The following is a 144,179-nucleotide window of genomic DNA, read 5'->3' on the forward strand; positions in this document are numbered from 1 at the left end:
TGACAACCCACCCATCATTTTCTAGACTCAACCTATCATGTTTTTGCTAAAATTAAGTTTTTACAGCTGTTGTGTTCTCTTCTTCTCCTAATTTTGTTATTCTATTCAAAAGCAGTTTGCCAAATGACATGGATTTTAACAAACAACAGTGCAGGCCTCTTTTTTAACAGTTAGTTATTCATATAAGTTAGGTGTTAAACTGCCATTCTTGAAATACTCCGTGATTTTATTTATATCAAATGCTTGATATAATCTTATCTGCCTACATCATCATCAGAAACCAAAGCGAACTTTCAGTCAAGATATCTTGTACTCCGGATACTGTTTAGATTACTATGTCTCTTTACTGTGTGTTTCTACAGCATCTAACGCAATGGAGCCCTGACTCCTAATTAGGTCTCTCTTAGTCAATGCCTCATGCACAAATTACCGCTATTAGCTTTCCAGCAGGTCCTCTGGGATTTCAGATTCCAAGAAAGCAGCTCTCAGGGTCCAGTGCACATCAAGTTAGTTGCAAACCCAAGGGATGAGGGCTCAGAAGGAAGTCAACTGTGTATCAGTTTCAAACCACCATTGCAACAGCATCTAAGGAATTGCACTGCCTATGACACCATCAAGGTAGGGAGACACACTCCAAGCTGAATATAAGTGCAAGACTAGAGCAGTAAGGTGTGACAATGCGGTTCTGGTGGAACCCAACTGAGAGCGCCAACTCAGGACAAATTGCTAAAACAGGGCAGTTACAGCCCAAGGCTGGGGTTTTTCCACCTCCAAGGCAAACCAAACCAGCCAGTCTAGGAGAACTTCGGTCTCACCCCACTGGCTAACCGCAAGTCTCACAAGCAATCTCCTTAGACACTCCAGTTTCCCAGTATCACCACCAGGGCCACACGTTATGGGGACAAATGGTTATGAAAACCAATACCCCAGTAAAAGAAAAAGGTTCTCCTGATCCCAAAGGACCAAGCCCCAGACCCAGGTCAATATACAAATCAGATCTTACCCACAAATCACGCTGTTGCCAATCCTTTAGAATCTAAAATCTAAAGGTTTATTCATAAAAGGAAAAAGATAGAGATGAGAGTTAGAATTGGTTAAATGGAATCAATTATATACAGTAATGGCAAAGTTCTTGGTTCAGGCTTGCAGCAGCGATGGAATAAACTGCAGGTTCAAATCAAGTCTCTGGAATACATCCCCCGCTGGGATGGGTCCTCAGTCCTTTGTTCAAAGCTTCAGCTTGTAGCAAAGTTCCTCCAGAGGTATGAAGCAGGATTGAAGACAAGATGGAGATGAGGCATCAGCCTTATATAGTCTTTTCCAGGTGTAAGAACACCTCTTTGTTCTTACTGTGGAAAATTACAGCAAAATGGAGTCTGGAGTCACACGGGCCAGTCCCTGCATACTTTGCTGAGTTACAAGGCGTATCTGCCTTCTCTCAATGGGTCCATTGTATAGCTGATGGTCCTTAATGGGCCATCAATCAGGCTAGGCAGAGATAATCTCAGCTTGTCTGGGATGTTACCCAGAAGCATAGCATAAGTTTGCCATACAGACAGTATAGAGCCAATATTCATAACTTCAACTACAAAACTGATACACACATATAGACCGCATAATCATAACCAGTAAACCATAACCTTGTCCTAGACACCCCATTTGACCCCCTTTATACAAGATTTGGGTGCCACTACAGGACATTGGTTGCAACAATGATCTATACGGTCCCAGTTTATGTCAATAACGTCACATAAGGGTTTCAGTTAAATTCTTTGCAGGCATACACCGAGTGCAGCTAAAATCAAGAATAAGAAGGAGTCTTGTCTGGAAGGTACAAAATTGCTCCTGGGGGTAGCAGCAGAGGAAGGAGATAGAACGTAAACAGAAGCTCTTCTACTGGGTCTCAGTAGTAAGAGGAAGAAGTGAAGACTTAAGGGAGCAGGTGACTGCCAGATTGAGGGCTCCTCATTGGCCCGATCCACATCTTTTCCAAACAGCTTAACACCCTTGGGAGGAAGATCGGCTAGTTTAGACTTTGCACCTACATCTGCACCAGAGCTTTGTATCCAGATACAACAGCACTTGAAAGCAGCGTCCAAGGGGTCTTACAAGAGCCCAGGCGTGATCCAAAGTGCATTGCGCAGGTAGGAGGCTGTCAGAGTAGGTTCTGCTAAAATGCCCACAGCTGCTTAGTTTGGATCTAGATAAGCAGGCTGGGAGGACTGCAACAGGCTTGACACTCATTCAGTCCTTTCCAAAGAGACTTCAATGCAGAGGCCAAAAGACAGCCATGGTAACAAACTCATAAACAAAAGCAGGAGTGAATAGGGGAGCAAGACAACTGAGGTGAGGTCTCTCCCCTAAGCTCCAGAATACTGGTACAAGTCCTGCCTGTAACTGACTCTGCCTCGGAGACAGTAGATGGAATCACAGAGTCACTGCTGTTGCTGGATAGGATGGGAGAAAAGCAACATTCAACAAGCATGTGAAATGACCACATAGTCATCAGCGAGGAGTTATTTCTTCCTGAAACAGTATTACCCAATTGGGCAGTATATACTGCTGAGGCCCAAAAGAAAGCAGCAATTGTCTGATTCATTAACATGAGGTGCCAATGGGTTCTTCACGTTTATTTTAACATAGCCCCTAGTGTTTGGACCCTCTAAGAAGTTCAATAAACAACTCTCAATGAGGAAGGCCTTACTACCTCCTAGATGCTTCAGGCAGCGATACACAGGATGGAACTTTTGAGGTCTCCAGAGAGTACTTTGTTAAATCTTAGCTACCAGACTGTATGAAGCTGGGCTGTTTTCCCTGTTCCTGATGGAGTTCCCCTCCTTGCTGAATATCGCTAGAGAGTGTTCTTGAATTATCCCTGAGCTCATCAAACTACTTCTGAAGATATCAGAGGGGTAGCCGTGTTAGTCTGAATCTGTAAAAAGCAACAGAGGGTCCTGTGGCACCTTTAAGACTAACAGAAGTATTGGGAGCATAAGCTTCCGTGGGTAAGAACCTCACTTCTTCAGATGCAAGAAGTGAGGTTCTTACCCATGAAAGCTTATGCTCCAATACTTCTGTTAGTCTTAAAGGTGCCACAGGTCCCTCTGTTGCTTTTTACTTCTGAAGAGCAAATCAATAAAGAGCCTTAGGGCAGGATTATATTGCCCCAAATAGATAGTGCTTCCAAAATATTTGGGGGGAGGGGGGAAAGAATACTCATACTCTTCCCCTTATTGACAAATGTGTTATTCCTGCTACCCTATTTCAATTTATTTCATTCCATCCCTGGCCTATCAGTGCACACACTGGATTTTTCAGGAAAAAACATAAGCCCTCAGATACTCAGCTGATAGTCCAAATGATACTGTCTCCCTTCCTTTGGTGTGGTGTTTGAAGACATTTGGTTAAATGGGAAACTAAGTATGACACCTGCCCCATTAGATTACATTATTTGCAAGCTCACACAACACACACTACCATGGATATATTGTGTGGCAGCTCATTACTGAAGGATTGGCAGCATATCACTGAAGTACTGGTATCACCTTAGATGCACTAGGGCAGGGGTTCTCAATGCCTGGGGGTACGCAGAGATCTTCCAGGGGGTACATCAACTCATCTAGATATTTGCCTAGTTTTATAACACGCTACACAAAAAGCACTAGCAAAGTCAGTACAAACTAACATTTCATACAATGACTTGTTTATACTGCTCTGTATACTATACACTGAAATGTAAGTACAATATTTATAGTCCAATTGATTTATTTTATAATTATATGGTAAAAATGAGAAAGTCAGCAATTTTTCAGTGATCGCGTGATGTGACACTTTCGTATTTTTAGGTCTGATTTTGTAATCAAGTAATTTTTATGTGAGGTGAAACTTGGGGCTACACAAGGCAAATCAGACTCTTGAAAGGGGTACAGGAATCTGGAAAGGTTGAGAGCCACTGCACTAGGGCATCACTCACTAAGGTAATGGGGACCCTTTCCTGTTGATGAAATACGCAGCAATTCTTCCAAGAGACAGGGACCCTTATGTCAAAATAGTGCAAGTATCATTGAAATCTCACTTAAAACTTTGCTCCTCTTCTGCTCATGAAGAAACAATGGTAATAGCGATCTCATGGTCATGGGGTTAGCCACAGCTCTGGCCTCAGAGCATCCCATCAGGTAGTAGGACTCTAATGCTTACCTGTCTTGCGGTGCAATCTCCGTTCTCCCATTCTTAGACCAGCATATGCTTACAACACCCCACTGATGCCAACTGCTTATTACTGGTCAGTCCCCAGGAGATTTAGGTGCTTGCCTGATCCTCCGTTCGGGAGCCAGCTACCATGGTAGTGACCAACCACCTTCTTAAAACAATTACATTTATTAGCAAACGGATCAAAGCATTAGAGAAAATGATTTTGAAACAAAAGGCTTACGCGCCTCTTTAGTCTCATCTAATCTTATGCTTCACGACAAGCTATATTAGATGGGCTTTCCGTGAAAGCTACAGGAAACTCTGAGGAATTCCAGGAACTTTTGGGATCCAGGCTGGTCACAGTTTGTGTCTAAAGGTCTGTCCCAGTCTGTTTTCCCTCTTTAAGAGAAGCTGGGATTTTCTTCAACTCCACACTCCATGTGAGAGTCACTGGCCCCCAATTACCACACTGCTTATGGGTCTGTCACAGGCCACGGTGTGAAGTCTTCCTTTGCTTGGAACTGTTTTTTCATGATTGGCCAGCACGGGCACCTCGGAGAATAACCCCATCATGGTGACTCCATTGTTGGGCAGGTAGGCCCATTCAGCCTCCCTGGCTTGCAATCCCAGGTCTTTCGACTGTACCCACCTGTGTGTGGAAGGAAGTGTGTTGAAACGGTGTAATCCCCAGATATTTGAAAACGTCTCTGAAATCCTAAACGCAAGCTCCATTACAAGGTACGGATTCATTACTGAGCAGCATCCCCACATTCGTCACAACTGGAAATAACAGAACCAAAGAAGAAAGCTTGCTACTTCCCCCACGTTAGCGGTTTGTCGACCACCCTATCGTCTCAATCCTCTCTCTCTCCCAGAGATACTGAAAGTAACTTCAATTGCACAAAATGCACCAATAAGTCTTTTTCTTTCCCCCTCAAGCATGACATATAAACAACTTTCATACAAGCATAGACCACAAAATATATCCAAGAAACATCACCAGGTGAAAAACTCCTGTTTAGAACAGTCTCCAAATGTGAAATGCCACTCAAACTCATCGGCAGGCATCTCTGAAGCCTATTATATATTCACAGAGACCTCATCAGCACTGTTGACAGCATGTCAAAGAACACATTTAACTTCAAAGCATGCAAAACAGCTCACTTCAAAGTCAAAATCAAGCGAACTGTTCTTCCTCTAAGCCCAAATATACTGCGGCTGGGGATTTCTCAGATAAAGGAAAATCAAGTTTTTAGGGTAAATGGCCCACATATTGGAAACATGAAGACACTGAGTAAGTTATAGGACAAAATACTGAGACTGTCACTTTTGATGCCAGCAATAACTAGTTTATATAAATTTCTATTGCTCTGAACCACTGACTATGAAAACAATTAACCAATTCTTTGACTTAACATTAACCCACCACTACAAAGGGTAGTGCCTCAGATGTATGCAGATAACAGAACTTCCATATACAAAAGTTATTGAATTTATTAAAAAAAAAATCAAGGTTTAGCTTAAGTGTAATTCTCACTGAAGAGTATTGGAAATATTCAACCAGGGAGAGTCACAATAGGCAATGGACTATTCGGATTTCTGAACTTTTCCTGGGCTTGCTTACCTCGGGGGAGAATTTTAGTTGGTTACCCAATAAGAGCTGCATTGGCAGGTTAGAGCTTTCAGAGCTCAATAGGACCATGGGCATATTCACACTAACATGACTATTAAGCTATGTTTGTGAGGCTCTGGGAATTCCACATCCACGCTCAAGTAGTTTCTACTATGGTTCTGCAGATTAGTAATTGTGTTTTGGGATGCTAATATCTTTTTGGTTTATTCCCCCTACATTTCCAGTGTTTAGTTTTCTATGACTCACAATCAAACCTCATTTAGATCCATCAGTTCAGACTAGCACAAAAATCATGGAAATTAAAGGTAATGATCAAAGAATTTATTTTTATGTCCAAAATCAATGCCAAAGACAATCTGAATAACTACAATATATTATACACAAAGCAATACAAAACAGGAACTTATAAAACAAGGTTTGCAACAGCATATTTCAAAAGGTCACATTCACAACAGATGCTGATGGCGGTGCCTTTATCCATTCCTGAAATGAGGTATATGGGCGCATCATTCTCACTGTACACCTGAGCAACTTTCTCACCATGTAGACGCTATTAAAAACATTAGACTAGCGTGCAGATGTGTGTTCCTATGTATTTTTGTGTAGGCCATGGCTCAAGGGTTACAGCAGGCAAAGACAGTTGGTCATCACTGAACTATTCCAGCAAGTTACAAGAGGGGCAGTGTGGAACATACAATTACACTATTGGGAAGGACATCAGTTGGTTTCTAGCACTGCTAATTTCTCTCTAGATGCCTGGAATACTTGCTAATAGTGCAGTGTGCTGGACTAACCAGAAACACCCATGCATACATCACTGGTCTGTAGGAGCGTTTTCAAGCAACCAACAAAGCAAAGTCATGGAGAAATGATCGATCAACTAACAAGGAGAATAAGGAGGTTTATGAAATATAGTGCTTGCTGACACAGCAGAATTAGTGCTAAACTTAGAAGTTTATTATTTATTCACTTTTTAGTGACACACATGAACAAAGTGACCTTTCTGAGACAGATTTCTCCCACCAGTATTTAAATGGCCAGTCAATGGCAAAACTATCTAGTGGGCCTCATCGCCTCAGGACGATTACACATCACTACCGTTAGTGCAAGTGCAGGAACAGACCGCTACAAGGTTTAGAACCAGAGTTCCTTACAATTCCTAGCAAAATGGCAGAAATATTAAACCTTTTGCCTCTCCCAATATGAAGAAAACACCACACGCAATTACTGAATGCAGATACTGCAAAGAAATTCACCTAGGTTTTTATATGCTTTGCAGTTTACTAGAGTATCTAGATTAACCTTGAGATTCATTTAAACCTAAAACTGTTAATCCTTTTGAGGAGTTCCTACATCATTCTTGACGATCTTAAATAGTTAGGGAAGAAACCACTAAAATAACCCAGAAAGCAACCACAAATTAGATCAACTCTTTGAAGGCAAATTTACCTCTGGTTCATGAACCAACACTCTCCGGAGTGGCAGTTTAGCTAGCCTAAGACCTTTTCTAGCTTTCAACCAGAGAGAAAATAGACTATTAGTATCTGTCAATGATTAACAATTAAAACAAAATAAGGATTTGGGCAGGTTGGTTTTTTTATTTAACATTTGTTAATTGTGTCCAACAGAAGGTTGGACTCCAATATGACCCCGCACGGCGACATTAGCAGATGAGGAGTAAATCTGATACCATGTACAGTGTGGCAAATATATCCATACGCATAAATGCACGAAGAGTCCAAAGCACCTACAATTACCTCCTCCATGCAACAAAAGTCACTTTATTTGCTAATGAACAGAGTGCCATTTATTTGGCACAAACATTTTACCAATTTAAGAAGTTTGGTATTTAGTGTAACGTTTTGTTCAGTGCTAGTGTTGGATTCAAGCAAAAAAAAAAAGGGTATACAGTTCGGGGGGAGATGCATTATAGAACTATATATAGGGGATTGTTCCGGTATATGCAGTATTATATAGTACCGTTGTATTGTATTAGCTAGTCCTTTAGGTTCTTGGGGGGGAAATGGACAAACTTTCAGCCTGAGAGAATTTTAGTTAGCTTTTTTGCTTTTATTAACAAGCATATAATATTAATTGGCAAAACACTGAATACAAGCTTCACTATCATAAAATCAAAACATTAAGCAATAATCCCCAAAGGCTTATTCAGACAAAAACTAGCCACCAATAGTACAAAAATTACACAGCAACACAAAGCATAAAAAAATGTAAACTTTCAAATGAAACTAAGTCAAAAATATGATTTTATATTGTGATAGTTTCAGTATCTTTATATACCACATATTGAGGATAAAGGCTTAGTGGTTGCACTGGCTTATTGTCCCTTAACCCTAAATTAATCTTGTTCCAGAAAAAAAGAAGTTTCCTTTTGTCCAGTTAAATCATTTGGATGTTAAGGATTATATTAAACCAATGTTGTAAGTTAAAAGGACTTCAACAGGCATGCCGCTAAGTAACTCTGCTCCTGTGAATAATCCCACTGATTTAAATGGAACCATCCATGTGAGTAAAGTTACAAGGTAAGGATTTGCAGCATTGGACCTTTACGCCCCAATCCTACAATCTGCTCTGGGGCAGGCCACATTGACTTCAACTGGATTCCGTGAGGGCATAAGGATCTACCAGGTGGATCAGATTGCAGGACTGGAGCTTAAGTTTGTACATGAGCAAATTCAAACTCAATAGTATTAAAAATAAAAAACGTGGGCTTACCATGAGGAGCAAAGTTTCCAGAAAATCTGTACCTAAACTCCGCTTTCATCAAAGCGCAGAATCAAAGGGCAGTTCAAAGCTAAATTATGCACCTTAAAATAAGTGTTCTCTCTGCACTTGGTACCTAAGGAAATGTTAAGAGAACCTCTCCATTATAGTTAAGTTACGCAAAAAGTCTAGCCTATACGATGGGATTTTTTCTTTTCTTTAACTTTGAAGCAGAGGAACAAATGTGTAGGTTGCTTTAAAACTTCCAGTGAAGCGTCTGAACTGAAGTGATTACCTGAGGAAATACAGAAACTGGATTTTTCTGCAGAATACAGTTTAAGTTGTCTGCATTAAATGCATTTCTTAAGTACTGATTACAATATAAATTTATCAAAGACTCATCTGTTGATGTACAAACTGGTTGGCTTTTTCCTATTACATTTATCTCAATGGTAAGATTAAAATAATTGTAAAACAGGGTAGCTATACTACTACATTTACCATTCATTGGGGAGGCGGGGCGGGGGGGGGGGGGGGGGGGGGAAGCCAATGACTCTCCTAAGACTAATTATGCTGTTATGAAGACAATAGAGCCAGATAAGCTTTCAAAGGCTCAGAGCCTATTGGAAAAAATAGCACCATCATAGTTGTAGTCTGATATTTCATATGGTCCCATATCCCCAGAGGTTATAGTGTTGTGTGTAGTATTGCACAACCAATACAAAATAAATATTCCCAGGTTAGATGGTACACAAAGATACCAGACGTAACAATGGCACAAAAACAATTTCGGATAGGCTGCAAGTCTTGCAGATTGCTTCCACAATTCACATTAATGTTTCTTGCCAGATCATTTATTTTAAAATATTGCTGACAGGTAGTTCTTGCACTTACACACAATTTTAAAACCCCAAACTTCACTTCAAAATAATAATAACCCCCCCCCAAAATAAAAAATAAAAAAAACAAACAAAAACCCATTTGAATGTACATTTTAAAAATCCCACCTACATTCCTTCTCAATTTAGCGGTAAGTAGATGCTACATTTACAATTTAAACGTATGCCTTATAAATGCATGTTTCAAACCTATTGCACAAAAGCATAAGTAATGCTCTTTATCCATACAAAAACATCAAATAAAAACTACTCAAACTCAAAGTAAAAGGAAGAAGCTTGTAAAAACATCTCACAATTTCATTTTATATGCCCGTAAATAAAGCTGGACCATTGAAACCAAAATACTTGGATGGTAAAATAAGATAGAAGGCTTAAAATAGAATAAATAATTTTATAAAGTTAATTTTTTTTTGTAAAACCCCCAAATCTTATTTAAATTCAATATTATATATTCTATCTGAATTATCTATTTTAAATGAAAACTATATCTAGTGAGACTATGAGCCTGGGTAATTAGTCTCATTGCTGCTGAGGGTAATGCAACGAGATACTTGTACTGCAATTATTTACCAGCGTAAGCAGTTGTGAAAACTACTTCACAGTAACTCCATCTTCACTAAAACCAAAATAAACTGAACATGACCAAGCAGGACCAAGAGATATCTAAGCTGAGCCTGGCTTTCAGACGTTAAACAATATTAAAAAAAATCAATAGTTATTTTTCCCCAATATAATTTTGACATTAAATCAACTGTCTCTTAAGCTTCACAGAAGTAAAACAAAAATTTCAGAAATAGAATCCTTAAGGTCTCACACTGACTGTTGAATTTAATTGTATGCTACTCTTTCTACAACGCTAAAAATCAAACCAAATGGTGCAGCAAACCCCTATGGGAAATAGTTTCTGTAGTGAAGATATTCTGACATGATGCAATTTAGAAAAATAGGTATTTTTACCACTGAGGTTTTATCAGGTTAATACATTTTAAAAAGCAGAGTTACACACAATTATGAGCTATAACCAGCTGTTGGTGTTAATACAGGCTTCAGATTTATGTATCTATACAGGTATCAACAGAGATTTAAATATATTGATATAGCACCATAGCAAATTCAAGTGATTCCAAAGATAGCTACAAACTTACAAATATATATTCTGTACTGTAGATTGATACAGTGAGAGTTAGAACTGAATGGCAGAGGGTTTTCTGAATTTGCATGTTCATACTGTTTAATCGCTCCTCAGTTTTATTAAACAGGAAAATATTCAAATTCTGATGTACTTCAATGGCACTGCAGTAACGTCTGGTTTTACAAAATGCTGCTGTAGTGCATATTCTGAGGTAGACACATCATGTATATATATTTATTAAACCCTTAGATACAAATGAATCAGATTGATTAGGATAGGGTCACACTTGGCTGAAGTTCCCTGACACACCCCACAATGCGGACAACTGATTAACAGCTCCACAAAGTCTTAGTAAAACAATTGACATATAGGGTCACATCACCTAGGTTCATTTTGTGAAAAGCTCACAAAAGGCCAGTTGCTAAAACTAAACTACTGAAGTCTCCCCTTTCCTCTTCCGACACTTGAAAAAAAAAAATACAAGTTATATGTAGATAAAAGCTGAATCGCAGGTAGGTGCATACACGAACAGAAAGACCAAACCAGAGCTAAATTCTATTCCCCCACCCTCCAACGCTGAAATACTCCAGGCCCAGATGTGAAAGTCGTCCTGCCTGGCCCAACGAGCCCTCAGTACATTTACCTCTCTCATGCCCTAGATTTGCAGATTGCACTCCTACTAGTCTAGTAGATTTCCCTTGTTTCTCCATTCGCACCCATTCTGATTTCCTCCTCATTCACCTCTATGATTATGAATAAAAATCAAAGACTGCAGCTTTAGAACGCTGTTTTGAAATATACACAGGTGAGACTGTATTCCCTCTCACAAATGTGGCAGTAGGAAAGCTAAGGGAGGAGGCAAATGGAGGAACAGAGGGCTCCAGCTAAGAATGTGTAAGGAGGCACACAGAAACATGCTGTTTCAGGGAGGTGGTGCATGTACATGTTTGGATAAGCCAGGATTTCTCAGGATTTACTTCCTGATGTTGAATCTGATTTTAAATAATGATTTCTTGCAGGGCAGAGGAGCACAACTGGATGGAGTAGGATGGTGCCAACAGGCATAATGCTTATGTTAGCCAGTGACATTTGCCTTATGAAGGAATAAAAGGGTTTAATAATATGTATACAAAACTGGTGTTTTCCGCTGACAGGGGAACTTTCCCTCCTAAGCGTTTAAAAGGAAAGTAATAACCTCCAGCTGCCAGTGTGTCATACTGCACACCCTCTTTTCAGTATCTTACAATCCCTGTGCCAGTCAAACATTTTAACATTTCATATTTTATTATCTGTTATACAGTATATCGCTTGCAGAAATCACATTCAACCAATATGAACAGTTTTTTTAAGTCACCTATTTTTAAAAGGCTTTCAAGATTTTTTTTTTTTTATTAGTTAACACTCCTCTAAGCATTATCTGAGCGCGGACTTGATGACATGCATAGAGTAGTGCCTGCATCTCTCGAGGCTGAACACAAAAGGTAGATTAATAGATTTTAAGACCAGAAGGTACCCCTACGATCTAATCTGACCTCCAAGATAGCCAATGAGGGCACTAAAGAAAACAATGGCTTCTAAAGGAAACCATTAAAGGAAATCTAGAACTGATCAGTAATTAACAGCTGAATTTTTAAACCAGTGAAATGGAAACTTGTGTAATTTTCTATGGGGTATGTTTCCCAAAATAACCACTAGTTACAAATGTAGCAAAAAAAAAAAAAAATTTCCCTAAAGAAAAAATAGATTTCTGCAAGCCCCTACTGTATAAGACAAGTCTACCTTAAAATTCACAAACTTAGCACTTTGAGTACTCTTGTGTTATGATCGGATGCAATTTATGCCACAGCAAAATATTGGGCCATGTTAAAAAAGTAAATGCATTTTCATTAGCCTCATCAAAACATGCAGAGGATGCCAAAGCATTAATGAAATATAAAATGAGATCAAGCATTGTGTGAAACTCGTGACGTTTTCAGATGCCTAGATTTTTAGGAAGTTTTTAATGCAGCATAAATATCACCAGTCTCTATAATCATAAGGTACGTTCAATGCTCTTCAAAGGGCTCAATGAAAGCCAAAATAACTGAGGCATACTATGTAAGACAGGAACATCTTGCAGAATATATCAAAATAAGCTTTAGAAGTTTCAAAAGATGGAAAGTAACTAAAGGTAATTTTGGTGTCAAAAACAACCTTTTAAATCACCCCCACAACATTTTAACTTATATTTGTGTAACTGCAGCAAAGAGATGAATCAAGTTGAGCTACATGGAACTGTGAAGTGTTTTCAGGATCTGTAAACTTAGTGCTGGTAGTGTCCTCTTGTGATTTATTTCTTTCGTACAAAAAAAGTATAAATATTTTCTGTCCAGAAATCTGGGCAACACGTCCCCAGAAGAAATATTCAGAAGGTTGGTTGGCTGTGAGAGCACTACAGTCTTCCAAAAAATTCTGCTGGTTCGTGTCACATGTGAGTTAAGTGATGCACTAAGAAGGTGCCTGATGATAGTCTCTGCAAAAAACGCTGTCCAGAAGGACAATAAAGGTCTCTTACAGCAAGTCCATTTTGGGTCTGTAATGTAGCAGGAGAGGTGCTTTCTGCAAGATAAAATAATGAGCTAATTTAAGAAGCAAAAGCAAAATGAATCCTCCTAGGTGATAGGTAATCAACTCATCAAAATACATTATTGATTTATATTTTAAGGCCAGAAGGGACTGGCCATGTATCATCTAGTCTGACTTTATGTAGAACAGATCACAGAATTTCACCCTGTTAGCTGAACATTGAGCCCAATTACAACATCCAGTCTGCTTTGAAGAGATGAGATGGAGAATCCACCACTTAACCTTTAGAACAAACTACCAAGGTAACTACCTTCACTGCTAAAAATTTGTCTTATTTCTAATCTGAATGTGTCTGACCAACTTCCAGCCACTAATTCTTGTTATGTCATTCTCTGCTAGCTTAGAAAGCCTTTTAGAACTCAGCAATTTCTACCCATGAAGGTACTTTTACACTATAATCAAGTTACCTATCAATATTATTTTTGATAAACTAAACAGATTGAGTTCTAAGTCTCACCATAAGGTATCACAGTCGACAAAGTGGGTATTCACCCACGAAAGCTCATGCTCCAATACGTCTGTTAGTCTATAAGGTGCCACAGGACTCTTTGCTACCATAAAGGTATTTTTTCCAACCTTCAAATCATTTTAATAGCTTTTCTCTTCACCCTCTCCAATTTTTCAACATCTTTTTTAAAAGGTAGACACCAGAATTGGACCCAGTATTCCAGTAGCGGTCTCACCGATGCCACATATAGAAGTAAAATCACTTCCCTATTCTAGTTCATTACTCCCCTTTTTATATGGCCAACGATCACATCCACAGTATCATATTTGGAGCACACGCTGAGCTGCTTGTCCACCACTACGACCCCATAATCATTTTCAGCGTTACTGCTGTGTAAGATACAGTCCCCCATTCTGTAGGTCTGGCCTGCATTTCCTTCTTCCTAGATATGTCACACTGCCTTTGGCAAATATAATTTGTTTGAACGGGCCCAGCTTAGCAAGCGATCTAGATCATTCTGTATGACTGCCCTGGCCTCATCTTTATTTAGCACCTGGCCAATCTGAGTGTCCTCTGCAAATTTTATCAGCAATAATTTTATATTCACTTTCAGATCTTTGATAAAAATACCAAAAAGCATAGGTCTAGCACTGATCACTGGGGAACCCCACTAAAAACATCCCACTCAATGAGTATTCCCTATTGACCATTACTTTGAGATCTGTCAGTCAACAGATCTATTTATGGGTGTTTTATTGATATTTATAGTTCTAATTTTTAAAACCAGAATGCTGTGTAGTACTAAGTTGAACCCCTTACAAAAGTGTAAGAATATTACATCTACGCAACTACCTTTATTAACCAAATTCGAAATTGTCAAAAAACAAAATCAGGCTTAACAAGACATTTTCCATAAAACCATGTTGGCTGGCATTAATTATTTGCCCATCCTTCAATTCTATATTGTTTGAATCCTGTATCAGCTTCTCCATTTTTTTGCCTGGGATTGATGTCAGGCTATTTACCCACGTCATCCTGCTTGCCCTTTGCTAATGTTGTGCCAACATGCATAGTTTCAGGCCAGAAGGGACCATGAGATCTTTTAGTCTGACCTCCTGCATACCACAGGCCATTGGTTTTCACCTTTTTCTATTAAGGCTGAAGACTTTAGTTAGACCAAAGCATTCCAGACCTCAGGAAACTAAACTATTGTGTGTCACAGGGAGAGAACATGAGAGACCAAGGTGCCACCAATGCCTGAAGCCTCTGCAATGACCGGGAATAGATTTGGTGAGTTATGCCCAGATGATCCCAGCAGGCAAACCACATCCCATGCTGCAGAGGAAGGCAAAAAACCCCAAGTCCCAGCCAACCTGACCTAGGGAAATATTCTTTCCCATCCCCAAATCTAGCAATCAGTATGTGAGCAGGACACCAGCTGGGCATCGAGAAAGAGATTGTCTGAACCACCTCAGAGTAATGGCCAACCCCACCCAGTGTCCCATCTCCAGTTGTGGAGAAACTCTTCCCATCTTCTGGAATTTCCCCATTATTCCAAGGGCTCCTAGATGCTATGGTAATATAAATAATAAACGGCACCAGCAATCCAGAGATGTCCTGAACCAACCCTTTTAGGGCTCTTGGGTGCCCATTATCTAGGCCTGCTGGATGACCTTTGGTAAGTCACTTCATCTCCATGTGCCTCAGTTTCCCCATCTGTAAAATGGGGATAATGTTTCTTATCTGCTTTGTAAACCACTGAGATCTGATAAAAAGCACCATATAAGAGCTAATTATCATCATCATCCCTAGCTCCTTAATGCCCTCAGTTCCTAATGGACTGAAAAGTAGTTCATCCTCGTCACGTAACACAAGTATATCATCTTGCTTCTTTCCAAATACAGAACTATACATTGATCACTTTTACCTTTTCTGCATTATTAACATTAGTAAAGAGGCTATATCACTGTTAGAATTTCACTTTTTCCTGATTTATCTGAAAAACCTACTATCCTTAGCCTCGCCAGCCATGGATATTTTCCTGTTGTCTTTAGCGTTCTCTTTCCAATTTTCTACACTTCATAACTACTAATTTATAGTCATAACTATCTACTTCCCCTCTTTCCCCAGTTGTTATATATTGTTCTTTATTTCTAGTTGTTGCTTTCACTTTGCCTCTGAACCAGGATGGACTTTTAACCAATTTTTTAGCCAGTTTTAAAGTTACTGCAGGTATAAAACTGTGTACGACAGATACTTTATGAACTCTGTTCTATAACCAGGTTAATGACTTAATTTTAATTCTAAATATGAGTGAATTAATGAAAAAGCAGTTGTGTCGTACCTTAAATCTCCATCTAGTGACAACTACAAATTTGAGCGTATGGTCCTTGCCAAGAATTTCTTCATTGCATAATATATCCAGCTGATTGAAAAGGAAGAGAGACTTAAATTCATTAAGGGACACAAAGAGCACACTTCTGAGACAAGACAATGCACATGGATAAAAGTCATGTTAAACATGTCCAGAATCATCTGAAGACAATGGAAAAATCCTAACCCTTGCCACACTGTGGGAGTTAGAGAGACAAGGTGGGTGGGGTAATATCTTTTATTGAACCAACTTCTGTTGGTGAGAGAGACAAGCTTTTGAGCTTTTACCTTGAAGTGACTTTCACACTGAATGGTCCCTTGAAATGTGTGTTAACTACTCATGCTAAACAATCTGTTCCATCTTGTACTCAGAGTGACACAGCTAAATACATTTCCCAGACCTCAAGAAGAGCTCTGTGAGGTCGAAAGCTTGTCTCTCTCACCAGCAGAAGTTGGTGCCATAAAAGATATTCCCTCACCCGCCTTGTCTCTCTAGGCATCATATGGCAGATGACAACCTGGGTTGGAAGCTGTATTTTTAATGGCTGGTCTCTCCCTCACAGGGATGACGTTTTATATAAATGAACATTGGCTACAGTAGCTTTTTGCAGATTTGAAAACTAACATTTTAGTAAAAAGGTGTTAGAACCAGGAAGAGTCTCTGTGATAATTTAGATAATTTAAGTGTGTAATTACTTCAGTGCTTAAGTCTATTCTTCACTTGGGACAGGCATGCAACTTCCCTTTGTGAGAACTCCATGCGACCACACAGAGGAAAAGACCACTTATACATACAATTGAGAGCCAATAAAATTAAGCATGTTCCTTCACATTACTCAAAGAAGTTTTTTAATTGGTGACTATAACAAGGGTACAGGTGGTCTCTTGTTATATACATGAAGAAGTGAAGCTGTTTCAGTTGACAATTTCTATTTTAAGTAAGAGTAGCCTTCACAATAATTCTGAATAGAGGTAGGTAGATAGATTACACACTGAGTGGTGCTAGGAGTGGATGATTGTGGCTGTGGTCAGGTAGGAAGGGGAAGGGTTCAGAGTCTGAAAGCCTGGCTGTTTTTGTAGGTTGTATTCTGAGCATGGGAGAGGATGTTTCAGGGCTGTGGAGAGGTTAGGTAGGAAGAGAAGAGAGAGGTGTGTAAGTGGGGATGGGGGTATTTCTGAGCAGGAAGGAAGTTCTGAGCTGGGAAGCAGATGAGGAGTTGGCAGTGCTGAATACCAACGCAACACTCAATTGGGAATGAGGCTGTGAATGAACTGGTGGCATGTCCGTTGAGCTAGGACATGGTAGAGTAAGTACTAGATTGTGTGAGGAGAGGATGGTACTGTTTATATGGATGCTGCCCTTCATAATGTGTCCTAGTTTTACAATCTGAAATGGGGGAGGTCAGAGGGAAGATGACGACCCCCTTTTTCTTCCTACTTCTTCATTCACCTCTCTTTCCCCCCACCAAATGGCTTCCCAGTGACCCACAGTCTCCTAGTTTTTCCACTTTGGAAGATGATCCACCTGCAAGGAAGCGAAGGAGCATAACCAGCAGTCGTCCCTCCAGTTTATGTTGGATACATGCTGACCCTATACTTTGGGTGAAATTCATCCTTGTGTGTAACAGCAACACAAGGGCTATGGACCACTTAAGCTATATGGCTTAAAAAAAGACTTCAGTGGTGGACAGCCCTGGCACTGGCCCTATGCACTGGGGTGAAATTCTCCATTTTCTCTTACACACACGATCAGATAAACATATAACACTAGTGGAAGACTATGCCAAACCTTACTTTAATGACAATCATTTAAAACTGGATGTGGAAAAAGAGGTGTTACAGTATTAGACAAGCCATGTGGCTCGTATTACTAGCCCAAGAACTAACAAGGGCTGAAACCCCAGAGGATTAAGTTGGGGAAGGAAAGAGGTAAGTGCTTCAACATTCATATTGTGGCTGTGGTCAGGTAGGAAGGGGAAGGGTTCGGAGTCTGAAAGCCTGGCTGTTTTTGTAGGTTGTATTCAGAGCATGGGAGAGGATGTTTCAGAACTGTGGAGAGGTTCATTTATTTTTATAAAAAGGCTGACAGATTTGCCTAGATCCAGCTCAGACGAAAAAGCTATTTAAGGCCTACTGCAATAATCACATTTTACCTGAGAAGTGGTGTGTTCAGTTCTCTCGAAGAACAAGATTACAAGGAAAAGCTTTGCTTTTAAAACAATGAGCTTCATACGCTTGCTACAAGCTTTCTATTTACAGTGTGATCTTCTCTGATGTTAAAATAGTACCTCATTAAAAGAAGAAAGGTTAAGTTTTTTGGCAATGAACTTCTTTAGATGTAAGACTGTTGCTTGCGCTGAGCAGCGGATCCATTTTCGTTTCAATCCACGCAATTTGCTGCTATTGCATTCCAAGCAGATGCTTACCTTCAGGGAAAAGCAAACACAACCCAGGGTGGGTTAATAGGATTTCCTGCCATCCTGATTAGGCATTCTATAGGCAGCCTTCATTGGTCTAGCAAAATAACTTAAAAATTAAACATCTTTGAAGTCAAATGTTCACTGTCACCTTCCTTAAAGCAAAGGCGTTGTCTATAACTTGTCAGCCTACAGGTTTCAGAGTAGCAGCCGTGTTAGTCTGTATCCGCAGTTACACTTCATTTAACTCTTAAATGTCTGGATAGAAGTTGACAGCCACTAATCTGTACATTTTAGAGGTCGTTCGGACTAACTCAGGAGTAGTCAAGGTCAAACCACAAACCAAAGGTGTAAACACTGTAACAAGTGCACAGTGTGAAAACCACCTTCACTTTTTCAATGACTGTTTACAGTGTCATCTTTACATAACTTTAAAGGCCATGTTAATGTACATTCAGATTACATGCATGTTTTAAAAAGGATTATCAACTCAAAAGTTATGTTGTCTGAGATTTAAAGGTGTTACAAGAAAACTGATAAAAAAATTCAAAAGAAAGCTAGTAAAACACCAAAAGATTTTTGCTCAAATTAGATAGGTTAGGCTAGGCTATGATTTTTTCATGGAAATTTTAATAAATGTCATGACAGAGGTGCAGGGGGAAAAAAGCATATCACAGAAATGGAGGAAAGCAGATGGCCTATGGGGATGTGGGGTGGCTTGGACAGCAAGCTCTCTCCACACTCACTCCACAGTGGCAGCTCCTATCCCACAAGGCTAAGCCAAGTTTGTTGGTCCGGGCATTGTGACCTGGCCCACATGGTTGCAGGACCACTCAGATTTGGCACGTCCACCCCATCACCATCTACATGGGGTGGATGCACCAAACCTGAGTGGTCCTGCAACCACGTGGGCCAGACTGCAATATTTGGAAGGGAAGGAAGCCTCTCCTGCAGGGGTAACTAACTTTATTCAAATTTACGATTACCATGAACACTGACAGCTGTCCCAAAATCATAGCCTTACTAACAGGTACTAAACCGTAACAAGGTACTTTTATATTACAGTTTAATTTTTAACTAATCCTAAACTGATACTGTGAAGAACACTGCACTGTGGGAAGCATGAAAAGCAGAACAGGGGACAATCTTCACGACTTCCAGGAGCAGAGAAGGTTCTGCCATAGGTGGTGCATGGCAACAGAGCTCCACTTAGCAAAGTGCCATCAGCCCCCCCCCAAATCTTAGTGATTTGTCACCAAACCCCACCACATTAGGCAACTTATCAGGGTCCCCATCCCAAATGAGTAGGGCCCTACCAAATTCACAGCCATGAAAAATGCATCACGGACCATGAAATCTGGTCTTGTGTGCTTTTACCCTATACTAAACAGATTTCACAGGGGAGACCAGCGTTTCTCAAATTGGGGGTCCTGACCCAAAAGGGAGTTGCAGGAGGAGGTCACAGGGTTATTTTGCCACCCTTATTTCTGCACTGCCTTCAGAGCTGGGAGGTGAGAGAGTGGTAGCTGTTGGCCAGGTGTCAAGCTCTGAAAGCAGCGCCCCGCCAGCAGCAGTGCAGAAGTAAGGGTGGCAATACCATAACATGCCATCCTTACTTCTGCGCTGCTGCTGACGGCAACTCTGCCTTCAGAGCTGGGCTCCCGGCCAGCAGCCGCCGCTCTCCAGCTGCCCAGCTCTGAAGGCAGCATTTCTGCTGGGTAAGAGTAGCAGTACCACAAAGACACCCCCCACAATGATCTTGCAACCGCCCCTCACCTCCCCCCCAACTCCTTTTTGGGTCAGGACCCCTAAAACTACACCACCTTGAAATTTCAAATTTAAAGAGCTGAAATTATGAAATTTACAATTTATAAAATCCTATGACCATGAAATTGGCCAAAATGGACTGTGAATTTGGTAGGGCCCTACAAATGAACCTTAGGCTCCACATATTCTTGCATGAAGTTATTAATGCTCACCGGGGACTGGCAAAGCTTACCGAGGTTCATGGTGTTGGGCCCTACATGAACCTCCTAAGGTTTGCCGGGGAGTTGGCTGTGGGTCACAAGAGGTACAGTGTCTCCTCATGCAGTCCTGAGCAGGTGTATAGGAAGGGGAAAATCCCCCTGAAATTCTCCCACAAAGCCTTCTTGCAACCTCCAAACTTTCGGTATGCAGGAGAGGGTAACTCTCCATCTCCTCACTGGGCTTTGCCCAGGAGAACTGACGAATAGACAACCCCTCCCTTGTTGCTTCCTTTTGCCTCCCCAGGCCTGGCTCCGGAACTTGCAGGAAGTCAAAGCAAGCTCAGTAGCTCCTGACAGTCTATTCTGAAGCTCCGATTTAATGTGTTAATAACCTTAAAATTAGACTAATCAACTCGCATCTCTTGTTTACACACACACACACACACACACACACACACACACACACACACAAAAGCACTGGAAGGGTGGAGATCCTTTGCTTGGGACACTCTTGGCCACATGATAAAAGTAGAGTTACAGACTGCTCCATGGACTCCCACTTTGCCTAGTAAAAAGCACTAAATCCCCACCCAGCAGGGGTAGACATGGGTAAGGTGTTTAATCATCTCCTACTGGCATCCTTCCAACCCTTCATAGCTTGGGGAAACACAAATGGGACTTGCAGTGTGCCACGAGGTAGATTAATGAGAGCAGCTTCAGACACAGAACGAGTGTCCCAAACCTAAAGGAGCCTTCAGAGAATGCTTTGCCAGAGGCCCTGTATCTGGGTGGCATCCTCATTGAGGGGTCATCTTTCAGGAAAGTAGGTCCCAGGCCATTTATGTCTTTATAGGTAAAAGCCAACACCTTCAACTGTAGCCAGTACTTGGGGGATGGGAAGCCAGTGTAGATTTAAAAGCATGGTTTCCTATGCTTTATGGGAGTGGTGGTGGTGGTGGTGGGGGAAATCCGTAACGGATGAGTTAGTTTATTCTACACCGTGTCAAGTATCAGAGGGGTAGCCATGTTAGTCTGGATCTGTAAAAAGCAACAGAGAGTCCTGTGGCACCTTTAAGACTAACAGATGTATTGGAGCATAAGCTTTCGTGGGTGAATGCCCACTTCGTCGGCCATTCCATCCGGCTAAATGCAGTGCCTTGCATGGTGTCAAGTCAAGTATGGCAAGCAAGGACTCTCTGTTGCTTTTTACAGATCCAGACTAACACGGCTACCCATCTGATAGTAGAGGACAGTCCAGACAGATTGATAAAATGCACCTGCCCCACAAATGACAACCGAACACCCTCAGTGGAGGTGGAATCTGCCATTTTTTCTGGTTTTTCCCAACCAACATCACAACTCCAGCTTCTATGGATTTTGCCTCAGCCATCTGGCTCTCATCCAAGCAGCAGGCTAGGCAATCCATTGCTTTGCCTAGGTCAGGGGCTATGGAGCTGGTCCTATGACAGATATTTTGGTCCTGATCTTGAGTATAAAAAGAGGTCAGTAAGTTCTCTTTCTTCCTTTCTGTTTTTGCTACAAAGTAGCAAAAAATCATCATCTATATTAAAATATATTTTAAGGTGTTAGATAAAGTTCTAGATTTAAATTACTCATTTTTATAGAGTAATTTTCTCAGCCACAGACCTCACATACCAGTTTTGAGGCACATTTTTTAATTCACTTCAGGCTAGAGGACAATCACAATTATAAGTGCCACTGATCGTTAATGAGATTTTCTTGAAAAATGACCATCACCCCCTTCCCTACACATAAAGGCACTTGGTCCAACTTTATACATTCTACTAAAAAGCATGGAAAAACAGTGCCTGGCTTCCATCAATTGAACCTATGGATATAAAGATTATTCGTCCTTCATAGCACAATGAAAATAAAGCTAAATGGCAACCTAAAACTAAAAAAACGTGGCTGATTTCAAAGTAAAAGTTGCCTGAAAGATATTCTACCTGTTCATCACTTCTGTGATAGTCATTATCTTCTTCCTGTTTTTCTTCTGATGTTTCTTTGTTTGAACTCTCATCAGCTTTAGTTTCACCTTAAATGAGAAAGGAATGCGTTATAATCATGAAATTAAAAGATGTTAAACCGTAAGTAATCTCAATCGATAGTAACAAAAATCAAATCAAGAGAAAGCAAATGGGGTTTTATGAGTTTTTGAATGCGTCAGACTGGGGGGTGAGCTCATTTTATAAAAATTGAAAAGGAGCTTAATCATCTTTGGTATTGTCTGAATGCATATTTAGCTAGATGCAGATTCACGGGCAGTGCACCTAAGTTTAAAAAAAAAAATTCTCCTTATCAATTATCAATTCACCATTACTGTTCCAAGATTGTATTCAAAAGTTAGGACGTTCAAAAACTTCAGGTTGCCAAAGAAATGCCAACTCTGCCAAGTATTATATACGCAGTAATTTCTATCCCTCTTCCTCCCAAAAGGAAGCCTTATGGTATTACATTTATTAGCAAAATATAAAGCCAGCCCTAAGTGCTCAAAGTTCCTAGCGTTAGAGTGCGATATCTCTAGCTTTATGCATTGATGTGCTGTTCACTCAAATGTTAAGTAAATGCTAAAACTGTTGTGTAATACTTTCTTTTTGGTCACTAAAAACTATATTTAATGGGAAATTTTGCGGGGGAGGTTGAATTATGCATGCACAATCAATCTCTACTGATTGAAACAAAATTATGGCCCAAATCCCTGGATATAGCAAAAGGGGAAAGCACAGCTCAGGAATGTGACCTTTGCTCTCTACCAAATCTTGGGCTTGCTACTTTAAGCAACTGTCAACAGTCCCACAGGTCCATGGTGGCAACTGGGTATCAGCAGACCATAACCCTCACCATGCCCAACTTTGCTAGCAGCCAGTATCATGGTAGCGTAGGAGCTCCTATACCAGCCCTACTCCAAAAGATCCCCCATGCTGGGGTGGTCTTCCTATGGCCAGTTAAGATGGTTTAAGGGTAGGGGTGGTGTGATGCAAAGCGGCCTCACCACACCCCAGGAGGTGAGCGTATAGTACTCCTGAGGGAGTTCTGCGCCAAAAAATTAAAAATTCTGCAAGTTTTATTTGTCAAGGAATAAATGTGGAGGTTCCAGCATGGCACTGGAGAGCACAGGCCACTGGCTGCACAGAGGTGGGATATCCCCCTACAGCCTCCCTCCCCTGTCCCAGGACACTGAGTTGGCAGTGAGGCTGCACCCAACCTGACACAGCGCAAGGGCAGGGACTGCCCCAGAAACACCCCGGGCCCCTGCCCCTCCATGCCAAATGCACCAGGTGTGGGCAGGCAGGCTCAATCAGGCAGGAACCAAGTGGGGAGGCGCTCGGTGTGTGGGACAATCTGGGTGCAGACAGCTCAGTGAGGAGTCCAGGTGCGGAGGGAATCTGGATGCACAGAGGCTTGTTCTGGGGTTTCTGGGTGTGATAAAGCTTGTTGAGGTGGTCCAGGTGCAGGGGGTGGTCTGGGTGCACAGATGGGGGTCTGGGTGCAGGGGGTCTCCAGACGTAGAGGTTGAGGTTCAGCAGGATAGGGTTCAGGTATTGAGGGGTGTGGGGGGAGGAGGGTTTCTGGGTGTATGGGGTGAGGCTTGACAGGAGGGGTCTGAGTAGGGGGGGGTCCAGATGCAGGAGGTTGGGCGGACAGGGGAGCAGCTCCCCATACAGTGACCCCTTCCCCGCGGCTGAGGTGTGATGAGGGCAGGAAGCAAGGGAGGATGCTGAACTTCCTGCAGCCAGGGAAGGTTTCTGGAGGTAGGTCTAGCAGCTGATCCCAGTGCAGGATAGGAGCCACCATGATTATTTGCCTCTCCGCCTGCTGCTCCGGGTGCATGAAACTATGTGCCTGAGCTGCTAGGAAGGAGTGTGTGACCGCTCTTGCAACTTCCCTTTGCTTCCCCTTTCAGAAAGACATTTTTCTGCGGGGAAGCAAAGAAATCTGTGGGGGACATGAATTCTGTGTGCGCATAGGGCACAGAATTTCTCCAGGAGTAGTACAGCTTAACACCATTAAATGTTTAATGCAGTCACATTCACAATATACAATACTACATAACAATTTCTATAATTATGATTGGTGTTTAGAATAACCTTATCAGCATAATGGCATTTTTCTAAAGAAAGCAAACAAAAATAAATTACCATTCCGATGCGAATCTAAATGTTGCTTAGCAGAGCATGTCTCCCCTTTGATGTCCCCTGGTACTTCCATGCCCAGTTTATGATAGAATTCTCTCTGCTTTCTCATTTCCGCTGTTTAAAAATTTAAACAGTTTCATTAATAAGTGCCAATGTAACATTTATAAAATTGTTTCAAACTCCTCCCACTTCCTCATAGAAGACACTTCCCAGCAAGAAGAGGCACTTATCTGAGTGTAAAAAGAACAGGAGTACTTGTGGCACCTTAGAGACTAACAAATTTGTTAGTCTCTAAGGTGCCACAAGTACTCCTGTTCTTTTTGCGGATACAGACTAACACGGCTGCTACTCTGAAACCTGTCATTATCTGAGTGTGAACACCACTATCCCTTCACTTTTGGCTGCATCTCTGCTCTTCCTAATTACCATTTTACCAAGCTACACCACATATCTTGTCATTCAGCTGTACAATAACCACCTCATCTTCTGAGGCTGCTACTACATCATTTCTGTGATTTCAGATCATATGGAATTTAAGCTACTCCATATTTTTCCAGGTATCCTTCTACAAATCTCTCAGTTGAAGTACATGATACATGCCTGTTCAGTTACACATATAAGAGATTCTGAATTTCCTTTTTTCTCCCTACTTCTAATTTTTAGCCTGGAAGAATTTCATTTATATATAGTCTCTTTAATTAAGCTTGCATATTTAAAAGTGAGAGAATGTCCTCTTGACTTGGCAACTTAGTTTCAATGAAAGTTTTCCACCTAAACATAAGAAAGGCAGTAAAACACTATTAAAAAAAATGAGAATGGCCCAGTAGTTAGTATAGAATATTCCTTCAGCTCAAGACACCCATTATTGTCAAAATATTACTGTTATGAGAAGAAGCACACAAATTAGAAGTTACCTGTTAGCAAAGGCCTAAAGTATGCAATCTAACAAAAGGAAGAAAATTATGCTGAAACTAAACACTTTCTCTGCATTAAATGCTTCACTTTTGACAACTTGGGAAAGCAGCAACCAAATGATGGAATAAATGTAGAATTTAAAACAAAATGTGCATACAAAATATAATGCCAACACAAAAAAAGTTTGCTTTAAAGTGTTATGCAACATTATACAATGTTTTAAATTTTCCTGAAACATCCCCACAATTTTCATTACTGGGTGTTAGCATTACTTTTGTCGAACATTATCCTTCAAATATGTGCTTTCTGTTAAAGTAAAATCAGTGCTAGAATTTGAATAAGTGCAGAAATGCTTCCACTGTATATTTTTGTCACCACTATCTTTGTCTAAAAGCAGCAGACAGACAGATGAAAAACCTATGCTATCCCTTAAACATGCACCGTAGCTCTTTGTAAATCTAACATTTACAGCTAAAATAAGACCTACCAAGACTTACCTTCTTGAAGGCCTGGCACAAGTTTGTAAACAATATCTTGCATTGTTCTGTCATGACTGGCAAAAAGAACAAAACAATTAGAATTTGAAAACTTCCTGTTTTTTAATCAATCATCTCTATTCTAAAGGTCATCTCACTTAAAGAGAAAGACTCCAAGATTAAATAGATTATGCAAACAGGAATATAGACTTTTAAACATCACAGTAGAGAATATTCAGATTTATACTTGAACATCAGAAAGACGTCATATGAGAAAATGATTTTAGCGGACAGGAGGGAGCAAAATGAGAAAGAAAGCCTGATAAGGCCCCCAATAGTCGAGGCAGGAGGTAACAAAGTGGCCCAGGTGATGTGGAGGATGACATACTAGAATGTTAACAGGCTGTGTGAATTTTCTGAAGTCCACCCTTAACGGAACACAGAAGAACATGAATGATCCGTCTAGAGCAGAATGTGGAATTGTGTCCAACTGCATCAAGGTACACATGTTGGTAATGCACATTTTACTATACCTTGATAGAATTTTGACCTAAGACAGGCAATTTTTGACTCAAGATGAGGAAAAATACACTTTAACACAGCCTTCCTATTCAGCACAGTATCAGCTGAAGGATATTACTGAAGGTTTGCAATGGTACAAACATCTTTATGAATAACTGTACATTTCTCATACATGTGGAACAATACTTAAATCAAATTTTCATTCGTTATAGTGCACTGCACCAGAGAATCTGGTCCCAGCTGTTTCTGCTGCTATGAAGCTTGACTAACTAAATTACAGGGTCCCTATTCTGTTACAAAGTCTTATTTCTCTTACAGCTATTTTAAACAGAGTCTAGAAGATTTTGTTTTCCTCCATACACAGCTGTTTCATGAAGTTACATACCACATTCTTTGCTGGTGGTAAATTGGTGAAACTACAACTTCAACAGAGATTTACCCATTTCCACTAGCAATGAATTTGCCCATATGGGATTAGACCAACATTCCTATATAAATAGATAGAGATAGACCATTTTGTTATGAGAATGCACAGCGACACTAGGAGACATTAACATCCCTAGGTCCTTCAAGCCCGCATTTGGGGATGTTTGGAGGAACTATCCATAATATGCTCCTTTTCTAACAAACAGCTAGAGAAAAGCATGCATAGGAAAAGCACATAAATCAAGAAAACGGAGTTAAGCCCGTACATTCGGCTGTTTATGTGCAGAGGCAGTAAATTGCTCTTAATCCAACCACTTCCATTCAAATTTCAGAGCAGCAATGAGCGGCTCAAGAAGCTGTGTTGTCCAGTGATTCTTAAGCAGAAAGGTAAAGTGGCCTGACACTAGGCATGGAGGGGGGGAAAAGTAAAATTGGTCAAGACCCTAAACCTCTAGCCCTCAACCTCCTCGGAGAGGCTAATCTATTGATTTGCTTTCAACAGAAGTTCAAACAAAACAAAACAAAAAAATCAAGAAAGGGCAATTCTATCTAGAAAAGTTACCATTTGAAAGGGCCAGAATATTACCAGACCTCTGAACCGATACCACCAAGTTCAAATATCAAGCAAAAACAGTGCAATAATTTTAAAAATATACCCATCCCAGCTGATATCTGGCATTACCCTGGAAAAATTGACCATGTTGAGCGCTGGCTCTGACTCCACAGCAGGAGTGTATGCTCATAACAGAGGTCAGTTCTCAGTAGTACTCCGCAACAGTGGAGACCACTTAAACCAGACAGAAACAGTAGTAACAGAGTTAGTAGCAGTTTATTAGTTACTTCAACTTTTTAATCAATATTTTCAGAGCTGGAGGAGGACAATTAGGTTTAAATGAACTAATGGAACACTAAAAGGTAGCTAAGTCTCTAACATGGATGTGAGGGGTCTATTTCCAGATTGCAGAAGCTTCACCAAGAGCATTTCAATATAAATGAACCATAGTCAAGCAGTCAGTCAATCTACAGTAACCAACCCACAGCAGCAAGCAGGTATGAAAACTTAACTGCATTCTCACTTCTGAATCACGAGAGTTGCTTAGATTACCTATTTCCCAGCTGGACTGGGGTCTGTGAAGGGGAAGAAGTTGAGCTATGGGTCTGCATAACAAGTGATTAACAGAATTAAGACTTATATAAAACAATTCTCCATTCCAAAAATCGTATATCTTCAACAGCAGCTTGAACAAAGGAACCGTTGTGATCATCTAGTCTGACTTTTGTATAACACAGGCCAGACAACTTTCCCAAAATAATTCCTAGAGAATCTCTTAGATAGACATCCAATTTTGATTCAAAAGTTACTAGTGATGGAGAATCCTCCACGACCCTTGGCAAATTTTTTCAATGGTTACTCCTCTCGCTGTTAAAAGTTTACACCTTATTTCCAGCCTGAATTTGTCTCGATTCAACTTCCAGCCACTGAATTATGTTAAGCCTTTCTCTGCTAGACTGAAGAGCTCATTATCAAATATTTGTTCCAATATAGGTACTTATAGACTGTAATCAAGTCACCCCTTAACCTTCTCTTCCTTAAGCTAAATAGATAGAGCTTCTTGAAACTAATCACTATAAGCCAAGTTTTCCAATACTTTAATCATTCTCGTGCCTCTTCCCTGAGCTCTCTCCAATTTATCAACAGACACCAGAGCTCTGGATACAGGATTCCAGCAGCAGTGGCACCAGTGCCAAATACAGAGGTAAAATAACCTCTCTGGGAAACTTGAGTTTCCTGTTTTTATGCATCCCACGACTGCACTAATCCTTTTGGACAGTGTCACACAGGAGTTCATATTCGACTGATTATTCACCAGGATCCCCCAATCTTTTTCGAGTCACTGCTTCCAGAATAGAATCCCCCATCCTGTCAGCACGGCCTACGTTCTTAGTTCCTAGATGTACACAGTTACACTAGCCATATTAAAAAGCATCAGCTCATCAAGTGATCCAGATCGTTCTCAGTCAGTGACCTGTCTTCTTCATTATTTACCACTCCCCCAATGTGTGTCATCAACTAGAAAATGGGGGGGAGGAAGGCAGGGGGTTGACTACACTTTTCAAAATCCCCTGCTTTCAGCATCTGTGCCAGGGACTGTGGGATACATATTCAAAGTAGTGCAACTAACAATTTCATCAAATACTTTGCTTGGAGGCAGGGCAGAAGTGCAGCTTAAAAGGAATAGCTGGTATGGATGCACTGCCCCGATCCAACTTACAGCGCTGCCTTTTCAGCAGTGAAAGCTGCAATGGTGCAGTTCTTTAGGGTTGACCAAGCCAGGTGAGGAAATATCAGCAGTTGATTATCATGGTGACCGATGCCTTAGAAATATTTAAGTTGAGAGGAAACTGTAGGAGAAAAAGTATGGGAAAGCACAACCTGCAAAAATATTATACAGTAGAGACACAGGAAGAGAGGACAATACAGGCAGGATACCACAACCACGCTAGGCCATGTTGTGAACAGACATTGAGTGGCTGTGGGGATATGAGTAGGGCAGGTACAAATCCTTCAGCATTGGCTCCAACCAAAAGAGGTCGGGAGCTACCGGACTAACCTTTCTGCTGCTTCACCTCTGTTGTGTATAATTAGATTATCCTGCAAATTAACAGTCACTCAGAAGACTAAACAATGACAATGCTGCCACCTTCAGATTTCAGTCTTTGAATAGTACCTCAAGTAAAACATTAAAACCAAAGTGCATCTGCCATAACAAAAAATACATTTGAACTACCTGTCAGTCATGTGAATATAATGAAATATTAGATAAACATGTCATTCGCACAATCAGAAATAGATTCTATATAGCCTATGAGAACCAGATACAGTCTAACCAGAAATTACTAAATCCAACTAAACTTCAGTAGAAATTGGTAAAAAATAGACAAATATTTCGCTTGTTCTTAAATTTGACAAACACATTAAGTTTGACCTTTGAAGTGATCTTTGAATCTCCCACTTTGCTTACACAGAACCATTATTTTGATTTCAAATCAAGCTGCTCACTTTAAGTATTTAAGAAAGAATAGCAGAGAAGTAAGATAATCTAGTAAAGAACTGTGCCATAATGTGAGATATCTACACATGACCTGCGGAGATTTTAATTATCTGTGATTTTCATTGTATGCAGCACACTTACCCGATATACTGTAGCGGATGGCTCTGATGTATAACAATTCTACATGTTGGACAGGTGTTATTTTCCTCCAAATACTTCACCAGGCAACTTCTACAGACTGCAGACACATTTATAATTAGGAAGAAAAAAAAAACAAGTTCACATTTGTGTTCTTGTGACTATTTTAAAAGAAATTAACTTACATACAAATAGCCACAGAACAACTCTCACACAATTCAGATTTTGTCCCTTAAATTTTATGTAAATAAGTTTCTAGTATACCACTGAACAACACACAATTTCCATTATCTTTCATGGGAGTTCTTAGAACAATGGTAGATTATAAACAACATATGAAGGACATACTATGTTATTGTCCTGTTCCTGAACAGGTAAAGCTTACTTCAAAACTATTAGAATACATAATACACAACCCAAAATACCATATGCTAGAAAGAAACTTTGAGCTGTGGCTGTAAACGAAAGGAAATTGAGCCAAGAAAATAAACTTGGGGCAAGGAAAATATTTCCTTCGAGAAGTTGCTGTTTAGTGAACATGCAGCTCCTAGCTGAAAGGGCATTCAGGTGCTATTTCACCTCACACCAAACACAACGTACATCACAATAGAGCACTGCACAATAGTTTGCTTTTGGACCTGTTTCAAAGTCTACACACATAATTCTGTTCATTTCATTTTACAGAAATTTACAAACAAGTTACGCATTTTAACCAAATACTACTAGCTGTTTAAAGAAAATCATACAAAATTATTTACTTGGACAGTAATTGATTAGAGAGACAAGATGGGTGAAAGAGACAAGATTTTGACCTACGCAGAGCTCTTCTTCTGGACTGTGTAGCTTAAAAGCTTGTCTTTCTCCAACAGAAGTTGGTCCAATAAAAGATATTACTTCACCCAGGTTGTCTCCCTAATATCCTAGGACCAACGCAAATACAACACTGCAAACAGTAATTACTTATGTGATAAATAAATTACAGCTAAATATTTTTCTTTTTTCTAATGATGTTTGAGTTACTAAAATTTCTGTGTAAATATAAAGTGGGAAATTTGGGTAAGTGAGCATCTTTCCAATAGCTCAGGCTGATTCATTATTTTTACCCAACAGTGTTATAAGAGTTCTAACGACTAAGTTACAGAGGTATACTTTCTGCAGTTAAACAGTGCCATCTACCTCTCAGACAAGTTGATGTATGTTTGAAGAATAATTACAAATCAAAAGCCAAAAGTCAGCAAAGCAAAGGTGTAATGTATGAATGTATTACAGTATTTTCAGTCATTACATTTAAGATAACATTGCTAGCAGCTGTTGTCATTGACTTAACTAGTAGGACAGCATTCTTATCCTGAACGATAAACCAAGTCTAGTAGTACTGCTCACTGAAGCCCAGATCCTGCAGAGGAATCTGCATCAGTGGGATTCTACACAGGTGAAGGGGTCCAGACTAGCAGATTCTCATGCAGAGAGGAAGCCCAGGAGGCCCAAATCCTGCTCTCAATGAGTCAATGAAAGCAGAATCAGACCCATCATTTATAGCTTTAAACTCAATTGTAAGGTTTTTTTCTTATTTTAAACTATAATTCAGAATGTTTATTTTAAAAAGCATCCACTAGAAAACAGCAGTCACTATCCACTGCAACATCCTGCACCACCTTTCTTACATTTTCATTCCTGCTGGGTTTTTTTTTTTTTTTGGTTATCTATATTTTTTTATCTTTTATTATCCTTTTGAATGCTGAAGATAAAAAAAATCTATATTTGGAGCATAACTTTTCATGACAGATTAAGACAGCTTTCATATACACGCTGCCGTCCAAGTATCAAGGTAGAAGATGAAGTATTAAAACAATTTAACAGAAGCTGCATTTTGTTATTGCCATTGTTAATGAAAAGGCATGAACAGCAGAAGACTGTTAATAGCTACCAAAGCACAGCATCTGTTGGAGTTTGTCCTGACCAAGTCATAAGACTGGAGAGTTATAATTACCAAGATACATATGAAGGAAAAAAGCATGGGAAGAGATGGAAGAAATTGACTTTCCCCATAATTCTTATCCTCTGCAGGGATTCTCACCCTAGTTTTAAGTTCCTAACATGACAGATGGAATCCCTGAAATTCTAAAGGTTTGGGTATCCCTGAAAGCAATAAGTAGCAACCAGACATGTGAGCCATCCCACCAGTGCCCATATAGTGCCTTGGAATCTTCCAGTTAGTAGAAAACAAAAGCGCCTTAAAATTAAAGCCAGACACAAAAATAGAATTGATTGAGAGAAGTCAGTGCCTTGAAAGCATGTAATGTGTGTAAATGTTGCAAATAATCCAACATCTAAAACAGACTCCTCCAAGATAATATTTCCCAAAAGGGAAAATTAAAAAGGCAATTAATTTTCTTTCCTCTAAAGATACTTTACAGAAGTGTGTGCCCTGCATACTCAAGGGATATCCCAAAAGACAAACATATACCCACCAAACAGCACATGCAATATGAACAATGCCAATACCAACAAGATTTGTTGTAGTTTTTAAAATTATAGTAAGGTAACATACCTCCTATCACCTGTCCAGCTTAACATAAGCCTAAAGGATGGATCCAGAAGTAACAAAACTTTCCAAAAGCATGGACAATGCAAATGAGTGACATACCTGAAAACACAAAAGCTCGAGGGGTTGGAGATTTGAGCTTTCTTATTTCAGATACATGTTCTGCAGGATTGTCACCCCAAAACTGTATTCTTCTCGAATCCCAATCCAAGAAATAGTGCTTGGCAAGCATATGTAGCAATGACCACATGTATGCCTTGCCTATGTGAATGGAACATGCTTGCCTGCCATGCACACTTCTGAGTTACAGGCAAGCAAAGGCTTTCCTGCCTCAGATCAAATGAGCCTTGACATGACTTTCTAGCCTTAGGCCTGGCAGATCGTATCAATCAGCCATTTAGACACAGTCCTTTTAGTGATAGCATTGCTGAAGTTTGGTACTAGGTGGATTAGCAAAAAAACCTTTCAACTCATTCCACCAGGGAGGAATCATTCCAAAACTAGACTGGTAATTCATGAAGCAAAGAGTAGCAGCAACATACTGGCAACCTCTTCATCAGAACAGATCCCAGCACAACATTTCAGGGTTATGGGGCACAGTACAGCCCTGGCCGCCTCTACAACCAAGTTCTTGCATTGGGGTGGGAGAAGTAAAAACTAGTACAGGACAGGGTGGCAAGACTGGATGGTGTTTAATCCTAGTACCTCTCTCCGATGGCCCTTATGAACATAATCAGAATAGATAGAAAGCAGAGAAAAACCACTAGAAAGAGATACTGCATCACCCCAAAGCTGGAGGGGACAAAGAGCTAGAGTGGTAACTGAAGAAAAAGTTGACAAGGTGGTTTAAAGGCAAGTAGTTAAGGTTACTGTAAGGGTAGGGCGTGACCACACGTTTGGGGAGAAGGGACTACCACGCATGGCTGCTACTGCCTATAATATACTCTAGAATTTGAGACCTTTGCCTGTCTCACTCCAGGGTGAGTTCTGAACAGACGCTATAACCAGAGAATAAGGTTTGTTTTTTTCAAAACAACTTAGTTACAATTCAAAGTCCTTCTAGCATTTGTCTTCATATTCTGAAGTACAAATTTTCTACTAAGTATTTAGTACGATAATTTTTTTTAACTACCAATATTACATATGTGAAAAATCAGTGATTATTGCTGTTGAGATAACTACTACTTTTTTAAATCAGTGCAAGATATTTTTTAAAACCACTTCCGTTTATTATACTGTGCGAGGGCTCATGGTTTTGCTTCTCTTGTTCTCTTCATGAGACAATATAATTTTTGCTTAAAACGTGAAGTATATACAAAATTTGCATTGTTTTGGCAGAGCCACAATAGCTTTTTAAACATCAACTGAAAACTGAAGTATCTAGTATGTGAAATAAAAAACCATTCATCTTCTTTCATATGCTATAGAATCATAGTTATACTCACAGGTATGTAAGCATTCTGTTACAGTGGTAGCATCGATAAGGTATCCATTGCAGAGACGACAGGTTATATGGGCATTAATATCCCAGAGTTTAATCTTTCTAGTCAGCATCTTTGGTGTCTGTAGAAGAAACACAATTGTTAGCATCCCAGGTGTACTGATTATGTAGCAAGTCTTGGAGTAACCTAATTACAATAATTTGTATTACGGATATCAATATGCAACTTCAGGCTCCCAGGCATTTTATGTATGGAATAAGGGTATTATATAATTTTAAATGATTTACTTGATAAAAATGGGCAGTGAAACAAACCATGTAAGACCTACAGTATTTTGAGGTTTGAATAATGTAGATGAGAGGGATTGGTAATTACTATATTAATATAGCTCAGATTCCGTAAGCAAGTAGAAGGAGTTTGATATTCTGATCTTAACAGTTTTTCTTCTAAGTTATGCCAGCATGTTGCATAACAGAGCTCCTTTACTGACGAAAAAACTAAATTTTAGGGCCAACTCCTGCTTGTTTTACTCATGTAAGTAATCCCATTCAAGCCAATAATTAAAGCATATGAAAGTGAGAAGAGAGGACCCTGAAGAAAGTTCATCAGAGCACAATATCAAAAGGAGTAGGTCTGGTTTGGTAAAATTTATCAAGTTGTACTTTGTATTTATAGCCTATTTTCCCTATAGTTAAAACTTTACTTAGAAATTGAAGACAAATCGTATTTGAATAAAGTGGCTGTAAAGTAAACTGAAATGGTTTTCCTAAAAGCTAAAACTAGGTTCTCACAAAGAAAAAATATGACTTCAAACATAAAATTAGCTCTATACCAACAAAGTTACCTCCTATGAAACTAAGAAATCTGAACGGAATGCTTTTTTCCTTCCAAGGTGAAGGAGATCACAAATACCATAACAAAAGGAAAGGAAGACAGGGATTTTAAAAAAGAATAGCTCTTTTCAAACCATTTTTCGTGGCATTTCTAATATCACTTGCAGAGCAAAGAGAAATCTGCAAAAGCCTTTTTAGGGGGTGGTACATGCCTCTGATTGTAAAATAGGTAGTGGTATATTTTAACTAAGAAATAGGTATGCACTTTTTCCTCTTGTGGAATCGCAACAAGTCTGCTTGAAATTTTAAGAACTTTGTACTTCACCCTTACAACCATTTTAGGATGACCGATATTTATCAAGAGCACTTGAAGCCGGAGAGCCACACTTGTAATTCACTAGTATTACCTTTCACCATAATGTTTCTGATAACCTGTATTTTATTTAAAAATTAGCTTTTGGATTCAGAGAACATGATCCATTTTTTAACACTACATACATTTTGTTGCAAAATTGAAATATTTTGTTGGAACTGTGTGGATAAACTTCACAAGAAAACAAAGTAAACGGTTACGATAATGCATTTTGTCAAAAAACAGCTAAACAAAGTTGGTTAAACTAAGGGCTCTCTCACAAACAAGTAGCTCATACCTGAAGTTAGACTACAGCACGCAACGCTATATAGCGTCCATATACTTCCATAAGCATACAGTACACAAGCAACATATACGGAATTAGATTTAAATGCTGGCCCCTAGAATATTTTAACACACTAATCTTTTCCAAAATTTCAATATATGAGCACTTAGTGTATAATTTATCTCCTCTGTTGCTATTAGCTGATCCCGCTGGAAAAATGTGACTTCGTTGCTGACCTGATGCAAGTAGTTTGTTAGCCCCAGCCAAATATTAAGGAGCAAGGATTGGCTCTGTAGAAAGGACCCAGGGTGTGAACTGAGCAGCCCACAAGGTGGAATATGGGAAGCAACCAAGTCTGAGGAAAATGCTTAAGCTAAATTCTGTGCATCATTTTAGTTCCTTTTATTTAAACAGCAGACCCAGAAAGGGCCAAGCTATGACCTGCTAAAATCTGTGCAATTTTAAGCATGGTAAAGAAGCCACCTGCTTACACATTCTTGCTATAAAGGAACATATACTGGTAGAATAAAATGATGGAACTAACATTAAAGCAGGGAGAAAAACTGGTTTTACAATGTGTTACATTCAGCTCCCACACTGCAGGTGTCACCAAACTGCTTTTCAGTAAAATGATTGACAGTGTTTGGTTCAGAACTACACATTTTAGTTTATTTTGGAATACATTTCATAATCTGAATGAAGTTCTTCAGAGCATGCAAGCTCTCCTATTCGGATACAGCAAGATGATAGTGTTTAACCTCTGCCTTACTCTCTTTGCTTTTTTATTCTTTCCCGCTGTTTAATTCACGTATGTAATTAAACATGATGGGCCAGCGGAAACCAAGCTTTTGAACCAATATGAGGAGTAACTGGACTGAAAAAAGTACATTACCCACTATTTTAAGCTATTAAAATGCATTTCACCTCTAGCACTGTAAAAACATAGCATGTGACATGAGAAAAAACTTGAAGTACTTCAAATTCTTAAGGCTGAGAAGACAAATAAATGTACAAAAGAAGTGTTGTATGGAATTCTAAGGGTTCATAATTAAATGAAGTAGTGACTAGCTGTTAAGGACGCACCAAACGTGCATTTAACTTGTGCTGTATAACAGATAGGTCAGAACCTAATTCCATAGCATAGATTACTCCTATTTCAATACTCATTTTCTAGCTTAGTTTCCAAGCAACTGAAAGATTTAGCAGTTCATAGATAGTAGGAGTCTCGTTAAAACGATTGTTGCATAGAAGACAGCTGTGTTTACAGAACTGAAAGAGGACAGACTATTTGTGACTTATTCTTAAAATGATGTACAAGAGTTGGTACAAGTAGAAGCTACTGTTAAACCACTAGATAATGGTGATCACAACAGAATTAGGTTCCACATCTTTGGGGGGGAAGGGGAAGAATCATACTGTCATGGTGACAACTAAACTTTAGAAAAGGGCATTTTAAAAACGATTAAGCTACTCAAATGAAATTAGTGCGAGTAAACTTACACGTAGCCATACAATAATCAAAGGCACACATATCACTAAACAAGGTGGAAACGTAAAAAAGAGTTTGGTGAAATGGCAACTTTCAAGAAGTTGATCAAGCCAAATAGGAGTCAGTCAGAAATGGAAATTCAACACTAGAAGCTCATAGAAAGTATAAATTATAATAGATAACATGTTAGTTAAGAAGGCTAAGAAGATATTTGAAGGGCAAACAGCCAAAGGCATAAAAACAAATATAACTAAGTATTTTAGTAGGAATCTAGCCAAAGAACTGATGAGGTCACAGAAACAGCAAGGAGTAAAATAAACAGAGTAATTAATAAGGATAAAAATACTGGTGAACTTTGAGGCAAAAACATTTACCTTCTCTAGAGAATGATGGGGGAATTCTTCACATTGTAAAGATGAGCTACTATCAAAACACTGAAAGATCAACAAGTGGTCCTAGAACAATCTGAGCAGTTAGCTAGCAAAAGGCTACCAGGACCAAGTGTTACACATCTACCAGGTCTGAAAGCGCTAAAGAATGAAGCAGCTGAGATATTAACAAAAATATGCAACCTCATTAACATCAGCTATTATACCAGAAAACCAGAGGGTACCAAAGGGTGTACACCCATATCTAGAAAAATGCAGCAGGAGCAAACCTGGGAATGAATTAATAGTTTAACTAACTGTTCTGGTTGCATCTGACGAAGTGGGTATTCACCCACGAAAGCTTATGCTCCAATACGTCTGTTAGTCTATAAGGTGCCACAAGATTCTCTCTCGCTTTTTACAGATCCAGACTAACACAGCTACCACTCTGATACTTGTTCTGGTAAGGGAAGTCTTAATTAATAAACCCCTGAATGAACAGGAAAGCAGAACAAACTAGCATAGTTTCTTGTAAAGGAAAACTACACATCACCAATCCATTAAAATTCCTTGAGCATGTTAACAGAACTAGAAAACAACACTGGTTGACAAACTTTCTTAGAACTTTCAAGGAGTCTGGATAACTCACAAAAGAGTACTGTGAAATTAAAAATTGGCTAGAGAATAAAAAGAGTAGACGTGCTTGTTCAATTTTCAACATAGCTAACTGTTAACAGTGGTGTGCCTCAAAGTTCTGTACTACAACCAGTGCCAGATATATTTGTAAATATTTGGACAAGGGGTGAGCAGCAAGTTGTCAAATTATGAAGATCCCAATTACTTAGATTAGTCAAACCTGAGAAGACTGAGGTAGTACAGAGGGAAGGCAGATAAATGGGGACATAATGGTAAATTCAATGTTAATAAATGCATATTAATGCACATTGGAAGGAATAATTCCAACTACTCACATTACTGGGTTCAGTATCACCTTTAAGCACTTAGGCCCAGATTTTTAAAGGTATTTAGGCATTACTCCACTCAGCGTCACACAGCTTGAGTCACTTAGGGGGTGTCTGCACCACAATCAAGAGGCGTGATTGCAGTTTAGGCAGGCATACCCACACTAACCTTAATCTAGCTACCGCTGCTAAAAATAGCAGTGAAAAGGCAGCAACACAGATCCCGGCACAGACTAGCAACGCGAGTACTTACCCAGTGTTCTGGGCAGGGTTCTACAGCCCACGTTAAAGCCTGTGATTACAGTATAGACATACTCTTAGGCACTTAGGCCCTATTTTTTATAACTATTTAGGCATTGCTCAGCTCAGCATCACAACTCCTAACTGACTTAGGAGCCTAAGGATATACTACAAACTGCAGTTGACGCAAGCCACATCAGCATACAGCTGCCAAACTTTGCATTTTGCTCAGGTGTGTGCATACTTGGCTGCTTGCAGCAGCACTGCACATACTCACCAGGAATGTGTGTCTATGTAAATTGCAGTGTACCACGGGTCGGTATCCCAATGTGCCACCTGTCACTGCCCAGCACAAGCAACGCGTTGTGGGATAGAAATGGCTTGCCCAGGGATCTCTTGGAGCTAGGGGTCGAATTCCCAGCATGCAACTTTCTCAATCCCACAATGCCATCCACATCCCATAATTTTGACACCACTTTTTAAAAATCCGACAAAGCCACGCGGCACTTTTTGGTGCTTGCTATCTGTGACAAGCATGGAGTTTACAGAGCTCTGCACTATTCGCATGAACACTGCAAATACTGGATGAATGATTCTCCTGCAAGTAGTACTGCAGCAATGAAGGACAGGAGAATTTCTCCAAGGACAGCTTGCTGAGAGACACAGCGAAAGACAAGTCAAGGTTGCTGGTGGCATTCAAAAAGCAGTTGCGGACTGTGCAGCACTGCTTCTGGGCCTGAGAAACAAGCACTGACTGTATCACAGGTATGGGACAACAAGCAGCAGCAGCAGCAGCACTTTAGGATGCAGAAGGCCACATTCCCAGATCTGTGTGCAGAGCTCGCCCCAGCCCTCCAGCACACGGACACCAGAATGAGAGCTGCATTGACAGTGGATGCAATCTCACAACATGGTCAGTGGGAAATCATTTTGAAGCTGGAAAATTCAGTGGAATGTTCTTTGTGCCTGGAGCTTTGGATGCTGTTTGAATTGGGTAGTGCTTGTTGTACATTCATAAATATGACAGGGTTTTTCCTGAAGCTATGAATTCTTTGGTGCTTGGTGTGTATTTATAAGTACTGTATGCTTTGACTAACTTTGCATTCTGCAATATTTGTTGTGAACTACTAAAGATAATAAAATTACCCCCCCAAAAAGTTTCTAACAAATCAAGGAGATACAAATTTAAAATTAGAATAATTTTGTCCATTTGAGTGCACAAATGTAGTCTGTTATGGCTACAGATATACTGAGATGTGTAAACCACAGATTAGCGTATGCAAAGGTGGGGTTTTCCTTGCTGTCCCCCCACATGGAGTAGTAGGAATAAGGATGCAGTCTGTGATGACACGTGGTATTTTGGGGGGTGTAGGGAGCAGCGACCATGGAGTTCTCCAAGGACTGCAAAGGGTAGAGTCCAACATTTTTGGACTTGTAGGTCAATTAGGGTCTGCAGGCATTTGAGTATGCAGCCTGAGAAAACCCATTATGTCCAGGTGCATTTCCCTCTTTTTGTCCTGCTAGGATTCCTGGGTCTTTTCCTATCCTCTCTGCCTTTCTCCATGCTGTCAGTCATATTGGCCCTCCAAACCCTTGTTCACAATCTGATGCAGCACTGGCTTGAAAGATCTCACAGCACACATCCTCCTTAGTCCTCTTCTTTTCATCATGGTCAGCCATTCTGAGCGTGGAAGGGACATCCCTCAAGTCCACCATGCCAGAAGCTGCTGATGAGAACAGAGACTAAATCCAGTGGTGCCAGTCACAATGGGAAGGGCCAGAATTTTCCAAACTCCCTTCCCTTATTCCCATAAATACTTTTTAATAAGAAATTCTTATTGACCCTGCAGCTTCGGAAGGCCTCAGCACAGCATTAATCTCCTTCCCCAGGCATGGTGAGCATGGCCCACGAAGGGCGAGAGTGGGAAAATATTTTCTCTTGCATAAAGCTATAAGATTTCAGTCCTTATTCCCTGGGTAGGAATATAGGACAATGGCACTGAGTATTAGCCACTGCCTGTGGAAAATAGTGCCATTTCAGCGGATATCTCACTCCTGAGCACCACAAAGCCACAGCTGCTACTGGCATCCTGAAGCTGCCATGGCCTGTAATGCTTCTTGCCTCTTTAGTTTCAAAACAGATCCTGGCTCATGGCATAGCTGGAGCCTCCACCACATCTCCCCGTCCTCACTGTTCATGCCAGGGGTCTGTGTCTCGGACTCCTCGGAGGTATCTACAATGGTCTATGCAGTGCTGGTGGGGTCTCTACCAAGTATGGTATCCAATTCCTTGTAAAGGCGGCAGTTCTGCAGCGCAACACCAGACCTATACTTGCACTCTCAGGCCTGGGGTACCCCTAGAAAAGTTCCTTCACTGTCACCGGATACTGCTGCTGTACTCATTTGCCTGCATCATCTCTGCAATCTGCTCATAGGTCTCCACATTTCTACAGCTGTATTTGCACTGCCTTATCTCCCCACAGGCCCAGGAGATCCAATACTTCATGTTTACTCCAGGCAGGGATGCATCTGGTGCAGGCAGCCAACATGAGTTGGGCAATTGCACACAACAAGGGTGAGCTGCTAAGTGTGCTCACCAAGTTGGGCAACCAGAAGAAGCATTTTAAAAACATTCAGAAGCTTTTAAAGAGGGATAGCTTCCAGCCTCTATGCCCCTGCGCAATGGAGTTTAAAATTGTGACCAGAGTGTTCATATCAGTTAGTAAATATTAACCCTTTTAGTCCTCTTTTCCTTTTTATATATTAAATTCATTTGCCTATTAATTATTCTTTATGGTATTAGCAAACAGCACGTTTGAATTTTAAGGCCAAGGTTTTGCTGTTTAATCTGGGAGGGACCTGTAGTCAGGAATTTCATGTGATCAATTATTGGGCTGTACTTTATGATGGCTGGTGTCACCAAGTCTGTCGGGAAAAAATAGATGTGTAGGGGAAAGACCCCCCCCTCAAACTACAGAAATATGATACAGTAGAATCTCAGAGTTACAACAACAACAAAAAGGCAACTACAGTACAGTAGTTTGTTAAATGTAAACTACTAAAAAATAAAGGGAAAGATTTGACAAGGTTAAAAAAAAGATTTCACAAGGTAAGGAAACTCTTTGTGCTTATTTCATTTAAATTACGACGGTTAAAAGTATTTTTCTTCTGCATAGTAAAGTTTCAAAGCTATACTAAGTCAATGTTTCAGTTGTAAACTTTTGAAAGAACAACCATAACATTTTAGTAGGGGTAGTCGTGTTAGTCTGAATCTGTAAAAATCAACAGAGGGTCCTGTGGCACCTTCAAGACTAACAGAAGTATCGGAGCATAATCTTGCGTCTGATGAAGTGGGCATTCACCCACAAAAGCTTATGCTCCAATACTTCTGTTAGTCTTGAAGGTGCCACAGGACCCTCTGTTGCTCATAACATTTTAGTGTTCGTAACTCTGAGGTTCTACTGTAAAAACAAGACTGAGTGATTGATAAGGAGTGCCTAAGATTTAGTTATGTTCTTTGATTGCGGAGGATCTTGTTATTGCAGATGTTTTCTGTAATGGCTAAAATAAGGATCCAACGAAAGATGTTTATGTTAACTCAGTATGAAATACTGATTGTCACAGCTATCAGTAATAATGACTTGATTATAAATTCCCTTTATTTTATCAATCATGTAACCCAAAGATAAAGGAAATTCCAGAAGTAATTAGGTAAAAAGAAAACATCCAAATAGGACACAGTGGAAATTAATTGTGGGAAAGCATTTTTCCCTCCAAAAAGGAGTTTCTTTGTCTCAGACCCTATAAAGAGACAGGGGTTTTGGAAATTAGATGGGGCGTGCAGAACTGTCAGCATCTCACCAGTTACAGAGGTGAGAAAGACAGAGGCCAGCTCCTTCCCTCACATCCCACGGTAATATATCTATTCTTTCTGTATAATCTGTACTAATCTCTGATTGATAATCTTTGATTACATAATACTAAGATAAATCAAGAGGGGGGGTAGCTCCCTTTTATGGACACCCAGCAAGCCAGTAGCTATAAAATCCCTCTTAATAGCTGTTCTGTAATTGCTCTACCTGTAAAGGGTTAAAAAGTCTCACTACTACGCACAGGTAAAAGGAAGTGAGTGGGCACCTGGCCAAAAGAGCCAATGGGAAGGCTAGAACTTTGTAAAATTGAAAAAAAGACTCCCCTTTTGTCTGTCTGTTCTCCTGGGGAGAGGCAGAGAGGGCAGCAGCTATGCTGTAAGAAGCTTGAGCCAGGTATGAAAAAATCATCTGTATCATACCTACAAACTACTCATTTGAAACCCCAGATATGTAAGTAGATCAGGAAATGTCTAGGAATACGCGATTAGGTTTATCCCTTTTATTTCATTTTGGCTTGTGGCTTCCTCTGTGCTAACCCCAGGTGCTTTTGTTTTGCTTGTAACCTTTAAGCTGGATCTCAAAAAAGCTATGCTTGGTGCTTAATCCTTGTAGTTGCTCTTTTAAAATCTAGCAATAGCCTGAGTTCCCAGATGTATTTTCTTTCTTTTTTTTTTTTATTAATAAGATTTACCTTTTTTAAGAACAGAATTGGATTTTTGTGTTTTAAGGGGTTTGGGCATATGATTATTAATTAGCTGGTGGCAACAGCTGATTTCCTCTTATCCCCCTTCCTCTTCTTCCTCAGCTCTTCCCCCGGGGGGGGGGGGGGAGTGGAGAGGGCTTGAGAGTACCCCACAAGAAGGAATTCCCAAGTGCGCCTTCCTGGGCTCTCAAAGGGGTTCTGCACTTGGGTGGTGGCAGCATCTATCAAATCCAAGGTCAGAGAACAGCTTTAACCTTGAGAGTTTAATACAAGCCTGGAGTGGCCCACACCACCTGCACTCGAAGTGCCAGAGTGGAGAATTAGCCTTGACAAATACCATTTAAACCTGTTTAACAATCAAATTATTAAAATCAAACACACAACAGTGTACACTGTTGCAGAGAATGGGGCACTGTGGGACAGCTTGGAGGGCTGTTAGGGTTGCCAGAGGTCATGCAGTGTCTACACTTGCACTATGTCGACTTCAGTAGGTCGACCATGCCTCTATGCCGTTTGGGAAGGTGGTTTTACTGTGTCGCTGTGAAAAGGCACTTACATTGGCCAGGGGACAAATTGAGTCTTAGACCATACATGTAGACACACACATCAACCTAACTTTATAGTGTAGGCCAAGCTTTACATCCCATTAAGTTTCAGTGAGAATTAGACTCCTAAATGCTTAAGTCACTTTTGAAGAGAAGACTTAGGCCTTGCAATGTTGAGCTGAACAATGCCTAAATAACTTTAAAAATCTGGTCTTTAAGACCTCGGCCTTACTGTGGATGGCTCCACATCGGCAGTCAAATAAAGGAATAAAGTGTTAGTATACACAGAGAACACTGTATCATTGATTTATCACCTCATACACTGTTTTCAGTTATGGTCACACAGTCTCAAAAATATACAACAGACAGAGGGGTTCTGAGCCAGTTAAGGAATGACTTCTACAAGATTTGCACTAGAAAGGCCAGACACTGTTTCATTTAGAGGGGAAATGAATAAGGAAGACATGAAGAGGTACAGCAATTACTGATATACAGAAAGTAATTTGTATCTTATTCATCCTCCCTCATAATGCAAGAGAAGGTTCAATAATATAAAAACAACAAATATAGGTTCAAATAATATACAAAGGTTCAAATAATATAAAGACAACACATTTTTAAAAGAACAAAAGGAAATATCTTATAGCAGTCAGTTCCCCAAGTTGATTATGTAATGTGTATAGTATTGAGGGCAGGTGCATGGAATTACTGATACCAACAAAACGATGCGGAATTTTTTCTTGAGAACTATGAAATAGTTGAGTAGAACCCTCTCCCTTGATGCTGAGGTGGCACTTACTATACAGCTCCTCACTCAAGGAGAGTCTCTACTTCCTGCTGAAGGATCTCCTTGGGAGAGTGGTCCCTGAGGATGGACCTGGAGGTGGTTTTGGAGGAGGTAGAAAATGGCTACACCTCTGAGTTTCTAAGTGGATATTTGGTACCCACTTGTCCTTTGTTATAGCATTCCAGTTGTGGGCAAAGTAGGGTAGGTGGATGCCAAAAGGGGAGTTTGGAAACAGATGGTGATGACATCACTGTCAGGTTGCATCTCTCAAGTGTCCTGTCAAAGGGAATCTTTAGACGTGAATGAGGTTGGGTGACTGTCATTGAGGTGGATGGAGCTGCACACCTTGGCCCGCATCCTTTGATGCTTGTGTGGCGAATCGGATGGTTGCTGGTGATAGAAAGGCCGGGGAAGAGGCCTTGGCTTATGCATGCCTGTTTGTGTTGCCTTCCTCTTCAGGGCCAGGATATAAATGCCCAGAGACCAGATGGCTCTCCTGGATACATTTAATGAGTGCAAAGACTGTTTTCTCATTAAAGAGATTGGTTTCATCAACGGGCAAGTCCTCAATGGTGCTGCTCACAGTTCAACAGGCTCTGTGATACGCCTCCAGTTTATCAGCGGTCTCTTGGAGGAACCCCTTCACCTCTGCAAGTATCCAAGCAGTGTTTTCAAAACAGAGTAGGATTTATTAGTCAACTGGAACACAGCACTGGAAATCCTTAGGTTAGCACAGAGAAATAAAGGTTAATGCACAGTCAAGTCAGATCAATTCACCAGCTGAGCAGTAATGAACTCCATTTTCAGGCTCTGTCTCTGAATTTCTTATTCAGTCCCAGTAGACAGCAGCCTGCTTCTTCCAGAAATCCACCCCCACCTGAAACCTTAGTCCTTTGCTCTCAAGCCGGGGGTCTCTGCTGAGCTTCCTCCTCCTCTTCATCCCTCTGGGTCCTTGTTTCTTAGGCATCAACGTTCTAGTGATTGGGGTTTCCCATTGTCTTCTCAGGTTTTCCACTGATATGGGTCTGCTAGTCTTTTTAATGACCCAGTCAGTCTTCTCAGCTAGACCTGGGGTTTTTATAACATACTGCTTCCACAAACCCAATCTTCCTACCTCCACAGCATTTTAGTTGTGGGAGATCAGCAAGCAGCAACAATTTCCAAAGGAGGGAGGCTAAGGAGCTGGTAGAGGATTGCTCAACCGATGCAAGCAATCCAGTCTAGCTTTGACACTGAAAAGGGAGTGCTGAATAATAGGTATACATTCAACATCCTATAGCCATCTCACAATTTCTGAATATTGTAACGTTCTAAGACAAGCTATTATAGTGCTCACAAAAAGTATCTGGCTCCTTACCTGGACTGAAGTTTAAATGCAGTTATATATTTTCTGTTTATAATAAATAAAAAGTATCCATCCAGAGACTAAGCACCCTGCAAATTATTTAAAATTATGAAGACAAAGCACAATAAAAATAATTCACACCTAACTAGCAGCAGCAAATCAAATACTAAGGCATCATGTCAGCCTATTTAAGCAATATTTGAACTGACTTTTCTTACCCTTTGGACTTCTCTCCAACTGCAATGAATACCTAGGAAAATCTTAAAGTTCCTTCGCCAAATCGAAGTATACATTAACAACTCTCTATGATCAATTAATGTAGTGTGGCCACACTAGGCACACGGTTCTGTTAGAAGACTGGCAGCATAGGATTCAAATGGAAGTCAAACACTAGCTTTGGCAAGAACTTGAAGTAGGATGAGGATGAAAATTCTGGCTTTTTCAGGGTCTGGAGCTGCACTGCAAACATACTAGACTGCATCTGAGATATTTTAATGGTCATTGTGGGAATCTGGATGGGAGAAACATACACCTGCATCCCTACGCCCCTTTAAGGTGTTTTAAGCAACAGTCCACAACCGCAGAGACTCCCAGATAGCCCAAACAATATGTAACATTTTGCCAAAGATTTTCATAATCTAGTGACTATTGAAGGTTGGACTTGAAAACTTTTATTCTTATCCTAGCAAAGGAGCAAGTGCCCAAGGTCATGAGAGTTAACATATGCTAGTATTGTAATCTAGGTTTGTGGACCAAAAAAAGTAAGATACTCTGGACTCTACAGTAACTCTTTCTAACTCTGATAATCATGAAACCTTTGTAAACTCCAGGATAGACCTGAAATTAATCTGAGTCCAAGTTGTTCAAAGAGGGAACAGGCAGCCTGAAACATAGGTCAGCCCTTGGCAAAACTGAGCTCCGGTGAGCCAGTCTTTCAAGTAGGTGGGTTCTTGAAGAGCTTGACAATGGAACTTAATAGCAAGTGGTGCCAGACTCTCAGTCAACAGCTGGAGAGTCACTACTAACCCAAACAGAAGCAGTTTATACTGGGAATGGTCATTGTTCAATCTGAACTAAAGGTACATACTTGTGGCCACGGTGGAGAAATGTGAAACCTCCCAAGGTTTGAGAGTTCTGAACCAATCCTGACAAACAAGGAAAAGATTATAGCTGTTACTTTGAAAAAAGTTGCTGAGCTCTCACTGCACTAAAATTGGTTGACTCTGCTTTCTTTTTGTGCATAAGGGGGAAGAAACCTATTCTTGTGAAGTTCTCCAAAACCTGATTTTATTGTTCCGAATTGTAGGAAGAACACTTTCCCTCAGTTTGAGAGTCATCCTTGAAACGGACGGGAAAACAGTAGGGTGAGGAAGCAGCATAGATTTAAATTGGAAGGGATTGGCATCTCTAGCACCTGTAAAACTAAATTTGGAAGTAATAATATACTAAATCTGGAGAGGGAAAGGAAAGCAGTCCCCTAAGAGATGGAACATGGAGGCCAAACTGGAATCAAGGAGCAATGCGAAGCTCCCTCTCAACATACCTAAGTTATTGCTTTGATAGAAGCTGTGGCTGGAACCAAGGCAGTTGAAGAGAGCACTGGTGGGGATATGATTTTATTGCTGGATCACTGGGACAGTTTTTTGCTTTTTGCATCTGATACCCCAAGTAAGCCAGTTGGGGTGACTAACAAGGGTATTTGGAGTACAGTCCCATCCTAAAGGAAGAAAATCTTTAACTGGGGGGATAGGCTGGGTGTTAAGCTACAGTCCTAGTCACCTTGTGGTTTCCCAGAGTATTGTTCTGTCAACAATAAAGATGTCAAGATCATCAAACAGAAGGTTAAGCAGTTTATTCTGAACTTCTTATAGTAAACTGAAGATTTTAAGTGGTGACAGTGATGAGACAGTCTTTCTGGTGAGATCAAAAGCCCCTGGTTCAAATATGCGAAGAGACTCCAGCGCTGAAAATAGAATTTTATTTTTCAGCCTGGACTATAGAAGTACTGCCCAGAGATTTTGAGGACCCATTTTGCTCTAGTGGAAGTTATTTGGAGCCTCTTCATATTTTCTGGGACTTGAGTAGAGGACAAGCAAATGGACATCCCTTGAAAGAATGGCCTTGTCCCCAGTGGTGTACGTGCTAGTCAGGAATATTTCTGGCTACATGAGGCATACCTCTTAAAACTGCATTTCTTTTCAGAGTCTGCCATCCAGAGACCTGAAAAGAGAGAAAAATAATCTGAAAGTTAAACACTAGAGCAGCCAGAAATCCAACCCCCACTAATAAAAAGATTTAACCGACCAATTTACCTAATACTAATCGAAATTTGCTAGTCTAACATTCAGCAGCAAAACGTGTTACTTTTTGTAGAGGAAAAAAAGGAAGGAAAAACCCTGCCATAGCTGGTAGAAAAAGGAATTCCTGGAAGCTCTCATTTGATGTCTCTTAACATGGCTCATCAGATCATGGGAAATTACTTAAAACTCAAGTGTTTCTGTCACCATGTGATGGCAAGGAAGAACGATATCCATTTATCTGCACAAATAAGACCATGACAAAAAACTCAGCAGGACCACAAATTACATGCTTAATGTAATAGACCAATCATTTTCCATCTGAGGTCAAAAGATTTTGGACGGGAGCCAGTTTAACCACCTCCAAAGTGAATTCAGTATTTCAGTTTTCAAGCTTAGGCTCTGTCTATACTACAGATCTTAAAGCAGCTATGTCGCTGTAATGTCTCCCGTATAGCTGCTGTGTGCCGACAGGACAGAGCTTTCCTGTTAGCATAAGTAAACCATCCCCAATGAGCGGCGGTAGCTGTGTCGACGGTACAGCATCTCCCGCCAACGTAACGCTGTCCACACCGGCGCTTCCGTCAGTGAAACTTATGTTGGTCAAGGGTGTGTTTTTTCACACCCGACTGACAGAAGTGCTAATGTAGATATAGCCTTATCGGCAATCTATTTCTATTAGATTGTTTCATTTTGGAAATATTTGTGCAAACTCCCTATTTCATTTATACACACACACTACTGATCACTTTTACAATTTAAGTGTCATAAAAGGAAATTGTTGTCTCCATTATTTTCAGAAAGGGGATAAAGTCATCTCATGTTAATGGTTTTAGTTTGACAAAAGAAGCAAATTTTTTATTACACTAACTTCACACAGGAAATACTCAGGTATTATAAAGACAAACAATGAGAATTCCCTCTTCAGTCTCTTTCCTTAGGCTATGTCTACACTTAAAATGCTACGGTGTGCTGCTTAGCACGTCAGTGTGGACACTTATTATAGCAACAGGAGGGGTTCCCCATTGCTCTAGTAAATCCACCTCCCTGAGAAGCATAGAGGTAGATTAACAGAAGAATTCTTCTGTTGAGCTAGTGCTGTCTACACAGACACTTGGGTTGGCTAAGCTACGTTGCTCAGGGGTGTAGATTTTTCACACCCTGAGCGACGAAGCTGGGTCGATCTAACTTTTTAGTATAGACCAGCCCTTAGAAACTGAAGAAAAAGCAAACAGTAAGATACAATTCACAACCACCCTTGTATTAGACCAGAATTGAGATATAATGCAACAGAAAAATCTACCGGCAACCCCTGTGGGAGCATTTCTGCTGACTGCATTCAGAGAGGAATTCACCATTGCTGTACTAAAAGCAGCTTAGATTCTTTGGAGTGACATGAGATGTCCCTGTGCTGAAATCAACAACTCGGGGTTTTAAACTGAGCGAGTTCCTGGACACATCTGTATATAAGAGTAGGAACCCAAGAGCAGGATTCTAACAGGTATCATTTGATACCCCAGCAAAAAAAACCCCAAAACCAACAACATTAATGCTGGCAATAACATTACAATATTGTGACTATAAAAATTGAGTCAATTTCACAAATAGAGCATTTTCAAAGTGTTTTGTGTGTCTTAAGAATACATCACTTATCTCTTTGCAGCCCAAGCCTAACAAGCAAAGGTTAATTCAGGTGTCTGTAAGGGAGCACTAACCTTCTCGCCCTTTTCTGCTTCCCGGCTGCCTGGAGTGGACGTAGAACACCCCTGTGGTCCTCACCACTCACGTGACCCAGGGGAGAAGGGTGTGTGACCTTCCTATATTGTGTTTTTGGGTTTGTTTGTTTATTTTGATGGGTGGCACATTCCAGTTCTCTGCTATTGAGGCAAAGTCAGGATTGATCATAAGCATGCCTTTGAACCCTCCAATACACATGTATCTGACAGGGCTCAGGTTGGAATGGGCACCGACACGATGTGAAAGTGAGAGAGTGCATATACACACCCTGGGGAAAGCGGATCGCTGCTCATCAGTGTGAATGCATTTCTCAGCAGCTCTCACTGTTGCTGCCTGCTCTTTCCCTAGTAACAGCATATGGGTAGTTCCATTAGTAGTATTGTTAAATATTTAGGCGATGATAGCGTCCAGAGACATCCTGAAGGATCAGGTGCCCTCATTATGCTCAATGCCATACGAGAGAATAGAATACCCTATGACTGGGACTAATCTTCATGATCAAAGCATTTAACAGGGTCTGGTGGCGTAGGACCTTCTTGCTCTGGGCATGACTTGTCAGTGATGTGCCTGGTCTATGCTTAAAACTTATACTGACATAGCAATGTCAGTTAGGGTGCAATATTTTTACCAACACAGCTACGCTAGTATAAGCCCTAGCATAGATATGCTTTTATGGCTGGTATCAAGTACTTTTGCTGGTATGTCTTATGTTTCTCATTGAACTGTTGTAAGCTATGACAGCAGAAGCAATTTTATGTCAGTATAAACTGCAGCTACACTAGGAGGGTTTGCCAGGACAGTTACACTGGTATAGCACTACCAGCAAAATGTTTCTCGTGTAGACAAGGCTGTGGAGAGAGAAGAGTGAAATTGATCACTATTAAGACCGGCTGCTGGTGACCAGGCAAGTGTGTTTTTGAACATGTTCAATAACTTAAAATACGAACTTTGTGACTTGGTCCTAAAAATTTAAGTCAAACAAAATCCATATTAGTAGAGTCACAGCCTTCTCAGGGGCTGGCACAGGATTGGACTGAATTCCCACAGGAACTATGAACCACCACAAAAATCATCACCTCACTATCCACATGCTAAGCATATTCTGACCTTGCTTTTACCAATATAAATACAGGGCAGTATACAGAGTTGTTGTTTTTTTAATAAACCAACATCAACAAAACTAGTTTGTACACAAAGTCTCCTCCTGGGGAGAGGGTAAGGGAAAAGAGTGAACCACATGTGACTGATGTTTCGTCACGCTGCTCAGTGAACTACTGGAAGGTGTTCAGATATTACAGTGATGAGAGATTACAGTGTCAAAACTTATAGAATAAAGTATCTATGCTCTATTTCACAACGGTTGGCATTAAAAGAAAGTGAAAATTCCAGCTTCAAGAACAAACATCACATTACACGTTTCCATGAGTCAACCAGACATCTTGGAAAGTGTGGAGGGTTCAAACCAGGAGAATAAATCCTGCCTAACACACATCTGACCTGTAGCCCTATCTGACATCCTGTTTCTGCTTGGCTGCACTGATCAGATGAACCGAAGTGGCCAAACCTAGGTCAAGGTTAATTAAGCTTTAGAAATAGACATTGCCTGCCCTGGCGACCAGCTTTATTACTCCTATTGGCTACCAACAGTTTGCAGTCCAAAAAAAAGCGCTCTTCAGACTTTACAGCTCTTTTCATCCGGTTCAATAATTACCAGCTCATGCTAGCTAGACAGGAGATGCCTGCAAAATTCTGATTCCAGTGAGAAGAGACTATCCTGAATCCTTTCTCACTATAAACATGCATATCAGTTTAACTGAAGTGTAATATCACTGCTCAACAGGTCATAATCAATACTTAAAGCATGATGTAATTGGAGGGCAGTATTGCATTGTCATGAGGTCATAGACGTGAAGTATGAAAACCAAGAACCTTAACCGCATTTCAATCAACAGGACTGCAGTATACAAGTGAACAAGACAATGACATCATGATTGACCAAGTTAAACCACCACAATACCACCACTCACTATTTTTCAGTCTTGAAATCAAAGTTTAAATCAAAATGGTATGTCCTGTTTTACCAACACTCTTTAAAAAGCCCCACATAGCACACACGCATACTCCTTGATGCGTTGGAGACATTTTCATAGTATTTATATCTATTTTGCATAATTTTCTTCCTTTGGACACTGTCATTTATGGTTAAAAAAAGATTTAAACTCAGATTGCAAAGGATGAACGAAACAGGTTGTGCATCATCAGGTCAAGCCATGCTCCACTTCCTCACCACTGAAGGAATTTCATAGGGCAGTCTCACGCCCAGCTGCTACAGGCCAAAAATCAAGGAGCAATTTAATGAATGACACTGCCACCAGATAAATGCTAATACTTGGCACCTCTGCAAAATCTTTCCATCCAAGTATATCAACATGCATTGCAATCACCAGTTGACCTTCAATACACCTGGGGATACTATCCCGTTTTGTTGATCATCACTTTCTGTACAGCAGGGTGGACCGATTTTAATCAAAGTGATTTAAATCACTTATTTTAAATCACTGGGCAGGAAACCTTAATTTAAATAATCAATTTTAATGATGTTTGTATTTATACTGTTTAGTTATTTTCTTAAAGGTTGATTTCATTGGTGGTAACCATTAAAACATGTGATTTGTAACTAATTATATCCTTTACACTAAAGGTGATGCTTCTTTTTGCTAACGAGGACACACTATATCTATAAATGTTTATTTAAGCAATTATATAGCTTAATTTACATTCATTCAGATTCTTAATACAACATTTTTTATTATGTTAGAAAACTGTGAATGACTTTTTTCCAAAATGGGTTTTTTGTGTGTGTTTCTATGATTTCTGTCAAGTTCTAGTTGGATGGAAATTCAAATTCAATTAAAATACATAAAGCATTTTTAATTAAATAAAACTATGTTAAATGTACTGGATACACAAGACAAGTTTAGCAAGACATGTTTTGCATTTAAAACTAACTGATTGGTTAGACAACGTAATTATTTATCTGCAGTTAGAGAACTGATTGTTTCTGGTCACCATGTCCTTCAAGATTTTAAAACTAGTAGATCTGTGACATTCTATACCTTGGGGGAGCACCCTGTAACCCCCATATTCCTCATTTATATATAATTGTGATCTTGCATATATAGCAGACCATGTAAGGTATCGGGGAAAGGTTATGATCTGGTGAAAGTCACTGTTCTATCTAAATATGTATATTATTAGTGCATATGAAGTTATGAGATTGTGGTGTTTGCTTGTCAGTAAAACATGCTGTAAATTGGGTAACTGACCAGATATTAGCTTCCCAGAGACAACAACAAGGAAAGTAACCAATGCCTGGGAGGGTGTGAAACAACCATCAACAGCCATTGTCCAACAAGGAAGTTACAATTCAGTGACTTACCTGCGTAACAAGGCCACACCAAGGGAATTGCTCAACCTTGCCTGGGGACTAAGCAATGCCCATCAGACATGCCTGGACTTGTGTCCTCCAAGCACCTGGACTAAGGGTATGAAACAGAACACAGGGTCACATGCTTGGCCTTTTCTTCCTCTCCCACCTATGCTGCAAGCAACAAGGACACTCAGGAGACTGAAGACTCCAACAGAGGAGATTGGCCCAGGTTTCAAGAGTGAAACCTGTGTACTATGAACTGCAATATCCAGTGGAGTGAGAAAAACTGCTTAATCTAGATGTTGCCCAGTCTTATAGGTTGAGAGTTTAGACTGTGTGCTTATATTTTATTTTATTTTGGTAACCACTCTGACTTTTTGCCTATCACTTCTAATCCCTTAAAAACTATCTTTTGTAGTCAATAAATTTGTTTAACTGTTTATCTTTACCAGTGAGTTTGCCTGAAGTGTTTGGTAAATGTGCTCAGGTTTACAAAGGCTGCTGTAAAAAGAAGAACAGGAGTACTTGTGGCACCTTAGAGACTAACAAATTTCATGAGGTTGATGGATTTCCACTCCATACGGCTAAATGCAGTGCCTTGCATAATGACAGGTTTCAGAGTAGCAGCCGTGTTAGTCTGTAGACTAACACGGCTGCTACTCTGAAAGGCTGCTGTGCGTCCACTTTCCGCTGATGAAGTGGTGAACCAATTAATAAACTTGCATTGCTCAAGAAAGGGTCTCAAGCAGTGCAAGATGGTATATTCCTGAGGTACAAGGCTGGGAGGGATCTGGCTGGTGCCTTGCTCTGTGTGATTCATAGAACTGGAAGGGACCTCGAGAGGTCATCTAGTCCAGTCCCCTGCACTCAAGGCAGGTCTAAGTATCTTCTAGACCATCCCTGACAGGGGTTTGTCATGAGTGCTCTGGGAGCATTTACACAATCTAGCTGGGTGTAGGGCTCCACATGCGGTTGTACTGAGTGATAACAGCACCTGAAGGAGTTTGCTGCTTGTCACTAGCAAAGCATTGTGAGAGACAGCCCAGGCTCGAGAGTTAAGGGGGCACAGCGGTCCCATAGTCCCAGGCTGCACCCGGGGGATCCCGTCACCATCTCATCCTCAAACCCCTAATTTTTATTCATGCTTTCCTGCTTTAATTCCCAATCGGTTTCTTATCTTTGAATGATATAGTCACTGAATTTAACTAGCTGAATGAAATGAAGAATGTATCCTCTGTGCACCTGGAGAACAGGCTACTGCGGTCAAAAGCTAGGTTGCCATTTCAACCAGCTCTGGCTTTAGGAGCTTAGCCAGTAGCTTCAGCTAGTCCAGTGGTCTGACTGGACCACTTTTTTTAAAAAAAGTGATAGCAAATATGTACTGCTTAATATTATTTAATTTAAATTATTTTAATAGACTAAGTTTAGGCCTGAACGTAAGTTGTCCATGTCAAGATTAATTTTAAATATTTTAAAGAGATCTCTAATTTAAAATTTAAAAAATCTCATTTAAATAAAAAATACTTTTTTTAAGAAAGTAATTGCTTTTATCCGCACTGCTACAGGTGTCTAAAGTAATGTGGAGAACAAAAGGACAGTCTATTAGATACAACATAAGAGACTGACGGAAGAAAGGAGATGGGAAAGCAGAAGTTTATGAGGTGCCTTGGTTTAAAAACACGTTGTTTGTTTTCAGGAGGTTTTGTATTGTTGGTTTTAATTGTTTTGGCCACCAACCTGCTAAACAATTTGCCAACCATTTAATAGAGAATAAGGAGTTCAAATAGGGCTCTAGCTATAGATTTTCGATATAGCTATAGATATTTACCAAGTGTAAGAGTAAAAAAGTTTTTCATGAAATGTTTTACAGTCCTAATAGAAAAAGGTGAACAAATTTCTTCCTGCAACGTTTGCGACTTAAATAATGAAAGCATTGTGCTACCAAAAGTAAAACTAACTAGAAACAAGTGAATAATTTTATTTGTTCATGTGGAACGAAATGCAAGATGTACATTCACTTAAATAGCAAAAAGTGAATTTGATATTTAAAATTCTGTTTTAGTAAGTCAAGTTGTTATTAGCTGCACAGGCATGGTCATTTGTTAAATTATCTGATTCAATGTGACCAGTGTAATTCTGCATAAAGTTGTTGGATATGGTGTGCAAGCTTCATATATATGTAAAGAAATGTATATTATGCTAGCCATAATTTTTAAATTCTCAAAAATTTAAGTAGTACTCTTGACAACTCAATTTTCCCCTCCAAAGAAAAATAATAGCTCCAGTAGAGGGCACCAAACCACCAACTTTAGAAAGCAAGCATATAAACTAATAATAGATTCATTTTCTGCAGGTCTGGGGAAAGAAGAGACTAAAAGCCCAGTCATGCAAGCCCACATGAATGCTCTTCTAAAGCAGTCAAAACCAGCTTCACACCAGGGGCCTGAACCTGAGAGGTGCCAAACACAACAGCAGCATACAACTTTTAAAAGACATACGCTGGGCTGTATTTTGACAGTATTTGAAACAATTATGACCCAATCAAAATCCTCAGTAATCAGAGCTACAAACACTTGCTGTACCAAACAAAATTGTGAGGAATCCATTTCAATTCCAAGCCCATTGCATTCTAGTTGATTAACTGGTTGTGATTTCTGACACAGAAACAAGCATTATCATCATTAGCAGTTCAGTTCTCACCCGTTCTTGGGAAAATCCGTATTTTAACCATTTTCAAGATTGAAAAATCTGAGCTGCTCTCATTTCTATGCCACAGTAACAGTCCACCATCTGTTTTGTTTGTCAGGGTACCTCCCTCCCTCCTGAGCACTGATTGGCTAAATAATTAAGCTAAAAAGCTGATCATATAAGGATTGGTCCTCAGGTGAGTATTAAGTGATCCGAGGTTAAAAGAGTAATGGATACCTTACTTTAACACAATCCATTTCAAAGTAAATCCACCTGTCTTCTCTAGCTCATTTATGTCAGGCCAAGACTGAAAGGACACCAGGATATAGGTCACTGAATGCAACCCTAAAACATTCAGTAGTGCTCTCTCGTGCATGTGCTACACTCGTCTCAAGTGTTTGAGGGCAGACTTCGGGGCAGGGACTGTCTTATTATCTGTGTTTCCCCAGCAAAATAGGTCCCTGGGACTTCAGGCACCATCATAATACAAGTATTTACTCTCTACCACCTTGAGCCTCATACCCTACAATACAGGAAGCGTGTTAGTGTCAAGTACAGGCAAGTGGGTACATACTTCATTTACAAGTCAGAGGACAGCAAAAATAAGGAAACACACACCAAGACGCTCTAGCCTTATTTTAAAGAGATTTCTTCTAATAACTATTTACTTTGTAGCACAAAGTAAATGGTCTGGAGGTTCTCACACACCAGACTTCAGTGAATAGTTTGGGGTTTGTGAACAGGATCAAGGTGCTCTACCAAGATTTAAAATAAATGCTCATTCCATAAAATCCTCTTAATTGACACACCTATTACATATCTTCTCCCAATTAAGAGAAGATGCCATTTTTATAAAACTGAAAATCCTTAAAATATACTAATTAATAAAAACACAAGACAATCCATTTTAAATCATTCCATCAGAAAATCTAATAGCTCCCTGCAAAAAAGAAAAACCTTCAGGAAAACCTAATGAATACACCGGATAATAAGCATGGAGAGTGCCTTTAATAAAGGATTTTTCTGGAAAGCTTAAGGGAGGTCAGCCATGGATTTAAATGTGGTGATTGGAGTTAATGGTCTGCATTTACAGCCACAACTGAACCTTAAGCTATCAGAAAACTGGAGTTTAGACTGGGTAATCATTTAACCACTTTATACTGGCTGAACAAGTCCCTTTTTAGAACTTTAGGGTATGACTACACTGCCATTAAAAAAAAAAGAAAACTATGCCACCATGTCTCAGAGCCTAGGTCAGCTGAGTGGGCTCATAGGGCTATAAATCTACAGTGCAGATGTTTGAGATCAGGCTAGAGCCCAGCCTCTGAGACCTTGTAAGGAGGGAGGGTCTCAGAGCCTGGGGTCCAGCCTGACCCTGAACATCTACACTGCAATTTCATAGCCCCGCAGCCCCAGTCTGAGCCAGCTGACCCAGACCAGCCACCACCATGTTACAGATCTTTTATTGCTGTGTAAACATACCCTTAGCTAGTACTATTCCAATTAAGCAGAAATAATTGTTCATTAACACTGAGCTAAACTGACTCCCCTGAAATGTCTCAGGGATAGCCTGTCATCTGTACTGTCATGTGAATAAAGTCCAACAAGCTATACCCTAAAAAGATGAACAAACCTATCCCAGTTTCTCCAGTATTTGAGTTTCCGTCCAATTTAAGCCCTGGGTCTCCGCATCTGAAAAAATTTACAAATAGTATTCTAAAATCGGTCTTAAGTTCTCTTCACTAAAAGGGAAAAGAGGGCAGGAGAGGATATTCAAAATGTTTAAATCTCCACACACAACCCTTAACATCAACATACATCTCTTACCACATCATAGAAAGGCTGGAAAGTGAAGTCCCAGGCCCCCTCTGAACACTTTAATTAATGTGCCTTCACATGCACATAAAGAGAGAGAAGTATTTTTCAAGTGTGGCGGAAACTTTAAGAATATTCTCCCATAAAACACAATTAATTTTGAATCTGGTACAAAAGCAGACCACACTTGTTGCCTGAAGAAGCGTGTTTAAAACTAGAACAAAGATGCTTTTCACAATTACTTTAGGGAGGACTAAAGTGCCTGAGGCAGATTATTGATTTCTTCCTAGTACTGTGTATTAGATGAAATTCACACTATAGGGGCACTCTATTGACATAAACGTACTTTCTCTATTTCCTAATGAGACCAGAAATAACTTGCATAGCAGCACAACTCTTATCATACACTTAAGAGGCAAGCGGAAGGTGGGAATATGAAAACATCTGGAAAATAAATTTGTATTCAAAGCTTTAGACCTTAAGAGTGTTCTTCACTCTTGGGACTCTCTCAGTTCTTCACTCAATATTGCAGGATTTTCTTTTTTTTAGAGAGACACCATCATTAACTTACACACATTTCTTGTTTGATGGACAGCAGAATAAAATCATTAAGATAATAGATAGAAACTAATATCTCAACAGCACTACTGTTACACGATGGTTGGCCAAGATTTTAGAAAACTGGTAAAGTTAGGCTCGTAGGCTAGTATTTTAAGGGGCCTCAGGAAGTTGGGTGCCTAAGCTCCTTTAGATATCCCAAGCAAGAGCCCATAATTAGACAGCTCATAAGTGGCCTGATTTGTTATGGGTGCTGAGAACCCAACAGCTCCTGTTGACTTCAATAAATGTTGTAGTAAAATGGCTAAATAGTCACTGCCATGTAACTAGGTCTTAATATGGCTTCCTGAGTAACTGCTTCCATGCCATGTTTCAGACTAGCCCAATTTGAAATATTGGCAATATTTACTATTTTAGACAAGTTAAAACATCCAACTTACATAAGAACATAATTTCCAAACTGGGTCAGACCAAAGGTCCATCTAGCCCAGTATCCTGTCTTCTGGCCAAGGCCAGGTGCTTCAGAGGGAATAAACAGAACAGGCAATCATCAAGTGATCCATCCCCTGTAGCTCATTCCCAGCTTCTGGCAAACAGAGGCTAGGGACACTTCAGAGCATGGTTTTGCATCCCTGCCCATCTTGGCTAATAGCCACTGATGGACCCATCCTCCATGAGTTTATCTAGCACACTTCATGCTACTCTATGTTCTGTTGCCAATTCAGAAACAGTCAAACATCAGAAACCCTAGGGAGGTATATTTTTATTGGATTCTTTCAACAGCTGAACCAATGTAACTTTTATTAAGTAAAAGAAAATACGTATAAAACAGGCCTGATCTTCAGCCACAGGCTATTTGCAATGGTTAAGGTATTAAACCCTTAAACATAGGGTTAAAAAAAAACTGAGAAGACCTTAGTAGTAACATCAGCAGTCAGGTAAGACAAAACAAAGAACAAAACAGATGGTAGGAGCACATTACTTCTCTGTAAATCTCCTGAGAGACTCACTGTATGATCAGATACATAGATTTTATTAAATTTGTATCTACCACTAAGTCAACTCCAGGTTTTACTCAATACTGTGGCTTAGCATGCTCAAGGGGCCAGATCTAGTGCAGGCTGCATTTACATCTACTTTGAATAGACTTTTCTGATTCTTAGGTTAAGGGGATATTTTAGTTTACTCCTGTGATCCTGGCAGTTAAGACTGTTTAAAGAAAGTCATAATTAGGTTTACTGACGTTCAACATGACAGAGAAATAAAAGTGACATGGTGATGAACAAATAAACGGTCATGACAGAACATGAATGGGCTGGACAAGTTTTGTAGAAAGAATTTATTTGTAGATTGAGAAAAGACAATATTCGAATTCTTGGCTAGACACTTGACCCAAGTACTTCCGATGTCTTCACCGCAAAATATGGTGTGTTAACTATCAACATTTATAAAACACACACTTTTTTCCCCACTGAGGATTATAGATTCTAGGACTGGAAGGGACCTCGAGAGGTCATCGAGTCCAGTCCCCTGCCCGCATGGCAGGACCAAATACTGTCTAGACCATCCCTGATAGACATTTATCCCTGATAGACATTTATCTAGATAAGGATATAGCCTTAAATGCTACAGTTACAGACACTCTATTAAACTGAGCACAACTCCTCACAATAAGGCACTCTATTAGGCACTGCGTCTTTAACATACATGTGTTTTAAAGCAGCAGCTGCTATGGTGACAGAACACTTTTAATAATTCCTCCGACCAATCTGCAGGGGGGAGAGATTTCTATTTCCTCCACGCACTGCAGCAAGAGCTTGAAACTTCCTGGCAGCATAAAACCAATCCAGCTTTGGGCAAGTTTTGGAGCTAAATTAAGATGGTCAAATCACTGGTGGAAAATTACCAGTACAGCTTGCTCCCAGTTTGCTGCCAAAAGCCTCTATAATTCTGTCAGCACTGTGTCTTATTCCAGCCAAACCACGGCTCCAAATAAGAAACAAAATGTGTAACTGATTTATCAAAATAGGCTTTGTACTAGGCTAAGGTGCAGTAGATTGGGAACCTGGAAATCATGTGTTCAAATTCAACATTTACCCACTTGTGATTGTCCTATCTACTTCACTACTAATTGAACAAGGCCTCCTATCCCACTGAGAGGTTATACAGCTGGGAATAGAACAGCTCTCTAATATGACAGACCTAAGTCCCAGTCATTTCAGATACAATGGGTATGTCTACACAGTGCTGTGGAGCAAGCAGGAGCAGGAGCAGGCCTCCCGGCCCACGTTGACAGACTCTGTCGCACAGCTCGCTCTAGTGCGCTAAAAATAACTGTAGAGTCAGCACTTTGAAGTCACAGCTCAGGCTCTGAAAGCCAGAGAGTAGGGTGGGCTTCGGCATCTGGAGCACTGCTTCAGAGCTCTGTCTAGAGAGCTATTTTCAGAGCACTAGCACAAGCCCCTCTAGTCCGAGTCTGCCAACCTGAGCTGGGAGGCTCACTCTGGAACTCTGTGTAGACATACCCAATGTCCCTATGAAAAAAAAGTTGGTCCAACTTTAATTATCTGCTATGCTGTTTAAAATGGGGCTATTCCGGCATATAAAACCTACTGTTATGGTATATTATGCAGCAGCATCTCCTAGTGGGTGATGCACAAATGGTAACAGGTTACTCCTTCTGCCAGCATTTGTAATTCATATCTTAGCACAGGTGCTAGTAATCTGTGCGGCAATGTTGGAAGCCCAGAGTTCCAACTCTGCTGCTTCAAGAGGGTTATTTGCAAATAATTCTATTTGTTTTACCTTTAACACACACACACACACACACACACACACACACACACTCTAGTAAATTACATATAGAAAGTGACAAAAAAGTTAAGGATAGAAATATCAAATACGTTAGGACAACTAGAATAAAGCTTACTTGTTTAACTTCAATTCACTAACCACCAGCCCTCCACCACTTGCTATAAATTATGAGAGTCTGTAATTACATGAGCACATGCTATTTTTTCCACAGGACCCCTGCTTCATTCAGTGGACAGGATGGATGGTGCTCAGGGAATAAATCAGGGTTGTGTAGGGAAGCAGGCTGTTGTCTGTTGAACTTCTGTCTCATTTGTTGAAACGTGTGTAGCGAATGAGACAAGGGACTGCAGCAAGAGAAAGGATGGTCAGAGGGTTAAAGCAAATTGAATACCTACTCCTGGGGGAATTCTGCGCCAAAAAAATTAAAAATTCACCAAAAAAATAAAGATTTCTATGCACAATATTTTAAAATTCTACATATTTTATTTTTCAAAACACAATATAATCACTCTGGTTTCAATTATTTTGGTAATTTATTTAAACTACAATACAATGGATGAAGAATGGGAAGCAATGGAGGAAATTCCCAAACCCCCTTGCCAAATAGTAATATAGCTAGGTTTGACCCTTTATTTCTAGTTATTAGTCAACAAATATATGCAGCCATATGCTCAGTGCTACATCATAGGTAACTGAAGAGCAAGTGAGGGCTGGGGAATAAAATGCACAATTTATATTGGTTACTGACCATCTCCAGAAAGATCAGTAGCAAATAGTTCATGGAGCACATTTTAATAGGAAATTTTTTCAGTCCAAAAATTTAGACCAGTTCTAATCATGAAAGCACTATAAGCATTTATAAGGCCATACTGTCCTTTACACGCCTCTGGCAATGTGAACGAGCCTTAAAACTTTTACACCTATTTTATACTCCTGGGGGAATTCACAAAGACAATGGGAAGAATTCACTAAGCAGGCAGAGCAGATGGGACAGAGCCTGCCCCATGCCTACCTCTTCAGAAACACCCTGAGGCCCTGCTCCTCCACACTGAGTGTGCTGCAATAGCGAGAGAGAGGGACAGAGTGTCTCTCTCTCGCACGACTGCCCAGCCCTCTTCCCACCCCCCACCTCTGGCAGTGATTTACATCTCTGCCGGCTGCTCCAGGTACCCAAGCCAACCTGCCTGTGCTGCCAGGGAGGGGCACATGACCACTCTTGCAGCTTCCCTTTGCTTTCCCATCAGAAGTCATTTTTTGCGGGGAAGCAAAGAAATCTGCAGGGGACATGAATTCTGCGCACGCGCAGTAACGCAAAATTCCCCCAGGAATAGAATACCACTCAGAACAATTGGGTCCTATCCCAGTTTCTCCCATAGCCCTTTTACATGATGCTGGGCAATGCACTTTAGCTTTGTTTCAGTTTCCCCACCAGTAAAGTGCTATGAAAATATATGTTAAGTGTCATAGTTTCAGGGCAAATGAACCTGTTTTCCCCTGGCATGGCCCAGCAAGGCACTCACTTAAGGCTTCCAGCTCCCACCAGTTGCTTCTCTTGGATGCAGACAAGTGTCTCTCATCCTTCTAACCAGGGATTTTCAGATTGCACAATTCCCTGCTTTACACTGTGATATCCCAAGCAAGGAAGACTGCCTAAAACAGGCCAGCACCTGCGTTTTACTTTCTCTCCTAAGGCTATGACCAGTGTATTGCCTAGTTATAAATTACCACACAGCTCCTCTGAGTAAGCACATTTATTCTTAAGGTAAAAGCATGACAGAGAAAACATTAAAAAAAACCCACCACAATAAATTCCTATACATATACTAAAAAGCTTACCAGAAGTGACCCCCAACCCCAGCCTAGGACTCAGGTAGGTTTTAGTCCTTCAAAACTCACAGCTGGGTCTTCCCCAAGGTTACGAGTTCATACTCAATTTAGATCCAGAACAAGAACAAAGGTTGGGCAGATCAGCTGTTTCTTTATACAGCTTGGGCCTTTGATCTTGGCCTTCTGTAACAGATTATCTGCAGACAAAGACCCTCTCCTCAGGGCACAGATTTTAAAAGCTGGGTTTTTTTCATAACTGGAGTTGGACAATTTGCATTATTCTCTCCCAAGAGATTCCCCAGGAAACCCACTTATTGTCCCAAAATTCCATATTCATCTGAGACATTTTCAATACAGTCTTCTGAACTCTCAGGTCTTCCTTCGGTCACATCTCCCCACTATTGACATTACATGCAATCCTGGCCCACAATAATACATAAACTTAATGCTATATGGTCTTTCAAGATAACTGCTGGAAATTGCCCTATCGGTCACATAAAGAACTTTGAAAAATGGATCCCTGAGACCTCAAGTTTGGCAACCAATCATTAGGCACACAAGATTAGTGGAGACTTGCAAGTTTTGGTCTGAGGGCCTCAGTTCCCAGTATATGAAAGCCCTCCATATCTAGAAGTGTGCTGAGGGAATCCCATGAAAAAAAAAAAAAAAACAGTATGTAACCACCGCGCTACCAATGCATTTTATGACAAGTTGCATGATATTTGGTGTTTCTTAAGCCCCAGATCCTGGAATCCTGCAACTACATGGAGGTTTTCAGCTTTCATTTAAAGTTTCTAGCCCTCAGGTTTGCAGAGAAAAGCTTAAACACATTACCCAATTGTACCTTAAAAACCTCAAAACCCAAACGCAAATAAGAGCCCAAAACTTTTTTCAGCCAATCTCATGATTTTTTCCAATCTTGGGATCGGCAATATTGCAGTCATGTAGCTGAAGCCTATAATGCATAAGCAGGAAGCCAAATTATGTATAATCAAAATTATTTCAAACATTTAACTTTTCTGGGCTTGACTTTGCAAGATTCAAAACTTTAACCTAAGTTTTCTGTACATAAAAGACCTTGGTAACAAGTGTTATTGTCAAGTAACAGCTTTTCCCAACGATGAAGTAAACAAGTGTTTGGTTTACAGTGACCGAGGAAGGCAGAAAGAGTAAATGGGAATCATGAAACCCTAAGAACTCGACTCATTTACAAGTGTGCTTAGGTATAACTAATACATTATTTCATTTGATCTAGTGCAGTATTGAAGTTACAGCCTAGGGTGATAATGAACATTTACAAGAAAGGAAGTATTAGGCTGCTTATACTTGAATTTGTGACAACCATGTAGTAAGCCACAGAATCATGAAATTTGTGGTAAGACCTTCCATCTGAGGCTCTCAAAGCATCTTACAAACATAAAAAAACCTGTTACATCACCCATGCGATAGGCTAGTATTACCCCTATTTTAAAAGGTGATGCAGAGCAACTTGTTCAAGGTTACACAGAAAATCTGTGGCAAATCCAGGAGTAAGAGCCATGTCTCCTGTCTCCTTGTTCCATATCTTTAGTTCAAGACCATCCTTCCTTCTCATGGAATCAACTGTAGATTGACATATGAAAGCATACTATTTCATATCTTTGACCTTCTCATCTGCACAATGCCCACTAAACCACTCAAAGCAGGGCTACTTCGAACTCCAAATTTAGAAGGAATTTGCCAATCGTCCTTTTTCTTTAAAGTGTCTACCATAAAAGTGATGTCTTTCACAAATATGGGTCCAAAAAAAAAAAAAAAAAGCAGCCTTAAAAATCACAGATAGGATTTGCAAAGAAACCTAAGGGAGTTTGGCACCCTCCTATTATCAAATTTAAATGGTATTTGGGTATTAAATCCCTTAGGCTCCTTTGGAAATCTCAACCTACAGAGGTCACAGGTCTGATGGCCAAGATTTACATTATTCAATCCTGCACCAGTGACCAATTTAAGATCTATTACCTCAACATCTAGAAACATTCATCACTGGAAACCTGAATTTCATAGCTTTCCAGTTAAATACAGCACTGACTTCCAACTCTGGTAAGTCACTAGACATCAGACCTTAGGACCATGCAATCTTGGATGGGGGGGGCAGGGAGAGAGGTATTTTAGGAGGGTCTTCTAAATCTATTTAAAGTCTATCCTACTACTAAGTTCGTCCTCCCTCTGCATGTATAGTTGTGTTCATAGTACAAGAGCCATCTGGCTCTTCAGGAAGACGGATTTTAAGAGTATCTTTAAAAAAAAAAAAACACCTCTACAAAACTTAAGTGAAGCACGACTTCACAGTCCGATGGTTTAAGAGTTGCATAGTCTTTTGGAATGACCGTATTTCATTTCAGCCCATTTGATTCTGAAATTAGGTGGAACAAGCGGAAAGTCAGACATAAGTTATTTCAGCTCCCTTCACCAAGGTAGTACGATTGTCATTTATTAGTGAGGTTGGCAACCTAAAATCTTGTTCTCTGCTACTCTGATAACCAAATAGGAGAAACTGCCTTACATGATTTCGCACTGAGCTCAGCAAGGTGACCACCTGCTCATTCTAATGTGGACCTCCCCAGAGCCATTCATGCCTTTGTCACCTTCGCACTGAATCACAGCAATTTGCTTTTGTGGCTACAGAGCCAATGTAGTTTTTATACATTTTCACAAAATGCACACTTAAATCTTAGAAATATATTTCAGCTTGCCAATATGGTATAAACTTGTGGCGTGTGATTTTCAAGAACCATATATTTATGTTTGTGGGTTATAACTTGACACACAAGACTATAATATTTGCTGTCTAAAATGCAATGTCAATTCTACCACATGTGCAAACTGGCTATGACAAGTTAACACAACTCTCCAAAGCAGTTAGAGACCACTTAATATATACATGGAGATATACCTAACTCATAGAACTGGAAGGGACCCAGAAAGGTCATTGAGTCCAGCACCCTGCCTTGCCTTCACTAGCAGGACCAAGTACTGATTTTTGCCCCAGATCCCTAAGTGGCCCCCTCAAGGATTGAACTCACAACCCTGGGTTTAGGCCAATGCTCAAACCACTAAGCTATCCCTCCCCCCAACTTCTGAAGTTATGTTACTTTCCACAAGTGATATCAGCAGCTTTTCACAGTTTAATTGGTCAGAACATAGCTAGCTGGTTGTAAATAAATGTATACTCTCAGTATAAAGTGGAGTCAAACTTACTTGCTTTTACAAGTTGCTCATTAGTACACAACTCCTTCACTGAAAGACACAATGTTACTCAGTCTTACCACTACAGAGTCATGATCTACTTATTTCTCACTTCTCCATTCTTATTTTCTTCTGTTTTATTTTTGGCAATTCTATCAGTGTTCATAGGCCCACCCCCCTGCAAATGATTAAGAATAGTTTACAGCGCACCATTATTACCCTTTACACACAAAAAGGCATCCCCAGACAAGTTAGTCAGTAAACCATGGAGTGCAATCAGCACCCCTCTTACATGTTTTGTAAAACAGTAACACCTTCAAGAATTTATGTTCTAAAGAAACTAACGATAAATTTTGAGAACAAAGAGCAGCATTAGAACAGTTTTACTGTTCACAGGGCTCACGAGGATGGAATCATAGTCCCATCATACACAACACTAATACAATAAGCTTTGAATGGTATGATGGAAAGACCTCCAGCAGGGGACCTCAAAGGGCCTGATACACCCTGTCACAGCCCCTTAGTCACGTCTTTTCTAAACTCAACAGTGCCAAGTTTTTTAATCTCTCTTCACACGGAAGCTGTTCCATATCCTTGATCATTTCTGTTGCCCTTCTCTGTACCTTTTCCATTTCTAATGTATCTTCTGAGATGGGAGACCAGAACAGCCTGTGGTATCCAAGGTGTGAGCAGATTTATATAGCGGCATGATGATATTTACTGTCTTATTATCCATCCCTTTTCCTAAGGATCCTAACATTCTTAGCTTTTTTGACTGCTGCTTCACATTGAGCAGATGTTTTCAGATAACTGTTCATGATGACTTAAAGATCTTTTTCTTGAGTGCTAACAGCTAATCTAGACCCATAATTTATTTTGTTGAAGCTAATGCCTCAAACTTTTCTAAACCTGTAGTAATCCTATCTTTTTTTTTTTTTTATTAACCAATCCCATTGTATTCTTCTCTAAATACAGTCTAGTTCATTAATAAGTGAACAAAATCACTGATGGAGGCATCAGGGTTTTGGGGGGGGGGATATTCATTTTCATATGCTATCCCAAATTAGGTATTCTAGCACAAGTTACAGAAAGAATTTTTAATATACTAGGAGAAAACATTACAATGGATTTTTTGTTGGGAATTAAAAGCCACAAATTACCAGTTATTAAAAAGGCACTTGGATTCAATTTAGATCACACCCTTGTGTAAAAACATGCATCAAAAGGAGATGAAGATTCTTAACTTCCAGTTATTAAAGAACCCTCATACTTACGTCATGGAGGACAAAGTCCCTTCAAAATCATCAAGACATCAACGGAAGGCAATGCTGTGGTGCGACACCAATCACCACTAGCTGCTAAAAGCAGAACGGTGCTGGAATTTAATCGATTGCACCTATTTTATTTGTAACTTCTCATTTTTACTGGGATGTTATAAGTTTTATTAAACAAAGCCTGAATTAGAGTATTATTGTCATTCAACTTTAACTAAACTTCTAACTGAAAATCTGAATATCTGTATATTTGTGCTGCCGAAAGTCTCAAACAATGATCAAAGTCTTCACGTTCCTTGATCTTTTTGACCCAGGGACAACTGTCTCCTATTAGTTGGTAAATCAGAAGGTGAAAAACGTAATTATGCTGAAATGCTCCATAAAAATCCTTGTAACTGCAAGAAAATCCCTCCCTCCCCCCCCCCCATCCCTTCCTAGCTTTAATATTTAGACATTTGAGTCCAGGGATAACTTCACTTCATGCAAGTCTGAATGAAGGTATCCAAGAGCCTTACAGAGGGCTCCTTTGGTCAGCAGCTCTTGAAACCCACAGGATGGTGCCTGCAACAACATACAGAAGTACTATGCTCTCATCTTGCCATCTACTCTCCCCAGCATTTTGCTTTCAGAGATAAACTCAAGCAGCCACGAGAATATAGATTGTGCAGTTTGTTGACCTCATTTAACATCTATATCTGGGAGCTGGGAAAGCTGCAGTTCAGGTTCCTGTGATTTAACTATCCTGGTCCTCCAACCATGCTGTCGAGCTCCAACAAAAAAGGAAGGTTCAGAACATGAGGTTCTGCTTTGTTTACTTACACAACTTTTTTTTTTTTAAACTCAAGATTATCTTTAATCATGAAAGTATTAGCAGGCCCCCAACAATTGATTTTCAGTTCGTCTTTAACCATTCTCTACATTTAAGTCTTATACAGTTTCATACATTTCCTAAACTTTAAAGAACTATGCAGCTAAAGAGGCAAAACAGATTAATTATTAGATTGTAAGCACTGAGGCAGGAACTCTCTTACTATATGAATGCCCAGTTTCTAATAATGGGACTTTCTTCTCAACTGGGGCTTCTGGTACTGCTGCAGATATAGCCAAAACAGAATTACAGAATGTGCATTTAAATGTGGTATTGGACCCAAGATACAAAACTTTCTCTTTGTCCAACAGAAATTAAACTTTCCAGAGACAATAGGCAAATTGCAAGTTTCTTTTCTTTATGTAATTAGATCCAGAGATGCGTGACAATGAGTACTTCAGCCTGTTTGCAGCTCAGGGGCGGAACCAGACCTGTCAGCCACTGGAAGCAGGAGAATGTCCCACACTCCAAAGCTCCCTCCAGTTGCCATCTAGCACCTCTCTTCTCCACAATAAAAGGCTGAACATCGCAAACAGCTTAGATTCATCAGCAGAAAACTAGTCACTTGTTTTACTTGGCTACTGAGTAAGAAGTTTGAAAATGTATCCAGAGTAACAATTCTTCATATAAGGACTTTCTACTTTGCTAATACAGAAAGATTTTGCGTTCCTAGGAAAGGAGACTATAAAATTCAGCGAGTAACAGACTTCTTTCAGCCTATGCATAGTCTCTAATTTCCAATAAAGTTTAGAAGTCAAATTTAATTACAAGAAAGCATTTAAACACTGCCCATAAATTCAGAAGTCAAGCTATTCATTAAACATTACCAAGTCTGCAGAAATACCGTATGCTTAGAAACTATAACATAGCTACAGGTTAATCTAGATAGAGTAGAAGTTTATAATCTTAATTTACTTTGTCACTGTCATAACATTAGTCTTAATAGAATTCCCCTTTGTCAACTAAAATGAAAGTTTCACAGTAACGGTTTCCAAGAAATCATGGTCAATGTGAACATAAGACACTTCAATCAATTTAAACACCTTCAGTTGAAAACATATTGGTTTTACCTTCCGATAAGTGTACAACAGGTTGCCATCTGAAGTTACTATTTATTGCACATATAGCAAGAAAATGTTCTTATCGCTATTAGTCAAATCAGAACACAGAAGAGCACACACAGCACTGAGCAGTCTAGTATGAAATGTAACTTTCACTCATCTGTTGGGCTTGCCTTGTTTCAAAACAGATATAGTTAAAGCAGAACAACCAGCTAGGCCCAGTCTACACAGATTTTGTCAGCATAACCCATGTATGTTAGCATGCAGGGAGGAGGGGGAAAAAAAGCATACCCACATTTGTAACAAGCCTAGCCATGCAAGCAAAAGATCTCGTGTAGATGCAGTTATGCTGGAAAAGAGTTATTTTGCCGGAATAGCTGATTTTGTTCCGAGAGCTAGTATAAGCTACCCTCTTGCCAGTATAAACTCCATCTCCCCTGGGAGATTTTTTCCAGTATAGCTATATGGGCAATCTCTTCCTTGTGTAGACAGTTATACTGATAAGAGTGCTTATACTGGCATAGCTTATTCAATCCAATTATGGAAATAAGCTAGACTAATATAAGCACCATCATATGGGAATAAATGTGTGAATTAAAAAAAAACAATATCAGGGTAAGAAAAGATAATAATAATCACACCTTAACCAAAAATGTTAATTTGTACAAAAAACTGTTTACCTTGTTTTCTGACCTCCAAGGTCTGGTATACACTTAAAATTTGGACTGACATGGCTATGGCATTCATGGGCATGAAAAATCCACACATCCTGAATGCCATAGCTATTCCAATCCAACCCCCATTGTAGACGCAGCTAGGCCAACAGAAGAATGCTTCTGTCGACCTAGCTACCATTGCTCGGGGAGGTGGTGTTCCTACAGTGACTGAAAAACCCTTTACAATTTAAAGGACAGCTGCTTCTACACTATGAGATTATACTGGCATAGTTATGGCACCATAACTATGCTGCTGTAGTCCCACGGCATAGAAACGACCTAAACTACAAATCGCATTTACACCCACTGCATTAAGTTGTTTTAATTCACATAATTGGCGGTTTACCTCATATTAGCGTCCTAGAATAAACAGGGCAACTTGTAGTTTTCACACATTAGCAAGTGAAAAACTGTAGGATGCCGCTAGTATTTATCTAAATCTGCTAATATATATAAAAATTACAAGCGGCCTTGTCCACACTAGAATTTTACCAGGTATTCATTATCATGAGATATATCTTTTTCCTCATGAAAAGAAAAGTCACAGGTTAACTTACACTAGATGATTTTGGCAATCAATTAACTCAAGGAAAGTACACTATCTAGTGTAGACAAGTCCCAAGCTTAGCACACTTCTAATGACATGTTAGGGAAATAATGTAACTACTTCTAGTTAATGACATTTTGTATACTGTTCTACAGCACTATAGATTTGGTGCAGTGGATTTGTCAAGTTAGTTTCTGGGGAAAATAGTAATAAGTAGTGTAAACTTTTGGTAAAGTGGGTTTAAAAAAAAAAAAACTGTTTTCTGAATTCTTTTTTTCACCCTGCTCTTCAAAACAACCCCCCAAAAAATCAAGACCTCCCTCTGCCTATCATTACTGATGTCACATCAAGAGGGAAAACCTAGAGCACAGCCTTTCAGTGGGTTGACCAATCAGTAAGCAGCCAACAGTTGCCTCCTGGGGATGAAGAATCCACAGTCAGTCTCTTGCATCATCAAACATTCTGGCCTCCAAAGGGTGTCAAAAGAAAATTAAATGAGTAGCTAATATGAAGAATTGAGCACAGATGATGTACTCAGAGCTGCTTGCCCCACATAGGTGGTGGGAAACTATATTGTACATCTATGCATCTGAAGAAGTGAGGTTTTTACTCACGAAAGCTTATGCCCAAATAAATCTGTTAGTCTTTAAGGTGCCACCAGACTCCTTGTTGTTTTTGTAGATACAGACTAACACGGCTACCCCCTGATATATTGTACATTGGCTATACAGCCCAAATATTTGAGAATCCATATTTCACACAAACTAACAGGCAACAAACCCTCACTGGCAGACACGTTTTGATAGCTCCCTGATGACTTAATTGTCACATACAAAGGTGGGTGATGCACACAGAAATGTGTGATCAAGGACAAGCTATAAGTACAGTTTCAGACCCTTTTGAAAATTTGGCCCAAACATTCCAGTTTCACTTCAAGTGTAACCCCAAGCATAGCTTATTTCACTAGTTTTTCCTCAGAGATGGCCAGATCAGGGGGAAACCATTGCAAAGTCTGCTTTGGAGAGAAATGTCAGCTTTCCAACCAGCTGTAGATCATAAGGCATAAAACCTAGGAACAGAGAGGGAGATATCTGAACTCTAAGGTTGCAAACCATTTTGGCAGAAGGTAAAGATGGCCAACAAACTAGAAAACCCCTTCATGCCCTGCTTCAGTTCACTTCAATCCAGAGCTCAGATGCTAGAAGACTAATAAAGCTTGCAGAATCTTGGTTTGGTAAGATTCTGTTTTCAAACAAAGCTTAGCACAATGGGGTCTAGATTCAGGCTTGTAGGCATTACCAGAATACAAATGAAGGGTATCTACAACTAAATATTAGCATATTGAGGACACTGCAGCCCAGAAAATCATATTTCTCTCACACATACATTGAACAAAAGAGAATGCTGCGGAATCCAACACTACCCTCAAAACGTTTGGGAGATAAGCAGCAAACCCAGTTAAGTGTTGCTCTGTTCTCTCCTACACGACCCAACAGGAGGATTAAGAGGACCTTGTGGTCAATGGTATAGAATTGCTGGCAGGCACAGTACAGTCAGCATGAACCCCTCTACTTCACTAGAAGTTCAATCAACAACGATATTACACTGTATTCTATACCAAAGTCTGAACACAAACTGACAAAGATTAAGAAAAATCTGCCGTTGCTGAGTTGACCCAATACCACCTTCTCAATAACTTTATGTAAAATCTACAGGGAGGTTAGAGACCATAGTAACTGTGAGGTTATTAAATTCCCAAAATGTTTGTTTCAGCAATAGTTTAACCACTGTACATTGCCCTTGTGAAAAAGATGAATTAACAGTTCACATCACCAATGGACTGATCTCCATTCTCATTTTAGCTATGAAAGTCATAGGTTCAACCTACCAAAGTTTCCCTAAAGTTCGCAAATACACCAAAAGCCCCTGTAAGTGCAACTGGGTAAAATCAAACCAATGGATTTTACTTCTCACTGAAGTCAAAACAGCCCATATCTGTTTGAACTTAACCTGTTAAATCGGACAATGCCTTACCAGTAGAACAGGTTTGAAAAACACTTATTTCTTCCCTCCTCCCACCCCCCCCCCGCTCACTCAATCAATCTGTTGTTACAGCCTTACAGAATTCATGTGTTTAGTAGTCTACACACATTTGTTTGTCCTCTGACTCAGGACGGGGGGGGGGGGGGGGGGGGCGAGGGGGGGGGAATTCTACTCCCTTAAAAAGAGATAATTTGAAATAACTTGAGTTTTGTAAAGCTACTAAAAAAATCCACCTCCAAATCTTCACTCACTAGAAAAACAGCCAGCATAGACTAAAGGTGAGGTTTTCAGTATTGAGTACCTACAGTTAAACGCTCAAATAAAAAAGAGCCTTATTTTCAGAGGTATTGTGCACACAGATCCCACTGACCACTAAAAAAAAAAAAATGACCTAAGTAAAGCCCTTTGAGTTTACTTGGGACAGTAATCTTACTTGGGAAACTAATAATCAGTTTCTAGACGATAAATATTACTTCACCTTCATTTTTGCAAGCGTTAGATGTGCATTACTGCAGTTATTTAAGATTTCTCATTAAGATACCCATTCATTAACTACAAAAGTAAATGGCACCACAGGACAACATTTGAAGTATCAGTTCAATGTACAGAAACTGCTTTGAGGGAATAACCTGCAATACTGCAGTCAGATTTCAATTACAATTCTAATGCATTATAAACTCAAAGCACCGTCACAAAACGTGAAATACTATTTTGATCACAACAATGCCATGAAATTTTTCAAATTTTACCATGAAATTCTTAACCTTAATTATGTCACCCAACTCCGTAAGCCAAAGTGCACTGCAGGCCTTCCACTATTATTTAAGCAACAACTGTGCTTTACATGGAGCAACAGGAAACCATCATTCATTTTAGACCTACAGATTGTTTAATGACAAGTACAGTATGCCCTCTCTTATTCTCGCAAGCACTAACACTTATTGTGAGCCCCATAGGCCATTTGTAGCCACTGATTTCTTGTGGTCCATGATACCACGCAGATACCAAGCATTGCAAAATTTAAAAACTCTCCTTGAAAAGACTGTAGGTTACAACTCCTGTGGGTCAAAACACCATTTTCACTCCCTGCCCCAGAAGTAGAATAATTGTAAAACCACCACAACCATTGTGTCTATTTATAAGGAACGCCTTTTTCATGGCAGGACAACATCACAGGTTGATTCTCTCTCCCCTACAGCGCTAAGGAGCACTGCAAAGATATCGATACACCTGTCAGCCTTCCACAGAAAGGAAAGAGCTACCAACAAAAAGAGCTACCTTTTTCCCCCACGGCCATGACCACATTCCATCCCCTGACACACACAAGGTGCACATTTTGGGCTGGTCTATGCTTAAAGCTATGGCACTATGTGAAAAATCCACATCCCAAGTGTCACAGCCATGCTGGCTGAACCCCCCGTGCAGATGCCGCTACACTGACTGATGAATACTTGCAATGGTGAAATCTTCATTTTTCATGTGACACTTGGGTATTAAACAGGAGCAACTGCTCTTCAATTAAGCTAATCTTGAAGAACAGCATGAAAGGCCTAAATTATTATGGCTGGGTATCAAGGTCAGTGGTGGTCTCAAAAAGTCTCAAACGCACAAATCTCAGTGTGGAACCCTGGCACTCGTGTAATTCAATGGCATATTTGATTTTGAAAATCTTTTAAAAATAGATTTTCCTCTATTTGTGATGAGCACAAATCTTTTTTTACCTTGCTGCTTAACTTCTGACAAGGTTTATATTTTACTTCAAATGGACTCAAGTTCCAAAAATAATTTTTAATTGCTTGTTGCCAATCACTTCATTCGCCTTCAGGGAAGGAAACTGATTACCAGTTATCTATGTGCGAATGTATCCAACACTAATTTCACTATTGATCAGCGACTTTCACATTTACTAGTTAGAATGAGAAACGAGCACCTCATGAAGTGAACACTAGACTAGAAGCTGCGCCAGTTTTACATACAACCATATAACCACATGCCATGCTCGCTGGTATTCTAGAAAGTTAAGAGATTCTAGCAAGCCAACTAGTCACAAAGTCAGCCCACAGCCCCCGTAAAGAGCCAATGATAGTAGATTCCACCCTCTAGCCCACTTCTAATTAGCAATACTCAACTCCAGGTTTCAGACAGTTTTTATTGGTTTCTAATAGGCTTAACAAGAACCTTAATGTCGTCATCCCTTCCCTTCTAACTTTGAGGATAGTTTAACTAAGCGGTCAGCAACCTTTCGGAAGTGGTGTGCCAAGTCTTCATTTATTCACTCTAATTTAAGATTTCACGTGCCAGTAATATCTTTTAACGTTTTTAGAAGGTCTCTTTCTACAAGTCTGTAATATATAACTAAACTATTGTTGTATGTAAAGTAAATAAGGTTTTTAAAATGTTTAAGAAGTTTCATTTAAAATTAAATTAAAATGCAGAGCCCCCCGGACCGGTGGCCAGGACCCTGTCAGTGTATGTGCCACTGAAAATCAGCTCGCGTGCCATAGGTTGCCTACCCCGGGTTTAACTTCAGTCAATTAATGGAAATGTGCCCATTCTAATGTGCCCATTCTCAAACTTCAATAAATGTTGTTTTCATGTAGTTACTCCATAATGATATTCAAAACCACCAAGAAAATCCCCAGAAAAAGCACAGAAGACACTAGTTTTTACCCAACCTGAGGAAGCAGCACTGGGGAAGAATGAGGATGGAGTAGATACAGGAAAGAAAACAGATGGAGTAGAGGTTCCCAATTCATGATCTGCAAAGAGCTGGCTGCTAACATGTTGCTGACCCTTTGTTCTATCTGATAAAAATTGAACAGATGGGGAAGATGATGATGAAGTGAAGAGCGAAAATGGATAATGTGAGTAACTGTTTGAAGAGACAAAACACAGACTCTAAAGACAACTTTAAAATACATGGGAAAGTAAGAATGAAACTTGTACAGCCCCTTCATATACAAATAGGAATATTTTAGTGTATTAATTTGCCAGTGTCACAAACACAATAGTACATGGAGACATAAGCTAACTTCGTGTACAGCATAGAATCTCACCAATTCACAATAGTGATTGAGAAACCTATTGAAACTAGCAAGTAAAGAAAAGAGCAAAATGATCTATCTAAAAGTATATTTGATAAATCGTTCAACTTGGTTATGTTCCTTTCTCATGTATTATATATGTAATACACTTGGAGGTATGAAGTCAATTTGAGAACTTTTGACACTATATAACAGCTTTGTTGATAAGTAGGTAAAAGCCACCATTTCCAGTGTGCCAATTAGCAAGGTTCTGCATATACTGTATATACACACCCAGTATTTGAACTAAATGTTGGATGGAAGGGATTTCCTGCATTCTGATGGGGTTCATCCCTCTGTAAAGAATCTGACACTCCATAACATAGATGATGTATTCTTAGCAACAAGACCCTTCTAAAATCCAATTGTTTGCCTTTGTAGTATAGTATCCTATTATTTGATGACAGGTACTTTCTAAAAGCATTCTTGGGGAGATTAACCCTGAAGCCTCCCTACTGGCCTTCATTCCTCCCCCACTTCAAAACTACTCCGTTCAAACACTGGATGAAAATGAAGGTGGTAGACATGAGGGGGGAGTTGGTGATTTTTAAATGTAAAGATGCCAAAAACTAATGCAGTCCGTTCAGTGGTACTCCAATGGTAGAATCTGGATCCTGGCTGTAAGCTATCAAGTACCACTCTGGCTGATCCATTTGTGCCATAAGGCAAAATTTGAAATATCAATCATTATGCTCAGCTTATACAGACAGAATGATCCAACATACCCTAACTCACAGAAACAGTTTACTTACCTATGTGTAGCCGAGTTACGTTATTCATCTAGTGAGATCTCACTTTACTGCATCAGTCTAGCCTTTCCAAACTGAGATATGTTTCCCTTTCATTCTATGGCTATCCATAAAGGAGACCAATTGTTATACAGAACTGCCCATTTAATAACTTATTTAGACTAAGTATAATTTATGTCTATCCTTGGAGCTTATAAAAATATGAAGTTATTTAATGAAGCAAATGTTTGCTCTCACGAAGTCAGATAGTGGAACTACTATAAACCTAGAGTTCCACCACCTGTTAGAGTTAGCTGATCCTCCAAGGCGGCCAGAAAAGATCACAGATGCTCCAGAGCTGCAAGTTGCATTGTTGGTTTTAGGGGCAGGAAGACATGTTTTATCAACATATTCCCCTTAAACCACACAGTGCACTTCTTTTTTTTTAATAAGTTATGTTGAGAAATCCACTTGCCCAGGCACAAGTGGTAAAACACATGCTTTTCCTTGTAAGTGAAGTGGGCCTAAACTGCTCCTGCAGAATTTAAATAGTTTCTAGCTGCAAAGGTAACTATCCAGATGTTACATTTGTTAGTCTCTAAGGTGCCACAAGGACTCCTCGTTGTTTTTGCTGATACAGACTAACACGGCTACCACACTGAAACTTATCCAGATGTTAATGGTCTCGGTTTTTAATTTGCTTTCTTCCCAATATAGCGCTGCTCACCATGGTATCTAGGCACTGATGTCACCTTCCTCAGTCTGGAGACAAACAGCGCCAGTGCATCTACTGCTTGCTGCTTTCCCTAAGCAGAGGCGGAGCAAAGTTAACAAAACACCAGTCAGATTCTCAGCTGCTATTCAGAATGCTGTGGGCAACAGTGAAACTAACAATATTCATGCCAGTCTTGCTTAGCTGCTATGTGAAGAAGCTGCAAGCACCTAAAGTAGGCACTGGGAGTTGTTCAAAGAGAAGATTTCCAAAAAAAGAATGATAGTGTAGCAGAGATCCACCAGTCCCAACAGGTCAGGAGTTTCAGGTCCTACCAGTTGTTGTTCTTGCACCAATGAAGTACCCTCTGCATTTTGGTGCACAATGCCTAACTCCTCCTTTTTCACCCACTCTTTTTGTGAAAAGCTGTGACTGCTCACAATTCTACTGGCCTCTGACTAGTAGGTTATTCCCAAAGGCTAGCTGAAGTCTAGTAACTTTTTCCTGCTTTGCCCAGATACTACCAATTATTTAAAAATAAAACAAAAACAAACCTTTCAAATTAATTCAAAACTATTTTAATACTGCGGGAAAAAGCTTATAAATGTTATCAGATTTAAACCTACATCTAGCCACAAAATGAAAATTTTCATTTTACTTTTACAATCTTTGCTGTTTAAATTGTTTTAATACAAACATTTTTCCTTTTTCTATTTGAATCTACAGTGAAATAATAAGAACAGGAGTACTTGTGGCACCTTAGAGACTAACAAATTTATTAGAGCATAAGCTTTTGTGGACTACAGCCCATTTCTTAGGATGCATATAGAATGGAACATATATTGAGGAGATATATATACACACATACAGAGAGCATAATGAAATAATGACACTGAATGACAAAATGTCTATGGTAACAAATGTCAGCAATAAGAGAATTATGACTTAATTGAGAGATCAAATAGAAATGAAATGAAATTAATGGAGATATCCCATCTCCTAGAACTGGAAGGGACCTTGAAAGGTCATCAAGTCCAGCCCCCTGCCTTCACTAGCAGGACCAAGTACTGATTTTGCCCCAGATCCCCAAGTGTCCCCCTCAAGGATTGAACTCAGAACCCTGACTGAAGAAAACTATTAAAATAGAAACAGCAGTAGAACAAGATAGATATGAAGATCTGTAGGAGGGATTTTTTATTATTATTATTTGTTTTAGGTTGAAAGTACCTCTTAAAATATGACTTGCACATTGTGACAAACAGAAATTTATAGTTATCCAACACTGCCACTACAGCCAGATTTTTTCCTTGCTCTTTGTTGGATAACCTTTTGGACCATTTTGTTATAACGTGAAGTGTTAAAAAGCTAAAAGTTTGGATGGCTGGTAGGAGTGAGGATCCCACTTGGGAAGCCACATGAACAGATCTACACCAACATAACTTTCTTGGCCTTCATGAGTCTTCTTGAAATCAAGTGGTAAGCGAACCTTAGTAACACACAGGAGAGTAGATACATGAAAATTCACTCACTTTGGCTGGCTAAAAGCCGTCCCAGCTAACCCCTGCATAGCGTGTACTGCCATAGGAAGACTCCCATGTTGGTCCAGACCAGTGAGCCACAGTCCTGTATCCTTGTCTGACGATGGCCAATACAAGATGCTTCAATGAAGTTGTAAATCATCTCATAAGGGACACTTAAGCAATAACCCACCCAGAGAGGAAAAGTCTTCCAAACCCCAGGCAGTTAGTGTCTGATTTATACCCTGAAGGATGAGGATTTGTGAGGAGGGGCCTCTAGGTATACAGCAATATAAATACAAAACTAAGTTTGATTATAAAGCATCTTTCAGCTAGGCTGCTCCTGTGCAATGCTAGTTAAATCCAAACTTTTTGACAGTGTACGCAACTCTGATAGCATCCACAACTCGAGTTAAGAAAAGCACTTCACAGACATTATACAGGTGGGTTGCATCAGTTACCAGGAGTGACACAAATTCCAGACACAATGACAGTTCACTCAATTTATAGATCTTTGGGAGGGAGAGGAACGGGGGGAGAAAGAGGGAAATGCTTCATAATCAGATTATCTGAAACACTCAAATTTTGGTAGCCACCCTAACCTAAAGTTTGAAAGCCGTACAAAAATGTTAATAACTTGATATGTGCTTTGGCCAAAGACTTCTAAATTCTAAACTAATTTTTAAAGAAAGCTGAGCTTTTGTGAATTTATAGTTCTTATCTTGGCAGTCTAATATCAGAAATACCAGCATCATAGGTTGGGTCAAACAGCAGGGCCAGTTGGCACCAGTCACCTCTAAGTCAGAGAAAGGTATAGCCATTGTTTTATGTTACATTACATCCTTCCCATACTAATGTTGGCACATAGGACAGAAATGAGTCTCTTTCCATTCTTCTCTGTCATTTGCTGCTGCTTCCATCTGCTCTAATGTGTTGACAGAACAATCTATCTTCTCCCTGCTAGGAGTTCTTCTTAACTGTTTCTCTTGGGCACCCTTGTTTCTTCACAGCAGTTGGCTTCCATCTGACAGCTTCATGTGAGAGTCTGTATGTTGGCATCCGGTGTACGTCCCAAATACATCCAGCACTTCCTTGTGATTCTGGTGGAAACAAGCTTACTGGTTGGTGATTTCTCTGTTCTCTCCACAGGTACTGACGTCTTTCCAACCAATGTAGGAACTTATTTTCAAAGCTTCTAGTTTTCGGTCTCTCTCTTTGGCAGATCTCCAGCTTTCGCAGCCATATGTTAGCACTGAGATTAGTTTGAATTGCAAACTCTCAGTTTTGTTCTGATGCTCTCTTCCCCTCCTCCCCAATATATTAAGTTTAGTGAATGCTGTGGATGCCTTTCCTATCTTTGATGTCACTTTCTTCTTAAGTTCTGTTGACCAATATGTTGCTCCCCAGGTAGATGAACTGTTCTACTTTCTTGATATTTTTGCCTTCTAGTGTGATGTTACTGCTTGATGTCTGAGTTTCAAAGATGTTTGTTTTAGCATAACAAATTTTAAGCCTGGTTAACCTGCAGTTTTTGCCAGCTTGTCTGTCTTTGGCTGTAACTTTCTGGGGGTGTCACTCAGTAGCACAATATCATCAGCAAAGTCTAGGTCTTCTGGGCATTTGCCATATGCCCATGATATACCAGTGTTTGTGCTGCTAATACACTTAGGCTTGGGCTACATTACCAATTTATTTCAGTAAATCCACACCCCTTTGCGACATAATTATACCGACCTAACCCCCAGTATAGGCAGTGGCATGTCGACATAGCTACTGCAGCTTGGGGAGGTGGAATACCAATGCCAACATGAGAAGCTCTCCCATCGGCAGAAGCAGCGTCTTCACTAAGTGCTGCAACTATGCTGTTGCAGCGCCACAAGTGTAGATAAGCCCATAGACTCAGACTTCAAGGCCAGAAGGCACCATCATGATCACCTAGTCTGACCGCCTGCACATTGCAGGCCTCACCCACCCGCTCCTGTACTAGACCCATAACTTTGGCGGAGTTACTCATGTCCTCGAATCATGATATAAAGATGCCCCGTGGTGCAGAGGAAGGCGAAAACCCCAGAGGATCTCTGCCAATGTGACATGTAGAAAAATTCCATCCAAATCCAAATATGGTGATCAGTTAGAGCCTGTGTGCAAGACCAATCACCTAGACACCTTGAAAACAATTCACTGTAGATTCAGAGCCCTCCCCATCTAGTGTCCCATCTCTGCCATTGGAGATATTTGCTACTAGTAGTCGCAGATGGGCCATATGCCATTGCTGGCAACTTCATTATACCATCCTCTCCATAATCTTAGCAAGCTCAGTCTTGAAACAAGTTAGGTTTTTTGCCCCCACTGCTCCTCTTGGGAGGATGTTCCAGAACTTCCCTCCTCTGCTGGTTAGAAACCAGCATCTAATTTCAAGCCTAAACTTGTGAGGACCAAGTTTATATCCATTTGTTCTTGTGTAAGCTAGGGACTAATGCTGACATCTTCCCTCTCCCTCCCTCCTGTTTATCACTCATGTATTTACAGAGAGCAATCATATCTCCCCTCAGCCTTCATTTCGTTAGGCTAAACAAGCCAAGCTCCTTAAGTCTCCACTCATAAGGCAGATTCTCCATTCCGCTGATCATCACAGAAGCCCTTCTCTGCACCTGTTCCACTGAATTCACTTCATTATCCAGTCTATGGAAATGCCAAATAACAAAGGTAAAATGCAGTCGTGTTTCACACCAGTGTCCATACTGAACCACTCTATTGTCTGGTGGTTTGCCCTTACAGAGCACTTTGCTTCTCTGTACCTGGCCTTCATGATATTGACAACTTTAGCTGGGATTTCATCAGACTGAAGACTATTCCAGAGTGTGGACTGGCCATCGCTTTCTGTGAAAACTACTACAAAGTAGTTTAGGAGAAGTGTCTCACATTTAATAGATGCTAGCCTACTGAGATTAATTATTCTCAATTCATTACAATATAGCAAGTTAGAGCACCTATTGGATTTGATTTTGAGAGTTAAAATATACTTTGCCAACTTTATCACAACCAGGTTGTCCTTTCAGAGGCAGCATTACTCGAACTGTGGGACACAACACTTCGGGAAAGCAAACTACCAACTGGGATGTGTGGAAGTATTGTGTAAGATGGGTAGGCCTTTAACACATGGCATGGGTGTACATTTTATTTATTTTCCTGAAGGGGGATTATATAGCAAGGGTTTGGGAAACCCTCTGCATGTGGAAACAATTCAGGGTTCACAGCGGACAAGTAACCCATCACAAGATCCAAGTGCAATGCTTTGGCAAAAAGGGCTAATGTGATCTTTGGATATCTAAACAGGAGCAGGAGTAATGACCAGGCTTAGGGAGGTGATTTTACCTCCGTGTGCAACATTTGTAAAATCAGTAATGGAACACTGCATCCAGTTGTGGTGTCCATATTTTTAAAAGGATGCTGAAAAGTTGGGGAGGTTGCAGGAAAGAGCCACAAAAATGATTCACAAGCTAGAGTCAGTGCCATACAGTGAGATTTAAAAAGCTCAATCTGTTTATTTTATCAAAAAGATGGATTATGGTGCATAAGTACCTTCACGGGAAGAAAATACCAGTTACTAAAGGGTCTTTAATCTAGCAAAGAAAGGCATACCAGCAAATGGCCGGAAGTGGAAGCCAAACAAATTCAAATTAGAAATTAGGCAAGAATTTTCAACAGAGAGCGTGATTAATCATTGGCACAAACTATCAAGGGAAGTGGTGTCTTCAGATCAAAAGTTCTGGAGCACAAGTTACGCGTCTCAAGACAGGGGCAGCTGCGTGAAATTTAAAGGCCTGTGATATACAGGAGGTCAGACTAGATGATCTAATGGCACCTTCTGACATTAAACGCTATCGTTGGAAGCCTCACTTCCAATGACCTGAGATACTTTGGGGTTTGGACTGGCCTAATCTGATGACAGTTTGTGAACAAAATTGTGAAAAAATAGATGGCACTGTCACAGCCAAAGTTCTCAACATTGGGCTTAAGAGAAATGTTGAACACATGCTGAGTACCCTGTAGCCTATTTCTGTAGCCTTGAACAAAATGCAGGGAAATAGCTGTTCTATTGCTGACGTTGCTGAAATTTGGAACGAACTGAGTGAGATCTTAAAAAGAGAAATATGCAATGACAAAGTTAAATTACAAGCATTAAAAAAAAAAAAACGAACAGCACAAGCACTATCTCCAGCTCATTTTCTTGTAAATATTCTCAATATTCGGTACCAGGGTCAAACCTTAATTGCTGAAGAGGAGGAGTTGGTTAGGACATGGACATCCAGCAATCATCCCTCCATAATGCCATCTATAATAAACGTCAGAGCTAAGAGTGAACCGTTCAAGAAATATATGTTTGCAGATGATGTTTTAAAGAAAGACACACCAGTGAACTGGTGGAAGTCACTTAAGCACTTGGATTCAGAGACTGTTGAAATGATAATCTCACTTTTAACAGCAGTAGCTTCTTCTGCCGGTGTAGAAAGAACGTTTTCTTCCTTTGGACTAATTAATTCCAAATTGAGGAATCGTTTGGGACTTGAAAAAGAAGGAAAGCTTGTTTTTCTTTTCCAGATTACGACCAAACAGGAAAATGAAGGTGAAGATGACTGAGTTAGCTGCAGAAGCCAATATTTTAAGTTTCTCATGTTGACCTGGTTGACACAGTCTATTTAATTATTTTTTTAGAATATTTCATTTAACTATTTTAGTTAAAATCAATTTTAACAAAAACAAACTTGTTTAAAAAACTTGTTTAACTAAATTCAAAAATTCATATGCTTGTTTTCTTAAAATATTATGTTTGCTGTTGAAGAAAAAAAAATCCAGAATACATAACGTTGTTGTTTTAGTTAAATAAAACAATTTAAATGTCTGTCTGGTGATGCTCTCCTCCTAATACACATGGCAAGAAAATCCTCCAAATATTAATGATTAACCTGTTGAACTGGAGATAGTTCACCTCCCAATGACTTCATAAATATCTGCTTCAATTACCTTTGGTAAACAAAATAACCAATCATTCCTTTTCTGATATAGCTGTAAAACGAATCTGAAAAGTTTTCAAAATAAATCACTTAAAAAATGTATAGTGTGTACCTTCTAAAAATGAAACCTACATCTATCTCTGAGTTGTGAAGAATATGTATTAAGATTATAACAAGAATGTACGTTTATGTAGAAATCCATGATTACATCGAGTCTTCCTGACTAGTGATTTAAAACAAATCCACCCTGATTACACCATGAAAAATGCCTTGCTCCTGTCTAATATGTTAACACAGAGAATTATTTTGGCAATACAATGCACTTCAACTTAGTAATCAATTTACTCATAGCTTCAATTATGCCAATCTATGTACTTAAACCAATAAATGACTCCCACATATTAGGAAACATTATCTGCAGAAGTGAACCATAGCTTTTCTAGATAAAATACTTGAAAGTATAAAAGAACTAACTAACTTCAAGTTGTTCCTTCAGTTGACAAAATGAAAAGAGCATTGTAGAAGAATGATATTTCATATGAAAGCTGTGCAATCTGGGACACCGGCTGGGTTTACATATTGTTCTAAATAGGTTGAGGTTTATATTTGTGCACGGTTAGATTATGTTTTTGAGTGCACGCTGTTAGAGAATCTCTCAGAGATAATCTATTAGGCTAGGTCTTTCTTAATTTTAAATTACAGTCATCATTCACCTAAAATTTATAATACATCCACTGCAATGGATATATGTTCTATTGAAGATACGGAAGTGTCACATATTGAATATCTGGATATAAGAATAAGGGTGAAAAATTATTCATGTGTTAGTTAAACTGAGAGGTTTGTCAACAAGATAATCATTTGCAAGTCAGCAATTCAATGGTATTCACTTTTAACTAGCTGAAAAAAAAACTTGCTTTCATACTTAATCAGCTACTGCACAGCAGCATCAGGTGTGTATTAAGGAATAAATGTTTCCCCTCTTAACAGAAACCAAGACAAAGCTATGCTATTTGTGAAGTGTAGACAATTATCCCCAAGTTAATCTGATACTAATGGAAGTTATTGCCACTGAATTACAAGTTTTAATCTTAAAACTTTGAGACATTTTAAGTTACTGTCAGTGACAAGGTTAGAATACGAAAGGATCATAAAGTTATGTGTCAATAGCAGCTCAAACGCATGTCCATGGGGATATCATAAATTCACTTCCTGTCACTCTAGAGCGAGATAAAAATAATGATTTTGAGGTAGTTGAAAGAAATACGGAAGGAACTTTCAGGTGAGAAGGCTTTTAAAACACACACACACACACGACAGAAAGACTATAATGATGAAAAGTACAAAGATGGGGAACTGCTACTTGGGGTTTCCTTGAAGTAAACTATTCTCTTGCGGCAAATCCACTTTTCAAATTAATCTTCTATAACATTTAAAAATGTATTTGAGAATATCTTCATTAATAAAACTCTCAGAAAACAAATAGGAAGGTTGCATTCCATTATCAAATGCTTCATACCATCATCAAAACAATGCAAATGCACTTTAACATGTTTCATGAATCAAATTCATTGCAGTACATACATAGGTAGATAACTTTCCAGAGTTTGCACACATCAGTGCAGCTGCTGATCAGAAGCACCTCTGGGGAAAAGCACCATTAGCACTAGTTCAGGTATACACAGCAACGCTACAACTGATTTGGTTATAGTTGGAGGTGGCCTTTTTCAATAAGCAAATACAGTAACTAGTGTGTCTGGCAAGGGCTGACAAGTCACTTCAGGAACTGACAATTTTCTGATTTTCCCCTGAAGAGAATTTTCACTATTTTGCATAGTACATAGTTCTGTCTCTGTAGTTCCTTCAGAAAGGTTAGAGAACACTTACTCTCAACCAAACAGCAGCCTCTTTTGTGAAAGAGTAAAAAAGTGTCTGAACTATCAAGTCATTGTTTGCTTCTGTTTCACTCCCTCCTCCCCACAAACTTAGCCCCGGTTACACGGTTACACGGGGGGAAGAATTCTAAACCTCTGAGATGACAGGTTTTGTTAATGTCTTCAATATCAGTCAATGTTTTCAACCCCATGAGTTCTCACCACTTTTCTCCAGTTTTTTTTCCCCTCTTGTTACTATGTATGCTGTGAACTTGACACACAGGTAGAGTATTAATTCAGAAATATGAGTTATATTTTCTTGAGTGAATTTAAGTATGGCAATGTTTCTAAACGGTTGAAAATTAGTACCATTGCACTACAGTACAAGAGTGTAGTGTATGGATTTCTTCTACCAGACTAGTGGCATCATCTCTAACAAAAAGCCAGTGGCATTTCACAACAGCTGGGACTGCTTTTGGTGCAAAGCAACTTTTTTTTATCCTCGCTAGTCTACATGAACACAGCAAGTAGAGAGTCTTTAAGCCAGTCAGCCTGACCCTTATTTAATTGCTTAAAATTTGCCTTTAAACTAAATTCATAGTAAAACTAGACAGAACTTTTGTTAATAAAAATGCAACACATAACTAGCAGATTCTGGACATTAACAGTATCTGCCCAGATCTGAACTTATTGGATCAGACTGAAGGGCAGCAAAGCTAGAGAAAACTAGCACAAGACAAAATTGACAGTGTATTTATACCAACACTACTGCATAGCCCTAGATGACATTCAGCCATTTTTATTAGTGATGTCAAAAACTAGTGAACATTCAAGAGCACCTGGAGGTGGAATACCTAAAAGTTAGTCATATCACCAAGCACTATGTGCTCCAAATTATTAATAAATGCTTCTAAGTATTTCTGTACCAACTGGGCCACCTGCCCAATATGAAAGAACACCAGAAAATGCTGGCATTCAAATTCCTGCAAGACATCTTGCTCCACTGCATGTTTTTAAGATATTACAGCCTCAAAGACAACAGTTGATGGGAAGCAGATGATTACAGACTTGAATGGTTTTCAAAACACAGGTTCACATCAGTTCAACAGGTGACTTCTCCCTAACATCAATAAGCCAGTTGGAGTTTCCATGCAGAGATTTATTTTAATGTATTCCATGGGCTGTACTGTAGAGTCCAATTTTCAAAAAGATTCTAATTTTTCAGCCTTGAGTAACCACTACACTGTCCATTTTTTCAGTTAACTAAAATAAAGATCACCTAGTTTAAGGAGTCATTTGGGAACATAATATTGAAGTCCATTAAAGCAGAAATTTAATAATCAAGTATGTTAGTGAAGAAATAATATTGAGTAAGGTTACCTGTTTACAATACAAGTCTATTTCACATTTAGTGGACACAGTTTGGGCAGGTCTACACTACAACGGGGATCAATGCTCGGAGATCAATCCACCGGCGGTCGATTTAGCGGGTCTAGTAAAGATCCACCAAATCTACTGCAGAGCACTCTCCAGTCGACCCCTGCACTCTACCCCCAACAAGAAGAATAAGGTAAGTCAACAGGAGATTTTTCTCCCGTCAACCTCCCCGCGACATAGACCCCACGTAATTCGACCTAAGGCATGTCAACTCCAGCTATGTTATTCACATAGCTGGAACTGCATAGCGTAGGTGAACTTACCGCGGTAGTGTAGACATAGCCTTAGTCGAATGAGTCTATGAGAAGGCAGGATTAAGTTGATCAGAACTAATGATTATAGTACTGTACCTTGAGGTTCTGGTTCAGAGTTTATCTAGTAGTAAAAAACCTTCATACAATGGTGTTTAGTTTTATCTAGACAGGCATTTATACTGTGCTAGCATTCATATCGAATCTCAATCAGCTTGAAGACAACACAAAATTTAACAAGTATTCATCCTTGACTCACATGATCAGATTTGGCTAGATCAGTCCATATGAATAAAAAATATGACAGATTTTTGGTCCGATAAGGGCTTTGAAAAATGCAATCTTTATACCAGCACCCAAATTTAAATCAATTAACTTTTCTACTGTACCTTCTGTAGAGCACGCTTTAGAAAGTTTGGTGTCCCTCATCCTATGGGGGTAAATGATCACTGACTTCTTCCAGTTCCACACAGAATGTATTCCCTTACATACACTTTTAATTAATAGGTTTTAGTGGGCAACTAAAGAAATTTAAACAAGGCCTTTCTATTAAGTGTACAAGTCATCCATTCCTAGAAAGGAAACTTCTCACCTATGTCTTATGAATTACAAACAAACCTTTACAAGGCACATCACTGGTTAAAACAGCTTTTTATTTAAATCAGTCACTGAGGAATCTTATCATATGGAACATACACAACACTTAGCACGAAGAAAGGTTGTACTTAAGTCCTCAAAGTACATGGAACTGTCATTAATAATCTGAACTTTAGATTGTATTATAGTGTAGAACGAACATTGGAAGTGACACATCTGATTTACAAGTTGTAGTATACATTGCACCTTGAGGTATACATGCCTATAAATTTGAAGAGTTTTTCTTATAAGGATATTTGTTTTTCTAAGACAAACAAGTAGGATAGTTTGGCAGTAATAAAGCTGGAGAACATCAAAGTTAAAAGTTTTTAAAGGAAAATTCCAGAGCATAATGTGATAATTAAGCGGAATCTATAAAGATTGGATTTGATATATTGGTAGCCAGAAACCTGAGTGCAGAAAAACAGTTACACGAACCCTGGATTAAAGTTATGTTAAATTAGAAGTATTTAATTTTTCCAAGGTGAGTTCCACTTGCACTAGTAAAAGGGCATTCAAATAGTAATACAGTGTAAGTACCAAAACCTTTAACCATGATAGTATCAAGTTCATGAAACACTACATTTCTTCACAGGCCAGTCTGAGGTGACACTAATCACTTGTGGACTAAAAGACACTGCAGTGTGACTATTAAATTTGCACCTTGCTGAGAAGACACAACATTACAGTTAAAAACCACCAAACTAAACGGTGTAACGTCAGGCCATGAGAAAATATTGGCAAAAACAGATCCATTATTTTACCAATTGGTACCACTTCAGGTGATCCTTTTCACAAGCCTGAAAACCTATGAGCTATTCCAGATTCCTACACACACATACACACACCTCATTCCCACACAAACACACACACCCCACTAAGAGCCATCACCCAGTTTAACCCCACTTCTCTCGATGACCCCAGGGACAGACATTTTTCAAATGATGGGTTTTTCTTAGCAATGTAAAGCAACCCCTGATGTGGGGGGGGGTCAGGGGGGGGGTCAGAAGGAGACTCCGCCAGCCCCCACCCCCCTCACCGTACCCAGACACACCTGAGACCCTGCACAACAGGGGAGTCTCTGCCAAGCTGGTGGGACAGAGGGAGCTCAGCCGGCTGGGGCCGGGCCCTACAGGACAGGCCGAGGGGCTCCCCACATGCCAGGCGGCTCTGCACGCTGGGAGAAGGGGGGCTGCAGCGAGGAGCGCCCTGGCCATACAAAGCCGGGGGAGGAGGGACGGACAGATGGACACACGGGGATGGGGGTGGGGGGGATAGAAGCACAGACAGACACCCCCGCACCACAGCCGGCGGGACGGACGGACGGGGGCGGGGTGGGGGAGGCGGACAGACAGACAGACACGGCCTGGGGGGAGCGGACAGACAGACCGGCACAGCGGGGACGGACGAATGGACGCACACACGGGGGAGGGGAGCGGACAGACGGACAGACACAGCCGGGGGGGGGGGGGGGGGTGCAGACGTCCTTGACAAACCCAGCGGCCGCTGCCGACACAGAAAGTTGAGGCGCCCCCTCCCCGGGCTGTGGGGGGCGGAGGGGCCGGCCCTGCTCCCTCCCCGCGCCCCCTCCCCGGGGAAAGCCTGCGGGGGGGGGGGGGGAGGTGGCGACTCCCGGGGGGGGGGGCGCCGGACCCTCCCCTGCCCCGCGCCGGGGGTCTCGGGGCTGCTCCCCGGCAGCCTGCCACGGCCCGGGCCGCCGGAGCGGGGTCAGCCCCGCGGGGCCGCCGCGGGGGGAAAGGGGCCCGGGGGCCGGGCACTGACCTGGCGGCGCGGGGGCCGGGCGGCGGGGCGCCGTGTCCGCCCGCGGGGGGGCTCCGCTCCCTCCGACTCTCCCCCAAAAGAAGGAAAAAATTCCGGCCGGAGTTTAAAACAAAGAGGCGGAAATAGCCGAGCGGCGCCGAGCGCGGCCGAGCGGGGGCGCCGCGCACCAGGAGCATGCGCACTGCCCGCGCCCGCCTCCCCCCTCCCTTCCCACGCGCTGAGGGGAGGGGGCTGCGCTCGTGCTGCCGCCCGCGGGGGGTCGGCTCCCAGCCCCGCGCGGGGGAGGGGAGGTGACGTGACGTGACGTGTGCGCGCTGGGCGCGTTAGAGCAGCCGCCTGCCCCCTCCACCCGTGCGGGGAGCCCTACCTCCCCCCCGCCCCCGGCAGGGAATCCCCATGGGAACCTGCCCCGTGCCTCCACCAGTGAGGGGCGGCTGGGAACGCCCCGCCCACCGACACGGGGTGCGGGCTCCAGCAGCACCTAGCAACACCCCCACCCCCAGACACTCCCACCCCTCCCCTAAACAAACCCCTTCCCCCCCCCACACCCCCACACACCCCCACATCCCCACTGCCAGATACCCCCCAACCCTCCACTAAATCCCTTCCCCCCCCACACCCACATCCCCACCCCCAGACACTCCCACCCCACACACACCCACATCCCCACTGCCAGCCACCCCCCAACCCTCCATTAAATCCCTTCCCCCCACACACACACACACACACACATCTCACAGGGCTGGACACCCCCATCCCCACTGCCAGACACCCCCCAACCCTCCACTAAATCCCTTCCCCCCCACACCCACATCCCCACCCCCAGACACTCCCACCCCACACACACCCACGTCCCCACTGCCAGCCACCCCCCAACCCTCCATTAAATCCCTTCCCCCCACACTCCCACCCCCAGACACTCCCACCCCTCCACTAAACAAACCCCTTCCCCCCCACACACACACATCTCACAGGGCTGGACACCCCCATCCCCACTGCCAGACACCCCCCAACCCTCCACTAAACCCCTTCCCCCCCACACCCATATCCCCACCCCCAGACACTCCCACCCCTCCACTAAACAAACCCCTTCCCCTCACCCCCAACACACACACCCACATCTCACAGGGCTGGACACCCCCATCCCCACTGCCAGACACCCCCCAACCCTCCACTAAACCCCTTCCCCCCCCCACACACACCCACATCCCCACCCCCAGACACTCCCACCCCTCCACTAAACAAACCCCTTCCCCCCCCACACACACACCCACATCCCCACTGCCAGACACCCCCCAACCCTCCACTAAACCCCTCCCCCCACACACACCCACATCCCCACTGCCAGACACCCCCCAACCCTCCACTAAATCCCTTCCCCTCCCCCCACACACACCCACATCTCACAGGGCTGGACACCCCCATCCCCACTGCCAGACACCCCCCAACCCTCCACTTAATTCCTCCCCCCCACACACACACACACATCATCTCACAGGGCTGGACACCCCCATCACCACTGCCAGACACCCCCCAACCCTCCACTTAATTCCTCCCTTCCCCCCCACACACACATCTCACGGGGCTGGACACCCCCATCCCCACTGCCAGACACCCCCGAACCCTCCACTAAACCCCTTTCCCCCCACACACACACACACCCTCATCGCACAGGGCTGGACACCCCCAACCCTCCACTAAACCCTTTCCCCACACACACCCTCACTCAGGGCTGGACACCCCCAACCCTCCACTAAACCTCTCCCCCACACAAATAGGGCTGGGCACCCCCATCCCCACTGCTAGACCCCCCAACTCTCCACTAAAGGCTCTAGGACAACCCTTCCCCCCCCACACACACACCCTCATCACACAGGGCTGCACACCCCCATTCCCATTGCCAGACAACCCCCCCAAACTTCCACTAAAGGCTCTAGGACAACTGCTCACCCCCCCCCCACACACACACACACACCCTCACTCAGGGCTGCACACCCGCATCCCACTAGGCCAGACTCCCCACAGCCCCATACACACACAGAGCCAGATACCCCAGAACTCTCTAGTAAAGGCTCCAAGACAATCTACCAACACCCTCAATGCAATGCAAAAAGCTCCCGGACAACCCACTAACACATACACCCCTCCGACACACAGGAAGGACACCCCCCATATTAGACAGCCAGACACCCCCAACCCTCCACCCCAGCACTAAAGACTCCTTGACAACCCACCAACACACCCCAACAATCTCCTCAGAGACTGGGCTAAACACCCCGAAGTGCCAGCTCACCATAACACCCAGGCATGCGCGAACACCCCCACAAGCAAAAGGCTCCAGAAATATCTGCTGGTGCCCACTCCAAAACACACAGCACCAATCCCCCACACGCTGCTACAGGCACCAGAAAAACATCCACTGAAACCTCCACACATCAGTGCCAAAAAACCCAAGCCTTCAAAATCATGAGTCACCCCCAAAATCATGATTCGCTTAAAAATCCTGACCATTTAAAGACCATTAATTTTTGGGAGCTTTTTACTTGCCTTCCAGTTTGAGTCTCAGGTTACACATCTTTTTAAGCTTTTTTTCTACAACTTTGAGGGCTAGAAACGTAACTTTTTAAAGAATAAAAGAAAAAGAAGAAAACTGACATTCAGTCAATACCTCCATGAGCTGAGGTTTAAGAAATGCACCAGTTACCATGAGATTCACAAGAGCTGGCAACACTGAATTATATGCAAATTACCCAATGAGCTAATTTGCAGATAGACCATACACTGCAGTTTATGAAAGTAAGTGGATTTAGTGCTGGTGAAAAGCATTGGTTTGGTTTGACAAGTGTACATGAAGTCCTCTGCATTTAGTGGACAAGCTTCCCGCATTGCCATTAGAGCAATGCTGATCTGGGGGAGGAGCTTCCTCTAGGAGTAAAAGGGGGTAGTTCAGACTCCATGGTCCATGCAGTTATTACATTCTATCAAGTCTTTCAGAGCTCTGTGTAGCTCGAAAGCTTGTCTCCTCCTCATCCACCTTGTCTCTCTATCAAGTCTGTCAATTCATGCAAGCATGGTGGTGAGTTTGTGATGTGGGATCTGTAACTGAGGCCCAAACTTATCCCAAATAGGGGATGCTAATCATCACCCCTTAGATGGAAAATTATAAACTCTGCTGAGCTGGACTGGGGTCAAACAGGTGACCTATAGATGAAAGGCTCTGTAGCTCGTTAGTAGAGCCCTGAGGCATCCAGTCCCTCAGTAAAGTGCTAATAATACACCTTCAAAAATTAGGCTTGTTTTCTTGAAATATAAATTTATTAAATGCAGTTCTAATACAATAGTAACACAACAGCCAAATTCTCTTCTCAATAGATTGTTTCTGCAATATACACCTCTACCCCGATATAATGCGACCCGATATAACACGAATTCGAATATAACGCGGTAAAGCAGTGCTCCAGGGGGGCGGGGCTGCGCATTCCGGTGGATCAAAGCAAGTTCGATATAACGCGGTTTCACCTATAACGCGGTAAGATTTTTTGGCTCCCAAGGACAGCGTTATATTGGGGTAGAGGTGTAATACCATTTCCCATTAGAACTATTCCATGACCACATTTTCATTGAGGGGCACAAACATATACAAAAACCACATAAAAGAACATTAAGATTGCAAGACAAGTACTCCAAAATTAAGACTTTCCGAATTAAAATTACCAGTGCAAACCTGCATCTCCCCCTTGTGCATACGTTCCATGGTACTCTTTAGTTACATGCTCACACACTATTTCCCCACATAGTTGTTCAGCAGTATTTTAACCCAGGACTTTCAGAGACAAAGCATAGGTGGCTTCCACTTCAACTAGAAGAGCAATTGGTAGCACAGGTAGGCTGTCCTGTGTGGTACAGTCCCTAGAGTGGACATAGCACTTTGCCCATGGGTTACCCAATATTCCACTATTGTCTTAAACATTTATGTATCTACTCCTGAGGTCTGTTCCTGGTTCTAAGAGCAAAGTGTTATCTAGTGGCTAGATCAGTGGGTACGTACAGTAAGCCAAACCTATAGATTTGGCACATTTAGCTTCAAAGGCAGTATGGCCAAGTGGAGGAGACTTGTCTGGAAGAGACCTAGGTCCTATTCCCAGTTTTGCCTCAAATGACCGTATGCAGTTCTTCTGTAACCTTATTTAAAACATGAAAACTGATGGTTGCCTGCCTCCTGGGGTTGGGATATGAGACACTGACCTGTAAAAAGGGTAGTGAACTGCACAGAAATATTAATAGCACTTAACAGAAGTGAAACTAGAACCCATAGTCTCCTGGCTTTTTCCAGCCCAGTGTGTCTTCTCTTAAGCCAAATTACCTTTTTGGTGGGGAAAGGTCTCTGGGCAACCATGGCAAAGCTAACAAATGTGCAAGTGTCACAAGAGGAGATGCAACACCAACACACCCCAGTCGGCGGTGGGCGGGATCGAACTTGTGATCTCTGGAGCTTAGTGCATGAGCCTCTGCATGACCTAAAAGCCATATAGGTCTTAGTTAAGGCTGTAGAGCAGACTCATTAATCTCTCTCTCTCTTTAAGTGGTCTCGGTGCCACTAGATGGGACAGAGAACCACACTCAGGAGGTGTGTGAGTTAGAGAGACACTTAACTAATCAAGCAAAGGCTGCAAGACAAATCCATCAGCACCTCCCCAGTACATAGGTCAAAGGCTCCAGGACTTGGCTTGGCCTTAAGGTTCCAATACCTTCTATCAGTTCTTTTAAAAGTTTATATGACGTTTTGTATTACTGAAGGGCCTAAAGCTCCTATATCCCGCCCTACAGCTGGGGAAAGATAAGGTCTGAACTCTGCAACTTCTAGTTATAGATATTTCTCCATCTCTAGTTACAAATATTTTGTAAGAGTCTGGACACCTTCCTTGGGATGTCTACATCAGAGTGAGATGACAAGACCACGTCTGCTCCAGGAATTAATTTACTTTAAAAATACCCTTGAGAGCAAACGTGTGAAGTGACTGTCCTGACCCTTCACTGAGAGCTGAGGCCATAGTTTCTTCTCACGGTAACCTCTTTGCCCTAACATTAGTTCTGCTGCTGCTGCTACCATTCAACAGTGATTTAACCTGTAAATAACATTTCTGACAGGCAAGGTCAGCCTGTAACTAAATACAGTTCTACTTACATTGTGATTGAACAGGTACAAACAGTCATAGGAACTGTAGCATTTGGAACGAATGCTGAGCTGCAACTTCCTCTCAGCATTTCAATCATCAACAGTATTGTACCAATGGAAAAGCAACAAGAAGAGAGAACGAGATCTGGATGGAACAACAAGAATTAGCAGTTAAAGAATTTCTCCTTGATATGTTTAACAAACTTTAATCCTCAACGCCCCTGCAAAACCAAAGTGTTATAATTATAAATTAAGCTGAGGTTAAGAAACTTGCAGAAGATTACAAGGGGAATCAGTGTCAGTGCTCAGTACTGGAAACACTCCAAGTTGAATAAGATTAAAGAGCAAAAATCCTAGCTAAAAGTGAAGGGGGAAACACATCAAATTATACAAAATTTCTGAGATAGCGGCTAAAGTACAGGATAGTCCAAGAATGATTTTTGGAGATATCATTTACAAGCAACCAAAGCTTGAAGTGGACAAAGTCAAACTTGCAGGGATCTAAACTGCAGTCCCACAAAAGTAACAAGAAGTGATTACTTCTCAAGTACAGACACCAAAATGGCTCAGCAAAAGCTCTATTTGTACAAGCATAAGTCTCTAGAGTGGCTAATAAAAGAATGCACGGAAGACAAAACCACAGCTTTACTGATCTGCTCTAAGGGAGCATTACCTCTCAGCTCATGAGATGAAAAATACTACGCTAGAAGAGTAAGTCTTAACATTTGACCTTTGACATCTAGACTATGACAGCATTCAGTATTGCCAACTCTTGAAATTTCATCATGAGTCTCACGATATTTTGTGTTGTACTTCCTTAAAGCCCCAGTTCCTGGAGATAAACCCTTAGGCAAGAGTCTCAGCTTTAAGTTAAAAAATTGGTGCAACTTTGAGAGCTAGAGAAGAAGCTTGAAAACATGACTTGAGTGCACTCATAGTTTCAAAAATGGATGTTAAATACCTCCAAATTATGTAAGATTTACTCAGTTTTAAGCCGATCTCATAATTTTTTGGGCTGGACTCATGGATTTTCAAACATTTGGGCTGGCAATATTAGCATCTCAGCCTCACTGAAGTTTAAGGGAAATTGAAACGGAGCACAATTTCCTCATCGGAACTGGAGAAGCACGTATGAATGGAGGAAGGGATAACACATAGGGCAACCTTATCTTTGGAAACACCAATAATGAAGGTGTAATGAGCCAGAGATAATAGTTTATACACTGGGCACACCAATATAATGGCTTTTAGAAGAACCTACTTAAGAGTTAAATATTTCAGAGAAACAAAGCAATGTTCATAAGTATTGATACAGAGAACATGTAGCACAGGAATCTGTCTCCATGGAAGTCTTTAATTCTCACAATAGCTCTAAAGGAACATTTGAACAGGACCTTGACCTATGAGACCCCCTTGAATGCTTCCTGATAGCCAAGCTTGCATCAAAACTCTGATGAAAGAAACCCAAAGTCTTGTTGATGGGGTCCTTGAGCTTAATCATAGAACCATAGGGTTAGAAGGGACTGCAAGGGTCATCTAGTCTAACCCCCTGCCAAGATGCAGGATTTGTTGTATCTAAATGGATGTGTCACACCAGAATGACAACTTGTTCAAAATTCTGTAAAACAGGAAACAAATGGTCTCAGGAACCTTTAAAGTCATAGATTCTGAGGCCAGCAGGCACCACTGTGATCATCTAGTCTGACCTCCTGGATAGCACAGACCATAGAACTTCCCCAAAATACTCCCTAGGACATGTCTTTTAGAAAAACATCCAATCTTGATAAATTGTCAGTGATGGAGAATCCACCACCACCCGTGGTAAATTGTTTATTTAATTAATTACCCTCACTGTTAAAAACCTATGCCCTATTTCCAGTCTGAATTTGTCTAGCTTCAACTTCCAGCCATTAGATGGTGTTAGACCTTTCTCTGCCAGACTGAAGAGCCCATTATCAAATATTTGTTCCCCATATTGGTACTTATATATAGTTTGTAATCAAGTCACCCCTTAAGCTTCTCTTTGTGAAGCTCCTTGAGTCTATCACTAGAAGGCATGTTTTCTAACCCTGTAATCATTCTCAAGACTCTTCTCTGAACCCTGTCCCATTTATCAACATCCTTCTTGGGAGAATAAGGCTCTCAAGTACATCTTTATGGTGACATGGCATCCTAGAGGCTGGCTATTTGGGCAGAAGGAGAGGATTCAGTTCCAGCTCCCAACAAGTTCCCCAATGCACAAGCTTGGCTGTCAGGAGGGCAGAATTTGTGCCCAACAATGAAGCATGGTACCCTTTTCACGACTCCTGTGCTGCTACTCTGGTTCCTCGTCAGTTAAAGATCTGGCCAACAGTCTGGCATGACAGCAACAGCAAGGCTAAAGTGCAGTGCCTCACCAACCAATCAATCAATGAACATGAATTCACAGCGTTCTCCACCTTCTTGGCTATTTTAACATCCCATGCATTTGAAGGCCTGTCTAGACTGGCAAAATCTGCGCTAAGACAGCAAAAGGTAGTTCTGGACAAGATGAAACCTCTTCCCCTCCACCGTGCAAGGCAGAGCAAGAGTGGGATGCTGACAAGAGGCTCCAGCACAGCTGGACCAGCCCCCCAAAATTATGCCATTCAACTGGTATGTGGTGCTGCTTCTCAGAGCAGTGAGAGTGTAGAAGTGAAGGAGCCAGTCCTTTTCACCTAAAGCCCAATCAATTTCTGTTTGTTCATTTTGGATTCTCTGTGTGTCTTCTCCATGCCTAGACACACAGCATACAGTTAGAACAAGCTTTACTACAATACCAACTTCATCCACTAAATCTTAAACTTCCTAGAGCACCCACAGGATCACCAGCACATCACAATGGCCATGCTGGATCAGACCAATGGTATCCTGATAACCCAGTATCCTGTCTTCTGGCAGTGGCCAATGCCGGGTGCTTCAGAGAGAATGAACAGAACAGGGCAATTATCAAGTGATCCATCCCCCGTCATCCACTCTCAGCTTTTGGCAGTCAGCGGCTAGGGACACCCAGACCATGAAGTTGCAGCCCTAGCCATTAGCCATTGATGGACATATGCAAATTATTTTTTGAATCCAGTTATACTTTTGGTCTTCAGAACTTCCCCTGGCAACATGTTCCACCAATTGACTGTGTGTTGTGTGAAGAAATACTTCCTTTTGTTCGTTTTAAACTTGCTGCATATTAATTTCATTGGGTGACCCCTGGTTCTTGTGTTGTGTGAAGGAGTAAATAACCTTTCCTTATTCATTTTCTCCACACCATTCGTGATTTTATAGACCTCTATCATATTCCCCCCTTGGTCATCCCTTTTCCAAACTGAAAAGTCCCAGTGTTTTTAATCTCTCCTCATGTGGAAGCTCTTCTATATCTTTAATAATTTTTGTTGTCCTTCTCTTTTCCAATTCTAATGTATCTTTTTTGAGATGGAGCAACCAGAACTGCATGCAATTTTCAAGGTGACACTGTACAATAGATTTATATAGTGGCATTATGATATTTACTGCCTAGTTAGCTATCCCTTTGCTAATGGTTCCTAACATTGTTCACTTTTTTGACTGCTGCTGCACACTGAGCAGATGTTCTCAGAGAATATCCGCAATAACTCCAAGATCTCTTTCTTGAGTGGTCACAGCTAATTTAGACTCCATCATTTGGATGTATAGTTGGGATTATGTTTTCCAATGTACATTACTTTGCATTTATCAACATTGATTTTCATGTGCCATTTTGTTGCCCAGTCACTCAATTTTGTGAGATCCCTTTGTAACTCTTCGCAGTCTGCTTTGGACTTAACTATCTTGAGTAATTTTGTATTGTCTGCAAATTTTGCCACCTCACTATTTACCCCTTTTTCCAGATCATTTATGAATATGCTAAACAGCACTCGTCCTAGTGGAACACCACTATTTACCTCTCTCCATTCTGAAAACTGACCATTTATTGCTACTCTTTGTTTCCTGACTCTTAACCAGTTACTGATCCATGAGAGGACCTTCCTTCTTATCCCATGACTGCTTACTTTGCTTAAGAGCCTTTGGTGAGGGACCTTGTCAAAGGCTTTTTGAAAATCCAAGTACACTATATCCACTGGATCACCCTTGTCTACCTGTTTGTTGACCCTCTCAAAGAATTCTAATAGATTGGTGAGGCATGATTTCCCTTTACAAAAGCTATTTTGACTCTTCTCCAACAAATTGTGTTCATCTATGTGTCTGATAATTCTGCTTTTTACTATAGTTTCAACTAATTTGCCTAGTGCTGAAGTTAGTCTTACCAACCTGTAATTGGCAAGATCACCTCTGGAGCCTTTTTTTAAAAATTGGCGTCACATTAGCTATCCTCTAGTCATCTGGTACAGAACCTAATTTAAGTGATAGGTTACATACCACAGTTAGTAATTCTGTAGTTTCATATTTCAGTTCCTTCAGAACTCTTGGGTGAATATCATCTGGCCTGATGACTTATTACTGTTTAATTTTTCAATGTTTTCCAAAGCCTCCACTATTGGCACCTTAATCTGGGACAGTTCCTCAGATTGGTCACCTAAAAAGACTGGCTCAGGTGTGGGGATCTCCCTCACATTCTCTGCAGTGAAGATCAATGCAAAGAATTCATTTAGTTTCTCTGCAATGTCCTTATCGTCCTTGAGGGCTCTTTTAGCACCTCAATCATCCAATGGCTCAACTGATTGTTTGGCAGGCTTCCTGCTTCTGATGTACTTTAATAAGTTTTTGTTGTTAATTTGAGTCTTTTGCCAGTTGCTCTTCAAATTCTTTTTTGGACTCCCTAATTATACGTTTACACTTGACTTGCCAGAGTCTATGCTCCTTTTTATTTTCCTCAGTAGGATTTAATGTCCAACTTTTTAAAGGACGCCTTTTTGCTTCTAACTGCTTCTTCTACTTTGTTGTTTAGCCATGGTGGCACTTTTTTTGTCCTCACCGTGTTTTTTAATTTGGGGTATACATTTAATTTGAGCCTCTACTATAGTGTTTTTAATACGTTCCCATGCAGCTTTCAGGCATTTCACTTTTGTGACTGTACCTTTTAATTTTCATTGAACTAGCTTCCTCATTTTTGTGTTGTTGCCCTTTCTGAGATTAAATGCTACTGTGGTGGGCTTCTATGGTATTCCCTCACCCCCCAAGGATGTCAAATTTATGGCTGCTATTACCAAGCAGTTCAGTTATAGTTACCTCTTGGACCAAATCCTGTGCTCCACTTAGGACTAAATCAAGAACTACCTCTCCCTTGTGGGTTCCAGGACTAGCTGCTCCAAGAAGCAGTCTCTTTGACTAGCTGGATGTTTCTGTCTTTCCCCTCATAGCCCCTGCTACACAGCTGACAAGGCCCGGTGTCTCAGAGTCTAGCTGAACAACTTTAGCCACTGCTCTGATCTGCAGTGTTTTTTCTTTCTTGAAGGATAACAAACACAATACCCCAGGCAATTTAAACCGAAAAGACTGGTATTTAGCTGTACCTTCAGTCCTAACAACCTGCTGAGCTCTTCATTCCCCACTTTCATTTTCCTCAGATATACCTACATTCCCCATCAAAAAACCTTCTGTTTTCTCTCTATTGCCAAATTCAAATAAACCATTGGTTTCTTTACACTTTGTAACAAAATCCATTAAGCTACATTTAATGGGATGAACCTATTTACAGCTCATTGGGAAAAATGCAATATGAACGCTATTTTAGCAAGTATCTGACAACATGTGAAATAATCATATTCCTGGAAATATCCCCACTAGTGAGAGATCAAAATTACTGGGTTGGCTTATTAGCCACTGTTGGCTGGTATAATGGATCGGTGAATTCAGCAAAGAGCCATCCAGGGCTCAGGAGTTCATGATTCACTGGGGTAGTAAAAACTCCTGAATCCTGTATAAACTAGAATCTATACTAGAGGTAGAATCCCTGCTGGGAAATGACACTTAATTAACTTCTGTAAATATATCCTGGGTGTGGAACACTTCTTTCTCAGAGACTTTAGTCCCCCTACTTAGAGAACAGCCATCCTTAGCTTCCCATATTAGTCATCTGAACCTATTGACCCTTCTACCCACTAGTCCTGCTTTCTTATTTGCCCTAGATATTGTGTTAGACCTAAGAAGGGAGATAACTTCCTGCTTAGTGTAATTCAGCTAGAGAATCTGCACTGTCACAATCACTAATGACTCATCAACTGATGTATCAGACTATGCATATATTTAACAGGGGGAAGGATTTTTAACTGCAAGGTCATGGTACACCTCAAAGTGTGGAAAACATTCCAAGTCCCACCTTATTTCTAACCATCTTCATTGTCCTTTTCTAGAACTTTTGCATCTAAGTTAGGTTTCTAAGATGACTCCCAAGGCTGGACATGCAACTGCAGATGAAGAGGTACCCTGGTCAAATATAGCATAACATTTCTGAGTTCTTTTTAATGCACCAAAGTATCCGATGTGACGGTACAAACTGATCTCGCCCACTGGGCTGACGTCTGTTCAGCTACCCACCACTGTTGCTCCCGAATCCTCTTCCTAACTGTTCAGAGCTCGGCCTGAGAGTCTGAGGAGCCAAATTGACTACGTGGGTTGAACTCCACTGAAGCTAATGGATTTATACTCACTTATGCCAGCAATGTGTTTTGCCATTGTGTACTACCTTATACCTACAGAAATGTCGTCTGTCATGTTTATTTCACAACATGATCAGCCTGCAGCTAACCTCCTTCAGTCTTCCACATATTTTACTACCCAGAACAACGGATTTAGGACTCCACAGACTTCATCAGCTCCCTGTCCACTTCCTCCCTCAATGGTTTCTATGGATCTGCAGTTCTGGTCCCAGGACCAACCCCTGGAGAGTCCAGGCATCAACCTCTCTGCCCTGAGAAACAGCCATTTACTACTGGCCAGAAACGGCCTGGTGCAAAGCTCTATTGACTTCAACTGAGTTGCATTTGCGGATTCTAAGGCTAGATTTGGTCACATGACTCTCCTATTAATAACCAGTTATTTCACAACCAAGCTTTGCCTGTTACCCTGTTAACTCCAACTTAAGTATTCTCTGTATCTGGCTGTTTAGTTTTTTAAATGCATTCTAGAGAGGCACAATATTCCCTTGCAGACACTCTGCTGCGTCACCTGTTGTACACCGAGCGCTAACAACACTGCACATCCTGACTGATGCGTTAGACCCAAGCTCCTAACTCGTCTCCGTGCCATAGGCTGTGATGCTTTTGTCTCTCTGGAGGCATATTCCTATCAGCCCTTGTCAGGGTACCATAGCCCTAATATGCAACTCACCCTTTAAGATGACTTATCCCACTCTAGATGGGGAACACCAAGGATACTAATTAGGTCCCAGCTTACAGAGAAAGCCGCTGGTAGAGTGCAGGCAGACATACAGTATAACAGGGTTCATTAGGGTCAGGTACGCTGCAAGACACCATACCGCATTCATTAGTTAACTGTATTGCTTCAAGAGATACCACTTCCTTTAAGCTCCATTGTCTCAACATGTCCTGCACCTCGAAGGTCAGATCTGCTTTGATGCATGGATTTCAGGTTCAAAGGACAGTTCTCGCCAGTATCCCAAACCTCTATGCTTTCCTGGGTCAACATCTCTGCCAGGTGAAGACCAGTGATTGGATGTTAAAGGACTTCAAGCAGAGAAAGGTTCTGAGTTAACAGAGTCACATTCAGAGGCCTTAGGAGAGCTGAGGTGCTCTGCTCTCTGGACAGCTTGGGTTAATACCTTCAGGACAGGGAAAGACCCTAACAATCCCAAAGGACTGAATTCATTAACAGGATTTCAGGCCAGTCTAGGAGAAGACAAACAATCTCCAGGCGCTCAGAAGATCCTGAGTTGATGGTCAAGAGCCAAAGCCATCAATACGCAGGATGTTCAAAGTATCACCCTGCCAGGGAAATGTGGCCACAGCGCGCCACAATCAACCCACATAAACTTCTGCAGCCCAGAAACGTGCTGCTTCTGATGCAAGCAACTCAAGTAACCCAATTTTTACAGCTAAGTGTCAGTGGGAAACTAGGGAGTGAGGAGATGCCATGGGGAACGAAAGGGGAGCAGGGCAAATCTGTTAGCGGCCACAAAAATACCATCCAAACCAAAGCTGAAGTCCATGGGGCAGCAGGGGCTGGGACCAGGCTAAAAGGATGCAGCTCCAGAGGGGAGCCCCTTACCTGAGTGTGGGCAGAGAGGAACACACAGAATGTTCAACAGGTGGGTGCTGTGGGCCTGGCAAAAAGACGCCGCGCAGCTAGTGGCTCAAAGGGCCAACAAAATCTGAGAGTTGGGGCAGTTCTTACTGGTCTCACGCTGTGACCCGAGACCCGGGAGCAGGAATCCAGCCAGCATGATGTTCTCAGAGAATCAGCCTGGGTATATCAAGAACAATATCAGTGTACATATCAAGTACTTTGAGACCACTGGATGAAAGACCCTAGGGGTTTGTGGCTGGATCTCACCTCTTTGCCATGGTTAATGCAGCCATTTCTTTGCTTGGTTTCTCTCTCCAGCAGAACTAGACCACCCCTCTCCATAGTACCTATCCTCCAAATAAACCAGAGACCCGAATCAAAATGAACTTGGTTTTTACTCTTAAATTAGAGAGGTCCTCTCAACCTTAACTCCAATTTAAAGTCCTTTGTGGCTTGAATTAGGAACGGTGTGATTTAGAGTATCTATCCTCAGCTGGCAGACAGTCTAAGGAACATTTTGTTACCCCGTAAGTCATTCTGGACCACGGCAATGTAATGCCCTGGCTCCGAAGTTTTGTCAGGCCAAAATCACTTGTTTGAAGTTCCCTAAAGAGCCATTTAAAGAGACATTTTACTCACCCTCGACAGAGGTTTCTCTGGGTTTACCAATACCATCTGTGACCTTTTCCCTAGTGTGGGAGTGCTGGAACACCTCTTAGCTTGAGCAGATTAAGGTGGCCCTAGGCTCCCTACTTCGACCAACTCAGTGGAGCGAAAGAGGCATTGTAATACCTGCTCTCTAGGGAGGAGGCAGTGGTCACACAGGTAGAGGTTCTTCCAATGCAGACAAGCCCCTTCATAGGTGTAAGCAGCTGTGTCACCACAGGGGAATGCCACCTCCATGACACTGCCTGGCCAGAGAGCTCCCAGCAGTAAAAGTCTCCTGGAGAGCCCTGCACAGTCTCTGCCCCTGCCTGCCAGTGTCATGGAGGGGGCGTTCTGCGCCTCCCTCCATGCTGGCTAGCTGCTCCCAGCTATCAGTGTCTCAGGAGACAGCCATCCATCCAGCACCTCCAAGATGGGGCTGGGTGCAAAGAGGGAGTAAGGCATGGTTCCTAGTGGGAAGAAAGAAGAAGCAGATAGGGGCTGGTATAGGGAGGAGTAGAGGCACTGGCTGGGTACTGGGGGTTTATAGAGGGAAAGCAGGGGCCAGGAGGCAGAGGGGTGGTTTTTCGGGGCATAGGGGAGGGAGAGGCAGCTACTTCCTGTGGGTGCCGGGGCAGAGGCAGGCTGGGGCAGTGGAGGTTTCCTGGGGGCAGCTGGATGGGTGTGAGGGGAAGTTAGGAAGTGGTGGAAGCAGAATTGCTCAGGGTCATGGAGCAGAATGAGGAAGTGACTGGCTGCTACCGGCACAAGGAGCGAGTTGGAGACTGGGGTGCAAAGAAGGGGAAAAGATGGGCAAATGCAGGCAGGAGAGAAACAGTGCAGGAGAAAACAAGGGAGACTAATGGAGTGGGAAGGAAGGCTGGAGAGCGGGTACATAGTAAAGTGTGACCAAGCAGGGGCTGCTGCTGGAATTTGTTGGAGGGTGGAAGGTGGGCTGAAGGAGTTGGGGGCTTTGAGACCAATGTGGAATGAATGGGTGGATTGTGGGGAGCGAGTGAGCATAATGAGAGGAGGGGTGGGTGATAAGAAGGTGAAGACAAGGGAGTGTGACAGACCCAGACTGGTTGGGTGCAGGAGTCTGGTCGATGGCAAATATACTGGCCACTGAATGAATAGTTTTCTGCTCCCTGACTGACCAGAGCAGGGGCTGCCCTAGAGCAATAAGGAACCTGCTAGAACCAAGTAAGACAGGCAAGCTAATTAAGACACCTGGAGCCAATTAAGAGCTTAGTAGAATCAATTATGGCAGGCAGGATAATCAGGACACCTAGTTTAAAAAGGACCGCCCATCAGTTAGTGGAGGGCATGCAAGCAGTGAGAGGGTGTGCTGCTGGAGGACTGAGGAGTACAAGCATGATCAGGCTTCAGGAGGAAGGTCCTGTGGTGAGAAAAAAGAAGGTGCTGGGGGGAGGCCCTGGGGAAGTAGCCCAGAGAGTTGTAGCTGTTGTGCAGCTGATACAGGGGACACTGTAGACAGCTACTATCCACAAGGCCCTGGGCTGGAACTCGGTGTAGAGGGTGGGCCCGGGTTCCCCCCATACCCCCAACTTCTGATCAGACACAGGAGGAGTTGACCTGGTCTGTGAGACACACCAGAAGGGAAGATCTAATTTGGAAAGGGATCTGGCCTGTCCCTAACCCACTAGGTGGAATAACAGGGACTGTGGGGATTGTTCTCCCTTTTCCCCCGTGCTGACCAGCGATGAGGTGAGCTGAGTGAACAGCAGGTTTGAGCCTCTAGCATAAGTGGCCAAACTGAGGCCTGCCGTGAACCTCTGAGGCAAGCAAATCTGCTTAAAAGCGCAGGACCCACCAAGGCAGAGGAGGAACTTTGTCACAGGAAAAAGGAGGAAACAGGAGGAAGAGGAGAAGGAGGGGAGGAGACCAAAGTGGGCAAGGAAGAGAACAGAGAAAGAGTGGACAACTAAAACACTGAACTGAAAACATTCTGGGAAAGGGACAAAGGAAATGGGTTAATCCCAACGTGCGCTGGAAGGAAAAGCGTAACAGATGGAAAGGGAAGGAAAAGCTAAAGCAACTGAAAACAACAACGAGGAGTCCTTGTGGCACCTTAGAGACTAACACATTTATTTGGGCATAAGCTTTCGTGAGCTAGAACCCACTTCATCGGATGCATGGAATGGAAAATACAGTAGCAGGTATATATACATAGTACGTGAAAAGATGGGAGTTGATGGTGGGGTGGATTCCAACGTGAAACTGCAGAACTGGAATTAATTTGCAAACTGGACACCATCAAATTAGACCTGAATAAAGACTGGGAGTGGATGGGTCATTACAAAAACTAATTTTACCATACTCATTTCCCCCTACTGTTACTCACACCTTCTTGTCAACTGTTTGAAATGGGCCACCCTCATTATCACTACAAAAGTGATTTTTTCCTCCCTTGGTATTCTACTGCTAATTGAATTGTCTCATTAGACTGACCCCCACCACCACCACTTGGTAAGGCAACTCCCATCTAACATGGCTACCACTCTGAAACCTATATCATTTGAGATTGGGTTTTGTTTGTTTGCTTTATAAAAAGTTCACTGCCTGTGCATATAAGTTGTTTCCTCATCTATCATTCGGGTCCATAGATACTACAAACGTACCCATATTGAAAGCCCCACTAGAAAGCTTTCACGTAGCTGAGGGACAAGGTTAATGGTTGGTTCCCATCCACACCACACGGTTTTATCTTTGCCAGAGATGATCATGTGGCAAGCAGATCTGTTGACACAGCCTCTATTTGTACTGCAGACCAGACCCCTGAGTTTACAGCGGGCCTTGGGCCTTCTCATTTCTCCTTCCACTTGGTTGGATTTGTGGAATGTAGAAGATCTCATGGTGAAATTTCTGTGCAAAAACAAAGCATCATCTAGCTTGTTGGGTTTTCGTTAATTTTGCAATTTCGCAATGTTGGCTTATCACTTGATATTGTATGCTGTAAATATAAATATATCACTTTATATTACATTAGGTTATCCCTTGATAGTTGCAGCAAATCTACATGAAGGTGGAGTTGAGGTTGTGAATACCTATTAATAATTTGGGGTTACAGACCTTGCCGGGGTGCTGTAATTATCCCAAAGTCAAGCATTACAGACCCAGGCAATTCTGAGTTAAGGTTACATTTAAAGAGAAATCCAGATACATTTAGGTACGGAAATGCCCATTTAGCCATCCAAACAACCCTCCTCCTGCCCTGTAGCCACACCATACAATAACCGTCTGATTAAGGCATTTCTGTTTGTGACCCCAGATTAGGCTGAATTGACTTGTAAAGATGTTACATTACTTTTCATTTTATTTCTGGGAGAGAATTCCGAGAAACTCCCCCACATTTTTTTTTTAACTGCCTCCCATCAGCTCCCTCCAGCCTCCCCCATGGGCTAGCTGCAAGCCTGAGCCAAGAAGAAACATTTGCAGAAACACAGAGCAATGTAGCGTTTGAATGGAAATAATACTGCTCCCCCGTAATGGAGGCAGTAGGGACTGTCGGCCTGAAAGCTCAGAACTGCCTTTCCAGAAATCCTCCTCTAACAGATTAGGCAGTGCAGACCATCTGCATTAGCATGAAATGTAAGGTAGACGAACAACCTCTCTAACTACAACTATACACAACAATTAACACATGGGTTTCTATTAAACTATATACACCTTATTTTAAGCAGACACTCCCAAAAGGGAGCCAGTCTGAGGCATCGCTTTCTGGCATGCAAACTAGTCACCCAATGATTAACAGTTTCTCCTAAGTATCAGTGAGTCAGCCAAATCACCCACTCAGTATGAGAGCCAGCCACACATCTGAAAATTAAAAGTGCACATCACTTCCTTGCAAAAAAGGCACTTCTGCATAACGAATCTCAGTCCACTGAGCCATCCAATTGTGACGGATACTTCACCCTTCCTGTCAACGGAGCCTGAGATTTTCAAAAGTGACTAGCAAGTTGGGGGCCTAATTTGAGAGCCTTGAAGAGACCACCTGAGCACCCACCTTCAGAAAGTCAGGACACCTTTAAAGGTGTCAAGTTGGGAACCCCAAATTAGCCACTCGAAACATGCTGGCCTTTAATTCTTTTTAAACATTATGAAAAGGCAATGTCCTCTCCGTAATTAAAATAGCAATCCGCTTTCATGGTGAAACCCTGGTTTAGCACCCCTAAAAAGCATTACTTACAAGCTTGCTTTGAGTGGAACTTTGTCACGTTTCTCTGGAAGCCAAGGAAAAGGTTTGTGCGGGTTGAAGAAAATTGAAAAGACTTTTGTTAGAGGTCATTGAAAAATACCCTCCTTTGAAACATTGATTTTGTCTGCTATTTCTAGGTCTCCCTGTGATTCAGAAAAGGTCTTGTTATCGCCAATTCAGACTTCCCACATAGTTAAGCCCCCTGAAGAACTCACATACTGACTATATTGAAAGAAAATAGGTTGAAGTTAAGCTAAGTTAAAGGATTTGGGGGTATAGTTTGGGTCCAGTTGAGGACCCACTGAGTTCAATGAGAGCTTTTTGCCGTTGCTTTGATGGGAGCAGGTTCAGCCACTATGGGAAAATACTCCAGCTTGAGTGCAGATATTAAACATTTAAATCCATACTTAAGACATTACCTTGAAAGATAGTCAAGACTATCTCTAAAAATACACAATTTACTGAACGTACAGTTTACTCAAATTGCTCTCATCATACAGTTGTGGATGATCATCAAGTGATCCATCCTGTCGCCCATTCCCAGCTTCTGGCAAACAGAGGCTAGGGACACCATCCCTGCCCATCCTGGCTAATAGCCATTGATGGAGCTATCCTCCATGAACTTATCTAGTTCTTTTTTGAACCTTGTTATAGTCTTGGCCTTCACACCATCCTCTGGCAAAGAGTTCCACAAACTGACTGTGCGTTGTGTAAAGAAATACTTCCTTTTGTTTGTTTTAAACCTGCCGCCTATTAATTTCATTTGGTGACCCCTAGTTCTTGTGTTATGAAAAGGAGTAAATAACACTTCCTTATTTACTTTCTCCACACCCAGTCATGATTTTATGGACCTCTATCATATCCCTCCTTAGTCGTCTCTTTTCCAAGCTGAGAAGTCCCAGTCTTATTAAACTCTTTTCATATGGAAGCCGTTTCATATCCCTAATAATTTTTGTTGCCCTTTTCTGAAGCTTTTCCAATTCCAATACAGCTTTTTTGAGATGGGGTGACCACATCTGCACGCGGTATTCAAAATGTGGGCGTATCATGGATTTATATAGAGGCAATATGATATTTTCTGTCTTATTATCTATCCCTTTTCTAATGATTCCCAACATTCTGTTCACTTTTTTTGACTGCCGCTGCACATTGAGTGGATGTTTTCAGAGAACTATCCACAATGACTCCAAGATTTTTCCTCCGTAGTAACAGCTAATTTAGACCCCATCATTTTATACGTATACTTGGAATTATGTTTTCCAATGTGCATTACTTTGCATTTATCAACCTTGAATTTCATCTGCCATTTGGTTGCCCAGTCACCCAGTTTTGAGAGATCCTTTTGTAGCTCTTCGCAGTCTGCCTGGGACTTAACTATCTTGAGTAGTATCAGGAGTTGTTAAACAAGCCATGCTCATTCCATGGTACATGAAATCCACCTGGAGCATCAGACAATTAATTGGGAATGTTTGCATTTAATCCTCACATATTATAAAATAGTTTAATGGATGTATTTATGGCAGTGACCAAATTCTATAAAGACTAAACTATGCAAATGCCAAATCACTAAGTGGAGCAACAAGCTATTAATCAGATATTTTTATTGTCCATAATATTACCAGCTCTGGTGACAGCGAGTGAACACTTTGAAAATAACTGAACCGTTACAAGAACAAAGCGCAACGTGGTGTTTCTTTCTGACGACACGGAATTCTGCTTCTAACCATTTTAGTAGCTTAAAACTGCAGACACATTCAGACATGAAAGCATTGGTTGGAGTCAGATAATAGTTAGGCGTGCAGGAATTCTGCCTGGTCCAGCTCATCTTCCCCTTTCCTTACACAGGTGCTTAGGGAGAGGCCGATTAGCAGACAGAGTAGGGGGAGAAGGTTGCTGCCCCTGGTCCCTCTTCTGTGGGTAAATAGGATGACATTACTCTGAGCTGCCACTGGCACCTACAGAAGCATAAAAAGAAAACATTGTGACAACCTTTTCCCCTGGAAGTCTCCTCCTCTGTCCCCGCTTGTGGATTTATCCGACATTCTGAGAAATCTGTGTTGTTTTATTTCCTTTTGAAGGGGGAAGATACCTGTTATCTGGATCACTCGATCATACGAAAAGCCCAGTGCGGGAGCTCCACAAAGACTGAGGTTCATGGAAGGGCACAGGCACATCTGTCCCCTGCTTTATCCTCCTCCCTCCAACCCCACAAGACTGCAGTGACTCGGTTTGCATTAACCCTGTCAGGAGTGACTCAGCCACTCCCCTTCTCCAGTGTGGAATCCCCACCAACAGCACCGGCCATATTGCCATGCCAATGGGGGAGGAGCTGCAGGCTACATAAATGTGTCACTGGCATGGGGCCTCCACAGATCTCCCGGGCTCTTGCAGATCTCTGAGGCTGAAAGTCCAGCCCATTCTAAGTGCAGGGAGTGAGAGGAAGAACTCTGCCCACCAGGTGTAACAATCTGGTGGGAAGCCGACGAGTGCAGAATCATTGGGTTCCCAGTCTCCTCCATGGGTGTAACCTATACAGTGGACAGTGAAGCCTGGCAGGGATTAATGCAGCATGATACCTCAGAGACCTCATCTGAGTGCAAGATTAAATTAAAATACAAAATTTGAAAACCAAAAATGTTATGTCCACTGAAAAATGCACTTTGATCCCTAGTGTGAAAGTTCATAACTGGTGATTAAATGCAATGCGGCATACAGACTACTACAATGAAAGGGGCTAATGTAGGGGTGGGCAAATTATGGCCCGGGGGCCACATCCGGCCCTTCACATGTTTTATTCCAGCCCTGGAGCTCCTGCCGGGGAGTGGGGTCCGGGGCTTGCCCCACTCTGGCACTCCAGCCGGGGGCTTGCCCTGCTCCACGTGTGCTGTGGCTCCGGGCGGCTCCCAGAAGCAGCGACATGTCTTCCCTCTGGCTCCTATGCATAGGGTCAGCCAAGGGGCTCCGCAGCTCCCATTGGCCGGGAATCATGGCCAATGGGAGCTGCAGGGGTGGACCTGTGGACAGGGCAGCACACAGAGATGCCTGGCTGTGCCTCCGCATAGGAGCCAGAGCGGGAGACATGCCACTGCCTCCGGGAGCTGCTTGAGGTAAGCGCCGCCCAGAGCCTGCACCCCTGGCCCCCTACCATGCCCCAACCCTGATCCCCCTCCCACCCTCTGAACCCCTTGCTCCCAGCCCAGAGCCCCCTCCTGCACCCCCAACCCCTCATCCCCCCTCTGAACCCCTGCCCCAGCCCGAAGCCCCCTCCCGCACCCTGAACTCCTCATTTCTAGCCTCACCCCAGAGCCTGCACCCCCAGCCAGAGCCCCCACCTCCTCCGCATGCCAACCCCCAATTCATGAGCATTCATGGCCCACCATACAATTTCCATACCCAAATGTGGCCCTCGGGCCAAAACGTTTGCCCACCCCTGAGCTAATGGCCTGCCATCAAGTGAGTCTTTGATCCAAAGATAATCCCAGACCTCACTGAAGCCAATGGGTGCACCAAGCACCCTTTCGGGCTCAAAAAAAGGAGCAATTAGGCCTCTTCCTACAGACAAAGCTACAGGCAACAAAGGGACTGCCCAGGGCGCATGGCAGATCAGAGCTCAGCCGTGTGGGTGATAGGGGTATTGCAGCCTGCAAACTAGGATATTGGGTTTGCAGCTTGTGCGAGAGGCAGAAAGCTGCCCAGCAGAAGCAGTGGTAAGCATGCCTGTCACCAAGTACTCCCTGGTGAGCCAGGATGCCCCAGCCACAACAGGAACAGGATGGGAGGAAAGGAAGCCAGAGATGGAGCAGTTCTTGAAAAAGGTGTTGGTAAAATAGGTACCAATGCATCTGCACCCATTTACTTTTAGTCCCATTTCCCCCCATAAGATCCAAGCTGAGAATCCTAAATGCAATCAAAGTCTTTGCCCTTGCTGGGAAGTCGGCAGTCTTTATAGGCTGGCCCCAGCTTGTGCCCAAAGGTGGTACTTGCTTTTCCAACGTGTTGTTTCTCGTCAGATGCTGACCTGGTGCTGCCCTAATGTACAGAATCTTAGGACTGGAAGGGACCTCGGGAGGGCATCTAGTCCAGCCCCCTGCACTCAAGGCAGGACTAAGTATTCTCTAGACCATCCCTGACAGAGGTTTGTCTAACCTGCTCTTAAAAATATTCAATGATGGAGATTCCCCAACCTTCCTGGGTCATTTAGTCCAGTGCTTAACCACCCTGACAGTTAGGAAGTTTTTTCTAATGGCCAACCTAAACCGCCCTTGCTGCAATTCAAGGGCACTGCTTCTTGTCCTATCCTCAGAGGTTAAGGATTTTATAGAAATATAAACATTTTCATCCTGAATTGAGACAGAGTCAAAAGTTTGATTTTTTTTTGCACAGGAGGAAACGTTATGAAATACTCCATGTAAGGAGAACTAAATGGAATTTTCCAGCTGCTCCCAATTGCCAGACTCCGTGGACAGCTGCTTGACTCCCCAGACCTCCAGCCCAGGGAGGTAGCTGCTCAGGGAATTGGGTAGTCAGAGGAGCCCAGACTTTTAGGAAAACAGGCAGACTGGCACTCTGGCCTGCCTGGTTTCTATTGGAAGTTTCAAGGGAATCAACACGCTCCCACAGAACATTTTGACTCCATCCAATCAGCAGGAGTCTGGGTATAGTCTAAGTGTGACCTATTTTATTGACATGTATCTGCCCATCCTGGAACAGAGGAGGACTAACAACATGTGGGGCAATTGTCCTTTCAGGAACCTCAGCCCAACACCAATCCATGGCTCCCAAGCAGCAACTCTGACTCAATCAGAGAGAGCCCAAGACAGAGCAAACTCTGCTGTGGTCATGCAGCTCCCACTTCTTCACCACAGCCTCTACCCAGAACCTAGCCCATAGCAAAACTACCCCCGCTGCATAGCATGTCTTCTGAAGACTGAAGATTTGCTTGCACACTAAAAAAAGTACTTGGGAAGACAAGTGTAACAGCTCCACATGGTGACGCCTGCCATAACAGCTCTTTTATCTCTCTAATTTATACGGTTCTACAGGAAGTGTAATTTTTTAAATAGCTTCTTAAAAAGAGACTTATAACCGCAACTCACTTTTCCATAAGACTTATTTTTAACGAGCCTAGGCTGAACTCCACATCCTGGCCTAAGAGCCTGGCACATTTCATTCAAACAATAGCTATTTTCAGGCCTCCAAAAGATGCATCTAAAACCATCTTTAAAGCTTCTCTCAAGAAGCAGGAGGAGATTTAATTTAAAATGTAGGAAATAAAATTTAAACCAACTTTGCTCCCAGGCTGAGCAACTTCTTTGCTAGTTTGATTTAAAAAAACAAGCATTTACACCTGTGATTTAAGTGGTGCAAGGAGGTTTCAAATGTAAACACTCACAACAACCCTTCTAGCAGCCCTGGGGTAAGCAGGCACAATTCCATCAAGTTGAACCTCAGTTCAACCAGTGGAATTTGGTCCCATGTCGTTAATAAATTGCAATACAGAGTAAGAAAAAGGAAATAAATACTATACACAAGGTAATGATCGACATTTAGAAGCCAAGTTTATTTCTTATTTAGAAGACAAGGGTAAGTAACTATTACAACTAGTTTTAAAAACCAACATTGCTTAACTTTGACTAGTAAATGCAGCTCTATTGCCTCTTAGGAATGAAGATCTGTCTAGCCATGATGCTGGGATGTTTGCTATAAAAGCCACAGAATTACCAATAGAGGAGACAACATACTCCTGTCAATGCTCATATGTCTTTCAAGGCCTAGGATGTCTGGAAGGAGTATGAGCAGATGACATCATGTGCTTAGCTGAATCAAGGCCTAGATCAACTCTAATGATCCATGCATAAAGAACACAGCCATTTCTCCCAACAGATAAAAAGCAGACTTGTGGGAAGTATGGCACATGTAAACTGGGTTAATTCCATGGTCATCAGCAGGACTACATCCAGGAATTACACGCCCCTCGGTCGCCTTACTCCATGTGTGCCAGTCCATAAACTCCCTGTGGCCTTGCTCTACTCCTATCTTTGCATCCCTCTCTTGTTGGGTTTTCTGCTTCACTTTCTTCGATCTTCTGATATTCCTGTGCCCGCATTATATCACATTATATTACTCCCCTTGTAAAACACTCCACCTCAGTCCCCCTTTCTCTCACCCCCCATACCAAAGGCCACTTCTGCAGCAGGTGGGAGAGGGGCAAGGACAGACAGAGGCCAAAGGGGTGATTCAAACAAAGCCCCCAACATCAACTGTATCTGATGCAGGCTGTTGAACCAGCAGCAGGAAAACTACCAGCAGCAAAACTGTCTGTATTAGACGAAGGACATACAGTTTGGCATGAAAAGTTCACACAAGTCGAGCTCTCAACCGTTGACTTTCACTGCCCCCGTTTGGAAATTATTAAGATAAGCAAATCCTTGGTGTGTTTAGTTCTGCTCCTGGGGTATTTAACAGATCACATGGCCTTGACCTTCTAATGACTGATGTTTTAATTTGGGCGACTGACCTGAAAGAGCACAATGAAAGGCCGGGTGGGTTCCTGCTCTCTGCGCAGTTTGTTCAAGACCACGCCAACTAAAATATTGGTATAACAAATCACCCCTACTAGACATAAATCGAACACAGATTGCTTAACGCTGAGCCAGCTAAAAGAAAAGCAAGCACCATGATTCCCAAATACAGAGTGCGCTGCAGAGTTGTGGGTGGGAGCAGCGAGACCCAATCTGGAAAGTTTCATTCCAGGGTCAAAAAACCTGGAAGGTAATGCCTGGAAAGTGACACAGCCTAGGGCATTGGCAAGCCAAGCAAATGGGAAGTGATCACAGTGTGGTCAGCTCGCACAGTTTTATCACAAGTCCCACAATAGTGATGTTATATCTGTAGATCACAGAATCTAGTGATTACCTGAGAATCTCAAGCTTTCAATTAAAAAAAAAAAAGGAAGTTTCTAACCCTCCCGGTTACAGAGAAAAGCTTGAAAATGTGAACCAAGTGCACCCTAAAAGCTTAGACGTCACAAGGCAATTATGAAATCAACCATATTTTATAGTTCTTTAAAATGTCATGATTTTTAAGCCAATCTTGTGATTTTTGGGAGGGAGGGAGGGGTGGAAGAAAGGGTGGTGGGTTTTTTTTAAATGCTTGGGGTTGGCAAGATGGTTATTTCCAACCCACCAGTTTTTAAGTGTTCTACTGTAACTAAGATGGTTACGGTGCCTGGAAGGAGATCTTGTGCATCATGTAACTTGCACATGATGTTTTGTTATTTGTCTGTGAGGGGCAGGCTTTTTCCAATTTACGTAAGGCCGAGTTTCATAAGGCCATCGTTTTTCCCACTTACATTTGTGTGTGGCTGGCTCCCAGGTCTACATCCCTTCCTGTTCAAAGCTTTTCATTTTCAAAGGTGCGAACATTAACAATGCTGTCATTGCAAGGAGAGAGAGATCACCATTCCAACAAGCTTGCAGCCGTTGACTTGATCCTAGCTTCCTTTATTGCATTTGTATTCACTGTTCTCAGAATATATAATTATCCAAGGCTGATAAACATCAATCATAGAGAGACAAGGTAGCTGGGGCAATATTTTTATTGGACCAACTTCTGTTGGTGAGAGAGAAGTTGGTCCAATAAAGATATAGCCTCATCTACCTTGTCTCTTCAATATCCTGGAACCAACACAGCTACAACAATACTGCATACAAATATAAATCTTGTACGCATCCTGTCTCCCTTGGAGAATGTCGCCTACACGAATGTTGATCCAAAGGCTATACAGTTGTGATTTTCTTATGTGCCTAAGTCAGTTAGGAGCACAATTCGTTTTTAAAGTCAGGAAGACTTGCCCACCTAAGTTATTTAGGGTCTGTCTTCACTGCAGAGTTAACTTGGCCTCTTACTCAAGTGTTGCCCCACCTCCCCTCCTGTCCACACACAGAACCCTATCACCTGAGTTTATTGGTGTTTCAAACCGGGCTAGCTAGCACACCTCTTGGAGTACTCGTGGCACCTTAGAGACTAACAAATTGGAAGAGGACTCTATTAGTGCAAATTAAGGCCCTTTAAGTTTACAGCTGCAGTGTCCACACAGCACTTTGGTGCACACTGCTGTTCATACCCTCTTAGTCCTAACTGTGGTGTGGAAGGTCCTCATCAGTCATAAGGTGTTCTTAATTTTCCTATAGATTTGATTAGAGTAAATAAAGAGGTGGAGAGCAGGATGGAATCACTGTCTCTTTCAGGGAGATAGCGGGAGCCGTTTACGTATTTGGGAGCCTCAGCTCCAGTGCTTAAAGTGGGGGTCATGAGAGGTTGTAGACCCGGGGGAAAAAAATTACATTTCAAGTCAGGGCACCCACTATCCTATTAAAGCTGCCCCATAGGCTGTAGGATTGAGGATTTTTTAGGACATTTTAAAACTCTTTTCCCCTCCTAGCAGGAGAGGCCACTGCTAGGAAAATTACATCGATTCAGAGCAGGAAGCCTCTTACGTTTTCTTTAGCCAGAAATTAGTTTTGTCATGCATCAAATCTGAGCTGGGGGGTCCAAACGAGTTATCCCAAATTAGTTCCAAGCCATTTTCACTAAAATATAATGGGACAAATGAGTGGGGTTAGGGTTGTGATTCCCTACTGAGTTTGCAGTTCACCAAAAAGTGAAAAGCTTCCCCGCGACCCATCCAGTCCCTACCAGAACAGTCAGTGGTTCTGAAACTGGGTCTGCAGGCCACAGAGCTAGGAGTCCATGGAGCCATGATGCTACTAACTCTTTTTTTCCAGTTGCTGAAGTGTTTTTTCCAAGTCAAGAATGACTGTACTTGCCCTAGAAATGTTCACAATCACCAATGGCAGTCTATGAGAAATCATAATGTGGCCCATACTATAAAAAGTTGGAGAACATTTGATTTAGTAGATTCCTCCTCTCGCTCAGACCTGCCACTTACAAAATAAAGGACAATTCTCTGCAAGGAGCAACCCAGTAAGGTACATTTCACAAGAGAAATTTCCAATTATTTTTTGTTCACTGTTATGTTCCAAACAGCCACTCCATTTTATAATATATTAGTGATTCATACCCTGGTACATATGTTATTCAATTATGTTGTGTTAGATAGTCTTGCGTTTTCTTGATCAACTCTTAGTAATATCCTCTCACTAGAGAGGTTGTCGGCTGTAGAATTAGACCCGGAAGACACCCTTATTTAGCAAAGCACTTAAATAATATGGGACTTCAGCACATGTTTAAGTGCTTTCCCTCAATCAGGGCCTTGGTGATTAGTTTTCTAATGGTTGTTGTCTACATTAAGCTTGATCTTGAACCTAAATAAAGCTGGGTAGGTTTATAGGGCCTTTCGCTTCCAAATTAGCATCACCTCATTCATCAAAATGTCTTTAACTTGCAGACTGTGATGTAAATTAATCAGGGGCAGAAGTTGGGAAATCAGAATTCTGGAAGCTTAGGCAGCGGAAGGAACTTGCTGCAGTTTTAAAGTTTAATCCACGTTGGTCATTTAAGTTCCGGAGGGGAAATAACATTCTGGGCTGGGCCAAAGTATGTTTTTTACAGCTGGGATCAGCTCCGTTTGGTGCCCATATGTGCTTGATTTTAGGCATGAAATCTGCAAATCAAAGCCGAGATACTTGCCATTTAGGTGAGCGAAAGAAGCACGATTTTTGCAAGCTATGCTGAAGAAAATCAGGATAGGGTAAAATTGTATACCAAAGCCAAGTTACAAAGAGCTAACGTTATGCCGTCTCCTCTACAGTTCCAATACAAGAGACATCAAAGCTCTGGAGGACACAGTGACAGAAACCTTATTGCCGTATAACACTTTTACATGTAACCCTGGCGCCTGGGCTGGCTGGAGTCAATTATCGTGGACACAGTGAGGCTCAGGCTCTGGGAGGAGACATTTTGCTTAAGATAATCAAAAGTGGATCGCTGAAATTAGTCTTCTCAACCCATGCTTGAGCATCTCAAACAGCCCGAGGGTCAAGCGTGATGAGACCCAGCAGCTCCCACTGACTTCAAAGGACCGCTCACAAGCATCTCTGTGTGCCAGACTGGGACCATAGCAACTCTCTGGGCTCTGCTATATAGAACCATCCTTATACTAGTCCATGCACAAGTAAAGGGGGAAGACGGGAGGAATTCCTCCCCTCCCCCACAACATTTTTGGTACAACCTTGCACCCCCCCACCCCCACACACAACCTTCGTTAGGTCCCTGTCTGATTTTCAGTGCCAAACATTTGGTGGACGTGGGTGAACAAGATTCCCAATGCCCTTCTGGTCGGTCACCCAGGATTTTAAGGAAACCTGTTCCACTGTGAGAAAACTGAACAGAGTTTGATTTATTACCACTAGAAAGTACCCCCTTACACTGTGGGAAACTTGCATCTCAGGAGGCAATGAAAGCTTCTGCTGGAATTCATACTGCTTCTGGAGCAGGAAGTACGTGGGCACATTTTGCGTTCTACCAACGTTATCCATTTCTCTGAAAGTGCAGGGTTGGTCCTGCTTTGAGCAGGGGGTTGGACTATATGACCTCCTGAGGCCTCTTCCAACCCTCATCTTCTATGACTCTATGAAAACTAAGCCTCCCCAGGTCTAGGAAATGGCTGTGCCTGGGTTATCAATTTACATAAAAAGAAATTGGACCTTACTGATAATCTTTCAGTAGCAAAGGAGTTTGTCTAAAAATGCAGTTGATGGCATGCTCCTCGTGGAAATGTAGAGCTGGACTTTCAGAGCATTAGTTTAACATCTTAATTGTCTTTCACACAGTTTTTGCTTTTTATTAGTATTGTATCAGTAGAATATGGTGAAATACCCGTCTGAATGACTAACTCTGCTGATTTTGCTATTGTAATTTGCATTTGTTTTTACAAACAATCAGTTCCACATCTACCATCTTTGCAGGCCTATACGGTTCAAGATTTATCTCAGATATCTTTTCAGATCAATTTCATAAACCCTCCCTATCAACCGGCAGTAGCTTTGTCAGCAGGAGAGCGTCTTTCTCGCCGACATAGCACGATCCACACTGGTGCTTTTGTCAGTGAAACTTTTGTAGGTCAAGGGGTGTTTTTTTCACACTTCTGTGCAAATTTTGCATATACAAAACAGGTCCCTGCAAGCACAATGCCCCTAATAGCACACCATTAAGGTGAACAGGACTCTTAGCACAGAGTAGAGCTGGCTGGAAAATACCATTTTGACAAACCTGAAAATGTCCTCAAAATCTTATAATTTTGACAAAAGTCTGTTTAAAGAAAATTCGAAGTCCCATTTAAATATTTTTTGGAATTAAAAGATTTGATTTCTTAGTTTCAAATTTTCTTTTCTTTTATATATTAAGAATTAAGGGTAAAACTCCAAACAAAACATTTCAATTGACCTGAATTTTTTAATTTTGGGGATTTTTTTGTTGTTGAAGTTTTGGCTTTTCATCCTGATTTGGCACAAAAAAAATGTCCAAAATCTAAAAATTTCACAAGCCAGCAACTCTGTTTTCTGACCAGGTGTACTTCGGAGCTTTTGTGGGAGCTACTATGAGGAAGCAAAATGGGGTTCTTGTTAAATAATTATGCCTTGATATACATCATTTGTTCACAGTAGTGAAAGCTGAGCATTTCCACAAAATAGAGAGTAGTGCAAAGTTTGGCCCCTAGAATACAAATGGTGCTGTATAAAATAAAATTCTAGTCTAATAAGCTCTTAACAAATATTACAAGATGCTATTACATATTTTGGGGCAATTTTCTGGCTCCATGGCAAAGCCAACAGTCATTAAGGAGTATAAAGAACCTCAAAAGAGGAGGAAAAAAACCCTAAAAGATTATTTTAACAAATTGGATTGAATCCCTGGTATATTTGATCTCTAGAGTAATAACCATTAAAAAAATATTAGGGCTCCCTTTCCTGCCCCCACCCCCAACAGAAAAATAAATAAATCCCATATAATAAAAGTTTCTTTAGCTGTGAAAAAAGACACAGCAGTGAAAAAAGACACAGCAGTTCCAAAGCACAATCCCATGCCACAAAAAATGAGCCCCACCAATCAAATCTTTTTTTAGCACAAAGCATGCTGGGAAAGGAGCAAAGCCTGCAGTCCTACAACATACAACCTCTTCTGTCTTTCACTTAGTAGTGAAAAAGCATTCCTGGGAATTGAAATGCTGGTTGAAGTAGGGAGGAAAATGCTAAGAAATAAGTCCAACCCTCACTCCCCACAAAACCCTCGGTAAGGCCCTAGAATGCTGCTTTCATTTGAAAAGCTTTAAGTGTATTATAGAGATACTAGTTGTGACTCTGTTGAGTTTCACACTTAAAGCAAGAACTAAATTACTTTACTATCCTGCATAAATACAGCATATCTATTCCAAATATATAGCACTCCTTGAGGACAGAAAACTTTCAGATTCTATAGGTAAATATTCAGTGAGAGTTAAATTTCATTAAAAAGAGTCACTTGAGAAACTTAGTACCTTGTGGGTTTTAGATTTTTGTCCCAAATGCTCCCTATTTACATTTTGTCTAAATACACAATAGGGAGCAAAATACATCTGGAGTTGACTTTGTAGAGTGGCGTTAAGAATCGCCACTTATTACTTTTCATGGCTGAGAGCTTCTCCTCCAGCAGAGGCTGAGAATGTTTTTGGTGAAACTTGTGCAGATTTGCTTTCACTCAAAACGTCTGCTGTGTCCTGTTTTCAGCGGGATTGAAGTCAGACACTGCTCTTAGCAAAGATAGCCACCTTACCTCCTCTTTTAAGTGTTCTTTCTCTCCTGAAAGCATAGGGGCTAATACAGGCGTGGGCAAACTACGGCCTGGGGACCACATCCGGCCCTTCAGAGGTTTTAATCTGGCCCTCGAGCTCCCGCCAGGGAGCAGGGTCATGGGCTTGCCCTGCTCTGCGTGTGCCGTGGCTCCTGGAAGCAGCGGCATGTCCCCCCTCCAGCTCCTATGCGTGGGGGCAGCCAGGGGGCTCCACATGCTGCCCCCGCCCCAAGTGCCACCCCCGCAGCTCCCATTGGCCAGGAACCATGGCCAATGGGAGCTGCAGGGATGGTGCCTGCAGACAGGGCAGAGCCACCTGGCCACACCTCCATGTAGGCAGGACCGGCTCCAGGGTTTTTGCCTCCCCAAGCAGCAGGAAAAAAAAAAAAAGCCACGATCGCAATTGCGATCGGCGGCAGCTCCATTGCGCCACTTTCTTCTTCGGCGGGAATTCGGTGGCAGGTGCTTCCCTCCGAGAGGGACCTGCCACCGAACAGCCAGACGTGCCGCCCCTTCCCCTTGGCCGCCCCAAGCACCTGCTTGCTGGGCTGGTGCCTGGAGCCAGCCCTGAACATAGGAGCCTGAGGGGGGATATGCCGCTGCTTCCTGGAGCTGCTTGAGGTAAGCACCGCCCAGATCCTGCACCCCTGACCCCTCCTGCGCCCTAACCCCTTGCCCCAGCCCTTATCTGCCCTCCAAACCCCTCGGTCCCAGCCCAGAGCACTCTCCTGAACCCCCAGCCCTTCATCCCCGGCCCTACCCCAGAGCCCACACCCCTAACCAGAGCCCTCACCCCCTCCTGCAACCCAACCCCCAATTCTGTGAGCATTCATGGCCCGCCATACACTTTCCATACCCAGATGTGTCCCTCGGGCCAAAAAGTTTGCCCACCCCTGGGCTAATACTTGGACTAAGGGCAACTTAATTTCACCTCTATTAACAACAATGGGTGGCAAGGGCCTTCTTTGAGAGCAATCTATGATAATGGCCGTTTTAAAAGAGGACAGTTCTTTGTGAGTTTCTCCCAACATTTTGCGTTAAGAAACTTGTAGATGTGAGAAAAATTACCCTTGGTCACAAATTTCTCTCTTAAAAAGCACCTGTTGTGCTTTATCTACCTGACTCAGAGGGCAGGAAGGAAAAAACCGATGCGTGTGCAGGGGAATGTGGAGGACAGAAGGGGAAAGGGGAAGTGAGTACGTACTCCGACTTCTTGTGCTGATCTGATATTGCAAAGCAGCCGTCAGCCCAGTTTAACTGGCCTATATACGCCGGCTGCGTCGGGCTGCTCCAGCATAGCGTAAAGCAGCAAGAGCTGAATCTGGCTCTCCACTGGGAAAAAATGTAAGGATGATACTTCGGTTCTTCAGAACTATCACATGGCAACGGCCTCTGTGGTTTCTGACTTAATGTTTGTCACAAGCTGGACTGAGCCCTTTAAAAGAGAACTGTTCCAGCCCGCCTGTGTCTCATTAACAGCCTTTGGATGGGGCCCGATAGGGCATGTCTACACTAAAACCCAGGGCTGACCCATGCCATCTGACTCAGGCTCACGGCGCTCGGGCTAAGGGGCTGTTTAATTGCTGTGCAGATGTTTGGCTTCGGGCCCAGGCTCCAGGACCTGGAGGTGGGAAGGGCCCAGAGCTCAGGCTGCAGCCTGATCTAAAACGTCTACACTGCGGTGAAACAGCCCCTTGGCCCAAGCCTCTTAGCCTAAGACAGCTGGCATGGGCCAGCCGCAGGCGTCTAATTGCAGCGTAGCCATGCCCATGGGGGGGGGGCGCAATAAAGAAAGAGGAAGCTGGGGCAGAGGCCCTTGAGGGAACTGTTTGTGCCTGGAGGACCACGCGGACACTGAGCCTGTGAGATATGTAAGGGGACTGTTGCCCCCTTACTAACATTCAGTGGGGTGTTTTGGTTGGCTAGCTCCCAGCACTAAAAGGGGAAGGGTCGAGGGCAAATCAGGAGCCTGAGACTGACAGTCCCCAGGTACAATGGGGAGAGGCCAATGCTCCAGATGAGCCTGATTGACAGGGTGGGCAGGCTAATCAGGGAGTCAGGAGGCCAGAGGGGGTCCCGTCCTCCGTGTGAACTGGAATGGCCTGAGTCAGACTGAGTAGGGCCGAGCTAAGGAGAGAGCAGGGGCCCAAGCTGAGCTGGAGAGCAGAACCGTGCCAGATCCAGAGCCAGAGACGCAGCCCAGGGAGAGCAGATCCTGTGCTGGGAGCAGAGGTGCAGCCACAGAGCCAGAGACGCAGCCCAGGGAGAGCAGATCCTGTGCTAGGAGCAGAGCTGCAGCCACAGAGCCAGAGACGCAGCCCGGGGAGAGCAGATCCTGTGCTGGGAGCAGAGCTGCAGCCGCAGAGCCAGAGACGCAGCCCAGGGAGAGCAGATCCTGTGCTGGGAGCAGAGCTGCAGCCGCAGAGCCAGAGACGCAGCCCAGGGAGAGCAGATCCTGTGCTAGGAGCAGAGCTGCAGCCACAGAGCCAGAGACGCAGCCCAGGGAGAGCAGATCCTGTGCTGGGAGCAGAAGTGCAGCCACAGAGCCAGAGACGCTGCCCAGGGAGAGCAGATCCTGTGCTGGGAGCAGAGCTGCAGCCGCAGAGCCAAAGACGCAGCCCGGGGAGAGCAGATCCTGTGCTGGGAGCGGAGCTGCAGCCACAGAGCCAGAGACGCAGCCCAGGGAGAGCAGATCCTGTGCTGGGAGCGGAGCTGCAGCCACAGAGCCAGAGACGCAGCCCAGGGAGAGCAGATCCTGTGCTAGGAGCAGAGCTGCAGCCACAGAGCCAGAGACGCAGCCCAGGGAGAGCAGATCCTGTGCTGGGAGCAGAGCTGCAGCCACAGAGCCAGGTGTGGTGAGCAAGTGGGGCCAGCCAAGGGGGAACCTGGGCAAAGGGCCCAGCACAGAAAGACACCCCCAGACAAGGGCCCTTGCAGGCCAGACCGGGAGGGGGACCTTAACCCTACGGGGGGCTGACGCTGGGAAGAAGGGTCCCACCACTCAAAGCCCGGAGGTGTGTGGCCACCACCATTGCAAGTGTCCAACCCACAGCATCTCTGCAGCACGGCCAGGGCCTGAGAAGGAGCCTGGGACCTACAAGAAGCAGACTGTGACCTGCCCTGACATTCCAGAGACATTGTTTGTGATGTTCCCTGCCACAGAGCGGGGTGATGTGTTTTCCTTTAACCTTTTCCATTTTTCCTTGTTCTTTTCTTTAAATTAATTGTTAATTAAACAACTTGTATTTGCTTTAAATTGTATGGAATAATTAGTGGGTCAGGAAGGTGCCCAGTGCAGAGAGAGTACCCCGGAGTGGGGACACCCTAGCCCCTGTCCTGGGTGACCACAGCAGGGTTGGGGGTCAAGCCCCCCAGGAATCCTGGGCCCAGTCTTGTTGGGGTCACGAGGACTCAGCCAGACAGGAGAGTGGAAGGGGAGCCCTCAAGGGCAGGGAGACCTCTGGGTAAAGGAAGTGGGAGCGGGGACTCAGATCCTTTCGCTAGCCCACCTCACCGGGGTAGTGCAGAAGTCAGGAAATTTCCCCACAATAGCGGGACCATTCCCCCGCTTACAGATAGAAAAGCCCGGGAATTCCTGCAGAGCTAAAGAACGGGGAAACAAGCCAGGCAGGAAGACCTAGGGGTGGCTGCTCCACGAACAGCAGGAGGTGCTTGAAAGAGCCCAGGGTGGACTTGAGTGGAGAGCCTGAGCAGAGCCTAAAAACTGTGCCCAGCGTGGAATTCAAAGACAGACAGACCTCAGCGAGAAGGGGCTGAGCCCTGTGTATAAGCCTGGGCTGGAAGACTCTTGGGTGTGTGAGTTTCATGTTACTAAACCAGACCCCAAGAAGGGATATTATTGGACTCATGCCTTTGTGGAGTTACTGAGAATCCCTGAGGGGAAACCGAGGCAGGCTGCCAAAGAACCACCCCGGATGAAGAGGCAGGCAGCAAACCCTGTCACAGTGTTCATAAAATGTAACTTTTAATTTAAAAAGAAGCTCCCAGATATAAAGTAATTAATACAAAATTGAGGTTGGCAGTGTTGTATCAATAATTTAGGGTAAACTACATGACAGTAAACCCAGGAAAATCAAAGAGTTAAAAAAAAATGGCCGGACATGTCCAGTTTAGGTACCCAAAGAATGTCAACTCTGTCCCGTAGAAAACGTGAGAAAAAAATCGTAAACCACACTGTCTGGGAGTACACACAGTAAAATGCATTAATCATAACTCTATGATCATTGTATGGCATCCCTACAGGGCACAGTTAAGGTTGTTTGCTTGCCTTCACTGTTCACTTCTATTCTGTAGCATCTTTGCAGTTCGTTTAAGCTTAACATTAACCTTGAATTTCCTTTATAGTGCTGTATTTTGGGACAGAGGATCCCTGTAATATATTCTATTACACTCTAAATTCCTGAAAAGTAAATGCCCAACCTTAATTCCCCATGTAATGTAGTTTTCAGCAGGGGAGAATATGGTAGGCAGCTTGTGAACAGTATCCCTGAGTGTCTTTATATCAGATTGTTGGTGTAACTAGGGTTACCATATTTAGTGCCTCCGAAAGGAGGACACTCCACGGGGGCCCGGCCCCGCCACCAGCCCCGCCCCCGCCCCAACTCCGCCCCCTCCCCAAAGTCTCCGCCCCCTCCCCTGCTTCCCGCGAACATTTGAGTCGCGGGAAGCCTGAAGCAGGTAAGGGGGGGTGTGGGGGGAGGAGGCGCGGCCCAGGCTGGCCCCCCCGGCGTTTCCAGCCTGGGTCGGCTTGGGCCCTGGGGTGCCGGCCCCGGCCGAGCACCCCCGGCCCGCCCAGCACTGCCGGTCCCCGGCCCGGCCCCCGGGCCCCCGGCCCCCAGGCCCCCGGCCGAGCACCCCCGGCCCCCGGCACTGCACCGCCGGTCCCCAGCCCGGCCCCCGGCACCGCCGGCCCGGCCCCCGAGCCCCCGGCACCACACCGCCGGCCCAGCCCCGGAGCCCCCGGCCCGGCCCAGCCCCGCTCCGCCGGCCCGGCCCCCGAGCCCCCGGCACCGCACCGCCGGCCCGGCCCCGGAGCCCCCGGCCGGGCCCGGCACCGCATGTCCCGATTTTCCTGGACATGTCTGGCTTTTTGGGATTTCCCCCCGGACGGGGATTTGGAGCCCAAAAAGCCGGACATGTCCGGGAAAATCCGGACGTATGGTAACCCTAGTGTAACACTTAAAAAAACAAACTGCTCCATGCGCCCTTTGTCGGATGTCAGGGCAGGTATTCTGCTCTGTGTGGGTGAGGGAGGTTGTTGACTTTCTGGGTAGAGCCATGTTCTGGGCTCAGTTATCAGACACAAGGGATCAAATATGCTGACTCGCTGCTTCACTCCAGCCTCGCACGTAAACATGAGTAGAAGAACGATACAAAGGCTTGTAACACTCAGAGGCCTCATTGCCAATGTAGCCAGCTGTAAAAGCACCGTCACAACTTCAACAGGCTAGAAAGTGAATTTAAGGACCTATTCAATTGGTCATATACCAAAAAATATAGAATATGATCATTTAGGGAGAACGACATGGTCAGTCTCTATGATCTTTATTGATGCTTTAGTTGAAGGCTGTCATTTATAACCCTGACTGTATTTACAACCCTGCACGTGTATAGCTAGGGCTACCGCACGTGGAACACAATTTTAAGTAAATGCTGGAACTTGTGAAACAAGTTTTACAGCTGCTCATGTTTGTTACAGTCAGGCAATTCTAAGGACGCCCTCTGCTGGTTAACTACAAACAAGAGGAACACTGAGGCCTCTCTCAAATAAAGTGACTAACCTTTAGCATGCAGGACCTAGAAAGTATTCTAGGGCAGTGGGTTTCAACCCTTTTTTCATTTGTGGACCCCTACAAAATTTCAAATGGCAGTGCGGCTCCCTTTGGAAATCAGATACAGTTGCCAACCCTCCGGGATTGCCCTGGAGTCTCCAGGAATTACAGATTAATCTTTAACTAGAGATGATGTCAGGTGATGAAACCTCCAGGAATACCTCCAACCAAAACTGGCAACCTTATCCGCAGACGACCGGTTGAAAACCACTGTTCTATGGTAACAACAACCTTTCACAGACCCCTTAGACATATTTGTGGACCCCAGGTTGTAAACCACTGCTCTAAGTGTTAATACAGACATTTCTGATGCTCTCCGATAGACCTGAGGATTTATGATAAGCCATAGATTAAGCATAGGAACTGACCTTTCAGGGCTGGATTCTCCCCCTGGAGAGATGGTCCTGTTTCCCAGTAGAACAAAACAGCAGGCAGGTTCCTTTAAAATTCCCCAGGTCTCCTACTCCAGGGAGTCCTGTGCCCAAGAGTCTCTCTCTCCGTTTCCTCTCAGGGTCATATTCACAACTGCTTCTCCAGGTTTTCTGCTCAGCCCACACAGCTTAGCTGTGATCTGCTGTGTGGCTTGGGCAGCCCCTCCATTGGTTGTAGCTTTCTCAACAACATATGCATAGAATCATAGAAGATTAGGGTTGGAAGAAACCTCAGGAGGTCATCTAGTCCAACCCCCTGCTCAAAGCAGGACCAATACCCAACTAGGGCCTTAAAAACCTCTCAGGATGGAGATTCCACCACCACCTCCCTAGGTGCATACTTAGCTGCTCCTTCGCTTGAGTCTGAAAGAGTGGCTGGCACTAGAGAGAGCGCACTGATTTTTTTTTCCAGTTCAGCGCTGAACTGAAAAGTCTGAAAAAATGTTTCGTTTTTGAACCAAAACCAATTGTAGGTTTTTCTCGCTAAAAAGAAAAAAATAAAGAAATATTTTGTTGATTCAAAACATTTCCAAAATTTGTTTTCATTTTTTTTTTCTGGCTGAAACTATTCACCAAGTTTGACCCAAACTTGCAAATAGTTTTGATGTAACCAAATCATTTTCTGATAAATGTACTATTTGCCAAAGCTCTAGTTGGCATCCCCCCTGATTTCAAGGAGGTCTGTGATTGCCTCTTGGTCAGACTCACCAGACAGTTGACATTAGCACCTTTTAACCTACCAACTGGTTTTTAATATGGCCATGGAAGTCGGTGTAGTTCTGCCACCTACCTGGGGGCCTCACTGCATAACTTAGGTCTAAAGTGCCACAGTTGCCTCTCTGACATTGTCACTGCCTCATGCATGCTCCCTATGACACTGAGCCCAGCTACACGGACTCCTTGTCCTGTAGGGAGAAGCCAGCCCCAAGCTCCTCAGTGGAAAGGGGAGAAGAGACAGCTGGGCATGGGTCAGCCTCGTAGTAGAGAGCTGGTGATGACCACGTTCAATCTTGTATTTGCTGAGCTCAGTACCAAAGAGAGGCATAGATAGGGTTTTACCCAGATGGTCCAGTTTTTGGCTTCTGTGTCCGGGTGCCTTTTAGGGTTGCCAGGTGCCTGGTTTTCGGGGACCTGGCAACCCTAAATGGCACCTGAACCAAAAGCCCAGTTACCGTGGGGTGGGGCGAGGCACCAGGTCATTAACCCACGCCAGCCCCTGCTCAGCCGGGGCCGGCTCCTACCTGCAGGCAGGCTCCTGGAGACGATCCAGTGAGTGACGGGCAGTGAGGGGGAGAGGAGCTGGCGGCGGGGGTTCGGGGTTCCGCTTGCCAGCAAATAGAAAGGTGGCAACCCTAGGCCTAGGAGAGCTGCCGTTACCGACCGTAGGAGGACAGCGTTTCTAAATCCTGCCTGCCCTGTCAGCGAGTCAAACCCACTATCACCATGCAGCAGTGGCATGAGAGCAGGGAGGCGAGGCCAGCCAAGAAAGGGGAGGAGTCTGGTAACTGGGGCCTATCTCGGGGCAAGGTCTTAGTATCATTTCACATTGATGAAATGATCATTTCACATAGTTTGCAGGGCGGCTATCGGGTCCGGAGGCCGCTGTAGTAGGAGCTGCAAACTCCTTGTTGTCCGTCTGCCAAGCAGCAGCAGATTGCAGGGCCAGTTTCTCACTGGAGGGGGGAGTCAGTGACACGGAATCTAGGTATTCGGGCTCTTATGTACACAAAGTGCATTCAGAATGCCCAATCAAACACACGTTAGGAAATGCCAAAAATGAAGACTACCCCTTTCAACCTTATTTTGCCCCACTTGTGCATATGCACGATGATAGTTTTTCATTACAGGATCACATACTTTTTTCGGCCCCATTCATTGCACAGGATGAATGGTGCTGGGGGACGAATCAGGGCTGTGTAGTGATGTAAACCGTGGTCTGTCGGACTCCTGGCCCTCTTGTTGCAGAAGCTGGAATGTGTGTCATATAGGAGGGTTAAATCCTGTGGCACCTCATTGATCCCCCCCAGCTTGGGTCATCAGCAGGGTTTGGAACGCCACCTTTAGAGCACAGATGCTCTCCACATGAGCTAACAGAGTCACTAGTAGAAGTTGGGGAGGAGATAGCTCAGTGGTTTGCACATTGGCCTGCTAAACCCAGGGTGCTGAGTTCAATCCTTGAGGAGGCCTCTTAGGGATCGGGGGCAAAATCAGTACTTGGTCCTGCTAGTGAAGGCAGGGGGCTGGACTCAATAACCTTTCAGGGTCCCTTCCAGCTCTATGAGATACGTCTCTCCCTCTATTTATATATATAAAAACTGAATGTGAGGCTCAGGCACTAGGGGGAGATGAGACACACTTTGCCAGTGGGTTCCACAGCTGTTTGCTGAGAGCAGAGGAGTGTTGAGACTATGGACTCCCAGGTCCCATTTGCGTTCTGAGGGGTGTGCTGCAGAGGCCAAAAACCTTTCTGTCCCTGTCCCTTCCAGCCTGTCAGACCCCACTACCCTCACCGTCACTGCAGTCAGGCTGCAGCCTCCTCCACGCTCCCCAGGGGCCAGCAGGGGGCACTGAGAGAACAGGAGACACATCTCCCTGCTTGTAGTTTCTGTGTCTAGGAACAGGGTAGGCCACTAGCACTGGGAGCAGCAATCGCAGGGTAAGCCTTGCTCAGCCTCTGCGCCCCTGGGATGGAGCATGATCACTTAGGTAGGATCCTCAGAGAACGTAGCTGCCATATTCTGACTAGTCTCCACTGAGCACGTGCAAACCGAGAGGTTTCAGTGACACACAAGTTGGGCAAATTTTCCCAGGGCTGGCAAGAGGCACTTCCCTAACTGCAGAGTGGCCCCCGGCCAAATATCAAATGCCTGCGGGGCAGGGAGCTGGGACACTGCGCGGTGGGTCATTGTCTGGCCCAGGCCCTTCCTAGCCGGAGGCCGAGGCCGAGGCATTTCCTTCAGGTCACCTTCCGCTGCAGCTTGGCCACGGGCCCCCATAGCCACTAGCCCAGCCAGGGATCCCAAGTGGGGATTGTCACGGCTGGCTCCTCCCTGCCGCCAGCAGCTCTTCACTGCCAGGGAATTCCTGAAATCCTGTGTGCCCCTCCCCCACCCACCTCCTGGGGCTGTGAGTGCCCCCCCGGACAGCCCCCGCCCGAACTCTGAGTGCCCCTGGCCAGTCCCTCCCCTCAGCCCCCCACCACTTCCTGGGGCTCTGAGTGCCCTCAGCCAGTCCCCCTCCCACACCCCGGGGCTGAGTGACCTTGGCCAACCCCCGTCCCTTCAGGAGGAACTCCCAGTACCCACCCAGCCACCACACCTCAGGGTTCCCCTCCCTGCGGCTCTGTGGCCATACCCCCACCCAGGGCCGGCTTTAGGCCAATTCAACCAATTCCCCTGAATCGGGCCCCGGGCCCAAGCCCCGGTACGGTGTACCGGCAAGAGCCGGTGCGCTGTACCAGGGTGGCCCGGCTTCCCCAGGGGGCAATTTAAAGGACCTAGGGCTCCCAGCAGGGGCCAGAGCCCCAGGCCCTTTAAATTGCTACCAGACCCCCACTGGGGTAGGGCTGCGGGGCTCTGGGGGCTATTTAAAAAGTCCGGGACTCCCGCTGCCTCTACCGCACCGGCCCTTTAAATAGCCACTGGAGCCCCGCTGCTTCCCCAGGGCTCCCGCGGCTATTTAAAGGGCTGGGGCGGTAGAAGCAGGGGAGCCCTGGGCCCTTTAAATAGCCCCCAGAGCCCTGGGATAGCGGGGGACTCGAGGGCTATTTAAAGGGCCGGGACTCCAGCTGCCTCTGCTGCACCCCGTCCCCGCACCAGCCCCGCACCCCCTGCCCGCAGCCAGCCCCGTCTCCAGCCAGCCCTGCACCCCCTGTCCGCAGCCAGCCCCTGCTGCACCCCTGCCCTACCTCCAGCCCCGCCCCCCCGTTCTGCCCGCCCCAGCCCCGCCCCCCTGCCCTGCCTGCAGCCAGCCCTGCACCCCCTGCCCACAGCCAGCCTCTGCCGCACCCCCTGCCCTGTCTCCAGGCAACCCCTGCTGCACCCCCCTGCGGCCCTGCCCAAAGCCAGCCAGCCCCACACACCCCTGTCTCCAGCCAGCCCCGCACCCCTTGCCCTGCCTGCAGCCAGACCCTACCTCTAGTGAGCCCTTGCCCTGCCTCCAGCCAGCCCCATGTCCACTGGTGCCCTGCAGTTCCCAGGGCAGTAACCCTGCACACCTGCTTCAATGAGGGGGGCAGGGAGCAGCTGGGACCCACACATGTGCACACCACTAGGGTGACCAGACAGCAAGTGTGAAAAATCGGGACGGGGGTGGGGGATAAATAGGATCCTATAAGAAAAAGACCCAAAAATCGGGACTGTCCCTATAAAATCAGGACATCTGGTCACCCTAGCACACCCCCAGGGAGTGGCGGGGACCCACACATGTGAAACGGAGCTCATTAATAACCGATCAACAGCATATATGATGCAATGTACATAATATATAATTTTATTATTTATATAGTTATGGAAAGTAAATAATACATGGAAGAAATGAAAGGCTTTTTTTTCCATTATTTTTTTTGTTAGTCATCCCTGCCGGGGCCCCGCCAAAAATGTTCGAATTGGGCCCCGCCCTTCCTAAAGCCGGCCCTGCTGGAGAGAACAGGAGGATTCAGTCAGCAGGGGCTGCCGATCCGTCCCATTCACCAGGGCTGCCATCCTGCGGCTTCAGCGTTAGTGGCTGGGGTGACTTGGGGAAAGGTCTCAACCTGCCCTCATCCCACTTCACTGCTGTCAGAATCCCTCCCGCCCCCCCCCCCCGCTACAGTCCCCTCCCTACCCAACCTGGGTGGGGCTGGAGGAGAGGGGTCTGAGAACTTGAGCTGTGGATTGGAGGTGGAACAGCTGTCAGGGGCACTGAGGGGGAGGTGGCAGGAGCTCCCCGTACAAGGAGGGGGGTTGCCACTGGAGGTCACTAGGAAGGACAACAAGACTCCATTCTGGGGGTCAGGAGGGGGAATCCATCCCTCAGAGGTCGGCAGGGGCTGGGTGGAAATGCTGCTGGTTCCAGGGGCCGTTAATCCCCCCTGATTCCTCGGAGGCGTCTGAGTCTCAGACAGGTTCTCGTTCCCTTGCAGCAGGAGGACGTCACGGCCAATGTGATGCGCCAGCTCCGTATCATGCGGCACTTGCGCCAGGTGCCCGAGGCGCTGCAGGGCCTGTGCCTCTGAGGCCACCAGCAACTCCTGCTCCCTGCTGCAGGTACTGCTCTGGCTCTCTGTAAATGGGGAGCTAGTGGAAGGAGAAATGGAGCCCCCTGGCACTCACAGAAAGCTGATTACAGAATGAGCACGAACTGAGAGGCACCATATCCGCCCCCGTAAAGAGCCAGACTTCAGTGGTGATACAGCCCAGCTGGGGTAGCAACAGGATTGAGAACGAGGTAGGAAGTTCAGAGCAGCAAGGAAAGCCTGGAGGGGAACTTGAGAAGAGAGGTTGGAAAAGTGCAGCAAAGAGAAAGGTGCAGACCTAGCTGTTGGGTCCAGGGCCCTGAGCTGCTATCAATGTCAGGGTGGGACTGGGTTCCCCTACCGGCCCCAGAGGAGGCGGCGTACACGCACCTGGAGAGGGTTCCCAAGCCCAGCAAGGGGGCTACAGGCTGAGCAAGTGCCCCAGCGACGGCAGAAGGACTTCTGTCTGTGGAAAGACCTCTTTGGACTTTTAGTGTGAGGCAGGCTGGGCCCCAGAAGGGTGGACTAAAGGTGGTGACCTGGCCGGAGTTACCAGGCAGAGAAACTGCCGTGGTGCTGGAGCGACCATGGATGGGGGACGCTAGCCCAGCGAGAGGGCTGTGATGCCATGCCTGGCCACCGGGGGGCACCTAACGATGAGTAGATTCATTTATGATTGGCATAGTTGGCAGGATTGAGTTCCCCCTGTGATCCGTGAGGGAAGTCTTGGTTGCTGAAGGAATCATAGAATATCAGGGTTGGAAGGGACCTCCGGGGGTCATCTAGTCCAACCCCCTGCTGAAAGCAGGACCAATCCCCAGACAGTTTTTTGCCCTGATCCCTAAATGGCCCCCTCAAGGATTGAGCTTACAACCCCGGGTTTAGCAGGCCAATGCTCAAACCACTGAGCTATCCCTCCCCCAAGCAGGTGTATCAAGGGACCAAGCTGGTCGCTGGATTTCCCACTTCAGTTCCAGGGACTGGCTAAGCAGCCAAAGCAGATCTAGGGGTTTCTCCAGCAGCTCCTAGAAAACCAACAGACGCAGAAGGAAGTGCAGGTGGAGCTACAGACGCAGCAGCAGCAATACCTGTGAGAGATCCTGCAAAGGGAAATCAACCCAGGGTCTGCTATGCCCATGGACAAAAAGAGCAGAGAAGGAGAGCATGCCTGGGCTGTGCTGAGAAGGTTAGCCCAGGGAGAAGGGCATGAGAAAGTGTACAAGCGTGGCCTAATGCCAAGATGGGAGCAAGAGTTCTTTGTTTTGGGGGCAGAGAAGCAGGCCATATCAAAAGACACGGCCTGCTTAGGAAATTGCTGAGTGGCTGAACGAGGGGCCAGGGCCCTAAGAAGTTAGAAAGAAAGGAGAAGGTGTCCTCTGACACAAACCCCCATGAGGCAGGCAAGGTGGAGGTGGCTGGGGTGGCCATGGGCCTTGCAGACCCTCCACCAACACACCCTGTCGGGTGCTGCAGGGAGATGAAGGACGAAATGATTGGCCCAGAGATGAAGCAGACTGGAGGAGGGACAAACACAAGGGTGGAGCAGTCCATGGTGGGTTCTCAGACCCTGACCGAAAAGGTTTTGGCAGATGCAGCGGCAGTAGCAAAAAGGCAACAGAAGACGCTAAAGGCTTCAGAAGAGGCTCTGCAAGCAGCTGTTCGTGAGACTGAGTGGCTGCAGGAAGAGCGTCGGGATACTGCAGAAGAGAAGGTTTGCCCCGAGCGAGCTGGCAGTGGAGCTGCAGACACTGCGCACAGGCTGTACAAGCACACAGCCGGTGACAGCGATGAGATGAGGAGGGATGAAGCTTGGAGAAGAATAGAACTTGCCCCCGTGTGGGCCAGGTTCTAAGGAGGAGGGTATATAACGGAGGGCTTGGCCTGTGGGCTATAAAGCCTGGAGCTAGGCCAAATGGATTACAGAGTGAGCTCCAGCTGAGGGGAAACCAGGGGAAACCGCAAAGAAAGGGTTTGATCCTCTGCTCTTGCTTCCCAAATCCCTGCCCTCCTTGCCCCACACAGGCCTCTGCCCTGTTGCTCAAACTCCCATGCACATGTTAGTGCCTGTGTCACCCCCACAACTGCAAGGTCTCATGTACAGTCTCCTGCCAGCAAACTGAAGCTGCCACTAGATCCAGAATAGGAATCGCAGTTCCTGTGCGCTGCCCTGAATGGAGTCTAAACCCTGGGCATGGGGAAGGCCAACGCTCATATCCAAGTAGATCATCAACCTACTCCTCTGTCCCAGGAGCAGGAAGGCCTCTGGTTCGTGCTCCCTTCGGTAGCTGGAGCTGCTGAGTTGGGAGTGTGGTGGGCAGAGATGGGAACAGGCCATAGGATGAATCAAGTGTCAGGGGGAGACTCCCTGTGTGTGGGAGATGATGTTGCCCCTCTGTAGGGAATCCCTTCCTTGCAGATGCTGGGCTTTGGGTGCTGGACTCTGCCAGGAAGCCCAGCTCCCATCCCTAGCAGCTTGGCTGTTCCCTACACTGCTGTGCACCAGGCCCTCTGCAGAGAGCTGCTTTGGGCAAGGACTACAGGGCCTGCTGTCATCCTGGCAGGTGTCACAACAGGTTCCATAATCCTGACCCCTGGTCTCCCTCCGCTGGCAGGCTCTGAGCAAGGCCTGCCCAGAGAACATGGATGATGAGCTCTCGATCCTGCTGACAGCACCCCCCAGCACAGACAAACTCCAGCACATCTTGGAGGTGAGCAGAATGGGGAGGGGCAGCAGGGGTTTTACCTTAGCCCTGGGGACTCCTAGAAAGAAGAGACTGGAAAATCCATGTTTCTATAGGATCCTTCCAAGTATGCATTTGTGATATAAACTCACTGGGTGACCTTGGGGTAACTCACTTCCCCCTTACGGCATCAGTCTTCTCCACTATCAAATCTACACTGGGGAAGAAGGACAGAAGCCCCGACAATCACCTTCACCTCTGGGTGTCTGGTCCTGGGAGCCGAAACCAACTGGACTATGTGCCCCATCTCCTAAACTGCCCTGTCTTTCCCTCCTAGGGCCTTGTCCTTAGTGCTCAGCCTGGCCCCTTCCCAGCTTGTCCCTGACCTTTAAAGGACTCTCCAAGCCCCTCCCATGCCTGCTTCCCTTGGGGTCTCTCTCCTGGCTGAGCACAGGCTGCCCTTCTATCTCTCAGCAGGCCGGGGTCCTAGTCACAGGCTGCGTCTTGTCACGTGACCCCCACACTTATTCCCATCCCCCTAGGGACCTGCATCACCTGAGCCAGGTGCAGTTGAGCTCCAACCCCTTTCCTGGCCATCTCACTCTGGGACAGGTTGAAACTGGAAACCTGTGGGTAACAGTAACTGGTTGCTCGCAAAGGTGCTGAAGACACAATGGAAGAGGAAATCCTTTGGCCTGGATTGAAATTATTCCGACTGAAAGTGAATGAGAGAAAATAGGTCCAGAGTTCTCTTCCTAGCAGCAGAAAATGTAGCGATTGATAGAGGTTCAGGTCAGAAAGGTCCATTATGTGCATCTAGTCGCCCCTCCTGTATAACTCAGGGCCTAGAATGTGACCAAGTGGTTCCTTCAGCCAACCATAGCATGGGACTGAGCCAGAACACGTCTTTTGGAACGACATCCACATGCAGGAGAGCCAGCTGGCTACCAGAAAATCTCTCTTCTGCAGTGACATGGGGTTAAGGGACATGGCGGAAAAGACATGGCGGCTGTGACTAAACTTAGAGCAGGGTGGGAAACCGAGACACAGTTGGGACCTGTCTACACTACAGGTCTGTCGTGCATTTGTAAGCTGCTGACCCCCACATGTTGTTCAGAGCCTATGGACAACACAGCGCCTAAAGTGTGTTTGTCTGGGCTTATCCGGTATGTACCAACAGGGCTGGACAGCCTTTCTCACTGTGCTGTGGGGAGCAGGTCCTGGGTACTAAGGGTCTGAAGAAGCTCTCAAGGACTAATTTTTTAAAATAATTGTTATCAATGAATTGGGAGAAAACATACAATCACTGCGGATAAGATTGGGGGGTGACAAAATACAGGCAGACTGGTAATTCCTGATGGCGAGAGGGCAGTGATATACAGCGATCTGGTTCATTCGGCCAGCTGGACCCATTCAAAGAAAACAAGTTTGAGCAGAGCCCAATGCAAGGTCCTATACGTAGCCACAAGGCACGTCGGCCACACCTCCAGAATGGGGATGTGTATCCAGGAAAGCAGTGACTCTGAAAAGGATTTAGGGGCCATAGTGGAGAAGCCACTCAACATGAGCTCCCAGTGTGATGCTGTGGTGAACAGGGCTAAAGCCATCATTAGACGAAGGAGCAGAGCCGTGAGTAGGATAGGGAGGTGACACAGCAGCAGTGAGACTGCTATTGGAATACTGCCTCCAGTGTTGGTGTCCTCCTTTGAAAAAGATGGTCCTAGAAATTGGAGCTGGGGCAGCAAAGAGCCACCAAATGTTCTGAGGGCTGGAGAAAAATGCCTTCTAGTGAGCTATTGAAAGAGCTCAACTTGTTTAGCTTATCAAAAGAAGATTGAAAGGTGACTTCACTGAAGTGTTGAAATGCCTTAATGGAGAGAAAATATTGGGTATTAAAGGGCTCTTTAATCGAGCAGAGAAAGGCAGAACAAGACCTAATGGCTGAAAGGTGAAAAGAGACAAATTCCTATGACAAATAAGGCACAAATATTCAACAGCGAGGATGATTGACCACAGGAAGAAGCTACCATGGAAAGTGGTGGATTCTCCATCTCTTGATGTCATTTAATAAAGACTAGATGCCTTTCCGGAATGTGTTTGCCCCAAAAGTAGCTATTGTGGTAGACAGGAGGCCTGTGATATGCAGGGGGTCAGATTAGATGCTCTAACGGTCTCTGCTGCCCATAAAGTCTACTCATTTCTGAGAAACCGACTGTAGCATTGGGAGCAGCCTCTGCTTATTAAACAATCAGTTTGTCAGCACCTGCAGGACAATTTGGTTCTTAGGACTACTGAGCATGGACTTGTCAAGAACAAATCATTCCAGACCAATCCTAGCTCCTTCTTTGGCAGGGTTAGGGGCCTAGTGGAGGTGGGTAAACAGTAGATGTGATCTATCTTGGTGTTAATAAGGCTTTTGACACAGTCCCATAGGACATTCTCACAAGCAAACAGATGCTGCTTAGCACTGTCAGAGCAGCTTTTGCTGGGGGATTCTCCCAGCACTTTCCAATAGTGGGAAAGTATGAAATCCCCATTTGACTGCTGGGGACAGAGCCTAGAGGGGGCAGCAACTTACCCCAAGTCCCACAGGTCAATAGGAAACCAGCAATGGAACCCAGGAGTCCTGACTCCCAGTTCCCTGCTCCAATCACTCCAGTGGAGTACACTCCCTCTCAAAGCAGGGGGACCGGACGTGAGGGCCTGGTTGTAATTGCCAGCTGTGGGAGGGAGTGTGCAGCAGTGGTTAGTGAAGGGGCCTGGAAATAAGGACTGCTGGGTCTATTGGAGAGTGTCACTAGGAGCAGTGCATAAGATGAGGTGTCCTATCATGTTTACTCAGATCAGATTAGGACATAATAGAATGGCTGAAATAGTTTATTTTATTTGTATTGTATTATTTTGCAATTGTTAAGAGCAGCAACTACTTAGCTCAGACTGAAGCATCTTATCTAATTTTTGAGATCTAAGTGTCTCCTCTTTGAGTGCGACGAGACAATTTAACACATTGTGACAAAGAATTTTCATTGCCACTTGTTACGATTTCAAGAAACAAACTGGTTTAGTTTGAATAGGATTTTCGGTCAGAAACGGTTTCAATGAAATTTCCCCACCATCTCGATTCCTGGGCTCTATCTCTGCCTTTCGGGGGGGGTGGGGCGGTGGTGGGTTGCTGTCTGTTAGAACAGGAGTCTGATTTGGATAGGGATAGAGACCTCTTCAATGTTTTTAATGAAGTAAATACTAATGGGAATTGTGTGATCATGGGAGACTTTAACAGATATAGACTGGAGGACAAGTGCTATTAATATAATAGGGCTCAGATTTTCCTAGATTTTCCTAGATGTGATAGCTGATGGATTCCTTCACCAAGTAGTTGCTGAACCAACAAGAGGGGATGCCATTTTAGATTTGGTTTTGGTGAATAGTGAGGATCTCTTAGAAGAAATGGTTGTAGGGGACAGCCTTGGTTTGAGCGATCATGAGCTAATTCAGTTTAAACTAAATGGAAGGGTAAACAAAAATAGATCTGTGACTAGGGTTTTTTTTGCAAAAGGGCTAACTTTAAAAAATTAAGGAAATTAGTTAGGGAAGTGGATTGGACTGAAGGACTTGTGGAACAGATGGATCAGACTGAACAGGTTCCAAACCTCTCGGAGGTTCTTACCTTCTAAACAGGGACATCTGTTTTCTAGTAAAATCAGGAAAAAGAAAGGAGAAAACTCAAAAGAGGTTCCTCCTGGCGCTCACGTACGTGACCCCTAATACTCTCTCAGTCCTCAAAGAGAGACCTCGAGAAGGAGACTTGCTGAAGCAAAGCTACAGGGGACTCAGAGGTTTCCCTGGCCCTGAGCCCCTGTCCTGCCTGGCTGATGTCAGCATCTCACTGTGAGGTCACCACCTCCCCAGCACCTTTGACCAATAGGCTGAGGTCCTGCAAAAGGCCTTTGTGATGTCACTGTCACACCCACCCCTCCCCTGCAGTGCTAATGTCCTGCCACAGGGCAGACACTTTGGAGGTTTCAGCTACTCTCTGTGGATCACCCCACTCAATGAGTGTTCATTCTAGGAAGCAAGCCGGCTAGATAGTAAAACAGCAGAGGCTGCTCCCAATGCTACAGTCGGTTTCTCAGAAATGAGTAGACTTTATGGGCAGAAGAGACAGTTAGAGCATCTAATCTGACCCCCTGCATATCACAGGCCTTTCTGCACCATATGGGGAGCTCTGCCTGGGCGCAGGGGGAATGGGATGGGGGTAGATCAAGGAAAGGGGGGAGGGGAATGGGTGTGAGGGAAAGAGCTCCTGTCCCAGATGAAGGAATTTGGGGGCAGAGGAAAGGACCCTGCTCCACAGAGAGGGGAGAGGGTTTCTGTGAGTGCCAGTGGGCTCCATTTCCCCTTCCACTAGCTCCCCATTTACAGAGAGCCAGAGCAGTACCTGCAGCAGAGAGCGGGAGTTGCTGGTGGCCTCAGAGGGACAGGCCCTGCAGCACCTCGGGCACCTGGCGCAAGTGCCGCATGACACGGAGCTGGCGCATCACATTGGCCGTGACGTCCTCCTGCTGCAAGGGAACGAGAACCTGTCTGAGACTCAGATGCCTCCGAGGAATCAGGGGGGATTAACGGCCCCTGGAACCAGCAGCATTTCCACCCAGCCCCTGCCCACCTCTGAGGGATGGATTTCCCCTCCTGACCCCCAGGATGGAATCTTGTTGTCCTTCCTAGTGACCTCCAGTGGCAACCCCCCTCCTTGTACGGGGAGCTCCTGCCACTTCCCCCTCAGTGCCCCTGACAGCTGTTCCACCTCCAATCCACAGCTCAAGTTCTCAGACCCCTCTCCTCCACCCCCACCCAGGTTGGGTAGGGAGGGGACTGTAGCGGGGAGGGGGGGGCAGGAGGGATTCTGGCAGCAGTGAAGTGGGATGTGGGGAGGTTGAGACCTTTCCCCAAGTCACCCCAGCCACTAATGCTGAAGCCGCAGGATGGCAGCCCTGGTGAATGGGACAGATCAGCAGCCCCTGCTGACTAGGGTTACCATACGTCCGGTTTTTCCCGGACATGTCCTGCTTTTCGGCAATCAAACCCCCGTCCGGGGGGAATTGCCGAAAAGCCAAACATGTCCGGGAAAATGCCGGCCGGGCACTTCCCCTCCCGCAGCTGCTCTGCTCCGCTCCTCCCCTCTCAGACTTTAAGAGCCGAGCTGCCCGAGCCAGCGCTACTGGCTTCGGGCAGTCCCCGCTGCCTCCGGACCCCGAGCCACCGGCCAGGCACTTCCCTTCCCGGGCTTCAGCTGAGCTGCTCCGCTCCTCCCCTCTCAGACTTTAAGAGCCGAGCTGCCCGAGCCAGCGCTACTGGCTTCGGGCAGCCCCCCACTGCCTCCGGACCCCGAGCCGCCGGCCAGGCACTTCCCTTCCCGGGCTTCAGCTGAGCTGCTCCACTCCTCTCCTCTCAGACTTTAAGAGCCGAGCTGCCCAAGCCAGTGCTACCGGCTTCGGGCAGCCCCCGCTGCCTCCGGACCCCGAGCCACGGGCCAGGCACTTCCCTTCCCGGTTCCAACTGCTCTGCTCCGGCGGCTCGGGGGAAGCGCCGGCCGGGGGCGCAGGGTCTGGGGGCTGCCCGGCAAACCGTGAAGCCGGTAGCGCTGGGGCAGCCCTTTCCCCATGACTGGGAGTGGGAGGGAGGAGGGGGCGGAGTTAGGGCAGGGGAAGGGGTGGAGTTGGAGCGGGGCTAGGGGAGGGGAAATGGGTGGGGCCAGGGCCCGTGGAGGGTCCTCTTTTTTTATTTATTAGACATGGTAACCCTACTGCTGACTGAATCCTCCTGTTCTCTCCAGATCGGGTCCAGCCTTGCCAGCAGCAGGACAAGCGTCCCCTTCCCATGTGCCTCAGCCCTGCCTGGTCAGACGCCATCACCCGCCAGTCCTTGGCCTCCCAGGCTGCCAGTGATGGGAGCAACTCTGGGTGGTGGCTCGGGTGACACAGACACCAGACCACTAGGAATTGGGTGCGGCCCTGTGGGACAGGAGAGTCTCGCAGAGGGCACTTGGGGGACTCTCCTGCCCTTCCCAAGAGCAATAGCACCCTGTCCTAAGAACATAAGTCTGGGATGAGGCAAAGCTTGTCATTAATTAGCCTGGCTAAAGAGCTGGGTGGAGCTGCTCCGGGGACAAGCTGGCTCGCTCCTGCTGCTGGCAGGTGAATTCATCTCCCTTCCCAGGAGCACCTGCTCTCCCTTTCATTCCCCACCAGGCTCCTTGTGCCAGGCCAGCGAATGGCCACAGGATGGGAATGAGGCCTGGGCCCCGCCCCAATCTCCTGAGTCTAATGCAGCTGCTCACCTTGTCCCCCATCAGCTGCTGGGTTTCCCCCAGGAGGGAGTAGGTGAGAGGGAGAGAGACACACACACATTTGTCCTTCTGGTTGCAGGGCTTGTGTCCTTCCAATCCCATTGGTGGCTGCACAGTGGGCAGAGTCCTCGCTGCGTGCCCGGCCCAACAGAATTGCAGGGCGTGGTGTGGAACACAGAAAGAGATAGAGAGACTCATCCTCCAGCCGGGGTCAGTCTGAGAGAAATTGGCTGGGGTCCCAGTCTCACTCTTCTAGCGGGTGCCATTTCCCAGCTGGGTTCCTTACCCCTCTGGTGCAGCAGCAGCTGGTAGAGCCGGTAAACCCCCTCCCTGGCCTGCCGGCTGATGTCCTTGGCTGGGTCACTGACGGACAGAGCCAGCTGTGCCATGTGGTGACCCATCCTGGGGAATTCCGCTGAGTTCTAATGGACGGGAGAGGGAGAGGGGACTCCATCAGCATTTTCCTGTCAGCTCCCAGTCCCCCCCCGGGCCAGGACTCTCCTTCCCCTCAGCCCCTCTGCAGGAGATGCTAGAGCCAGACCCTTAATTTCCTCTGCCCGCAAGGAAGCCTGGAGCACAGGGCTGTGGGCAGGGCCCTCCATGGGGACTTGCTTCCCCAGCTGCTCCAGGATGACAGGGAGGCATGAACCTGGAGCACAGTCCCCTTAAAAGCCCAGAGTCACCACTTAACTAGGACAAGAAGAACTTGACTCAAGCCAGGCTCACTCTCTGCTCTGACTCTGCCTCCCCAAGAGGAACACTCCTAACCCACAGCCCCTGCAGCAGCAGATCCTACAGCCCGTCGGAGCCAGATCACCTACGCCTGGAGTCAGGAAGCTGGGGTCAGAGGTCACTTATGTCAAACTCAGGGAGGGTGATGGTGAATCTGAGCAGGGCCGTGCTGCTCTTAACGGCCCTGGCTCTCTCTCGCGGCACCCTGGACACGATCCAGTAGTTAATGTGCTGTGGGGAAAGGAGGCAGATCAGGATCAATGGGCAGGTGCACCTATTGTGGAAATGAGACACAGACACACACCCATCCCCAGGGGGCTGAGACATTGTGCGCAGGGTGGAATATCTGATTCATTGATTGCAGAGCTTTGGAAGGGGATTGTTGCCCGCAGGACGATTCTTGAATCCTGCAGGTCACAACTTGTCATTGTCTCTCTAGACTGGAACAATGTTCAGTGTCGGGGCTGGTCCCATCCTCCCTGCACTCCTGATTCCTGAACAATCCCCTCAGAAATCTCAGGGCCCGTCGGAGAGACGGGCTGATTCTCTGGGGCCCTCCTGTTTCTCTAGGAAGGAGCCTGTGACTCTTCTCTGAGGACCCTCTTCTGGATCTCCCAGGAGGGGTTCAGACTCTCACTCCCCAAGCCAGCCAGGGGCCCTGTGGTTAGTGCTCAAAACAACCAGGCAGAGCTCTGGCTTGAAGTCCCAGCTCCTTCCTCTGTCCTTTAAGGAGGAAGGGCCTGACACTGCATTGCACTGACTGCCCTGACCAAGGATGCCCACTGGGGGCTCAGCTAGGAGGACAGACTGGAAAATGGATCTAAGAGTGAAGGTAAAATTGCCCCCACCCCTCTCATCGGGCTCACCTCCAAGATGTACTGGAGCCTGTCGGTGTCTGGGGACTCTGCCAGCAGGTTCCCCAGCATGGCGTCCAGGAGGTCTGGCAAGACTCTAGGCAGATCCTGAAAGCAAGGGAGAGCCATGGGTCAGAGTTAGGGAAACTGGGGCTACACCTGCCACAGGATGGGAAGTGGGGTCTCTGGGAAGCACTGGTGAGACCCCCAAACACATATCCTGGCCTCTCTCATTCACATCCCACTGCAGGCAATTAGCCAGGATTCATGGCAGGATGACAGTTGGCTCTTCAATCCATGACTTTAGCTGATCTACCTGCACTTGGGTGGTGTCCTTCTCCATGCCCAGGGTGAAGACGGCATGCAGGGCAGCTCGGAGGAGGTGGGTCTCCAGCTCTGGCTCCAGGGCAGGTGTCATGGTGCTGGCAAGAGAGAGGAGCCGGTATTAGACTGTGCAGTGCGGGGATGGGACTGGCACCAACACGCAGGTGAAACTGCAGGGAAATAGGCACAGGCTGGCGAGAATGGAAACTGAGGCACTGAGCCAGGGAATGACAAGGCCAAGGTTTCTCAGACAGACAGTGGCAGGGCAGGAATAGCACCTGTTCCCTGGACCCTGCTGCCCCTCCTGTATCTGATCCTGGGTGTGAGCCTCTCCCCAAAGCCGTTGCAATGTTACTGGAGTGAAAAGAACAGCCCAGCCAGGAGAGAGTGAACCTTCCCCCCACCTCTGCCAGAGGAGCCACCCTTGGGCGGTGACCTGGGAGTGGGAGGGGCAGTGACTCCCAGCCCTGGGCCTGAGCAGCACTGGGGTTAGGGGAACCGGGCCGGAGGGTCTCGATACCTGAGGTTGCCCACAGCAATCAGGGAGTTAGCGAGGACGGCGCCGGGTGGAGAGTTATCAGGCAGCTCCTCAATGAGCTCCTGTGAGACCCAACGGAGACAAAGGAGCGTGTGAGATTCGGGCCACACTGACACTTCTCAGTGAGGAGATTACACAGCCAGGGCACCACACAGCCAGCAGGATCCCCCCACCTGCCCCCCGCTCCTCCGATTCCTGCCCAATAGTGACCACTCTCCGAATTTCTCCCGTCTCTTCTCCCCAGTCTTCAGCCCCAGCAATCCCTGCCCTCTGCTGCCCCTCCAGCACCAGCCATCCCCCATCCATTGGCCTGGGGAGACCCCTGCCCCTCCCATGTCTCTGTCTTTC

At 43.7% G+C, this 144,179-nt stretch overlaps 1 protein-coding gene and 1 long non-coding RNA gene across 6 annotated transcripts in view; both read right to left on the reverse strand.

The window, feature by feature from the left end:
* Positions 1 to 7,873: 7,873 nt before the first annotated feature.
* Positions 7,874 to 89,935, reverse strand: PCGF3 (polycomb group ring finger 3). 5 transcript variants are annotated; one of them, XM_065549784.1, is made up of 11 exons: positions 89,798 to 89,935; positions 48,040 to 48,082; positions 46,950 to 47,007; positions 34,084 to 34,201; positions 30,097 to 30,193; positions 25,976 to 26,031; positions 24,567 to 24,677; positions 22,374 to 22,462; positions 18,311 to 18,448; positions 15,994 to 16,074; positions 7,874 to 13,174 (listed from the first exon to the last, which is right to left on the reverse strand). In XM_065549784.1, the coding sequence occupies exons 2-11, from the start codon at positions 48,072 to 48,074 to the stop codon at positions 13,127 to 13,129; spliced, it is 831 nt and encodes a 276-aa protein (XP_065405856.1). In that variant the 5' UTR covers positions 48,075 to 48,082; positions 89,798 to 89,935; the 3' UTR covers positions 7,874 to 13,126. The 5 variants fall into 5 exon arrangements, with proteins under 5 accessions (XP_065405856.1, XP_042715073.1, XP_008172433.1 ...); XM_042859139.2 differs by lacking the exon at positions 46,950 to 47,007 and adding an exon at positions 61,387 to 61,545 and having other exon boundaries at positions 89,798 to 89,921; XM_008174211.4 differs by lacking the exon at positions 46,950 to 47,007 and having other exon boundaries at positions 89,798 to 89,921.
* Positions 89,936 to 143,284: 53,349 nt separating this feature from the next.
* The window catches only part of LOC135972301 (uncharacterized), a 6,797-nt gene continuing 5,902 nt past the window's right edge, over positions 143,285 to 144,179 (reverse strand). The window contains exons 2-3 of the long non-coding RNA XR_010588727.1: positions 143,814 to 143,893; positions 143,285 to 143,391 (exon numbers count right to left, since the gene is read on the reverse strand). This is a non-coding gene — a long non-coding RNA (uncharacterized LOC135972301). The remainder of the gene's footprint in view (positions 143,392 to 143,813; positions 143,894 to 144,179) is intronic.

Source organism: Chrysemys picta, chromosome 6 (assembly GCF_011386835.1).
Source record: "Chrysemys picta bellii isolate R12L10 chromosome 6, ASM1138683v2, whole genome shotgun sequence".
NCBI lineage: Eukaryota > Metazoa > Chordata > Testudines > Emydidae > Chrysemys > Chrysemys picta.

Bases quoted from the DNA above. Each gene is read 5' to 3' on its own strand.
- PCGF3 (XM_065549784.1), bottom strand. From the start codon at position 48,074: ATGGCAGACTCTGAAAAGAAATGCAGTTTTAAGAG. The intron at 47,008-48,039 runs GTATGCCTCATG...CTTGTTTGTCAG, and splicing joins AAGAAATGCAGTTTTAAGAG to GATTGGTTCAGAACTCTCAA. The intron at 34,202-46,949 runs GTATGTACCTTT...TTTCTTCTACAG, and splicing joins TTTCTCCACCGTGGCCACAA to ACACCAAAGATGCTGACTAG.